This window comes from Haematobia irritans, chromosome 4 (genome assembly GCF_050003625.1).
Source record: "Haematobia irritans isolate KBUSLIRL chromosome 4, ASM5000362v1, whole genome shotgun sequence".
Classification (NCBI taxonomy): Eukaryota; Metazoa; Arthropoda; class Insecta; order Diptera; family Muscidae; genus Haematobia; species Haematobia irritans.
Genome location: NC_134400.1, coordinates 86,053,141 through 86,173,280, shown reverse-complemented (window position 1 = coordinate 86,173,280; position 120,140 = coordinate 86,053,141). Strand labels below are relative to the sequence as shown.

Here is a 120,140-nt window from a genome sequence, read left to right as displayed (position 1 = left end):
TTTTAATCTTCTTGTCAATTCGCTTACATTATCCAAGTGGTTGAAGTGAATGTACTTTTTTGTCGAATTCATTTAATTGCTTCGGGTTTACAACTTAAATCGAACATCGGCAGTAACATGTAGGCAATAGTCAGAAGGGTAAAATGGCTCAAGTATAACCTGACTGAGAAGTCCCCTTATTATAGATACATATTTCCAGTTTTTACCATTGAACTTACCTAATTGTTTCCCTCTGCTGATACAACCTGATTGCGAAGTCCACCAGTAACCAAAGCTACGTTCCCCGAAACATGTGACGTTTGGTTGGTATATTTTCGCTACGTATCGTGACAACCCATGCTGTAGTCATTATAGATATCAGGATTGATAACGATCCGTTATTATAGGTATCAGGATTGATAAATGACGCCTTGAAATCAAGAGCATATCCAGCGTGTGATTCAAGTCAAGTCAAGTTTTGCTACCGGTGCTTTTGCTACCATACAAAGAATGTACAAAAATATAAGGATGCATTGCATACTGAAAAAATTATTTACATGATATTAAAGATTAAGCAACCTAAATTTTATGATGCATAATTTACAAAATATTAAGGAAAAATTTCTTTAAAAGAACGAAATTTTATTTAAAATAAAGTTTATAATCTTTGCTTCAAAAAATTTTTTTCATTAAAATTAGTACATACATTTTGGAAATTTGCGTCCCTCCATTAAAGTCGCATGCCTTTTCCTTAAAATGAAGAAACACATTTTTGGTTTAAAGAAATCATCCTTAAATTAACTGAAATATTGAATCTTTAGATTAAAGACAAAAACGCATCAAATATAGGCAAAGACTTATTTTGAGGATCTGGCATCTTTGTTGTAAAGTTTTCCTTAACTGGAATTTGTTTGTACGCGAATACCCTTATTAATGTAATGAGAAAAGATAATGAAAATTCGATAAATGAGATCTGTATCCTGATTTTAATTTTATTGATCCTAGATTTAAAGCGAGATAGGTCGCTACAAAATGTCTTTATTTTAAAGAAGTCGCATCTTTGGCTCGGAATCAATACCAAAATCCTTAAGCGAAGGTCAAAATCTTTGGATACCAGTAAACTTTTTTTTGAGGAAACCGCAACTTTGTAAGGCCTTTTTGATGTTTTTTTTAATTATTATTTATTAATGCTTCTTCAATTGTTCTTCAACCGTCGAACTGAACGGACGTGTTTTTTAATAGCGGAGTATTTCATCGTAATAAGTACTTATTACGAATTTCACGTGTGGTGGAAATAATAAACCACCATGCAGCGAAATTCAAAGTCATCCACTGGGTTGCTAACTTCAGGGCCCAGTGGACGGGTAACGACTGAAGTTATAAATTTGGGCATCGACCAAGAGTCAGGCCCAATTAGTCGACCTGTAGACGGGTCGACTGGCGGTGACACTTTGGCAAGTCGAACCTTTTCTAAGGTGACGATATCAAAAGGAGGCAATCCCTCTCGAAAGAGATTCAAGGAACGAAGAAATGCTTTGTTTATCCTAAAGAAATTAGGATCAGTCGACCCAAGCACGTTGTCGGCTAAGCAAAGCGATTCCTTAAAATGGGCTCAAGGAATTCTTGAAGTTGGAAAAAGGGAACGATCACCGGATGAGCTGCCATCCTCTAAACGGGATCAAAGATCGTTTGCCTCAGTTGCAAAAGACAGCCTTGTGATGGCTATTATTAATAAAGGAGCATTGGACGGTATGATTCCAAGGCAAAAATGGGGGGAAATTGAGAACGCGATGTCTGGTGTCTACTCAGAGGTGCGAAAAAAGTTTCCCGGACCAAGTCCTCGACGGCAAGATGCTGGATGGTATCAAGGACGATATAAGTTAATAGCTTTTGCAGACCAGAGGTCTATGGATTGCTTTAAAGCTGCATTGATGCTAATTGGTGAAGTTTGGGAAGGAGCCGCTTTGGAGTTAGTCGATAAAAAAGACATACCGGCTAAACCTAGAGCACATGCATGGATACCGGCAAACCCTCCTGATCCTGAGTCAATACTAGAGAGACTAAAAGAATGTAACCCAGATCTTCCAACCGCCGATTGGAAGGTTGGTCGTTTGGATGAGGTGGATGGACCAAGACGACATGCGGTGTTTATATTAAACATAGAGTCGCTGCCACATCTAGCCCAGACCCAAGGACGCGTAAGTTATGGCTTTCATGATATCCATATGAAGGTATACAAAAGCGATCAGCCAAAGGATTCCGAAACGGACAAGCCTCCGGTAGAGTCAGCAGTGGAAAAATCTCCTAGCGAAGCCGAAGGAGACATAAAACCTGCAGACTATGGCGAAAATCATATGCGGGAAGTTTCTACAGGCTCAAGCCTCACCAAAACTGAACCGCGGATTGTTGCGAGAGTCACCGAGATCTGTGAAGAGGAAGCCCTTGATGACTCAATTGAAGCGGCTGATGTGACGGTGGTTGAAAATTTGGATGGTTCTACGGTTCCTCCAGATAAATCTTCACCATTGTAAGGCCGCTTGTGCTGCCTTAAAAGTTCTCCTGATGAAAGGAGACATAGATATAGTTCTTATTCAAGAACCATACATATATAAGAACAAGATCTGTGAATTAAGCACTCCGGGTTTCAAACTTTTGCATAATACCGGTACCGATATAAATCGAGCATGTATAATTGCTAAAAACGAACTAAACTTGTTTCTGCTTCCTTCATTGAGCAATGCAGACACTGTCGTAGCCAGTCTAGAGATATCCACATGCAAATATTGGGTATCTTCGGTCTACATGGGACATGATAGGGAGATGCCACCCTGTGCCGTTAAGACCTTAGTTGAGGAGTCACTAAAAACAAAGACAAAACTCATTATGGGATGCGATGCAAATGCACATCATAGTATTTGGGGAAGTAGTGATACTAATGCAAGGGGAGAGTCGCTAATAGAGTTTATTTTGCGTACTAACCTGGTAGTTTGCAATAAGGGAGATGCACCAACCTTCGTCACCAGGAACAGACAAGAGGTTTTGGACGTAACGTTGACCTCTCCGGAACTGAATGATAAGATATCTGAGTGGCAAGTTTTGAGGGAACGTAGCTTCTCAGATCATCGCTACATCAGTTTCAGATTGGCTGTTCGTACTTCAAAGACCATATTTCCGCCAAATGTTAGGAAAGCTGATTGGAATAGGTATAGGGAATCGTTCAATTCGATGATACCGGAAATGCCGGAGACAAATATGAGCACTGTGCAAGATATCGAACACGCAGTGGAGCGGATTACTAAGGCCTTCAACATTTCACTGAAAGCTGCTTGCCCTAGAGGAAAGCCAAGGGGAAAAAATCGGCCGCCATGGTGGACTACGGAGTTAAGTAATATGAGGAAATCCTGCAGGAAGCTCTTTAACAAAGCAAAGTCCACAAGAGCTCCGGAGGATTGGGACACTTACAAGATGAATCTGAGAGAATATAAACGAGAACTGAGAAGGTCTCAACAAAACTCTTGGGATGATTACTGTAGCAGTATTGAGAATACGTCAGAGGCTTCCAGACTACGGAAGGTACTAGCATCCACTAACACCGCTCCAGGTTTCATTAAAACATCGGAGGGAAATTGGACAACGTCCAGTGAGGAGACGTTGGAGGTACTTTTGGACACACACTTCCCTGGAAATCAGACGGTTGAACCATGTTCCGGCGGTGTAACAGAGGCTCGGCGATCATTTCCTATCGAGGAAATTGTGTCGGAATCTAGAATAAAATGGGCTTTAAATAGCTTTGGACCATTCAAATCCCCCGGACCTGATGGAATTACTCCGGCGGAGTTACAGGCAGTGGCTGAAAGAGTTATCCCCTGGTTGACGGTGATATATAAACGATGTGTAAACTTAGCATATATTCCAGAAAAGTGGAGGGAAACAAAAGTCGTCTTCATACCTAAAGCAGGAAAAGCCTCTCACTCGAGTGCGAAGGATTTCCGACCAATCAGCTTATCCTCATTCCTACTTAAGACCCTGGAGAGGATGATAGACATGTATCTTAGAACTAGCGTGGATTCAAGTTTGCTCTCGAAACGACAGCATGCATACTCGAAGGGCAGGTCTACTGAGACCGCATTGCATGAATTAGTCAGCTTTATTGAAAGCTCACTATCTGTCAAAGAATACACAATCGTGGCGTTTCTAGACATCGAAGGGGCGTTCAATAATGTCCATCCGAGCTCGATATTAAATGGACTGACAACTCTGAATGTTGATCCAGGTATACTTAGGCTGTTAGACGAACTTCTAATAAAGAGACGTATTTCAGCCACACTAGGGCAAGCAAACATACAAAGGTATGTGAACAGAGGCACTCCCCAAGGAGGAGTTCTATCACCTCTTCTTTGATAAGGTTGCTATAAACAACCTTCTGGTTTCCCTAGAAAAAGAAAGGATAAAAGTGGTGGCATACGCAGATGATGTGGCGCTAGCAGTCAGGGGAAAATTCCCATCCACAATCAGAGATATTATACAGAGAGCTCTCCGGATGACTGAGAAATGGGCGAAAGATAATGGTCTTGGTGTAAATCCAGCAAAGACAGAACTAGTCATGTACTGCAAAGATCGTAAAACTCCCACGGTTAGGCCCATTTCCTTAGGGGGTACTGAAATTCCCTTTGGTGAGTGTGCAAAATACCTTGGCGTTATTTTGGACAGGAAGCTGAATTTTAGGCTTAATATTGAAGAGAGGGCGAGAAAAGCCACGGTAGCTTTGTACTCGTGCAAAAAGGCAATAGGGAAAAAGTGGGGACTAAAACCAAAAATTGTGCATTGGCTATACACTGCAGTAGTTAGACCTATAATGCTATATGGTGTTGTAGTCTGGTGGCCGGCACTTCAGAAACCGACTTGTTTAGATAAAGTTCAGCGTATGGCGAGCTTATGTATCTCAGGCGCATTTAGTAAGACAGGAACAGACTCCCTTAATGTCATGCTACATCTATTGCCTTTAGACATTTTGGCCAAACAGTCAGCTGCAACAACGGCTGTGCGGTTGCGCGAGCTATCGCTGTGGTCGGAAAAAATGTTCGGTCATAGTTCGGTCCTCAAAATAATACCAGATGTGCCTAACGTAGTGGATTATACCCTGGCAAAACCACTTTTCGACAAAAAGTTTGAAACTCTAATTCCCAACAGTGAGGCGTGGTGTACACAGACCCCGGGGAATAAAAGATATATAGATTTCTATACTGATGGCTCCAAATTGAATGGACAAGTGGGGTTCGGAGTATATTCTAAAGATCTGGAAATTCGAATAGCGAAAAGATTACCTAATCACTGTAGTGTTTTTCAGGCTGAAATATTAGCAATAAGAGAGGTGGCGAATTGGCTGAGAAGTAATGTTCCAACAAATATTGGCATTAATATATACTCAGACAGTCAACCTGCAATAAAATCCTTGGACTCTGTGTTCCTCAACTCGAAAACGGCCATCGACTGCCGCAAATCTCTCAATGAGATGGCTGAGCAGTACAATATTCACCTAATATGGGTGCCTGGCCATAGGAACATACCGGGGAACTGCGAAGCGGATGAGTTGGCAAGGCTAGGGACTACCTTACATATTCCAGGGGAACTGGAATTTGTTGGTATGCCCCTAGCTACCTGCAAGCTCATGCTGCGTGAGAAGGCTGTTAGGATGGCAAATGTTCGATGGGAGAATTGCAAGGGTTGTAACGACACCAAGCAAATATGGCCCCATTTCAACTTAAACCGCACACTAGATATGCTAATGTTCTCGAGACGTCAGATATCACTCCTGATATCTGCTATAACGGGTCGCTGCCTGATAGACGATTTTGCAAAAACTATTGGCGCGAAGTATAATGACTATTGTATGAGCTGTCATGATGCGGAGGAAGAAGAATCAATTAAACACCTCTTGTGTGAGTGTCCTGCATTTTGTGTAAAGCGCAAGCAACTTTTAGGAGCATATAGCTTCAGATTACTGGCGGATCTGGAAAACGTTAACTTAAGCAGTCTGCTAATGTTTTTGGAACAATCTGGTTGGTTCAACAAAGAAAAATAATCAAGAAGGTTCAGCGGTTAAAACTAGAAGTGCCCATATGTAATAGGTACTTTTAGTTAATGTGGTATCACAATGGACTGAATAGTCTAAGTGAGCCTGAATCTTAATCGGGCTGCCACTTTAACCTAACCTAACCTAACCTATTAATGCTATTTATCTTATCTAGATATTTACATTATTTAAGGCATTATTCTAAATAATTAATGGCATTTACCCATTGGCAAATCCATATTTAAACAAATCCCATTGGCAAATTCATATGGTAAACAATTTTCAAGCATTTAATGACTTAGTGGAGTTTATGTAATATTGATAATTATATTAAATCTTGCGGTGCTCTGCGTTTGAGTCTTCTAAAGGTTTCAGAGTTGGTCATTAGAATTGACGCTAATGGATTTGGATGGGCTTCAATTCTGGATTTGTATGCTGTTATTTGAGCCGTAATCTCCTCTTTTATTGTTGGAATATTTAGATCCTTGTGTAGTCGTTGGTTAGTTATATAGGTTGGAGCAGTGGCGATTTGTCGCAATGTTTTTGATTGAAATTGTTGCAAAATTTTTATATTTGTGTTTGATGCAGTCCCCCATAACTGAATTCCATACGTCCATATAGGCTTTATAATACATTTGTAAATTAGAAGCTTATTCTCTAGAGAAAGTTTCGAGTGGCAGCCAATTAGAAATTTCATTCTGTTTGACTGGATGCTTAGTGCTTTTCTTTTAGTCTCAATATGTTTTTTCCAAGTCAACTTTCTGTCAAGATAAATTCCTAGATACTTTGCTTCATTTCGCTGAGGAATTTGGATTTGATTTATGTACACCGGCGGACATGTACCTTTCTTGAGACTGAAAGTCACTTGAATTGATTTTGTTTCGTTAGATCTTATACGCCATTTCAAAAGCCATGATGATAACGAATTTAAATAGTTTTGAAGGATATCACTAGCTCCATTTACAGTTTTATTTACAGCCATTACTGCTGTATCATCAGCGAAAGTACCTATCAAGACTGTTTGAGATACTGGGAGGTCTGCAGTAAAAAGAACATATAATAAAGGGCCAAGTACGCTTCCTTGAGGTACACCTGCACGTATGTTTTTCAATTGGCTCGTTTCACCATTTTCTTGGACGAAGAAATTTCGTCCTGATATATATGACTTAATGAACAAGTAAAAGTTTATTGGTAAAAGTTTTTTGATTTTGTAAAGAAGTCCATCATGCCAAACTTTATCAAAGGCTTGGGATATATCCAAAAATGCTGCTGTACAGTACTGCTTTGACTCAAATGCTGTGTTTATTGTTTCAACAAGACGATGTATTTGTTCTATAGTGCCATGGCGTTTTCTAAATCCAAACTGATGATGTGGAATAATTTCGTTTTGGTCAATGAGCGGCATTAATCGTTGCAGAAATAATCGTTCAAGAACTTTTGAAAGTACAGGCAAGAGACTAATTGGTCTGTAAGATTTTGCTTGGTCCGCTGGCTTACCAGGTTTAGGAATCATTGTAATTTGTGCTATTTTCCATTGAGGGGGAATAAAGCAATGTACTGTAGCAATGTCCTGTTCCGTTTTCAAGCTAATTTTTGTATTTAAGGTGGTTTTAATTAAATATCGAAAATAGTGCCAATTGGTCTTTTTACTATGAAGTTTACATATTGTTTCTTGGGGTATATGCTGAGAATTTAGTGTTAAAATGACTGGCGAATGATCCGAAGATAGTTCTAGACTTGTAGTGCATTTTTGTGAGCCAGGAGATATGCCTTTGCATACACAAAAATCAATCAGATCTGGTATTTTGTGGGTATCAGTCGGCCAATAAGTTGGTGTGTGTGGTGAGATTACATGAAGACAAAGTTCTTTAATGGCCCAGTTTAATTGTCTACCTTTTGGAGTTGTTAAACGAGATCCCCAATTTGCATACACAAAAATCAATCAGATCTGGTATTTTGTGGGTATCAGTCGGCCAATAAGTTGGTGTGTGTGGTGAGATTACATGAAGACAAAGTTCTTTAATGGCCCAGTTTAATTGTCTACCTTTTGGAGTTGTTAAACGAGATCCCCAATTAGTATGTTTGGCGTTATAAAGGGTGATACGGTCAAAATTTGGTCAAGGGAAAACGCGTGTAAATAGGTGAAATCGTTTATTTAAAAAATCAAATTAAATTTCTTATTCAAGTTCAATTAGTATAAAATTCAGGTAAAATATTCAGTTAGGCTTTCGCTTTTCCAAATCCGAATTGCCGGGCCTCACGCTTGACACCTGCCATCAGATTTTGTACAGCCACCTTGTCCACCTTCTTCGCCGCAGAAAGCCAGTTTGCCTTGAACTGCTGCTCGTCCTTAGCAGTTTCTTGGTCTTCTTTAGGTTCCGCTTGACAATAGCCCAGTATTTCTCAATTGGGCGGAGCTCTGGCGTGTTGGGAGGGTTCTTGTCCTTGGGAACCACCTGCACGTTGTTGGCGGCGTACCACTCCATGGCCTTTTTACCGTAATGGCAAGATGCCAAATCCGGCCAAAACAGTACGGAACAACCGTGTTTCTTCAGGAAAGGCAGCAGACGTTTATTCAAACACTCTTTCACGTAAATTTCTTGGATCGTCGTGTACAGCCTCCGGGATCGCGCTTTGGCCGTCGTATTTTGTTTATCATCGCGATTTGGAGTCACTACCTTCTTGTAAGTCGATAGTCCGGCTCGTTTTTTGGCTCGATGCACGGTTGTGGACGATACACCCAGCTTATTTGCGGCATCTCGGAGAGAGAGGTTGGGGTTTCGCTTGAAACTACCGGCAACTCTCTTTGTCGTCTCAGCGGCTTCCGGTTTTCGATTTCCCCCCGATCCAGACTTCCTGGCTGTCGACAAACGTTCCCCAAACACTTTAATTACATTTGTAACGGTTGATTTGGCAACTTTTAGGGATTTTTCCAGCTTTGCGTGCGAGTAGCTCGGATTTTCGCGATGCGCGAGCAAAATTTTGATACGCTGCTCTTCTTGCTTGGACGGCATTTTGACAACTGAAGAGTGAATTCCAAAATCAAAATAGGAGCAACATTCTACACACACACACCTTCAAAATGAGTGGTGTTCAGGTTTTTTAAACGCAAAATTGAAAGAAATACGTCAAGTGTATATTGATCAAATTATGACCGTATCACCCTTTAGTCCCCACATGCTATGAACTTGTCCCCTAGTGTTTTGAAGAAATTTATGTAGAATTCTTTTTTGATATTGTGCCTTGGCGGACTATATACAGACGATATGATTAGAGAACCTTGCCAGTCCTCCACAATGACATTTGTCGCTTGTATTTCTTCAGAACAGTAGTGGTTTCCTGGATAGGATGTTGATGGACCACTCCTTAACGTACAAAAGGCTTGGAGGAACGGTTGGAAATATTGGCCAAGTTGGACTGGAACCCTATTGACAGACCTCTGAACTGTAACCACTTTTTAGTAACTAAATTAGATTGCTGAAACATTTTGCAGCAGCGAAAATGCTCTGCGAGAGCTCTCCAATGCTGTGTAATCAGAGATTGTCCAAATGACAATTTTTTAGGTAATCGACAGTCAAAAAGTTGTAAACGTCGAAAATTTAAAAAAATAGTAAATGTCGTAAACCCTCTCGGCATTCTTAAATTCGATTTTAAATTAGTTTTTCCTGTTCCAAAGATTTTACACTAATGATTTTGGTATTGATTCCGAGCCAAAGAAGCGGAGAAATGAAGTAAGGATACTTTTAAGACAGAATTGTCTTTTAAATTTAAGTTTTGCGTACTTGATTGTAGGTAGCAAATTTTAATTTATTCATTTTTTCTGTTGTTTTCTTCATGTCCAATTAAAGTCCTTTAAAAACGTGTTAACATGTTAACTTAAATTTTCAACTTTAGACTCGACTTCAAGTAGATAAAGTGTTGAAAAAATAAAGTGTTGAAAAACATGTCCTATTTTTAAATGCTTCTTCGCTTTGTTGTCATGATGCAAAAAGACAACCAATTTAAAGACAATTTTATTAATTTTGATGAATTTTTCGCAATTATTAAAGACAAGTTGACCTTAGCACACAAAATTGTCTTTCATTTTAAGATACCCATTTTTAATTTGAATCGCTTAACTATAAGGAAAAAACGACTTTATAGAAAAGTTCATCGTCTTTCTGACAAGGAAAAAACTTTATATCAGAGAAATGCGACTTCTATGCTAAGCAAAAAAATCATTCGTATTGTAAAGACATGAAATCTTTGGCCACACGACAATATTTTTTTCATTGTATTTAAACATTTTTAATATTAATATTTTGAAAATGTTTTTTTTTTTTTTTTTTTTATATGAGAAACATAGACTTGAAAAAGTTTGAATTCAACTCGTTTTCAAATTGTTAACCCGGGTCGAACAAAAATTTTTATGATTGCGTGAAACGCCAAGTTTGCTGTTGTAGGATAAAGTCGGGTCTGGAAAACATTTAATTTTTTCTTGCTCCTTTTTTCTCAGATTAAGTCATCCGTCAATACAAACATTCTCAAAAAATAAATTTATATATGTCAAAAACTAAGTGTTTTACATAGGTTTTCGACGTATAGTAAAATATGTCGTAAATGTATGTCAAATACGACGCAGTTTTTGACAGACCATCTCTGTGTGTAATTAATATCTGAGATTAATATGTGCCAAATTACTGTGGAATTAAATCTGGTCTGATCTCAATAATGACCGAGATCTAATGTCTGAGATAGTGAAATACTTATAGGATTACTTCTGGCAACGTCCAATCATATCTCATAATATCTACACTGAAAAAAATATTGACCTGTTATGAAAGATTATGCAACCTAACTTTTGATACATTTTACACAATATTAAGATTAAGGAAAGCTAACAGCAAATTTAAAACAAAATCAAAGACAGATATGAAATATTTAAAAAAAAAATCCGTAGTTAAACTAACGCTAAATTTAACTTATTTTTATTGGAAATAAATATTTGCTACACTGAAAAATCAGTGAACCCACCAAGAAGAAAAATTTCGGTTAATTTTAGAAAATTTTGAATATTTGTAAAAAATTTTAACTGAACAGTATTACAAACGCTGGCACCACGCCGATGTCATTAAAATAAGTAAATATTTTTCGACAAATTCAAGAAAATTTATTAAACATAATTAAGTTTTTTCACTTGTTAAAGAAAAATTTGTAGTTTCAAAGAAAATTTTGGAGTTCAAAATTGCAAGAATGTCTTTAGTAACATACGAAGTTCATGATGAACGTATTTGTAGTAAAATTTGCAAATTTAAAGAAAAACTGAACTATTTTGTGGAAGACACGAATTTAGTTAATCTTTATGCTTCATTTGTGTATATTTTTTTCCTCGGTTTTAATTAATTTAACTAACTTACGCAAAAAATTATTAGAGTAAAGGAAACTTTCTCCAAACATAATAATTCCATGAACTAAAATAAAGTTAAATTGGCTTTAGTGAAATAGAGAGTTCACTTTTTTTTTTGAGTGTAGTAGTTAAATTTTATTATGACACCAATGATTTTTTTTTTACTTTTAGTTGATTTTTTCTTCTATGAGAGAATGTAATTTCGTGAACTGCAGTTAAAAAGTATGTTACAACATTAAATTTTCATGGTTTTAACAATGCTTTGTGAAAATCTCAAAATGCGGAGTACAATTTAGTGCGCTAGGTAGTTCATTCTTCCTGTAAAACAGTTTACTTTTTTATATACAATTATTAACCGATATGGACCAATTTTTGTGTGATTAGTACCAAGTTTTAGCACCGTAAAATGAAGTTTGCTTATCCAATTTTTGCATGGTTGTTAGAAACCATATACTAACACCACGTACCAAATTTCAGCCGGATCGGATGAAATTTGCTTCTCTTAGAGGATCCGCAAGCCAAATCTGGGGATCGGTTTATATGGGGGCTATATGTGTTAGATACCATATAATAACACCATGTACCAAATTTCAGCCAGATCGGATGAAATATGTTTCTCTTAGAGGCTCCGCAAGCCAAATCTTTGGGTCCGTTTATATGGGGGCTATATGTAAAAGTGGTCCGATATGGCCCATTTGCAATACCATCCGACCTACATCAATAACAACTACTTATGGCAAGTTTCGAGTCGATAGCTTGTTTCGTTCGGAAGTTAGTGTGATTTCAACAGACGGACGGACTGACGGACATGCTCAGATCGACTCAGAATTTCACCACGACCCAGAATATATATACTTTATGGGGTCTTAGAGCAATATTTCGATGTGTTACAAACGGAATGACAGAGTTAATATACCCCCATCCTATGGTGAAGGGTATAAAAATTCTTTAAAATTAATGAAATTGTCTTAATCTTGACAACAAAGCAAACAAGCGTTTAAAAATATGATATGTTCTTCAACACTTTATTTTAAAGATAATTTTTACTTGAAACATAAACATTCTATCTTAAATGTATCCTTAATTAAATTCTCTGCTTCTTTGGCTCGGAATCAATACCAAAATCATTAGTGTAAAGACAAAATCTTTGGAACTAGATAACTATGGACCGATATGGACCAAGTTTTGCATGGGTGTTAGATGCCATATATTAACACCACGTACCAAATTTCAACCGGATTGCATGAAATTAGCTTCTCTAACAGGTTCCGCAAGGTAAATCTGATGGGTCGGTTTATATGGGGGCTATACGTAAAAGTGGTCCGTTATGGCCCATTCACATTATCATATGACCATCAATAACAACTACTTGTGCCAAGCTTCAAGTCGATAGCTTGTTTCGTTCGGAAGTTAGCGTGATTTCAAGAGACGGATGGACGCACGGATAGATCGACTTAGATTTCATGAGCAAATTTCAATTAATTTTTTAATTGATTCAAGTAAAAATTTAATTGATGCTGATTGCAAAACTAAATAATTTTTAACTATAACTAACTATTTTCAATTACTTTCTTAACTGACTTTGTGATTTTAGTTTGATTAATAGATTGATTGTTTGAAATAATTTTTTAATTAAAAATTAAAGAAAAAATCATCACCTTTTTTAACTGACTTATTCTTCCGAGTTTGATTAAACAGTTAATTGTATCAATTAATTGTTTAATTCAAAATTAAAAAAAAGACAATCATTGATTTAATTAACTTAATATTTCTATCTTGATTAAAAAGTTAATTTTTTTTTTTCAACTTCAATCAACTTTTTAATTGGAAATATTTTGGTGAAACTTTTTTCTGCTTAGAACAAAGAAAATTTCATTAAGCCGAGGAAAAAACATTAAAAATAAGCTAATATAAATAATTTTTTTCCAACAAAAAATAAGGTAATTTAAGTATTAGTTGAAAATGAATTTTTTACAGTAAACTCGGATGTTGGTCACAATCAATTTTAATAGTGGTCAAAATCGACTTCTAACGAAAAAAAAATGAAAAGTGGTAAAAACACATGAAATACATCTACACGGACGGAAAAGACTGTTTTTCATATGTTTCGGTGTAAAAATTATATGTTTGGAACTCAAATTTTTATCATATTATTTTTAAGTGCAAACACACAATGTTCATAAACTAGTATAATATGTTTGTGAGATATATGTTAAACATAATATGTTACAACATATTATGTTTCTTAAATATAATATGCCTGGATGAAAACATGTATTAATTTAGAAATTTCTTATAAATCATCATAATCAATTGACACATATCGATGTCTTCATTCCAAAGTACGCTAAGTCTAAAAAGTGAATTTTACAGCAGACACGTTCAAAGTTTTATTTTGTTGGATTTTTTTTAGTATATAGGAAGTCAAATTTTGCTTAGCATAGAAGACGCATTTCTCTAGTATAAAGTTTTTTTCGTTGTCCAAAAGTCGATAAACTTTTCAATGAAGTCGTATTGTCCTTATAATTAAGTGATTTTCCTTAAAATGGGTATCATAAGGCGAAAGAAAAGTGTTTGGACAAAGGTCAACTTGACTTTAGTAATTTAGAAAAGTTCTTAAAATTTAATCAAATTGTCTTTAAATCTGTTGCATCTTGACTACAAAGCAAAAAATCATTCAAATATAGGACATGTTTTTCAACACTTTATTTTAAAGACGTTTTTTACTTGAAACATAACATAATTTTTATTGGAAGTCGAGTCTTAATTTGGAAAATAAATTTGGAAAATAAAAATTAAAATTTGCTTCCTAGAAGCAAGTACACAAAACCCAAATTTAAAAGAGAATTGTGTCTTAAAAGTATTCTTACTTGTATTCTCCGCTTCTTTGGCTCGGAACCAATACCAACATTTTTAAAGTAAAGACAAAATCTTTGGAAACGCGCATGCTTTTTTCCAGTATAACTGCTTTCCAAATCATGAACGTTGGTTGTTGTTTTGACAAGTCATGGTGTTATTTTATTGTTGTCAGATATACACCGGTTGTTCTCCGTTTGACACCATGACACTTTCATGAACGGATCGTTTTGAAACGTGAACGCCGTTCATGAATTTTCTATGGGTGTTTTGGATAATCTAGCTGTGAGGGACTAAAATAAAACACAGTAACCATTTATCGAGAACATGTACGAAATTGCGCAACACTGCACTCAAAAAAAGTGAACTCCCTATTTCACTAAAGCCAATTTAACTCTATTTTAGTTCATGAAATTATTATATTTGGAGAAAGTTTCAATTACTCGAATAATTTTTGCGTACGTTAGTTAATGAACTAAAAGACGGGAAAAAATCATACACAAATTAAGCATAGAGATTTACTAAATTCGTATTTCTCACAAAATAGTTTATTATTTCTTCAAATTTGTAAATTTTACTACAAAAGCGTCCATCATGAACTTCGTATGTCACTAAAGACATTCTTTCAATTTTGAACTCCAATTTTTTTATATAACCTACAAAATTTTCTTTCGTGAAGTGAAAAAAATATTTATGTCTCATACATTTTCTTGAATTTATCGACAAATATTTACTTATTTTTGTGATATCGGCGCTGTTTAGTTAAAAATTCAAAATTTTCTAAAATTAATCAAAAGTTTTCCTTCTGGTGCACCGAAAGAATTCTCTTCGTTAATTTTACGAAGAATTCTTCATTAACTATTCTTCCTGAATTCTTCATTAAAATAACGAAATTTTCATTCATTTTCGTAAATTTTACGAAGAACATTTTACGAATATACGAAACTTCTACGAAACATTCTACATTAACTTTTCTTCGTAAAAAGTTCGTACTTTTAACGAAACTTTCTTCACATTTCATGAATTTTGTGAAGAAGTTTTTACGAATATTTTACGAAACATTCTGCGTTAAAATTTCTTCATAAAAAGTACGAAACATTTTCTTTGAAATAACGAAGAAGTTTCATTGAAGTTGTAAAATTTCCGTTCGCGGCATTAAATTGTCTTTTATAATGTGCTTGAGTGCATTCCTTTATTCTATTTTTTTATGCAAGTCTATGCTACTTCTCATTTGGGTGATAGATCGCTATGAATAAAAGTGAAGCAATAAAACTAAAAATTATTCAAAAACTTAAGATGTAAAGTAGTGATGTCATTTTTCACACTTGCAACTACAACCAAATGCACTTTCGACTATAAATTTTTTTCTAAAAGTTCGAACATTTTTCAGAAAAAAGTACGAAAGTTTTTCATAAAAAGTACGAACATTTTTCATAAAAACTACGAAAATTTTTCATAAAAAGTACGAAACATTTTCATAAAAAGAACGAAATTGTTTCATAAAAAGTACGAAGATTTTTCATAAAAAGTACGAAGATTCTTCATAAAAAGTACGATTTTTTTTCTTACAAACTACGAAAATTTTGGAAGAACTTTTCTTCGTAAAAAGTACGAAATATTTCGTACTTTTAATGAAAAGTTTCTTTGGTTGTAAAACAATGACAAATTTCGTACTTTTAACGAAATTTTTCGTTCTTTTTACGAAGAAAATTCTTTCGGTGTGGGTTCACTGTTTTTTCAGTGTAGCATTAACTTTTTAATTACGAAGATGGAAAATAAGTTAAATACTACATTTTAAGCTGAACCGCGGATTGTTGCGAGAGTCACCGAGATCTGTGAAGAGGAAGCCCTTGATGACTCAATTGAAGCGGCTGATGTGACGGTGGTTGAAAATTTGGATGGTTCTACGGTTCCTCCAGATAAATCTTCACCATTGTAAGGCCGCTTGTGCTGCCTTAAAAGTTCTCCTGATGAAAGGAGACATAGATATAGTTCTTATTCAAGAACCATACATATATAAGAATAAGATCTGCGAATTAAGCACTCCGGGTTTCAAACTTTTGCATAATACCGGTACCGATATAAATCGAGCATGTATAATTGCTAAAAACGAACTAAACTTGTTTCTGCTTCCTTCATTGAGCAATGCAGACACTGTCGTAGCCAGTCTAGAGATATCCACATGCAAATATTGGGTATCTTCGGTCTACATGGGACATGATAGGGAGATGCCACCCTGTGCCGTTAAGACCTTAGTTGAGGAGTCACTAAAAACAAAGACAAAACTCATTATGGGATGCGATGCAAATGCACATCATAGTATTTGGGGAAGTAGTGATACTAATGCAAGGGGAGAGTCGCTAATAGAGTTTATTTTGCGTACTAACCTGGTAGTTTGCAATAAGGGAGATGCACCAACCTTCGTCACCAGGAACAGACAAGAGGTATTGGACGTAACGTTGACCTCTCCGGAACTGAATGATAAGATATCTGAGTGGCAAGTTTTGAGGGAACATAGCTTCTCAGATCATCGCTACATCAGTTTCAGATTGGCTGTTCGTACTTCAAAGACCATATTTCCGCCAAATGTTAGGAAAGCTGATTGGAATAGGTATAGGGAATCGTTCAATTTGATGATACCGGAAATGCCGGAGACAAATATGAGCACTGTGCAAGATATCGAACACGCAGTGGAGCGGATTACTAAGGCCTTCAACATTTCTCTGAAAGCTGCTTGCCCTAGAGGAAAGCCAAGGGGAAAAAATCGCCCGCCATGGTGGACTACGGAGTTAAGTAATATGAGGAAATCCTGCAGGAAGCTCTTTAACAAAGCAAAGTCCACAAGAGCTCCGGAGGATTGGAACACTTACAAGATGAATCTGAGAGAATATAAACGAGAACTGAGAAGGTCTCAACAAAACTCTTGGGATGATTACTGTAGCAGTATTGAGAATACGTCAGAGGCTTCCAGACTACGGAAGGTACTAGCATCCACTAACACCGCTCCAGGTTTCATTAAAACATCGGAGGGAAATTGGACAACGTCCAGTGAGGAGACGTTGGAGGTACTTTTGGACACACACTTCCCTGGAAATCAGACGGTTGAACCATGTTCCGGCGGTGTAACAGAGGCTCAGCGATCATTTCCTATCGAGGAAATTGTGTCGGAATCTAGAATAAAATGGGCTTTAAATAGCTTTGGACCATTCAAAACCCCCGGACCTGATGGAATTACTCCGGCGGAGTTACAGGCAGGGGCTGAAAGAATTATCCCCTGGTTGACGGTGATATATAAACGATGTGTAAACTTAGCATATATTCCAGAAAAGTGGAGGGAAACAAAAGTCGTCTTCATACCTAAAGCAGGAATAGCCTCTCACTCGAGTGCGAAGGATTTCCGACCAATCAGCTTATCCTCATTCCTACTTAAGACCCTGGAGAGGATGATAGACATGTATCTTAGAACTAGCGTGGATTCAGGTTTGCTCTCGAAACGACAGCATGCATACTCGAAGGGCAGGTCCACTGAGACCGCATTGCATGAACTGGTCAGCTTTATTGAAAGCTCACTATCTGTCAAAGAATACACAATCGTGGCGTTTCTAGACATCGAAGGGGCGTTCAATAATGTCCATCCGAGCTCGATATTAAATGGACTGACAACTCTGAATGTTGATCTAGGTATACTTAGGCTGTTAGACGAACTTCTAATGAAGAGACGTATTTCAGCCACACTAGGGCAAGCAAACATACAAAGGTATGTGAACAGAGGCACTCCCCAAGGAGGAGTTCTATCACCTCTTCTTTGGAATGTTGCTATAAACAACCTTCTGGTTTCTCTAGAAAAAGAAAGGATAAAAGTGGTGGCATACGCAGATGATGTGGCGCCATCAGTCAGGGGAAAATTCCCATCCACAATCAGAGATATTATACAGAGAGCTCTCCGGATGACTGAGAAATGGGCGAAAGATAATGGTCTTGGTGTAAATCCAGCAAAGACAGAAATAGTCATGTACTGCAAAGATCGCAAAACTCCCACGGTTAGGCCCATTTCATTAGGGGGTACTGAAATTCCCTTTGGTGAGTGTGCAAAATACCTTGGCGTTATTTTGGACAGGAAGCTGAATTTTAGGCTTAATATTGAAGAGAGGGCGAGAAAAGCCACGGTAGCTTTGTACTCGTGCAAAAAGGCAATAGGGAAAAAGTGGGGACTAAGACCAAAAATTGTGCATTGGCTATACACGGCAGTGGTTAGACCTATAATGCTATATGGTGTTGTAGTCTGGTGGCCGGCACTTCAGAAACCGACTTGTTTAGATAAAGTTCAGCGTATGGCGAGCTTATGTATCTCAGGCGCATTTAGTAAGACAGGAACAGTCTCCCTTAATGTCATGCTACATCTATTGCCTTTAGACATTTTGGCCAAACAGTCAGCTGCAACAACGGCTGTGCGGTTGCGCGAGCTATCGCTGTGGTCGGAAAAAATGTACGGTCATAGTTCGGTCCTCAAAGTAATGCCAGATGTGCCTAACGTAGTGGATTACACCCTGGCAAAACCACTTTTCGACAAAAAGTTTGAAACTCTAATTCCCAACAGTGAGGCGTGGTGTACACAGACCCCGGGGAATAAAAGATATATAAATTTCTATACTGATGGCTCCAAATTGAATGGACAAGTGGGGTTCGGAGTATATTCTAAAGATCTGGAAATTCGAATAGCGAAAAGATTACCTAATCACTGTAGTGTTTTTCAGGCTGAAATATTGGCAATAAGAGAGGTGGTGAATTGGCTGAGAAGTAATGTTCCAACAAATATTGGCATTAATATATACTCAGACAGTCAACCTGCAATAAAATCCTTGGACTCTGTGTTCCTCAACTCGAAAACGGCTATCGACTGCCGCAAATCTCTCAATGAGATGGCTGAGCAATACAATATTCACCTAATATGGGTGCCTGGCCATAGGAACATACACGCAATGAAAAAAAACGTTTGGAAAACGTGTACCGAAAACGTTTTTCTTTTGTTAGAGTTTTTTGAATTGCTTCGAAAATTTTAAACTTTTATCACCAAAAAAATTCGTTTTTTACAAAAATTTTATTTTTTCAATAAAAAAAGTTATTTTTGAAACAACAACATAGTCCATTTCGTTTATATCAAACACTGTCCTTTTCTGACTTTAGGTCTTTAATAAGACACATTTTACAGTTCAAAATTTAATATAGTACAATGTAATGTTGAACATTTTTTCGGAATCTTCCGAACATATCTGGAATATATGTAAAAAAAAAACAAAAAAAAAAAAAACTTTGGCCGTAGCAGGGATCGAACCCACGACCCTTGGCATGCAAGTCGGACGTAGCAACCACTGCTCCACGGTGCCAAACTAAATGTTTGTTTCTGTTAAATAAACTTTGTTTATTCGGTTCGTGGGCGCCGCAAGCTATGCTACATAAATATAACTTATATGGATATTTATCTATTGATGACCATAACAGGTACATAGCTCAGTGGTTAGTGTGTTGGTTTACAAAGTGCATGGTCCGCGGTTCGATTCTCCGTCCAGGCGAAAGGTAAAAAAATTTTAAAAATTTATAAAATCGTATAATTTCTTCTACATTGTTGGTATTACAAGAAAAAGGTGTTAAGAACTAAAAAACCTCGTGTGAGGAAAGATGTGAGGGAAAATGCAATTAGCAAGAAAACAATGTTTTTTTTTAGTTTGTCTTTATGAAATTGTTTTTACATCCTGGAAAAGAATAAACGTTTATCACAAAAAGTATATACTTTTCTTCCAAATACACTTCCTTACAGCGAAAAGCAAATGAGAAACGAACTTTGTTTGTCTAAAATTTCGTTTGGGAGGAAAGAATTATTTTTTTGCGTGTACCGGGGAACTGCGAAGCAGATGTGTTAGCAAGGCTAGGAAGTACCTTACATATTCCAGGGGAACTAGAATCTGTTGGTATGCCTCTGGCCACCTGCAAGCTCTTACTGCGTCAGAAGGCTGTTATGATGGCCAATATTCGATGGGAAAATTGCAAGGGTTGTAACGACACCAAGCAAATTTGGCCCCATTTAAACTTAAACCGCACACTAGATATGCTAGTGTTCTCAAGGCGTCAGATAGCACTCCTAATATCTGCTATAACGGGTCGCTGCCTGATAGGCGAATTTGCAAAAACTATAGGTGCGAAGTATAATGACTATTGTAAAGGGTGATTTGTTAAGAGCTTGATAACTTTAAAAAAAAAAAAACGCATAAAATTTGCAAAATCTCATCGGTTCTTTATTTGAAACGTTAGATTGGTCCATGACATTTACTTTTTGAAGATAATTTCATTTAAATGTTGACCGCGGCTGCGTCTTAGGTGGTCCATTCGGAAAGTCCAATTTTGGGCAACTTTTTCGAGCATTTCGGCCGGAATAGCCCGAATTTCTTCGGAAATGTTGTCTTCCAAAGCTGGAATAGTTGCTGGCTTATTTCTGTAGACTTTAGACTTGACGTAGCCCCACAAAAAATAGTCTAAGGGCGTCAAATCGCATGATCTTGGTGGCCAACTTACCGGTCCATTTCTTGAGATGAATTGTTCTCCGAAGTTTTCCCAAAATGTTCTCCGAAGTTTTCCCAAAATGGCCATAGAATCGCGAGCTGTGTGGCATGTAGCGCCATCTTGTTGAAACCACATGTCAACCAAGTTCAGTTCTTCCATTTTTGGCAACAAAAAGTTTGTTAGCATCGAACGATAGCGATCGCCATTCACCGTAACGTTGCGTCCAACAGCATCTTTGAAAAAATACGGTCCAATGATTCCACCAGCGTACAAACCACACCAAACAGTGCATTTTTCGGGATGCATGGGCAGTTCTTGAACGGCTTCTGGTTGCTCTTCACTCCAAATGCGGCAATTTTGCTTATTTACGTAGCCATTCAACCAGAAATGAGCCTCATCGCTGAACAAAATTTGTCGATAAAAAAGCGGATTTTCTGCCAACTTTTCTAGGGCCCATTCACTGAAAATTCGACGTTGTGGCTCGTTAGTAAGTCTATTCATGATGAAATGTCAAAGCATACTGAGCATCTTTCTCTTTGACACCATGTCTGAAATCCCACGTGATCTGTCAAATACTAATGCATGAAAATCCTAACCTCAAAAGAATCACCCTTTATAAGCTGTCATGATGTGTAGGAGTAGGAATCAATTAAACACCTCTTGTGTGAGTGTCCTGCTTTTTGTGTAAGGCGTAAGCGAATTTTAGGAGCATATAGCTTTAGATTACTGGCTGACCTGGAAAACGTTAACTTAAGCAGTTTGTTAATGTTTTTGGAGCAATCTGGTTGGTTCCACAAAAGTAAATAATAGAGAAGGTTCAGTGGTTAAGACTAGAAGTGCCCATATGTAATAGGTACTTTTAGTTAAATGTGGTATCACAATGGACTGAATAGTCTAAGTGAGCCTGAAATTTAATCGGGCTGCCACTTTAACCTAACCTAACCTAACCTACATTTTAATGCATACATTGTTCAAAGAGTAACTACACGCAAAAAAATATTTCTTTCCTCCCAAACGAAATTTTAGACAAACAAAGTTCGTTTCTCATTTGCTTTTCGCTGTAAGGAAGTGCATTTGGAAGAAAAGTATATACTTTTTGTGATAAACGTTTATTCTTTTCCAGGATGTAAAACCAATTTCATAAAGACTAACTCAAAAAAAAAATTTTCTGGCTAATTGCATTTTCCCTCACATCTTTCTCACTTCCACGAAGTTTTTTAGTTCTTATCACTTTTTTCTGTAATACAATGTAGAAGAAAGGAAAGAAGAAATTATACGATTTTATAAATTTTTAAAATTTTTTTACCTTTCGCCTGGACGGAGAATCGAACCGCGGACCATGCACTTTGTAAGCCAACACACTAACCACTGAGCTATGTACCTGTTATGGTCATCAATAGATAAATATCCATTTAAGTTATATTTATATAGCATAGCTTGCGGCGCCCACGAACCGAATAAACAAAGTTTATTTAACAGAAACAAACGTTTAGTTTGGCACCGTGGAGCAGTGGTTGCTACGTCCGACTTGCATGCCAAGGGTCGTGGGTTCGATCCCTGCTCCGACCAAAGTTTTTTTTTGTGTTTTTTTTTTACATATATTCCAGATATGTTCGGCATATTCCGAAAAAAATGTTCAATATTACATTGAAGTATATTAAATTTTGAACTGTAAAATGTGTCTTATTAAAGACCTAAAGTCAGAAAAGAACAGTGTTTGATATAAACGAAATGGACTGTGTTGTTGTTTCAAAAATAACATTTTTTATTGAAAAAATAAAAATTTTGTAACAAACGAATTTTTTTGGTGATAAAAGTTTAAAATTTTCGAAGCAATTCAAAAAACTCTAACAAAAGAAAAACGTTTTCGGTACACGTTTCCAAACGTTTTTTTTTGCGTGTAGTGTTTGCTAGTACCTGGCTACACTAGCGAGATTTGGACAAATGAGATGTTCTAGATATAACTCCAGTGCAACGATGTTCCGGATAGTCCATGCAAATGTTGCATCTATTAAGTACTAAAAGAAAACAGGACTAATAGTACGAGTAGTATGTCTCCAAGAACTATGCTGCTATTGAACTGTGAAAATATCAAATAAAGATCACGCTGTATGAGTGCTCCAGCGGTGCCAATTTAGCTATTTTCCCGCTAGATCTGGCTTTTTCTGAAGTCGTTTAGCGGGGAAACATGTATTTAGTTTTTAGCTTTTTTTCTGGCTTGTTTTCATTACCCTTTTAGCGGTTTTTAGCTTTTTTATTTTCGACATGTTTGTATTGAAATATGGTTAAAACAGTGTTTTTATCTAACCCTTGCTATCAGGTTAATGCCTTCCACATATTTCAAAACTCAATTGAAACACTAACAATGATTCGCGCCATTATGTGGGACATATTGTAGGAAATACACCTTGTTGTAAAGTTTTTGACTCGTTTATGGTGTCCTTATTATGTTATTATAATGTTCTCAAGTGGCGACCGGACATATCCCCCAACGGACATTTCGCCCAAAATGATTTTTGGGCGTTATGACCTTCATTGGGGCGGTCACATCGCCCAATTTTAGTTTGGGCTTTATGTCCTCCCTCATCGCGGTCATAAGTCCCATAAAAAAATGTGGGTGTTATGACCGTTTGAATATAATTGAATATAAACAATACACACAAAATTTTTTTTCAGATTCAATCACGAAATTAATTGATCCAATTAAATTTTAATTGAAATGTCTTCAATCACAGAAATGATAGTAGCAATTAAAAAATTAATTGAAGGTTAATTAAAAAGTTAATTGATCCAATTAAAAAATTAATTGATACTATTATTTTTGTGATAGATTTTTGTTTCAATTAAAAAATTTGTTGAATCAATTACATTTTTAATTGAATATTTTTTAAAACTCAATTAAAATTTTAATTGGAAAAATTTTCGTGAAAATTTTTTGTGTGTAATTTAAAATAACAAAATGTATTTTTTTTTAAATCATTCAAAAGCTAGATATGATTACTTCATCTATCCATTAATTTTTTTTTAATATTTAATAGATATATATGCCTCTTATTGACAAATATCGAATACTGCTTTTATATGCTGGAAGAAGATGTAAAACTAGCATATCTTGGCTTCATCGTTTGTTTTAATTGTTTTTGACTGGAACAGAATTTTTGACCATTTTTCTTCTCAGCGTACGATTGATATGGAAAAGCGGCTAAAGTGGCACTACGAAGACCTATTTCGCTCGTGAAATAGGTCGGTTTATGCTCCAAGACATTTGAATTTATATATTGAAACATGAAAATTCGGAAATTGATAATTTTTTTCTTTTGAACAAACCAGACAAATGCTGAATTGAAAATTATGTATTTTAAACTGAAAATTGGAACGAGATGAGATGATCGATTTGCTGCTGATGGGTACGTGAAAAAATCGCGCGCGCGATTTATTTCAAGTACCCAGCAGCAGCAAATCGATCATCTCATCTCTTTCCAATTTTAATGTTTAGAACAAGATAATAAAACGAAAGTTGCAAGAATATGAGGATGAACTGAATGTGATGAATTTAAAAAAGGACTCGCGCGCGCGATTTGGAGGCAGATGAGATGACCGACGTGGTGCTGATGGGTACTTGGAATAAATCGCGCGCGCGATTTTTTTCAATTACCCATCAGCACCACGTCGATCATCTCATCTCTTTCCAATTTTAATGTTTAGAAGAAGATGACAAACTGAAAGTCGCTAGGATTTGAGGACGAACTGAATGTGATGAATTTAACAACGACCAAAAAGGGACATCAATAAAACAATAGCATCTCCATCATCCATATTTCATTCATTCATTATTTCACTTACTGGGTTGGAACACAAAGAGTCTGTATGCCAAATCGGCTTCCATAATAGTGGTTTGCTAAAATATCTTTTCCGGCACACTTTCGCACATTTAGTATTCACTCATATGTTCTGATTTGGCAAGTTCTTGGGGACTTTGTGGAGCGTTTTGCACCATTTTCTCCTTAATTTTCTTATAGACCACGAGATCTGCACTGTCTTTCTAGTTACGGCATTTTGAATTAAATACCGTACGTATTTAGTTAACCAAAATTGGGGATAAAAACTACTTCATTTAGGCCAGTTTTTGATTTGTATTCCGACATTATTTTCCCCATAAAATATTGGGCGTTTTGACCGCCTATTTTTTGGGACATATGACCGCGATAAGGGAGGACATAAAGCCCAAACTAAAATTGGGCGATGTGACCGCCCCATTGGAGGTCATAACGCCCAAAAATCATTTTGGGCGAAATGTCCGTTGGGGGATATGTCCGGTCGCCTTCTCAAGTTATTGTGTTATTACTAGTTAAAAAATAGATCTGTCGTTAGCACGTTTTTAAAGGACTCATGAAGAAAAAGTTGAAAAACGAATAAATTCAAACTTGACTCGGAATATATACCAACATTATCAGTGTAAAGACATAATCTTTGGAACAGTGTATGCAAGAAAAAACGAAAGATATCAAGTTTTGAATGTGGTATTAGTTTTTAATATCAAAAATACACTAAAGAATATCGTATTGATAGGATCAAAGCATTATATAAAGGGTGATACGGTCAAAATTTGGTCAAGGGAAAACGCGTGTAAATCGGTGAAATCGTTTATTTAAAAAATCAAATTAAATTTCTTTTTCAAGTTCAATTAGTATAAAATTCAGGAAAAATATTCAGTTAGGCTTTCGCTTTTCCAAATCCGAATTGCCGGGCCTCACGCTTGACACCTGCCATCAGATTTTGTACAGCCACCTTGTACACCTTCTTCGCCGCAGAAAGCCAGTTTGCCTTGAACTGCTGCTCGTCCTTAGCACTTTTTTTTGGTCTTCTTTAGGTTCCGCTTGACAATAGCCCAGTATTTCTCAATTGGGCGGAGCTCTGGCGTGTTGGGAGGGTTCTTGTCCTTGGGAACCACCTGCACGTTGTTGGCGGCGTACCACTCCATGGCCTTTTTACCGTAATGGCAAGATGCCAAATCCGGCCAAAACAGTACGGAACAACCGTGTTTCTTCAGGAAAGGCAGCAGACGTTTATTCAAACACTCTTTCACGTAAATTTCTTGGTTGACAGTCCCGGAAGCTATGAAAATGCTGCTTTTCAAGCCACAGGTACAGATGGCTTGCCAAACCAGATATTTCTTTGCGAACTTTGACAGTTTTATATGCTTGAAAATATCTGCTACCTTTCCACTTCCTTTTGCCGTATAAAACTCCTGTCCCGGAAGCTGCTTGTAGTCGGCTTTGACGTAGGTTTCGTCGCCCATTACCACGCAGCCAAACTTTGTCAGCATCGTCGTGTACAGCCTCCGGGATCGCGCTTTGGCCGTCGTATTTTGTTTATCATCGCGATTTGGAGTCACTACCTTCTTGTAAGTCGATAGTCCGGCTCGTTTTTTGGCTCGATTCACGGTTGTAGACGATACACCCAGCTTATTTGCGGCATCTCGGAGAGAGAGGTTAGGGTTTCGCTTGAAACTACCGGCAACTCTCTTTGTCGTCTCAGCGGCTTCCGGTTTTCGATTTCCCCCCAATCCAGACTTCCTGGTTGTCGACAAACGTTCCCCAAACTTTAATTACATTGTAACGGTTGATTTGGCAACTTTTAGCGATTTTGCAAGCTTTGCGTGCGAGTAGCTCGGATTTTCGCGATGCGCGAGCAAAATTTTGATACGCTGCTCTTCTTGCTTGGACGGCATTTTGACAACTGAAGAGTGAATTCCAAAATCAAAATAGGAGCAACATTCTACACACACACACACCTTCAAAATGAGGGGTGTTCAGGTTTTTTAAATGCAAAATTGAAAGAAATACGTCAAGTTTATATTGACCAAATTTTGACCGTATCACCCTTTACGCGCATATTGTGAATAGAATTACATTTACAAAAATTGGATAATAATATGTTTGTTTGCGTAATTTTCCATTAAAGCTAGTAGCTGTGTAAAATGAGCAAAATTGTACTCGTTCACGAATTTATTATTAATTTAACGGTTTTAATCCAATTAAAACGAAACATATTGATATTTTCTAAAATATTTGGATTTGATGATGATTAAAACCAGTATAAAATTGTGTGTTACCTCCTGCAAGTTTTTACTGGAAAATATGTTATTTTTGGTATAAAAGACGTTCAGTAAAAATTTGTGATAGTAATAAAAACTTATCGAATTCACAAACGGAGCTAATATGATATTGTTATAGCCTCACAGAAGTACAATTAATATGCATTTTAAGTGAAATAAAGTTTTTAAGTTTCTTAAATTTTAATCAAAAATGTTACTTTTGGTGCAAACAAATTTTAGCTTTTTTCTAGCTATATTTTTTTGGCAAATATAGCGGTTTTTAGTGAAACAAATCTGGCAACGCTGGAGTGCTCCCCTTTTTGAATATGGTGTAGGCCAACTTAATGGGCCCATATACTGCAAAAATCAAGTTACTTCAACAGACGAGCATATATGGGTTGATTCGACGCTAAAAATGCATTTATTACAATTGATTCAATCGACTAAGAGATGCTGGACTGATCATTCACAATAGTATATTTTTCATGAAGTGATCAAGTGTGAGTCAACATTTACTCATGTAATAATTCTGTCGACGAATTTCGAAATTCGCCTTTGAGTAAATGATTATAAATTTTTATTGGATTTCATGTAATTAAGCGCATATCAATTAATATTGTTCTGATCCATACATTCATTTACTTCTTGACGTTTCTATCTCTCCATGGTGGGAAGTTCATATGCACAGCTTAAAGGCAACGACAACAGCACGCTGTCTTCTTGTGTACATGAATGTGTCTCATTCTCATTAACTTTTGACCCATTTTATGAAAATATTGACATGATTATATATGACACTCTCACAACTAAACACACGTACACACTCGAGGCGTTAAATAAGGCTTTTCTAAATAAACACTTGTTTGTATAGTTCATCAGCAGGTCGCACAGTGGGTACACTGGTAGAAAAAGTTTCGTTATATTAACGAAATGTGTCATTAAAAGTGAGCCAATGAAACAAATTCGTTAATACAACGAAAATTTTCGTTATTATAACGAATTTTCTGTTAGCTAACGTAACGTTTCGTACTATTAACGAATATTTTCATTGTATTAATGAAAATGTTTCATTATATCAATGTAAAATTTTCGTTGGCTCAATTTTAATGAAACTTTCTTTGTGTGTAAATTTGAAAATAATAAAACGTGTCCCAAAACCGAATGATCGGTTGATATTGGCCCACACTGAAAAAAAGCATGACCCGCAAGATTTTGTTTTTACTCTAATGATTTTAGTACTGATTCCGAGCCAACGAAGCGGAGAATTCAAGTTAGGACAAATTTGAGATACAATTTTATTTTAATTTTGAGTTTTGCGAACTTGATTCGTTTTTTCGAGTTTTCTTCTTCATACGCTTTCAAAGTCCTTCACAAACGTTTAACACACAAAGAAAATTTCATTAAAAGTCAACCAACGAAAAATTTTCATTGATATAACGAAAAATTTTCATTAATACAATGAAAATATTCGTTAATAGTACGAAACGTTACGTTGATTGACAGAAAATTCGTTATAATAACGAAAAATTTCGTTGTATCAACGAATTTGTTTCGTTGGCTGACTTTTAACGACACGTTTCGTTAATATGACGAAACTTTTTCCATTAGTGTAATAACAACATAAATTTTGAAATTCCGACCCGACTTCCAGTAGAAATTATTAAGTTTCAAGTAAAAACGTCTTTAAAATAAAGTGTTGAAATACATGTCTTACTTTTAAACACTTTTTTTGTTTTGTAGTCAAGATGCAAAAAGACAACAAGTTTAAAGACAATTTCATTAATTTTAAAAAATTTTTCTGAATTATTAAAGCCAAGGTGACTTTAGTCCAATAAATTTTTCTCTCATGTTATGATACCCATTTTTAATTCGAATCACTTAATTATAAAGAAAAACTACATTGAAAAGTTCATCGACTTTTGGACAAGGAAAAAAAACTTTATATTTGAGAAATATGTCTTCTTTGCTAAGCACAATTCGTATTTGAAGGACATGAAATCTTTGGCCTTACGACAATATTTTTTTCAGTGCATGTAGGCTCGTAAACAGTGTTTCCTTTTCAAAAACTCATGTAGTACACCCTCAAAAAAATCGCTTCTTAAACATATGTTCCAAACATATTTTGCAGGAAGCACATATATTATTGGATACTGCCGAAACATTAATATGTTTGTTTTATGTAAAAAAATTATAAGTTTGGAAGCATTTTGAGCCCAAAAATAATATATGCTTGAAAGAATTTTTCCCAAAGACGATTGTGGTCATTCCCTAACATAAAGGGTGATACGGTCAAAATTTAGTCAATTTAAACTTGACGTATTTCTTTCAATTTTGCATTTAAAAAACCTGAACACCCCTCACCGCTCGCGCTTCGCGAAAATCCGAGCTACTCGCACGCAAAGCTGGCAAAATCGCTAAAAGTTGCCAAATCAACCGTTACAAATGTAATTAAAGTGTTTGGGGAACGTTTGTCGACAGCCAGGAAGTCTGCACCCTCACAAAAAATCGCTTCTGTAACATATACTCCCAAACATATTTTGCTTCAAGCATATACATTTTTGGGTATTGCCCAAACATTTATATGGTTGATCTCTTCCAATATATAATATGTTTGAAAGCATAGTGGTCTAAACAATATATGTTTGGGTAGTCTAAGTTCCAAACATTTTGTATTTTTGCATCCAAATTCAATAATGTTGTCTTCCAAAAAACAATATGTTATTATGTGAACATATAATATGTTTGGAAGCATTTTGCACCCAAAAATATTATATGCTTAAAAAAATTCTCCCAAACAATATTGTGCTCAAAATTTTATTTATTTATTTATATATTTACAATCATAATGAATTATGCAAATAAACAGGTAATATAGGTGCTAACAACATAGGTTTTCGACCTGAATGCTCAAAATTTTGTTTCTGCCTAATTGTATATTCCCCCACATCTTTCTCACTTCCACGAGATTTTTTAGTTCTTAGCACCTTTTTCTGTAATACAAACATTGTAGAAGAAATTATTCAATTTTATGATTTTTTATTTTATTTTAATTTTACCTTTTGCCGGACGGGGACTCGAACAGCGGACCACACAGTTTGTAAGGATCAAATGGCTTCCGGGACAGGAGTTTTATACGGCAAAAGGAAGGGGAAAGGTAGTAGATATTTTCAAGCACATAAAACTGTCAAAGTTCACAAAGAAATATCTGGTTTGGCAAGCCATCTGTACCTGTGGCTTGAAAAGCAGCATTTTCATAGCTTCCGGGACTTTCAACCAAGAAATTTACATGAAAGAGTGTTTGAATAAACGTCTGCTGCCTTTCCTGAAGAAACACGGTTGTTCCGTACTGTTTTGGCCGGATTTGGCATCTTGCCATTACGGTAAAAAGGCCATGGAGTGGTACGCCGCCAACAACGTGCAGGTGGTTCCCAAGGACAAGAACCCTCCCAACACGCCAGAGCTCCGCCCAATTGAGAAATACTGGGCTATTGTCAAGCGGAACCTAAAGAAGACCAAAAAACTGCTAAGGACGAGCAGCAGTTCAAGGCAAACTGGCTTTCTGCGGCGAAGAAGGTGGACAAGGTGGCTGTACAAAATCTGATGGCAGGTGTCAAGCGTGAGGCCCGGCAATTCGGATTTGGAAAAGCGAAAGCCTAACTGAAGAAGGTGGACAAAGTGGCTGTACAAAATCTGATGGCAGGTGTCAAGCGTGAGGCCCGGCAATTCGGATTTGGAAAAGCGAAAGCCTAACTGAATATTTTTCCTGAATTTTATACTAATTGAATTTAAAAAAGAAATTTAATTTGATTTTTTAAATAAACGATTTCACCGATTTACACGCGTTTTCCCTTGACCAAATTTTGACCATATCACCCTTTAATGTGGGTTTAATTTTAGATGGGCCATATTTGCTTGGTTCACTGAAACCCTTGCAATTCTCCCATCGGATTCTCTCACTCAGTATGAGTTAGCCAAGAGACTCTAGTTCCTGTTTCGTGTTTATGTATCTAAACACGCCATTTGCTGAATTTCTCGACTGTTGAAGTGAGGGCTACCAGACTACAACACCATATATCATTATACAGATCTAGCCACTGCCGTACCTAGAAATTTTTTTCTGATTCAATCACGAAATTAATTGATCCAATTAATTTTTTAATTGAAATGTCTTCTATCACTAGAATGATAGTATCATTGGTCGGGAATCTGTAGAAGGATTTTGGCGCTTTAGGGATAAAAACGACGTTTGAATCCTTCCACTTAATATGTAATAGGTTGATACAACCTTTCTATATCGCCGACAACCAAGGGATAATTCTTCCAGACACTGCCACTGGAGTTATTCTATCAGGTCTGGGCGGCCCAAAACTACTTAAAGTCCACTTTATATTTCGGGATTGGACAACCCTACACTCAAAAAAAGATTTTGTCCTTCCCTTAAGTATTTTGTTATTGATTCTGAGTCAAAGATGCGGCTTCTTTAAAATGAAGACATTTTTTAGCGACCTATCTGGCTTTAAATTTAGGATCAATAAAATTAAACTGAGTTTGAAGATCTCATTTATCGAATTTTCATTCTCCTTCCGCAGTAAATTAATAAAGCTATTCACGTAACATACAGACAAATGCCAGTTTAAAAATCCAAATTATAACAGATACTTCAAAGTAAACAGCGATTTCTTAATTCCAAAAAAATTGTAAACCAAAGATGCTAAATCCTCAAAATATGTCTTAGCCTATATTCGATGCGTTTTTATCTTAAATTTAAAGATTCAAATCAGTTATTTTAACACGATTTCTTTACATCAAAATGTGTTTCTTTACTCTAAGGAAGTTTTGCCTTGGTTCAAAGACATGCGAATTTAACGGAGGGACACAAATTTCCAAAATTTGTGCCCTAAATTATTTTAATTAAAATTGCATTATTTTAAAGAAATTTGTCCTTAATATTTTGTAAATTGCACATCCTAATATTTAGGTTGCGTAATCTTTAATATCAGGTAAATACTTTTTTCAGTGTAGTGTTGAAATCTGACATCTCTATCGTAAAGGTTGACACTTTTCGGTTTATACATACTGAGAACGTTTTGGCATACGAGCGCTATTTGTGTTGTTTATAGAGACTTAAAAGATTTATCTCGCCCCGTCAAGGTCGAATGTTTATCGATAGTATGGTGAATTCATCCGAGGTCGTAGTTGAATCCAAGACGAATTTCGTGAAGGTCATTCAAAATCGGTTGTTGTTCCGGAAACCGTTGATGCTGTGCGCCTGATATGATGCAAGACCTATCGTGAGTTTGGGACAATCTTAGACTACTGGGAGCAGCATACATTCAAAATTGCATGTACATTTGACCGTCATAAACATTTGGATCCCCCGTAATTTGTCAATCGCTCAAAAGATTCGTATCGATTGGTAGAGAGAAATGCTCCAAAAATACGAATGTAAACAGCAGTCTATTGTATGGAAGTTGCTCGCGCACAAAGCACTTCCAAGCAAACGAAAAACTGGACATATCGCAATCGTACCACTAGAACAACGCAGAACCGTCTATTCTGAGTGGTACACAACCATTTGTTTGCCAGTTGTCTTCCAAGAAATCAGGAAAAACAAACGTCGAAGACGGATTTTTCTTCACCGCTAGAATGTGAGCACTCACACATCGGCTCAATCAACTGCAATTCTTTTTATTCCCTCACGTAAAAAATAAAATGAGAGGTCTCTGTGCCTTTCATGTGAATTGAAAAAGGTAAATAGGTATGATCTGCAATATAACTAACAGCCTGTTTCTGTATGTCGAACGAGCTCAATCGATCGACTGAAATCGACACAAACAGCTGAATTTATAACTAGAAATCAGCTGTTTCTATGCATTCCAGTCGATCGATAGAGCTAGATCGACATACAGAAACAGGCTGTAAACCTCTGGAATGGAAAACTCTAAATGTTCACTTTTGCCATGTAGCCCAATGTAAGACGAGAAATAGCATTCACAAAAGAATATGAGTGTTTGCAAGTTGATGATATTTGAAATTAATTTTGGTGGAGAGCTCTGTTGGATTTGACTTCGTTTTCATGCGCCATCAAATCAGATGTCGCTATTTGAATGTTGCTCGCTTTGGTTGTAGCATTAGGCATCGTCGTCATCGATGGTGTCAGTGTCCCTGTGTTCATTTGTTTTTTTTTTTATTATTAAAATGCCTTGTTCAAGTGGTCGATTTAATTCATTTGTTGGGTTATTGGGCTTTTAAGAAATGCCTCACTCTCTGTCATTGCGAACAGTTGCCGCCTAATGTTCCCATTGATATATATATATATATATATATATATATATATATATGTTTTGTTACTCTACGCACATTTATTTAAAAATAAGTTCGCCTCTGGTTGGAGTTACAGTAATTTGTGGACATTAGGGCTGTCACCCGGGATTTTTTATTTTGAATCCAGGGATTTTTCGGGATCACGAAAAAATATTTACAATTTGTTAAAATTGTGAGTTTTTATACGCAAAAAAAATAATTCTTTCCTCCCAAACGAAATTTTAGACAAACAAATTTCTCTCATTTGCTTTTTTGCTTTTCTCATTTGCTTTTCGTTGAAAGGAAGTGTATTTGGAAGAAAAGTATGTACTTTTTGTAATAAACGTTTATTCTTTTCCAGGATGTAAAAACAATTTCATAAAGACTAACTCAAAAAATTTTTTTTCTGGCTAATTGCATTTTCCCTCACATCTTTCTCACTTCCACGAAGTTTTTTAGTTCTTAGCACCTTTTTCTGTAATACAAACAATGTAGAAGAAATTATACGATTTTATAAATTTAATTTTTTTTTGTACCTTTCGCCTGGACGGAGAATCGAACCGCGGACCATGCAATTTGTAAGCTAACACACTATCCACTGAGCTATGTACCTGTTATTGTCATCAATAGACAATTACCCATATAATTTATATTTATATAGCATAGCTTGCGGCGCCCACGAGCCGATTAAACAAAGTTTATTTATTTATTTATTTAAAATACATTTAGTTGGGCACCGTGGAGCAGTGGTTGTTACGTCCGACTTGCGTGGGTTCGATCCCTGCTTCGACCACAGTGTTTTTTTTTTTACATATATTCCAGATATGGTCGGAAGATTCCGAGAAGATGTTCAACATTACATACTACTATATTAAAGTTTTACTATGAACTGTAAAATATGTCTTATTAAAAACCTAAAGTCAGAAAAGAACAGTGTTTGATATAAACGAAATGGACTGTGTTGTTGGTTCAAAAATAACTTTTTTTATTGAAAAAATAAAAATTTTGTAACAAACGAATTTTTTTGCTGATAAAAGTGTATAGTTTTCGAAGCAATTCAAAAAACTCTAACAAAAGAAAAACGTTTTCGGTACACGTTTTCCAAACGTTTTTTTTCTTTGCGTGTATGATTGTTTATTAATAAATTGGTGTCTTCGCTCAGTGTAAACGGCCCTTAGATTTAATACTTACTTATACTTGAGGTATACTAAACAGCACAATTTCATCAAAAATCGAAGCAGACTATAAGGTCCTTTGAATAATGAGTTCATGTGAAATGGTATTCGTGCCACATAAAATAAAAAGCAATGATAAAAGGTCCGTGACAAGATCGCGTTGTTCTGATAAAAATGTGGATTCCTTGATATTTTGGAGCCACCGTGGTGCAATGGTTAGCATGCCCGCCTTGCATACACAAGGTCGTGGGTTCGATTCCTGCTTCGACCGAACACCAAAAAGTTTTTCAGCGGTGGATTATCCCACCTCAGTAATGCTGGTGACAATTCTGAGGGTTTCAAAGCTTCTCTACACTGAAAAAAATATTGTCGTGAGGTCAAAGATTTCATGTCTTTAGAATACGAATGTAAATTTTGCTTAGCATAGAAGACGCATTTCTCTATTTTAAAGATTTTTTCCCTGTCCAAAAGTCGATAAACTTTTCACTGAAGTCGTATTGTCCTTATAATTAAGTGATTTCACTTAAAAATGGGTATCATAACATGAAAGAAAAAATGTTTGGGCTAAGGTCAATTTGACTTTAATAATTCAGAAAAATTCTTTAAATTTAATGAAATTGTCTTTAAATTTGTTGTCTTTTTGCATCTTGTCTACAAAGCAAAAAATCGTTTAAATATAAGACAGGGTTTTCAACTCTTTATTTTAAAGACGTTTTGTACTTGAAACATAGCATAATTTCTACTGAAAGTCGAGTCTTAATTAGGAAAATAAAGTTGTCGTTAACTCGTTTTTAAAGGATTTTAATAGCATACGACGAAAAAAAGCTGAGAAAGCGAAAAATTAAAATTTGCTTCCTGGAAGCAAGTACACGAAACCCAAATTTAAAAGAGAATTGTGTCTTAAAATTATCCTTACTTGAATTCTGCGCGTCTTCGGCTCGGAATCAATACCAAAATTTTTAAAGTAAAGACAAAATCTTTGGAACCGGGCATGCTTTTTTTTCAGTGTAAGTGGTTTCACTGCAATGTGGAACGCCGTTCGGACTCGGCTATAAAAAGGAGGTCCCTTGTCATTGAGCTTAACATTGAATCGGGCAGCACGCAGTGATAGGAGAGAAGTTCACCAATGTGGTATCACAATGGACTGAATAGTCTAAGTGAGCCTAATACTTCGGGCTGCCACCTAACCTAACCTTGATATTTTTACTTAAATCGAAGTACAAAAGGATTATCACAAGTATACGAAATTACGCCTAATCTAACCTAATCCTTAAAATGTTTTGCTGAGTTAGATAGCGATATGAAATGGATTTTTGTTTATTTATTTTTGTCACAATATTTTTGTTTTTCTTTCCTTCACAATGTTGAGTTGAACTAAGTGTTCGTTAAGTATGAAAGCAATTTAAAATTCCTTTTTAATTTACTCTTATGTTCTTTTGTTGTTTTTTTGTTAATCAAATTGAATTAAACTAAATTGGTTTAATGTACAAAAATTTTTTGGAGCTGTAGAATATTTAAAGAATCCCGAAAATTTCGGTATCCCGAAAAAATTCCGGGATTCTTTATTGTGAAATCCTGGGATTTTTTGAAATCGATCCCGAATGACAGCCCTAGTGGACATGTGTATTATATGTCATGGCGCATAAGTATATTAAGTCCGAGTAAAAAGGGTGCCCATGTATTATTCCCCGCGACAAAGTTCCAGAAAAAGTCTTTTTTGCCAGACAATGTCGGTCAAAGATATGTTGCCAATATATCAATGGGAGCACAAATGCCCCTATGGGGCAACAACAACATTTTCTGGGTGTTACATACTCGGTGGTTTTAGCGTCAACATACATGAAGTCTTCTTAGGTTTCAAGGCATTTGTCTTGTTGTTGTTGAAAATTCCCGGAAGTAAAATCACTCAAGTGATTTTTACTTGAGGAAGCTACGAAATATACCAGGAATGTTATACACAGAAAAAATAGTTTTATTATTAATTTTAAAGAAAAAAAATTTAAGATGATTGATTGATTTTTGTCTCAAACCCATTAACTCTCTGTATCATAGTGTAGACTGTAGGCAACATACCGTTCGAATGCCTCAAAATTAATAGAAATAACTTCTTTAGCTCAATCAAGCACTATATCCCGTGGTTTACATACTGAGCTAATAAACTTGTAAAAATAGAACAAGTAGGTGGCACTACTTGCTGGAAATTGACATTTCTTTATTGACTATTGGTATTTACGAAAAAATGCCGGTTTGCTGTGATTTCGAAAAATAATAAAAAATTGTTGTGCTTGTGTTTTGTGTGTAATCTTGATAAATTGGAGAGGCAAGTGTTTGAGCTTTATTGTAGAATGTTCTTTTTGAACAATTTTTACGTTTTTTTGTTTTTGTGGCAAATAATGTTTGGCAACACTCCCAATTTGTGGGAGTTTCTCTTCAAATAATAAAAATAAATGAAAATTAAAAAATACGTGTATTTTATTTTTTTGTTATCATCTCCAATACAAAAAATCAAACAAATCGGAGTTCGTGCACGCTCACAAAAAATCGCTTCTGTAACATATACTCCCAAACATATTTTGCTTCAAGCATATACATTTTTGGGTATTGCCCAAACATTTATATGTTTGATCTCTTCCAATATATAATATGTTTGAAAGCATATTGGTCTAAACAATATATGTTTGGGTAGTCTAAGTTCCAAACATTTTGTATTTTTGCATCCAAATTCAATAATGTTGTCTTCCAAAAAACAATATGTTATTATGTGAACATATAATATGTTTGGAAGCATTTTGCACCCAAAAATATTATATGCTTAAAAAAATTCTCCCAAACAATATTGTGCTCAAAATTTTATTTATTTATTTATATATTTACAATCATAATGAATTATGAAAATAAACAGGTAATATAGGTGCTAACAACATAGGTTTTCGACTTGAATGCTCAAAATTTTGTTTCTGCCTAATTGTATATTCCCCCACATCTTTCTCACTTCCAAGACATTTTTTAGTTCTTAGCACCTTTTTCTGTAATACAAACATTGTAGAAGAAATTATTCAATTTTATGATTTTTTTTATTTTAATTTTACCTTTTGCCGGACGGGGATTCGAACAGCGGACCACACAGTTTGTAAGGATCAAAGAAGTAGCTGATCAATTGCCCAAGGAAAAATAAAATGTTAATTTTGTAATAACAAGCAACAACCACCAACTTAATTCAATATCGCTCCCTGTTAAATAGCGCTCCAAGCTACTAAACACATATATGTTTATAGGCTATTTCTAAATTAATATATGTTTGCATCCAAGCATATTATATTTACAAACATTTTATGTCCCAAACATAACATGTTCTAACATATTAACATATATGTCCCAAACATGTTATGCTAGTTTATGAACATTATATGCTTGCACTCAAAAATATTGTGTTTAAAAATTTGTGTTCCAAACATATAATGTTTATAGCCAAACATATGAAAAACAGTCTTTTTCATCCGTGTGAGTGATAGAGTGTTAAATTGTAAATTGGATTTTGTCAATTGAAATTTTATTTCATTGAATAAATAACAAATTTGTTTATTTCGGTGCAGGCTAAAGTGGCAGCCCGATTAAGTTTCAGACTCACTTAGACTATTCAGTCCATTGTGATACCACATTAAATAAAAGTACCTATTACATATGGACACAATTTCGGTGTAAAATTCAACGAATTTCTATTTGAAAACTGACAGAAGGCCTGTGGGAACAATGACCGGATATCTGGTGTTGCGGATACATATTTGCCCAACAGAAGCGGCTATAAGAGCGGATAAGAGGTGATTCCCTAGACCAACATGGAAATAGAACTATAAACAACATATATACTTTATTAACTACACCAAGTTCTTGGAATAAACGAAGAAGTTAGAGCGCACAACATACTGAGCTAGAGCTTTTTTTGTGAACAGAATCCCGACATTTCCCGGAATTTTACCATATTTTCCTGTTTTCCCAGGAATTATGTGTAGGAATGTAAGCTATATCTCGAACATAGGTATAGCTTGCGTAGCCTTACTGCCTTTGTAACCATAGACTTTTCTTATAAAAGTAAGTAAAAATGCCAAATGAAAAACAAAAGAATTATTGGGATTTGAATAAATATTTTTAAAACAGGGAAGAAGGTATGTTATATACTTTTATATCGCACTTATTTTGACAAATGGAAGATTATTCAGAAAATTGTGAAAGCCTTATTGGAAAGGAGATTGGTTTTCCTTCATATACAATGAGCGGAAAGCAAATGTGGATGGAAGCTCCAACAAAAGCTAAAGGAGCATTCTCCCAATGTTGGGAAAAGAATTTATTTAAGATATAAAAGGAAGCTATGGGTTTGACTGTGTTACTAATAGTATTCCTTGTGCAAAATTTGGCTTTTGGGCCACGTGCAGTAATAACGCATATTATCAGTATCTTATATGGGGGGTATAATAACCCTGTAGGAATTTCATGAACTCACTCAACATCATCAAACTAACTTTTTCCTAACTAATTCACAGGTGACTTCTAGGTAACTCAATACTTAAGCAGCCTTGAGTTAGTTGTATTTTCTTCAAACTCACTTTTTCAGAAGTGCAGAAGTGAGCGAACGAAATTAATTTATATTTGACATCAGTTTTGAAATGACCTGAGAAGAATGTGTAATGAATAAATTAAAAAATATTGAGGAAAATGATTTGGCAAATAAGGGCAACACTATTAATGATTTCTTCGCTGTTTAAGCTCTAAGCTAAAACGACGGCAGTATTAACGGAATACATGAAAAACTGGCAATAAAACAGTGTAAACAGTAAAATGTAGTAGGTATAACAGAAATGAAATCTATTATTTTCTTTTTCTTTTTTATATAGAGTATTATTTGCATTTTACAGATACAATTCGAGGTGGTCCGGTAACGACACTGAGAAATACTCTTAAACTTCTGAGAAAACGTCACTTTTAGCCAGGGTGCTTGGACTGCGACTTAATATCAAGTGGGCAAAAACAACAAAAAATATTACTACAACTTTAAATTTTATTTTAATAAATTTTAATTGTGAATTATTTTATTTTAACAAAAATTAATTCAAAATAAAATCAAAATTAATGGAAAAATAGTCTAATTAACCAGAGAGCTTACCACAAATTAGTCAGTTATTAGCTAGCTTATAATGTGCCCAACAACTAACTCAGCTTGAGTTAAGTTTTGGTTAGCTGAAAGTTATGTATGTTAGAGACGAGTGAGTACTGACTTGTTCCAATGACAACACGTGTTAAAACTGAATAGGCTTTTACATGGGAATTGAGTTAGCATTAGTCTTGTGTTTGTTTGACAGCAAATATTTGCTAATTCTTCCATTTTGGCGCGTGTGTATATTAAAGCATTGATTGGCAAGCTACTATTTAATAGGTTCATTGATGTTTTTGTTTTCACAAAACACAAAAAAATCCTTTTAAGATACAGTCTTAAATTCTCCATTTCATTCTTTATTTTTTGTCTTACTATATTACTGTTTGAAGTAAATTTACTTTTCCATATTTTTTGTATCTTTCATTTGACAACAAACTTCGGTGCACAAAGTAAACAAACAATGTCATGTCTGTCTTTAGTAGATGGCAGTGACGACAAATATAAAAAGCCGGAACGAAAAGGAACGATTTGAAGGAACTAGTTCCTTTGTACAAAAGGAACGATGAGTCTAGTTAGCATTTGAGTCACCTGTGACTCAGTTTCGACTAACCTTTTGTTAGCTAAAAGTTAGTCAGTTTCCTACAGGGAAGATTCCCTGCCGGAAGATTATGCAGTTTTGAGTAAGTTGTATTTTAGTATCAAACCCACTTTTTCTCGATAAGTAATGAGTTACCTTTTTACTCACTCAATGCTGATGCAGATATGAGTAAACAAATTTCAGTTTTTGAAGTTTTTGAAAAAATATTATTTTGTCATCAGTTAGCATTGACTTTTTATTCCATTTTTATAAATCAAAAATATTGATTTATTCATTTTCGTTCATTAATCTAAACGGTTTATCTTCGTTGTATCGCCAAACATGGTATATCGATATATCTTATCAAAATCAAATGTTACCAACAAAAAGGGAGTCAATCCCCCTTACTCCAGGTGCGTTACTATAGAGGAGTCGAAATTGTAATTCCACTTGCAGTACTATAGAATATACTCTTAGATGGAGTTTAATTTATACTTGCTTATTTTCCTTATTAAGAACGCGCCTTATTCCCCGGAACTTGATGTAAATAGTATAAACCAGTTGTCATTTTATTAAATTAATTTTATTAATTAAGATTAAACAAATATTAACCATCAAAATCACTTTCTTCGGTGTTTGGTCAAAGAACAAACACTGTTGAATTTGGAAAAAATTGGATCAAGATTAGACGTAGCCCCATATACATGTATCGCCCGATTTCGACAAATTAGACCATACTGCGCTTATTTACTAACCGATTGTCTTCAAATTTAACACAAAGTAATATTTTATAGTACCCTTAAAGCGTGCAAAATTTCATCAAATTCGGTTCAGATTTAGATATAGCTCCCATATATATGTATCGCCTGATTTCCCCAAATTTGACTATAAAACCTTTACATTTATTTTAGTATGGGCAAGTTTGGGCAGACAAAGCTTACAGTACGTAAAAGTATACTTTCTCACGAACAATTATAAGCAACAATTTTCATTAACAATCGTTAACTTTTCTAGTTCTATTCTTCGCAAATATACGTATGTACTAAAATTTTCACATATAAACAGCACTTTTGAATCCACAAATTCAAGTTCAAAAACAAAAATATTTTTTAAAGTATTTACAACATTTTGAACTACTAAACCTTCTCTTAGAATCTACATTTAAAAGTTTTCTTTATTCACTTTTATTGCAAAAAAAAATTAAGCACGAAATTTTTCAATTTTTGCTCTCCTTGATTACACGCAACTTGCATACATTTTGGTAAACATTGGCAACCTTTTTCTCCTGAACAGGGTTGCCAAGTTTTAAATTAACTTTCGATTTTACTTTCCAAGATGTTCTATAGTAATTTCAATTGGAACATCCAATAATTTTTCATTTTGAAAATTTGACTTTTTGCCGCTGTTTTGCGATTTCCGCCCATAGTGGATTGGAAGGAAGAAGATGGAAAGATCACATCGAGGAATCACAATGGACCTATTGGTCTAAGTGGACATCAATTCAACACAAAATTGATGTCATCCTCTACAACCTAACCTAACCTATAACATTCCTGGGCTTTTGCACTTGAGTGATTGCGTGAAAAAATTCGGCCCATTATCTTCTTTTTACGCTTATGATTTCGAGAATTATATGTAGATTTTAAAAAAGTATGTTAAGAAATCTTCCAAAATTCTCAAACCAATTTGCGCTAGAATTCAAAAGAACAGCTGATTTTACCAAAACCAAAAACAACAGGTATAAGTGATAAATTTAATAATAATGCTCCCATAGTTTTTTAAATACAGTAACTGTTTCCTGGCTTAAAGATACCATAGAGAAGTTAGAACGTAACATATATATATATGATGTATATGCATTGATTTGTCTATAAATCTAAGTGAATTTCTTCAAATTAGACACTGTCGTAAGACAAAACAGCATAATAATGGAAGCCTTTGCCACGCAGAAAGTTTTAACTGAGAAACTTATGGGTAAAGAGAAACAGGAAGCTAATTTGAGAAAATCCTTTCCTAGGTTAGGTTAGATGGCAGTCCGATGTATCAGGCTCACTTAGACTATTCAGTCCATTGTGATACCACAGTGGTGACCTTCTCTCTTATCACTGAGTGTTGCCCGATTCCATGTTAAGCTCAATGACAGGGCACCTCCTTTTCATAGCCGAGTCCGAACGGCGTTCTACAATGCAGTGAAAACACCAGCATTACTGAGGTGGGATAATCCACCGCTGAAAAATTTTTTGGTGTTCGGTCGAAGCAGGAATCGAACCCACGACCTTGCGTATGCAAGGCGGGCGTGCTAACGATTGCACCACGGTGGCTCCCTCCTCCATTCCTACGGGAGCCACTCACACGAAAATTTTCTTCGTGAGTGTGCATGAGTAACGAATTACACTCACGAAAATATTCCTGCTCACCAACATAAAACGCTTAAGAGTTAAATTCAATTACAATTTTAGTGACACCTGGGATGATAAGAGTTTAATAACACTCTTGATTTTAATAATGCTCATGTTTTCAGACACTTCGGTAAGGTAAATTAATCATAAAATTATACGTGAGTCACGATATTTTTCCTGAGTTACGATATTTTTTGTGACTCACGACGTTTTCGTGCGTGAGTACAAATTTTCTTTTCGTGAGTGTGCGTGAGTCCTACCAAAAAATATCGTGCGTGAGTATGATTTCTCAGTCGTGAGTGTGCGTGAGTAAACTATTACTCACGTGCACACCTCTATTAAGTAGACTGCTGATGTTTTTAGAACAATCTGGTTGGTTCAACAGAAGAAAATAATCGAGAAGGTTCAGCGGTTAAAACTAGAAGTGCACATATGTAATAGGTACTTCTAGTTAATATGGAATCACTAATATGGACTGAATAGTATAAGTGAGCCTGATACATCAACTGTGCCCTACATTCAAAAGTCGCTCATGAAATACGCATGGAAGTGATACAAAGAGCTTAAGCCATATTTATTTTTGTACACAATTTACTTATAGTACCGACTATCGTAGCAGGAAGACAGATACGTAACGCATCAAAGTAAAGCGTTAATTTCTTTTTATACCCTCCACCATAGGATGGGGGTATATTAACTTTGTCATTCCGTTTGTAACACATCGAAATATTGCTCTAAGACCCCATAAAGTATATATATATATATATATATATATATATATATATATATATATATATATATATATATATATATATATATATATATATATATATATATATATATATATATATATATATATATATATATATATATATATATATATATATATATATATATATATATATATATATATATATATATATATATATATATATATATATATATATATATATATATATATATATATATATATATATATATATATATATATATATATATATATTTTTTTTTTTTTTTTTTTTTCTGGGTCTTGGTGAAATTCTGAGTCGATCTAGCCACGTCCGTCCGTCTGTTGAAATCACGCTAACTTTCGAACGAAACTAGCTATTGACTTCAAACTTGGCACAAGTAGTTGTTATTGATGTAGGTCGGATGGTACTGCAAATGGACCATATCGGTTCACTTTACGTATAGCCCCCATATAAACGGACCCCCGGACTTGGCTTGTGGAGCCTCCAAGAGAAGCATATTTCATCCGATCTGGCTGAAATTTGGTACATAGTGTTGGTATATGGTATATAACAACCATGCAAAAATTGGTCCACATCGGTCATTAATTTTATATAGTCCCCATATAAACCGATCCCCAGACTGGGCTTGCGAAGCCTTAAAGAGAAGCAAATTTCATCCGATCCGGCTAAAATTTGGTACATGGTGTTGGTATATGGTCTCTAACAACCACGCGCCCCCATATAAACTGATCCCCAAATTTGGCTTGCAGGGCCTCAAAGAGAAGCAAATTTCATTCCATCCGGCTGAAATTTGGTACATGGTGTTGGTATGTAGTCTCTAACAACCATGTAAAAATCGGTGCACATCGGTTCATAATTATATAGCCCCCATATTAACCGAGCCCCAGATTTGACCTCCGGAGTCTCCTGAAGGAGCAAAATTCATCCGATCCGGTTGAAATTTGGTACATTTCGCTAATGTATGGCCGATACCAACCATGCCCAAACTGGTCCGTATCGATCTATATTATATAAACCGATCCCCAATCACAGAAAAATCAAATAATTACCAAAATTTTATTTAAAATTTAAAATTTTGTCAAAATTTTATATTTCGATAGAAAATAACTAATGTACGCAAAAAAATTATTAAAGTCATGGAAACTTTCTTAAAACATAATAATTCCATGAACGAAAATAGAATTAAATCGGCTTTAGTGAAATATATGGTTTACTTTTTTTTTGAGTGTTCAAACGGCCGAAAAAGTCACGCTCTGCTCTGTTTTTTCCAACTCCCGGAGAAGCGCCGTCTGCAGATCATCGATACTTTAGTATCTCTTAGTGCCAACTTTACACTCCAAAATCCCCACCATCAAAAGTCCAACGTATTGAGATTTGGAGATTTTGGTGGACATTTTACCGTAGCGGGACATTGTACCGTAGCGGTATACATCCTTTTAAAAGCATTCTGGGTTGAAGCGTGCTGATTACTGTTGGAATTCCCAGTCTCTGCAGCCGAAATGTTTACAAAGCTCAGGGCTTCAATACTGATTTTGGGCTTATAATTTGTTAAATTCGAGCGGGGAGCGACTATCGGCCGTTAACTCGGCCCACACCATAACTATCGGCGGGGCTTGAGTTGTGGTGGCCGATCGAAGGTTTAAATTTTCGGCTGAACTCCTGATCACTTTGTTGGTTCACAAACCGCTCAAAAACCTACCAATGTATACATGTACATACATGTGAAAAGCGATATTTTCACACGAATTTTCCTGAACGCTTAGACGTGAAATTTAATTCTCTTTTGAAATTAAAAAAAAAATAAATAAATAAATTGTTTTTTTTTTCTTAGCACAAGAATTTCCAAGAATTTTGTTTAGTCTTCGACAAAAACAAAAAAATATTGTTTGAGTCTTGCTGAAAAGGTTAATCAAATCTAGAGCAATTCTATGTTTGACAAACTGGGTGGAAAAAGGAAATTGAAATCAGTCAACAGATTGGATTGGCTGAAGCTGACAGAGCTTCCATCAACAATGTATTGAGATGAGGCAAAAACTAAAAATAAATGTTGCGTTACTTTGGAAATTGTCAAAAAGGTTATCAATTTTGAAAGAGTAATTGTTTCAAGAAACTATGTGGTGGTCTATGTTCAAGTACGTCCGCGCACAAACTCATACATCTCTTACTGCCGTCGTACGTGAACACTGTATACATAAACACTCGTTTACATATCATTTTAAATGTATATATGTATGTTTTTTCTTTTCATTAAAACAAAAAAACAAACAAAAAAAATATTGATTAAACTATGCTCCGAATCGGAATGTCTTTCGGTTTTAATTGAGATTAGTTTAATGCTAAGTAATTATTATTCTCGGCAATAAAAACAAAAATTACAAATTCAATTCATAAAACAAAATCTAAATCAGTTGTCCCTGAAAATGATGTTTGGTCTCAGAGTTCATTGATATGGTGTGAGGAGACCCTGAAAATATAAGCATGCGATTACATTGGAATACATAATGTACTGGCGCTCCTCTACAAAAAATATGACAAAAAATCAAAACATTCTGTAAACGAAAAACAGATAAAAGAATACGACCCATTCGGCCTAATAATTTGTTTCTATTCTAGCACCATATTCGCCGAGATCTTTGTAACGTAGTCTGAGAGACTATTTGCACATTACACTTTTAACGAACATTTTGCGTTAACTATCCTATCCTTCACAGAATATTTCTAATGATAAGATAATTCTTCTGACATGAATACGGATTTCAATTCATTGGTGGGAATGATTGCTGTTTTTTTTTTAGGTTAAGGAAGAAAATAAAGCCCTCGAAACATACAACATTTTTCTTTCAGCTGTGGTTTGTTTGTCTTCAAGTGGTGTCACCTTATAGCATCGGACTTTCAAGAGAGGGTACACTCATGGAAGAGTTTCATGTATGCATGTGTATTTAAGTTGCTCCGACCGATACACAGTGGTTCCAAATCGCTTTTTTTTTGGAAACAATGCTGCAACTTTTGAACCGAAAAAGTTATCAATATAATTTTTTCTTTGTATGAAGGCTGAGATGTTTTCCTCTAAGATTGCAAATTTGTGGGTCCACGGACTGTAGGCGTTGAAAGTTTGTCCCCTCGGGGTTATGAAATTTTGTTTTAGCCAGAGTTTTGCTTAGATGTGCTCGAAATTTTGCACGAGGAGTCTAATTACTAGTACAGTAAAGGATCAGATTTCGATAGCTCCCATATATATCTATTATCCGATATACACTTACATGGCCACCGGAAACTAAATTTTCACTCTGAGATCAGTTTTACTACGATTTAGTTTAAATTTTGCACAGGCAGCATAATTATCATTCTACACTGAAAAAACAGTGAACCCACCAGGAAGAAAACTTTCGGTTAATTTTAGAAAATTTTGAATATTTTTAGAAAATTTTAACTAAACAGTATTACAAGCGTTAGCATCACGCCGATGTCATAAAAATAAGTAAATATTTTTCGACAAATTCAAGAAAATTTATTAGACATAACTAAGTTTTTTCACTTGTTAAATAAAATTTTGTAGTTCGAAAGAAAAATTTGGAGTTCAAAATTGCAAGAATGTCTTTAGTGATATACGAAGTTCATGATGGACGCATTTTTGGTAAAATTTACAAACTTAAAGAAATTCTGAACTATTTTGTGGAAGACATGAATTTAGTTAATCTTTATGCTTCATTTGAGTATATTTTTTCCTCGGTTTTAGTTAATTTAACTAACGTACACAAAAAATTATTAGAGTAAAGGAAACTTTCTCCAAATATAACAATTCCATGAAGTAAAATAAAGTTAAATTGGCTTTAGTGAAATAGAGAGTTCACTTTTTTTTGAGTGTAGCTACGCATTGGTTAAAATCGGTTCAGATTTATATATAGTCCCATATATATCTCACGCCCGATATGCACTTATATGGCTCCATAATCCAGATTTTTTCTCTGATTTGCTTCAATTTTTGTTTGATTTAAATCGGTTCAGATTTAGGTATATCCCCCATATAAACGTACATTAGTAGAAATGCATTATTTTACCCGATTTAGTGTCGTTTAGTGCAAGTTTTTGGCGCATTTGGCTAAGCACGGGTCTAAATAGAATACATCGTTGGAAAGGTAATTGAGAGAGCTTTAATTCTATGCAATTGCAAAGAAATAAAATACGAAAATTTGAAGTTTTTGGGGCACGGAACCATTTTTTCAAAAATTTCGATTTTTTGGGAATTAAAAATATGAATTGAAACCCTAATAACTGTTTGTGATAACTAATTGTGATACCATTATGATTTTTATTGATTTATGCAGGGAAAAGTGTTTTAAGAAATAATGCTGAACATACCATTCCCAAAATTGGTATCAAAAATCCCCAAAGTGGGAATATATGTTGAAAAAACGTTATTTTTTGTAATTTGCATATATCTCAGCTGTTTATTTGTATGATGTTGAAATCCTTTACAGTTTGTTAGTGGATACATGGGGATTTTTGAAAAAAAAAATTTCTTGTTGAAAAATTGCCGATTTTGGGAGAAGAAGAACTCATATACTACTTGACCAAAATGGCCGATAAATGCTTAAAACGTATCCCTTTTTGGTGTTCTATAAGAAACAACTACACCCAGAAAAAAGTGCTTTCTAAACTAAAGGACAAAACGTTCATCAATTTAGTTTAGCCATTTTATTTCCATTAAGGTAAATTTTTGTGTTTCAGTAAAAAAATCCTAAACTGAAAGCAGTTAGGAATAGTTCATTAACTAGAATAAGGCATGGAATTTTACTAATACTGTTTTCTTCGCTGGGTATAAGAATTTACTACTTAAAAAGAACATTTTATTCACTGATAACAAAGCATTCGTAAAAATAAACAAAAACCGAACTAAACCCAAGTTTCCTCAAATTTAGTAAAATTTCCTATAAAATGATAGTTCTGACTTCCTTTATTATAAAAAGCTTATCATACATACGAATAACACTTCATTCGTACTAAAGGGTGATACGGTCAAAATTTGGTCAAGGGAAAACGCGTGTAAATCGGTGAAATCGTTTATTTAAAAAATCAAATTAAATTTCTTTTTCAAGTTCAATTAGTATAAAATTCTGGAAAAATATTCAGTTAGGCTTTCGCTTTTCCAAATCCGAATTGCCGGGCCTCACGCTTGACACCTGCCATCAGATTTTGTACAGCCACCTTGTCCACCTTCTTCGCCGCAGACAGCCAGTTTGCCTTGAACTGCTGCTCGTCCTTAGCAGTTTTTTTGGTCTTCTTTAGGTTCCGCTTGACAATAGCCCAGTATTTCTCAATTGGGCGGAACTCTGGCGTGTTGGGAGGGTTCTTGTCCTTGGGAACCACCTGCACGTTGTTGGCGGCGAACCACTCCATGGCCTTTTTACCGTAATGGCAAGATGCCAAATCCGGCCAAAACAGTACGGAACAACCGTATTTCTTCAGGAAAGGCAGCAGACGTTTATTCAAACACTCTTTCACGTAAATTTCTTGGTTGACAGTCCCGGAAACTATGAAAATGCTTCTTTTCAAGCCACAGGTACAGATGGTTTGCCAAACCAGATATTTCTTTGCGAACTTTGACAGTTTTATGTGCTTGAAAATATCTGCTACCTTTCCCCTTCCTTTTGCCGTATAAAACTCCTGTCCCGGAAGCTGTTTGTAGCCGGCTTTGACGTAGGTTTCGTCGTTCATTACCACGCAGTCAAACTTCGTCAGCATCGTCGTGTACAGCCTCCAGGATCGCGCTTTGGCCGTCGTATTTTGTTTATCATCGCGATTTGGAGTCACTACCTTCTTGTAAGTCGATAGTCCGGCTCATTTTTTGGCTCGATGCACGGTTGTAGACGATACACCCAGCTTATTTGCGGCATCTCGGAGAGAGAGGTTAGGGTTTCGCTTGAAACTACCGGCAACTCTCTTTGTCGTCTCAGCGGCTTCCGGTTTTCGATTTCTCCCCGATCCAGACTTCCTGGCTGTCGACAAGCGTTCCCCAAACACTTTAATTACATTTGTAACGGTTGATTTGGCAACTTTTAGCGATTTTGCCAGCTTTGCGTGCGAGTAGCTCGGATTTTCGCGATGCGCGAGCAAAATTTTGATACGCTGCTCTTCTTGCTTGAACGGCATTTTGACAACTGAAGAGTGAATTCCAAAATCAAAATAGGAGCAACATTCTACACACACACCTTCAAAATGAGGGGTGTTCAGGTTTTTTAAATACAAAATTGAAAGAAATACGTCAAGTTTATATTGACCAAATTTTGACCGTATCACCCTTTAAGAACTATTCAATCCTTTCAAAACTTAAGGAAACACACTTGTTAGAATATAGGAAATTTTGATATATTTCTTTTATCTGCCTATAATCGATACCTGTCATCGATATAATCGATATGTTTGCGCGTGGGTTGTTTTTTTAGTTGGAATCGTGTTTTTATAATATACGGAGAGATAGATAAAAAATAATTTAGTAAAATAATATAATAAATAACAAATAAAATATATAAAATATTTGTTATTTTAAATTAGTGAGAAAATACCAGAAGAATAACAACCCCCTAATTCGTCTTCAATTATCAGGTAATATTCAGTGACGCTAACCTTTTGTGAAAAAATTGGTTTATGATTTTTTATATTTGTAGGTATTGAAATTGTAAAAGAAGGACAAAAGCGTTAGGCAGCAACTTAAAACTGAAAGGTACAAGAAGAAGAAAAATGCGGTTTACAGTTGATAACATTACATGGAAATTGGAATAGAGGAATAATAAACTAATATTTGAGTTTAAATAAGTTATTTAATATTTAATAAAACATGTATTTTATAGAAGAAAAAATTGTAAGCAGTTCTAATTTTGAAGTAAAAGGCTTACCACAAATATGTAAGATTTGTCCAAATGAATGAAAAATAAAATCAATCCATATATGAATTCAATTCAGTTAAATTTTTTCATTCTGTATTATAGTGGTACATAAATATAGGAAAATGTTAACTAATATATGGAATCCATTCTACCTATTTTCTACGAAAATCACATCGTTCAAACAAATAAAAATGTCTTTGGCGCTATACGAAGTTCAACTTTCAACTCATTGTGAGAGTTCATTTTAACTTAAAGAAGGGGTCACTTTTTTCTGGATGTAAAAAAGGATTGGGAGAAATCTATAAAAAAATTTACGACAGAACGAATGTAAGTGTCTTTTCCAAAAAAATGGTCAAAATTCGATATTTTTTGAAATTCTAACTTGTGGACTTTACAACTTTAAATCTAAAGCACATCCATTCAAAAACGGAACTTCTAGGTTCAAAATACTGACCTTTGATAAAATGTTGCAAAAAAATAAATTGTGGGCCTATATCTTGCAAACAGTAACTTTTTTTGTAGAGTTTTACAAGTTCTATACAGTAAAATCAGCTAGGTGACCAACTTTCAACGCCTACAGATCAGCCCGTGGACCCACTAGGGATCCAGCTTTCATACAAAAATTATGTTGATATATTAATCCGTTCAAAAGTTGAATTATTTCCAAAAAAGCGATTTGGAACCACTGTGCGATATTTGATAAAAATTTTAATAAAATTTATAAAGTATGAATTCGGAAATGCAAAGTAAAATTGTTCCGAAAATGCTTTACCCAGCTATTAGCGCTTCATCACCTTCAATGAAAAATTCAAGTTTTTTGTCTTTAACAGTAAAATATATGTAGTATTATTAACACGGACTTCTATTGATGTTATTAAATAAAACAAGTATATAAAGCAGTAAATTCGGCCGGGCCGAATTTTAAATACCCACCACCATGAATATGATAGTTTACTTTGAAAACTCTTCGTCGTAGTGGGTTACTTGATAATATATAGAATTGTAGGGGGGTTTGATGACAAATCTTCTCCCAAGCAAGTCAGTTCCCGAAGACAGACTTTAAAGATTCTACCTATGAAGACCAGATAAGATTCTGGATTTAGAACCAATTTTGTTTGAGTTTTAGAGAAATTATAAACATATCGTGTATATGATGATATTACGCCTTGATTTTTTCCGCCATTATTTTAATACGATGAGTAAAATCTGGAAAGTTTACTTTCAGTTTGAAGCAATTTTCATGATCAGTGCGCCTGCTATACCCTGAAAGAAGTGTTTTCTTTTTTTGAGAAACGTAAATTTAGACAAGCAAAGTTTTCTTTTGACCCAAATTTTAGAGACAATCGTTGAATACACGAAAATACTTTATAAGAAAACGAAATTTCGTTTGTCTAAAATTTCATTATAGATTACTAATTTCCAGCAAATCGGATAAAAACTACGGATTCTAGAAGCCCCAGAAATAAAGCCGGGAGATCGGTGTATATGGGGGCTACACCAAAACATGGACCGATAGGCACCATTTGCTACTCACATATTTGTGATCTTAAAATACCTCCAGATTTTCAATTTCAAACAAATCGGCTAGAAAATATAGTGTCTAGACGCCCAAGAAGTAAAAATCGAGAGATCAGTCTATATGGGGGCTATACCAAAAAATGGGCACCATTTTCGGCACACCTTTTTATGGTCCCAAAAGAACTCTAGATTTTCAATTTCAGGAAAATGGGATAGAAAATGTAGTTTCTAGAAGCCCAAGAAACAAAATCGGGAGATCAGTCTCTATGGGGGCTATATCAAAACATGGACCGATGAGCACCATTTTCGGCACACCTTTTTATGGTCCTCAAATACCTCTATATTTCCAATTTCAGGCAAATTGGATAAAAACTACGGTTTTTATAGGCCCAAGACTCCAAATCGGGAGGTTGGTTTATATGGGGGCTATATCAAAACATGGACCGATGGACACCATTTTCGACACACCTCTTTATGGTCCCAAAATACCTCCAGATTTTCAATTTCATACAAATCGGACTGAAAATACTGTTTCTAGACGTGTAAGAAGCAAAATCGGGAGATCGGTCTATATGGGGACTATACCAAAACATGGACCGATTCGGACCATTTTCGACACACCTCTTTATGGTCCTAAAATACCTCTAGATTTTTAATTTCAGACAAATCGGATAGAAAATACTGTTTCTAGACGCCTAAGAAGCAAAATCGGGAGATCGGTCTATATGTGGGCTATACCAAAACATGGACCGATACGGACCATATTTGACACACCTCTTTATGGTCCCAAAATACCTCTGGATTTCCAATTTCAGGCAAATCTGATAAAAACTACGGTTTTTATAGGCCCAAGACCCCAAATCGGGAGGTCGGTTTATATGGGGACTATATCAAAACTTGGACCGATATAGCCCATGTTCGAACTTGACCTGCCTGCAAACAAAAAACTAATCTGTGCCAAATTTTGGGACGATAGCGCCATTATTGAAGGCTGTAGCGTGATTACAACAGACAGACAGACAGACAGACGGACAGACGGACAGACGGACATGCTTATATCGTCTTAGAATTTCTCCCTGATCAAGAATATATATACGTTATATAGTCGGGAATCGATATTTCGATGTGTTACAAACGGAATGACAAACTTATTATACCCCCGTCACCATTTTATGGTGGTGGGTATAAAAAGGCCGATTAAATACGTATATAATCTAGTTTGACAAAATTTTCTATAGAAATAAAATTTTGACAAAATTTTCTATAGAAATAAAAATTTGACAAAATTTTCTATAGAAATAAAAACTTGACAAAATTTTCTATAGAAATAAAATGTTGACAAAATTTTCTATGGAAGTAAAATGTTGACAAAATTTTCTATAGCAATACAATTTTGACAAAAATTTCTATAGAAATAAAATGTTGACAAAATTTTCTACAGAAATAAATTTTTTACAAAATTTTCTATAGAAATAAAATTTTGACAAACATTTCTATAGAAATAAACTTTTGACAAAACTTTCTATAGAAATGAAATTTTAACAAAACTTTCTATAGTAATAAAATTTGACAAAATTTTCTATGGAAATAAAGTTTTGGTCGATTACAAAATTTTCTATAGAAATAAAATTTTGACAAAATTTTCTATGGAAATAAAATGTTGACAAACATTTGTATAGAAATAAACTTTTGACAAAACTTTCTATAGAAATGAAATTTTGACAAAACTTTCTATAGTAATAAAATTTGACAAAATATTCTATGGAAATAAAGTTTTGGTAGATTATTTTTGGCGATATGGACCAATTTTTGTGTAATAAGTCATCGGCTATATATAACTAAAGACCGATATGGACCAATTTTTACATGGCTGTTAGAGGCCATATATTGACAAAATGTACCAAATTTCAACCGTATCGGATGACTTTTGCTCCTCCAAGAGGGTCCGGCGTCAAATCTGGGGACGGTTTATATGGGAACTATATATAATTATGGACCGATATGGACCAATTTTTGCATGTTTGTTAGAGACCATATACTAACACCATGTACCAAATTTCAACTGGATCGGATGAATTTTGCTCTTCCAAGAGGCTCCGGAGGTCAAATCTGGGGATCGGTTTATATGGGGCTATATATAATTATGGACCGATACGGACCAATTTTTGCATGGTTGTTAGAGACCATATACTAACATCAGGTACCAAATTTCAATCGGATCGGATGAATTTTGCCCCTCCAAGAGGCTCCGGAGGTCAAATCTGGGGATCGGTTTATATGGGGGCTATATATAATTATGGACCGATATCGACCAATTTTTGCATGGTTGTTAGAGACCATATACTAACATCAGGTACCAAATTTCAATCGGATCGGATGAATTTTGCCCCTCCAAGAGGCTCCGGAGGTCAAATCTGGGGATCGGTTTATATGGGGGCTATATATAATTATGGACCGATATGGACCAATTTTTGCATGGTTGTTAGAGACCGTATACTAAGACCACGTACCAAATTTCAACCGGATCGGATGAATTTTGTTGCTCCGGGAGGCTCCCCAAGCCAAATTTGGGGATCTGTTTATATGGGGGCTATACGTAAACGTGGTCCGATATGGCCCATTTTCAATACCATCCGACCTACATCAATAACAACTACTTGTGCCAAGTTTCAAGTCGATAGCTTGTTTCGTTCGGAAGTTAGCGTGATTTCCACAGACGGACAGACGGACGGACGGACAGACGGACGGACGGACGGACATGCTTAGATCGACTCAAAATTTCACCACGACCCAGAATATATATACTTTATGGGGTCTTAGAGCAATATTTCGATGTGTTACAAACGGAATGACAAAGTTAATATACCCCCATCCTATGGTGGAGGGTATAAAAATAATAATAGTAAACCGTGGATCTCTTTTAAATAATAAGGCCAGGGAATGTCCCCTTATGAAATGCTCCTTTTTCTCCCCATCAAAAAATCAGATATTCCATATTAATTTTACACGTCTTCTGTAAATTTCAACTAAATCGGAGAAGTTTAGTTTTTTTACTGTACTGTAATGTCGAAAGGAAATTTTTTATATAGTTAAATACATTTTTTGTAGCTAGTGCTTTAATGTTTATTATAGTTTTTAGAATTGTAATAAATAAATAATTAAAATTAAAACTTTTAACAAACTCTTTTGTATGTAGGCAAGTGAAGTTCGAAGATGGGCTATGACGATCCATGTTTCGATATAGCCCCATATGAACCGATTTCCTCAGTTGACTACTTGAGCACATAGATGCCGCTACTATTTATCCGATATGGAAATTTACAGGTGGTTTAGGTCCATAATAAATGTGTCAAATTTGGTATAAATCCGTGTTTTCATATAACTTCCATACACTGAAAAAAATATTGATCTAATATGGAAGATTATGCAACTTAAATTTTAGGACTCGAAATTTACGCAATGCTAAGGACAAAATTCTTTAAAATAATGATATTTTAATTAAAAGAAATTTTATAATCCTTACTTCAAAAAGTTTTTTCATTAAATTTAGGACACAAATCTTGAAATTTTGCGTCCCTCTGTTGAAGTTGTAGATCTTTGAAGTAAGGCAAATGTTCCTTAAAATAAAGAAAAACATTTTTAATTTAAAGAAATCGTCTTTACGTCTCAACTGACATATTGAATTTTTAAATTTAAGATAAAAATGCTTCAAATATAGGCTAAGACTTATTTTAAGGATTTGCATCTTTGGTTTAAAGTTTTTTTTTAGCATTAAGAAAACGGTTTTTACTCTAAAGTACCTGGCATTTGAATTTTGAAATTGGAATTTGTTTGTACATAAATACCTTTATTAATATATAGCAAATAGAGAATAAAAATTCGATGAATGAGATCTGTATCAAACTTTAATTTTATCGATCCTAAATTTAAAGCCAGGGAGGTCCCTAAAAAATGTCTTTATTTTAAAGAAGCGGCATCTTTGGCTCGGAATCAATACCAAAATCCTTAAAGGAAGGTCAAAATCTTTGGATCCAAGTAAACTTTTTTTGAGTGTATAAACCGATCTCCCGATTTAAATTCTTGAAAGCATTGAAGCCATAATTGTAATTTTTTTTAATCTGCTACTTTATTTTTCAATATTTGATCTAGGAAGAGAACATCCTCTTTTCACAATTTTTTAAAAGATTTTAAATATCTAGGTTAGGTTAGGTGGCAGTCCGTGTATGCAAGGCGGGCATGTAAACCATTGCACCACGTTGGCTCCCGATATATAGAGATAACACCATGCACTAAGGAAGTTGATTAACTGCATGAAATTGCATATATGCAATGTTTCGTAACTTTTCCTCTAGTGATCAGAATTGAACGAACATTGGTTTACGGTATCATAACTCGATATACAACAGTTCTAACATACCAAAAAATGTTTATCCATGATCAAATTAAATCATGCAACGAAGGGTTAAGTTATTGGACTTTGGAGATAATGAAAACTTATTCAGTAGTTGTTCATTTCAATTTGAAGTTCACCAAATTCGACGGGGTCTATCCTTGACCAAATATGGAAGATTATGCAACTTAAATTTTAGAACACGCAAAACTAATATTAAGGACAAATTTCTTTTGAAATAAAGAAATTTTAGTTAAAAGAAAGTTAATCATGCTTGCTTTTGTACACGAATTTAGGAAATTTCCGCCCTTCCGTTAAAGTCATATATCTTTAAAGTGGGGAAAGTTTTCCTTAAAGTAAAGAAAAAACTGAGATGTTGAACTTTTGGACTACAGTTAAAAAGGCTTCAAATATAGGTTAATACTTATTTTGAGGATTTTCCATATTTGGTTTAATTTTATTTTTTAAATGAAGAAAATATTTTTTACTTTGAAATAACTTATATAAAATATGGATTTTTATGTATACATGAATAGCTGTGTTCATATACAGAAAATAGAGAAAAATATTCGATAAATGAGATATGTATCCTGATTTTAAATTTATAGAGTCCAGATTTAAAGCTAGAGCTAAAGTTCCCAAGAAAATTACCTTATTTTAAAGAAGCAACACCTTTGACCGAAATCCTTAAAGAAATGTCAACATCCATATAACCTTGGATCCATATAACCCTTTTTGAGTGTGTTTAAATTAAACATCAATTTTGTTTGTTTATTGTGAAGCGTATATTTTTCTTCATTTATTTAAGATTTAATGCAGTATAAGGTAAAAAATGAAAATCTAAATACATTACAAATTTTGGCAATTGTTTAAATAATATTGCACCAATAACGGCCATTGTAATCTAATGTTAAAAAAAAATAATAATAGTAATAATAATAAAATTTGCATGATAAATAATTATGAAATTATTGTCTGGTGTCAAACTGAATGGGTAGCCAATTATGCATCAACATTTTGTCCCATCTGACGTGCAACTAATTTTAAAGACTAGATCATCTCGTCTATATCCGCTCAGAACCAAAGACTCTAAGCCAAATACATTGGGGTTTTATTTGCTATAAACTAAAGACTATATGTAGATATATAATACTACTAGACTACAAATATACCAGGTAACTTCTATAAACTATTATTGAATAAAATATCTTGGCATATAAACCATGTGTATATAAACGGATTATGTTTTTTTTTTTTTTTTTGGTTTTTCTTTTAATTATTTTTTTTGTTCCTCTATGGAATATCTATACTACAATATTTGTTGTAAAATGACAATTGAAATTGATTGCAATACTGTATTGTTATAAGTACATAAATACATTCTACATATTATAAATATTCTAGTATATAAATGAAACATTAGCATAGGGGTTTAAGGCGGAGGCGCTTTGTGAAGGCGCCTTTTCTGGAATTCAAAGGCACACGCGTTTTTAGCTATATAACCCTTTTGACTACCGAGAATAATGAAATTTTGCATTTTCAAATTTTATTTTGTAGACAGGAAAAATGTCTACAAAATAAAATTTTTTGAACTGCATTTATTTAAGGAAAAATCTTTTGTTCTATACTTATATGAAGTTAGTTAGAGTTTATTTAACCTTAGAAAATTCTTCAAAATTGGTAGAAATTTCCCCCCTAATAGTAAGTAAAACTGGCATGGAGGCCAAATCATGGATATTTTAACGACCATTTAGGAAAAACTTCATTGATTTTTATAAAATTATATTGCAATATGTGTAAGTACAATTTTGTATAATTTACGAGCTCATTTTTTCTATGCATAGTTTTGAGGTTCTAGATGTTCATATTCAGGTCACATTCCCACTGCTTTTCATTATGTGTTCTATTACTTTAATTTCATTATTTTTAATTTTTATCAATTTATTTTAATTAGGCTTCGATAATTTGATTCAACTTGAGAAATTTAATTTTGTTTAATTTGATTTCAGCTTATAAATTTGAGTTTAATTTTATTTATTTTAATGTACACAATTAATTTAAATTGATTCGATTTAACACGAGATATTTATTAGAATTTAGTTTACTTTATATTATTGCAATTTAAGTTTATGTAATTTTACGTTAACTTAATTTTAAGTTAAATGTAATTTGATATACGTTTTCGATGTAATGAAATTTATAAATTGAATTAAATGTGATTTCATTTAATTTAGTATTATTGCACTAAAAAAAAGAAGTTGTTGTAAGCTCTGAGATTTATTTTCCTTCAAATACGTGTAAGATTCAGACGCATTTCTCTGATGTAAAAATATTTTACTCGCCCAAAAGTTGATAACCTTTTCACTAAGGACATTTTATCCTTAGCGAAAAGTGATTCGTCTTTAAGCTGGATATCTCCACATGACGAAAATTATATTGAACTAAGATAAAGTGAGTAGCACTAAACCTGAGACAATATAGAAGTTGTTCTTAAATTTGATGATGGCTGCACTGAAAAAAAAGTGAACTGTGTTATGGGAAGAATGAACTACCTCGCACGAAAATTGAACTAAATTTTACTCCACATTTTGAGATTTCCCCAAAGGTTTGTTAAAACCAGGAAATTTTAATTCCCTGTTGTACTTTTTAACTGCAGTTCACGAAATTACATCCTCTCATAGAAGAAAAAATAAACTAGAAGAAAATCATTGGCGCCATACAGTAGTTCATTCTTACTATTTTTGGGAATCGTACGAAAATTTATTTTTGCTTTAGTTCATATTGAACTTATTTGTACGGTCAATGAACTTTATACCCACGTTTAGTGCATAAAATTCTTGAGACATACTTAGAAAAAGTAAGATTTCATTAAGCTGTGGAAAATTTCGATAAAAATAATAAAATTTAACTAATGGCAAATAATTTTTTCCAATAAAAATAGGTTAAATTTAGCGTTAGTTTAACTACGGAATTTTTTTTCAGTGTACAAATGCAAATGAAATGACTATAAATGTAAAAAGCATTAAAAAATGGGTGACGTCTATAATATTATTTTGTTTTAAAATTACTTTTGACTTGAAACATGGAATAACTTATACTTGAAGTCGAGTTTAAATTTTGAATTGTAAGTCGCGTTAAACACTTGGCTGGAGCTGAAAATTGAATAAATTTATGTTTGCTTCTCGCACTAAAAACAAGTAAACTCTACATTTCACTAAAGCCGATTTAATTCTATGGAATTATTACGTTTTAAGAAAGTTTCCATGACTTTAATAATGTTTTGGGTACGTTAGTTAAATTAACTAAAATAGAGGAAAAAATTGTACAAAAATGAAGCATAAAGATTAACTAAATTCGTGTCTCCCACAAAATAGTTCAGAATTTCTTAAAATTTGTACATTTTACCAATAATGCGCCTATCTTGAACTTCGTATGGCACTAAAGACATTTTTGGCAATTTTGAATTCCAATTTTTTTTTCCTTTTTTTTTTCCTACGAAAATTTCTTTAATAAGTGAAAAATAATAATAATGTCTAATAAATTGAATATGTCGAAAGTTATTTACTTATTTTTGTGAAATCGGCGTGACATCTGCGTTTCTAATACAGTTTAGTTGGAATTTTATAAAATAACTAAAATTTTCTTTCCTGTTGGGTTCATTCTTTTTCCAGTGCAGTGCCGCGCGCAAAACCCTAATTTAAAAGTGAACTGCTTCTTAATTATATCCTTATTGTAATATCTTGCTACTTTGGCTACAAAGCCATTAAAGTAAAGATGTAATCCTTGGAACTATGCTCTTAATGTTTCTACTTAAATGAAACCATTTCAATTAAATTTTATTTTAATTAAATTGATTTTGTTAATTAATTTAATTCGCCTTATCAGAATAGATTGTTATGTTCGTTATATAGTTTAATTTAGTTGATTAAAATTTAATTTAATTTTGTTTTACTTTGATTATTATTTTTTTAGTTCTTAATATAACTTATAAGGAATACACTAAAAAAAATATTTTCGTGTGACCAAAGATTTCATATCCTTAAAATTTTAAAATTCAAATCCGAATTTTGCTTAGCAAAGAAGACGCATTTTTCTGATATAAAATTTTTTTCTTGTCCGAAAGTTAATAAACTTTTGAATGCATTGGTTTTATCCTTATAGTTAAGTGATTCGATTTAAAATTGGGTATCCTAATATGAAAGAAAACTTTTGTATGTCTGAGGTCAACTTAGTTTTAATAATTGTGAAAAATTCTTCAAAATTAATGAAATTGTCTTTAATATTGTTGACTTTTTGAGAGATGAGATTTTTTTCAACACCTTATTTTCAAGTCTTTTTTTTGGAAACAATGTATAATTTGTACTTGTAGTCGAGCCCGAATTTGGAAATTAAAGTTGTCCTTACCATGATTTTAAAGGACTCTGATGTCACATGAAGAAAAAAGTTGAAAACGAGTAAATTGAATTTTGTTTCCTAGAATCATGTACCCAAAACTTAAAATTAAACGAGAATTGAGTCTTAAACTTGTCCTTACTTCATTTCATCGCTTCTTTGGCTCGGAATCAATACCAAAATCATTAGTGTAAAGAGAAAATCTTTGAAACTGAACATGTTTTTTTTTGCAGTGAGAAACTTTCCTTCATTTTATTATTTTTTGTGTACGTTAGTTAAATGAAACAAAAAAAAGAGAAAAACTGTATACACACTGAAAAAATATTGTCGTGAGGTCAAAGATTTCTTAAAATACGAATGCAAATTTTGCTTAGTATAGAAGATGCATTTCTCTAATATAAAGTTTTTTTTCTGGTCCAAAAGTCGATAAACTTTTCAATGAAGTCGTATTGTCCTTATAATTAAGTGATTTGACTTAAAAATGGGTATAATAACATGAAAGAAAAAAATGTTAGGGCTAAGGTCAACTTGACTTTAATAATTCAGAAAAATTCTTTAAATTGAAATAGTTTTTAAAATGTTGTCTTTTTTCATCTTTACTACAAAGCAAAAAATCGCTCCAAACTTTATTTTAAAGAAGTTTTTTACTTCAAACATAGCATAATTTCTACTGGAAGTAGAGTCCTAATTTGGAAAATAAAGTTGCCGTTAACTCGGTTTTAAAGGACTTTGATAGCATATGAAGAAAAAAAGCTGAGGAAGCGAGAAATTAAAATTGACTTCCTAGAAGCAAGTACACAAACCCCAAATTTAAAAGAGAATTGTGTCTTAAAAGTATCCTTACTTGTATTCTCCGCTTCTTTGGCTCGGAATCAATACCAAAAGTTTTAAAGTAAAGACAAAATCTTTGGAACCGGGCATTCTTTTTTTTCAGTGCACATATGAATAATAAAGATTTACTAAATTCGTATTTTCCACAAAATAGTTCAGATTTGCATAAAATTTATAAATTTTACCTAAACTGTGTCCACCGTGAACTTCGTATGACGCTAAATACATTTTTGAAATTTCTCACTTTTTTAATTTATGTTCATTTATATTAAAGTTTTTACATTAAATTTGAAGTGAGTGAATTTAATTTTAATTTAAAATAGTTTATTTTATTGAAATATACTTTTTAGTTTATATTTAATTTAATCATTTAATGTTATAACTTTAAGATGGCAATTATTTCTTAAATTTAATCTAATGTCGTCATGTTATGGTTACTCCATCTATAATCGAAACCTTTAAAAAAAAGTACCAGATCAAAATAACCGATGTATGACCCATCTTCGAATTCGATGCTCGCTGGATAAAAATACTACAGTAATCCCTCGATTTACGTCGTGATTGGTTCCGGAATTTGACGACGTTAATCGAAACGACGTAAACCGAATTAAAAATTGTTTATACTTACTCCTAAACCCATTTAACATATGTTGTATGTGCATAATAAAAAAGTTCAAAAATAAAGGTAATTCAGTAATTTCGGTAAGAATTTCAGAAAATAAAATGTTACGATGTCATCATCTTTGATACTAATTTTACTTATGGAAGGCGTTTCTGATAAAGTGGGCAAAAAAATCGACGACGTAAATCGAAGATTAATGGAACAAACATTTTTACGACGTAAATCGAAACAACGTAAACCGAGGCGACGTAAATCGAGGGATTACTGTATGTGTAAATGTGAAACCTCTGAGAAATGGGTACCCACGGTCACCTAAATTTTTGTACACATGTGAGTGGTTTCTAGTAATGCGTTAATATAGCGAGTGTCTCACCACAATTGTCCGGTTTTCAGAGGGTCCAAATTTGAGAGGTTCCACTGTATAGGGGGCTTTGAAAAATTGTGTAAAAAGTAGCCTCTTATTTAGTTCCAATGTATTTACAGGGTACTTTGTCATATGACAAAAATAATTCCCAGGTGGTGGCGGTAGTAGAAAACCAATTTTCAAGTAAATAGAACTGCCTTAAAGGCAAAAAGGAGATTTTAACTGCTAGTTCAATTAGAATTTATAAATATAGGCCAAGCATTTTCAATGCATTTGACACGTAGATGAACATCAGCGTGCTTTTTCACAACACAATATATAGGATAAGTCTAATTTATATGCCTAAGTAATCCCAGTTTTATTGAAATACAGTTTGATCACAGGAAGTCTTTAGTTTCAACACAAGGATCAACAAAACAGTATGTCCCCTCTAGGAGTTATCGGTAGTCAAAGGGTTAAATTAAGTATGTATGCCTTGGAAAAACCTTCAGTAGTTTCTATATTAACTGATTTAAGAAATAAACGTAAACATCTCAGTTATATCAAATTGTTTTTGAAGTTAAAAATGGCATTGATATTTTCTTCAATAAAATAATGTTAAAAACATTTTATAAATTTAAAAAAAATCTGTAATATAAAATAATCTCAAATACGTATATGTGTATATATGTGAGTATGTGTGTGTATATAAATTTACTATCACAAGTGTTTGTTTTTTTTAGGATCAACTACATGGCTAACTAAGTACATTCGTGTGCTGCAAGGAAATAGCTCTACTAAAATTAGTTAATATCATCGTTATGATCATTCAATGGAGGGTCGGGAGTAATTTTTTTATTATTACTTTTTTGGTATTTAGGAGTTTTAGGATGTGTCCACTGTCTTTAGCTTTGCTTTGGTATCTTTTGCAATTTCCAAATTTTCTTGAGATTCTTTTGTTCAATGTCTTTTACATTTTTTGTTTTTAGTTTTCGTTCGACAAATTTGTTTAAGCGACAATGGCATAATTTCCCGTCATTTCAAAAGGGCTGGTCTTTGCTGAATGTATGAAATTATTTTTGGGTGAAAAATCCACGGGCTGTTCTTGCATTTGCCCATTAGCATCTGCATTTGAAGTGGCATAGAATTGCACTTGGACATGAGGGCTGGATTGTGAGGGACTAACTTCTAGATTAAGGGCCGGAGCAAATACATGACTAGCCCCATTCAAAACTGGCGGCGTTTGTATAACACTAATACGTTTGTAATGCTCATAATCTTCGGGAGGCATGGTATTTGTCAGCATGGCATAAGACTTCTGTTGATATGGAATATCTATGCTCGTCTGAAGATGATCACTAACCATAGAAATAATTTGCAAACCTGCTGGATGGCCACCTGTAGGTGTCCCATTGGCCACAGTTTTATAGTGTAACATGGCCTGTTGTCTATCCTTTTCCTTTTGTAACAGTTTTGTTGCCAATGTAGATTTGGCTGATTCCACAGAGTAGCCTCCACTAAGAGGGCCAATATTTACTGGAGCATTATTTTTTGTCGTTGATGATGAATGTTGATTGTGGGCAGAGCGATTGATTCTCACTTCTTTGTCGGCTCTATGGTGATTCTTCATACAGGACGACTCCTCGTGCTTGTATAAATAGGATTTTAAGGCAAATGCCTTGCCACATCTTTTGCAGGTATGTGGTTTGGTATTCGAATGCGTCTGAATATGGGCTCTCAAATTTGATTTGTCTGCGAAGGCTTTGGTACAAACGTTACACTTGAATGGCTTTTCACCTGCAAATAAAGTGGAAAAAATTAAATAATGGAATGTTAGTATTGATTTACATTTTGAATGGGAAAGTAAGTATTTTTTCCGAAAAACGTTAAAGGTCGATCTCCAGTTTTAAAACGTCTTGAATTTCGATTAATCACATATTGCGAAATCTTTAAAAATATCCAAAACAGCATAATATGATTGCAATGCGATAAATTAGAAGCAGGCAGGACATAAATTGCCAGCTGAATACATGGACAAACAGACGGACGAACAAAGCTATATCGTCATGGACCGATAGATGGATAGAGCTATATCGACATGGACCGACAGACGGACAGAGCTAGTGGTGACCAAGTTCTAATTTAATATATTGTAATGGCGAACTAACTTGGCTAAGAGTTTCAGATCTTCTACACTAAACAGCGTCATCTCCAAAAACGTCAAACTTAGGGAAAAATCGTCAATTATCAAAATGGCGACAAATCATTACTTCTGGCAACACTGGTATCAGACCATACGAGCATTTCAGCGAACACAAGCTGATGATTTAGCATAAACTAGAATGACGAATGTCGATGGGAGTTGTGCTAATACTATCAAAAATTTTTGGTCCCATCTAATTTCGTTCGTCTAAAAATTTGTTCATTTATTGCAATTACCATAATATTCTTACCATAGTTATTTTTTAGATCACCATTAACAGAATCTGGTAAAATATTCTATAGTCAAAATAATAATAATTTTTTCCGCAACAAATATGTTTGAAAATATTGTGCCATAAAAAGTATTCTTTTGGGATCAAGCAAAATCAATGTTAATGACAATTCGTGTAAAAATTGGGAGATCTAATTAGATGTTAGATCTCAAAATTGGCAACTTCAGATCCAAGCAGATATAGCCAGATATGATGAGATAATTGAGATTTAACTACATGTTGGGATACATATAATTATATATAAGATATTAGATCTAGGCCAATATTGAGATTAGATATGTGTCACCATTTTTCGAATCTACTCATGTCTAATCGTATAAAATTAGATCTCTCAATTTTTATTCGGGAACGATTGTCTCCAAATACTTATATTCACCATTAAGGACATTTTTTTAACAGACAAAATAGTTTTCTTCTCTTCGAAACGAATTCTAATATAAACGAAACCAGTATCCATCTTACCCGTATGAGTTCGTATATGACCCTGCAACAGCCATGGTCTGGAAAATTTTTTACCACAATACTGACACTCACACCCTTGACTGTGAGTTCGAACATGCATCGAAAAGGCAGGCATAGAAACATAAACCTTTTCGCAGAACGGGCAATGTCTGGCCTTTTTATCCATAATCGACCTGGCAAATAGAGAACTAAGATTAGAAATTTTCGACTTCCAGACATTTTCACAAATAAACACCACTGACCTATGGGTTTGTCGATGACGGGCCAAGTTTGAGGATGTTGAATACTTTTTTCCACATTCCGGACAAATGTGCTCATCGTCTAAGAGATTCAAAGATCCAGAGTTGGAATCAATGTGAATTTGTTGCACACCATCCGCTTCATTGTAGTTACCTGCCGATATATTGCCGTCATTTAGAAGGTCTTTGTGATCTTTGTGGCTGTGATGGCGATGTAGATGACTATACGTTTGCTCGTCCCCACTGCCACTGCTCGAACTGCCTGGAGCACTGCTACTACACGAGGAGTGTTCATCATAACGAAGGGAATTATCGGATATTGTGGACCGGCGTAATTTTTTCCTATCAAATACTTTGTGGCTGTAATAGTTGGAGTCATCATCGGACGATGAATAGAATGTTAGCCCATTCGATGAGCCATTACATAAATGATGGTGGTGATGATGCAAATGAAGATGGTGATGATGTTGATGGGGCTCCATAGTTTCGGGCTGCTCTGGATACGAATGAAATGTTGTTGGCTCTGGTGATCTGGTTTCTCTCTTTATTGCAGATATTTCACAATTTTCCTTTAATCGTCGATGCTCACTTTGTGTCTGAGATCGCATGTCATTCAACAGTCCGTGTGATTTGCGCTCGGTCACCTCTTCACATCCGCTTATGACCACCATTGGTTTCATTACTTCATCCGGTTGTTGCGTCTTAATGTTGCTATGGTTTTCATATGCTTTCAATGCGATCTTCTCGGCCGATGTATTTAAACGACCCGCTGCTACTTCGGCCAACTGTGTCAAATTGTATAGCTCCTCTGGTATGACTGTGGTCTGTTCCTTCGTCATTTTGCCCAAAGAAAAGAATAATCTAAAATAGAGAAGAAAAAGAATATCCAGTGTAAAATTAGGTTTTCAATATAAACAATTATCTTTTTTGAGGTAAAGTTTCCAGTGAATAAATTCGTCCAGAATTTATAATGTAGAGATAATTGGCTGTGGATGTGGATGACAATAAGAGCTACATGATCCAGTGGGTTTGCTTACAAACTGATATGGTCCATTTGCAATAGCATCCGACCTACATCAATAACAACTACTTTTACGAAGTTAACGTGATTCTCACACCCGTGATTCTCACGCTGGATCGACTCAGAAATTTACCACAATCTAGAATATATAAATATACTTTATGCGGTCTGAGACCAAGACTTCGATGTGTTACATACGGAATGACAAAGTATACCCCCATCATATGGTGGAGGGTGTAATAAAGGGCTGACAATATAGCTAACTACCAGGACTCTTCGTGCATAATTAAAAACTTATAGTCATAAAAAAAGTTTAGGTGGAGAATGATCCGGTTAAATTGTAGAAAAAATTTAAAGCTATGGCTTCAAATTCCAGGAAAATTCTGGCTGCTTTAAATTCATCGATTCCAAGCGATAGTTGGACAACAGAAATTAAAAATTAAAAAACACTAAACATGTTGAGGAGGTTCAACAGTAATTTGTTTGTACTCAAAAAGTACAAAAGTAGCAACATTATCATCACTGATGTAGGGTTTCATTTTTGTACTATTGAGTTTGCATTTTGCCTCAAATTCAATTTCCGTTTTTTTTTTTGTTTAAGTGTCATAAACACTCTCTTTCTAAAACAAATGACGTATTTTTTTATACATTATTCTGAAGGTCAGCCTGTGTAATGTGTTCTGCAAATACTGTCTATAATCAGTAGTTGTATATCTTTTAATAATTTTGTTGGCTGTCGCAAGGCGGACGGAATGTGGTGGAGAGAATCGTTTGTGGTGCAACCTGCTGCATCAATTTAAGTGCGTCATGTTTAGAACGATTCAATGAAATAAATTAAAAAAGCCAACATTTATAAAGTGATTCGCAAACACAAGCTCGTTTATTCCTAATGATTTGAATTGAGGCCAAAATGTTTACATATTGAACAGGGTGTCATCAAACTAAGTGAACATATTTTGTCTTAATTTTGAATATTTCCCACAAGCTTAACAGAAGCGGTAGCGACAGGTTTTTCTCCTTCGTATAGCCGAGCACGCATGATTTTCTATTTAAGAAAAGCTTTCCTAGTATTTAGAAATGTTTTACGTGCACCCAAAAAGTTTAAAATGTTTGGAAAACGGATGTCGCAAACGTTTTTCTTCTATTACAGTTTTTGTATCTCTTCGAAAAGTTTAAACTTTTAACATGAGACAAATTTATTTGTTAGAAAATGTGTACCTTTGTCGTAAATAAAACACCTTTCTCTTCTGTCCTATAGAAAAATTTTTCCAAAATTTTATTCCTATAGACATTTTTTCTAAAATTTTATTTCTATAGAAATTTTTTTCCAAAATTGTATTCTATAGAAATTTTATTTAAAATTTTGTTCTATTGAAAATTTTTCCAAAATTTTATTTCTATTCAAAAATTTTGTTAAAATTTTATTTTTATAGAAAATGTTTCCAAATTTTCATTTCTATAGAACACTTTTGTCAAAATTTTATTTCTATAGAAAAATTTTCCAAAATTTTATTTCTATAGAGAATTGAACTAAGAGGTCTTAGTTGAAGAGGAATGTTTCGCAAAATCTACCAAAACATCAAGAATTCTACTAATCTATCAAACAGTAAAAAATCAACCATTTTTGGTACAATTCTACCATCTGCGGCAACCAAACAATAAAAGGAAAATTTCGCGCACATACAGGATAACTGCACGCAGAGAAGGTATGTGATCACCCCAAACATGTTTCAAGAACAAAATGTTATTTTGATCATGGGACATTTTTATCGCAACCATGTTATTTTCTCGAAAATTATGATTGCGATTGCGGCAATCATATATATTTTCGCCGAGAAAACAACATTTTTGCCACAAAATTATCCCAGGTTCACCGTCCAAAAATAACACTTTGCTCTTAAAACATGTTTTGGGGTGATCATATTGCTTCTCTGCGTGCAGTTACCCTGTATATCGTATAGCATATTTGGTTTGATCTATACGAGCACATAAAAAATATAAAAAAAAAATCTAAATTAATGGTCATCATAGCAAAATATTCGCCCTGATGTTTTCTGTTGCGTACTTTATTTGGAGCTAAAATTATTTTGTTGTAGATATGGAATCTAATTAGCGTTCAATGATTATTTAACCTACTTTAAATGGTCTGTGGAAAAACAACAACAAAAACCGATATAGATCGAATATTATGTGGACGCAATAAATTGATAGAGCGCTGGGGTGGGTGTGGCAGGATATGTGACGTGCGGAGTGGTGCTTCCTATTGAAATTGGTATGTTGTTATTGTTGTTTGTCCGAACGCCATAGGTAAGCGTCACATGTCTAGCCCAGCAAAAAAATTTGGAAGTTCTTCCAAACTTTAAAAGCACTTCCAGAAGATGCACTCCCATTGATGTTCTTTATTTTAACTACCCAGGAAGTTGTTTTAATTCAATTTTTTTATAACTTGATTTGTTCATACTTTTAATGGGTAATTTTAACTTTTTTGTTTCAAATAGGTTAAAAATGGAGTAAGAGTTCATAAAATGGTACAAATCATTTAAATGTTGTCGAAAAAATGCTAAATTCAATATGAAAAAAGTGTGAATTTTTGAAAATATTTGAGGTCAAACGTTTCCAACAAGCGTTAGAATCCATTAAAAATTATAAAAATTATTTATTTGACAAAATATACATAACAGAATTTTTTAATTTACATCCAAAACACTGAATTCGGATTACACCTAAAGAAGTGATGCAAATTCAGTGCAACGACTGTTGAAATGGAGGACTTCCATCCTATGACAAGCCCATGTTAAATTCATCGTTTCTGCGTCAATTATGCACCACTTCCGGATCCAAAAAGAACATTTTCATTACTTTTTTGGCGACGCTTTTTTTGCTGGGATACAATTCCTTTTCAAATCAAATGAATGTTTTTATACCCTCCACCATAGGATGGGGGTATATTAACTTTGTCATTCCGTTTGTAACACATCGAAATATTGCTCTAAGACCCCATAAAGTATATATATTCTGGGTCGTGGTGAAATTCTGAGTCGATCTAAGCATGTCCGTCCGTCCGTCTGTCCGGCTGTCCGTCCGTCTGTGGAAATCACGCTAACTTCCGAACGAAACTAGCTATCGACTTGAAACTTGGCACAAGTAGTTGTTATTGATGTAGGTCGGATGGTATTGAAAATGGGCCATATCGGCCCACGTTTACGTATAGCCCCCATATAAACCGATCCCCAAATTTGGCTTGCGGAGCCTTCCGGAGCAGCAAAATTCATCCGATCGGGTTGAAATTTGGTACGTGGTCTGAGTATACGGTCTCTAACAACCATGCAAAAATTGGTCCATATCGGTCCATAATTATATATAGCCCCCATATAAACCGATCCCCAGATTTGACCTCCGGAGCCTTTTGGAGGGGCAAAATTCATCCGATTCGGTTGAAATTTGGTACCTGATGTTAGTATACGGTCTCTAACAACCATGCAAAAATTGGTCCATATCGGTCCATAAATGTATATAGCTCCCATATAAACCGATCCCCAGATTTCACCTCCGGAGCCTCTTGGAGGAGCAAACTTCATCCTAGCCGATTGAAATTTGGTACGTGGTGTTAGTATATGGTCTCTAACAACCATGCAAACACTGGTCCATATCGGTCCATAATTATATATAGCTCCCATATAAACCGATCCCCAGATTTGACCTCCGGAGCCTTTTGGAGGGGCAAAATTCATCCGATCCGTTTGAAATTGGGTACCTGATGTTAGTATACGGTCTCTAACAAGCATGCAAAAATTGGTCCATATCGGTCCATAATTATATATAGCTCCCATATAAACCGATCCCCAGATTTGACCTCCGGAGCCTCTTGGAGGAGCAAAAGTCATCCGATGCGGTTGAAATTTGGTACATTTCGTTAGTATATGGCCTCTAACAGCCATGTAAAAATTTTCAAATTATATTACTATAGAAAGTTTGTCAAAATTTCATTTCTATAGAAAGTTTTGTAAAAAGTTTATTTCTATAGCAATGTTTGTCAACATTTTATTTCCATAGAAAATTTTGTCAAAATTTTATTTCTATAGAAAATTTTGTAAAAAATTTATTTCTGTAGAAAATTTTGTCAACATTTTATTTCTATAGACAATTTTGTCAACATTTTATTTCTATAGAACATTTTTTCAACATTTTATTTCTATAGAAAATTTTGTCAAGTTTTTATTTCTATAGAAAATTTTGTCAAAATTTTATTTCTATAGAAAATTTTGTCAAACTGAATTATATACGTATTTAATCGGCCTTTTTTTTTGTTTAATATATAACCCTTATGGACTAACTTACAACTTACTAACTTATTTAGAAGAGAGTGTTAAAAAGTTTTACGATACCTTGCCATCGGCAAGTGTTATCGCAACCCAAGTAATTCGATTGTGGATGACAGCCTTTAGTAGAAGTTCCTACGCAATCCATGGTGGAGGGTACATAAGATTCGGCCTGGCCGAACTTACGGCCGTATATACTTGTTTTTCATTTCAAATTAAACCCTATTCAACCAAAAATTTAGAATTTATTCAACTTCAATCCCAAATATTCGTTATTATTTACTAATACTACATTGAAAGAAGTATTTTCTTCTCCGAGAAACAAAATTTTAGACATAAGAAGGATTCTTTTGAAACTAACAAATTTTATTTAAAAAAAATACATAAATTAAATAGTTTGTGGCAAAGTGGAATTTTGTTTGTCTAGAAACTCGTTCCGAAGGAAAGTATTTTTTCTTTGTGTGTACTTCATGCGATTAATGTTAAAGATGCAATATATTGAACTGTATGAAATCAGAAATATTCTGAGTTAAATGCAAAACGAATTCAATTCTATACCGAATATCACTATTTTATTTATTAAAGGAAAGTTCAAAGTCTTTTTAATGGTAAAACTTTTATAAACAAACAACAAAAAATTGTTTTGTAAATGTTCAACAATTGTTTACTGCTTGTATGCTATTTATATGTCAACAGCATCATTTGTTACCTGCTGACAGAATCAGCCACTTTTTGATCATTGCAGTTGGGGAATAAACTTGAAATGCCCATTAAGGTAAACAAAGAAATGAAGTTGCGTTCGTATTGGATGCGCTTAATGCCAAATACATTTACAGGAGAATGACTAGCATCGTTGGTCAATATAAGTAAATCTATGATAGAACATAGGCTATTTTCACAAATTAACGATTAATGACAAATATATTTTTGTTTCCTTATCAATGAAATGAAATTCGAAGTAACTTTGTACAAAGCTTGTTCACAATCAAAAGCAAAATAGGTTTCAATTATTTTACATTATGTTTTCAATATGACATTAAATTTAATTACCCCAAATAATTTATTGGAAAATCCAACTTTATTTAAAATTGTAGACTGCTGAAGTGGGTTCTTAGTTGCTTTGGTGTGCCCTAAAAATGTCGCCTCTGTAACACATACTACCAAACAAATTCTTGTCCAAGCATACACATTTTCAGAATTTGTTCAACAATTTGTATCGCACAAAGGTGATATATTTCACCTGAAGCATGTAAGTTCGGCTAGGTCACGTTCAGTACCTGCTGATATTTTAGGCTCACTTGGACTATTCTGTCAATTGTGATACCACACCCAGAAAAAAGGGGCTCCAATGCCAACTGAACTTTATTTTAGTTCATGAAGATTAGTTGATTTTAGTTAAATTTTGCACAATATGAGTAAATGTTCCTTATTTGAATAATTTTTTGGTAATGACGTGAACTAAAAATAAGAAAAAAAGTTATATACAAATACAGTGCACAATTTTACTAAAAAAATAAAAGAGTTCATATTTTCCTAAAATGGCAGAAGGTTGCTTAAATTGAGTTCATAAGTCTGTTAAATGAGTAAATTTTACTAAAATTGTACCTGTCTCGAACTTCGTACAGCGCTAAAGACATTTTAACAATTTTTAAATCCAATTTTTTCTTCCAACATATGCAATTTTCTTAAACAACAGAAAAAATTTAATTATTTTTAAAAAATTTTCTTCAATTTGACAAGAAGTGTTAACTCATTTGTAACACGTTGCAATTAGAAAACTATTTTAGTTCAAATTTTCTAAAATAAACCTACATTTTCTTCCACGGTGGGGTCACTTTTTTTTTGGGTGCATAGATTATTTCAGATAGTCTATTCGGAAGCCAATATTATAAATATTACAAAAAAGAACACCAAGAAAAAAGTTGGCTGTTGGTAATAAATATATTTAATATATTAATAAAACATGTCTTTTATTGAAGAAAAAAATTGCTTATATAAATACATAAAATTGTGTTTAAAAACGAAGGTAAGCAATTCTAAATTTGAAGTAAAAAGTTTACCACAAATATGTAAGATTTGTCCAAATGAATGAAAAAAGTTCAATAAAATTATTCCATATATGAATTCAATTCAGTTAATTTTTATACCCCCCACCATAGGATGGGGGTATATTAACTTTGTCATTCCGTTTGTAACACATCGAAATATTGCTCTAAGACCCCATAAAGTATATATTCTGGGTCGTGGTGAAATTCTGAGTCGATCTGAGCATGTCCGTCCGTCCGTCTGTTGAAATCACGCTAACTTCCGAACGAAACAAGCTATCGACTTGAAACTTGGCACAAGTAGTTGTTATTGATGTAGGTCGGATGGTATTGCAAATGGGCCATATCGGTCCACTTTTACGTATAGCCCCCATATAAACGGACCCCCAAATTTGGCTTGCGGGGACTCTAAGAGAAGCAAATTCCATCCGCTCCGGCTGAAATTTGGTACATGGTGTCAGCATATGATCTCTAACAACTATGCAAAAATTGGTCCATATCGGTCAATAATTATATATAGCCCCCATATAAACCGATCCCACGATTTGGCTTGCGGAGCCTCTAAGAGAAGCAAATTTTATCCGATCCGGCTGAAATTTGGCACATGGTGTTAGTATATGGTCTCTAATGACCATGCAAAAAATGGTCCACATCGGTCCATAATTATATATAGCCCCCATAAAAACCGATCACCAGATTTCACCTCCGGAGCCCCTTGGAAGAGCAAATTTCATCCGATTCGGTTGAAATTTGGTATGTGATGTTAGTATATTTTATCCAACAACCATGCAGGAATTGGTTCATATCAGTCCATAATTATATATAGCCCCCATATAAACCGATTCCCAGATTTGACCTCCGGTGCCTTTTGGAGCAGCAAAATTCATCCGATCTGGTTGAAATTTGGTACGTGGTGGTAGTATATGATATTTAACAGCCATGCCAAAAGTGGTCCATATCATTCCATAATCATATATAGCACCCGTATAAACCGATCCCGAGATTTGGTTTTGGAGCCGCTTGGAGGAGCAAATTTCATCCGAGTCAGTTGAAATTTGGTACATTGTGCTAGTATATGGCCGTTAACAACCATGCCTAACTAGGTCCATATCGGTCTATAGTTATATATAGTCCTTAGATAAATCGATCCCCAGTAACACAAAAGTTCATAATTGTATATAGCCCCCAAATAAGCGACCCCCATATTTCAATTCTGGCTCTCTACCACGTATGGACTACCTCACAATTTAGAAAAAAATGTTAAGAAGTTTTAAGATACCACAACCCAAGTAATTCGATTGTGGATGACAGTCTTTCGTAGAAGTTTCTACGCAATCCATGGTGGAGGGTACATAAGATTCGGCCTGGCCGAACTTACGGCCGTATATACTTGTTTTCGTTCTGTAGTATAGTGGTACATAAATATAGGAAAACGTTAACTACTATAACATATGGAATGCATTCTACCCAATTTTGTTTTACTTTAAATTAACATCGATAAATAAATTGAAACTAAGTGGGAAGTTAGATGACGTTTTCGAATGTCCTCTGTAGTGGACATCGGTAGTCAAAGGGTTAAAAGTAATTATTTGGGAAGTATTTCCAATTGTTTGCCAAACTATCATAGATATTTGCTTGTTTGGTATGATATACATGAAATCTGGAATAGTAAAATTTTACTCAATATATTGAAAAAATTTACATAACTACCCTAAAAAAATCGCTTCTGTAACATATACTCCCAAACACATTTTGCTTCAAGCATATATATTTTCAGGATTGGTCCAAACAAAATATTGTTTGTATTGTTAAAAAAAATGTTTTATCTTAGGCATATGCTGGTAGAAAAATCTTTAATGACATTTTCTTTGTGTATATATATTTTTAATGCGCCGATTGGTTACTTCCATTTTTTACTTGCAGCATACTCTCTCGGTCTCTCTTTCTAAACACATATATGCTTATTGGCAATTTCTAAATTAATATATGTTTGCATCCACACATATTATATATAGGTTAGGTAAGGTGGCAGCCCGATGTATCAGGCTCTCTTAGACTATTCAGTCCATTGTGATACCACATTGGTGAACTTTTAATTTTTTGTTTTATTTTTTTTTATTACATATAAAAAATGTTATGTCCGAAAGCATATTAACATAAATGTCGCAAACATGTTATGCTAGTCTTTAAACATTGTATGCTTGCACTTAAAAATAATATGCTAAAAATTGGAATTCCAAATATATAATATTTACGCCGAAACATATAACAAAAAAAAGACTTTCGTATGTGTAGCAACTAACATGAACGAACCCTTGCTGATGTCTTTTTCGTTTGGGGTTGTTTGTATTTTTCTATTTCGATACTTGTTTGAAATTTATATCATCTAATTTATAATCATTAAATCTGACATTGATTTTATGAAAATAAAAAAAGAAGAAAATGTCGACAGCAATTTTTGTAATTTTTCAAAGGCTGATAATTTAGAGGCACAACAGGCCACTTTTCATTCGATGGTTTGCCTCAAATAAGATAAAGATTGTATACATGGTAGCTGGCACGAAGTATTACAAAGTTCACACAGGTATGTACATATATCGGTCAAACTGCAGGTATGTACATATATCGGTCATATAGCAATATGAAATTTTGATTATTGATGGCATTTTCACCTGTGTAAATACAATTCAAAATAAAGTTATGCATGGATGGAGTTCAAGCCTAATAAATGAGAACGGGAAAATCTCTAACATTGAGAATATTCAAAGAGAATAAAATAGGTTAGTACCAGTGTTGCCAGGTTTGGGTCCCCCAAATTTAGGGATTTTTTCCACATTAGGCGGGATTTTTAAGGGGTAGAATTTATTTGGACTTTTCAGGGCTTTTATACCTTATAAAGTAAAACAACCCTCAACCAAATTCGGGCATGAATTTAAAGAAAAAAAAAAGAAGCGGGAGGTCATAATAAGTACCCAACTAAAAGGAGGTATGTATTAGAATTATTGTCCCTACCCTTTTCACATGATTCTGTTGAAAGGGAATTTTCAATGTTAACAAGAAATTCGATGTCTACATTCCAGAGTACGCTAAGTCTAAAAAGTGAATTTTACAGGAGACGGCTTCAAAGTTTATTTGGAATTTCTCAAAAACCGTATAAGGTAGAAATTAATTTTTTCGGTGTTAAAATCATTTTTTTAGAATGTACGAATTTCAAATAATAGAACAGGGCTAAAATTGGCATGAACCGTTTTAGATTGAACAAAGCTTTTTGCGTTTTTCATCTAAGTGGACTTAGCATCATTTTATCGGAATTTTTTTCTTGTATTGAAACTTCAAAATGTCTCCTATAAAAGACTTAAAGTCCGAAAAGAGCAGTGCTTGCTATAAACGAAATGGACTGTGGATAAAAACTTATTTTTTTTTATTGCAAAAATAACAATTTTGTGGACTGATATGGACCACTTTTAGCATGGTTGTTAAATATCATATACTACCACCACGTACCAAATTTCAACCAGATCGGATGAATTTTTCTTCTCCATAAGGCGCCGGAGGTCAAATCTGGGGATCGGTTTATATGGCAGCTATATATAATTATGGAATGATATGAACCAATTCCTGCATGGTTGTTGGATACAATATACTAACATCACGTACCAAATTTCAACCGAATCGGATGAATTGGATAAATATACTTAGAGCAATATTTCGATGAGTTTCAAACGGAATGGCAAGTTATGATGGAGGGTATAAAAACGAACTCCATCAAAACTCCATCGAATTAAGAAATCGTATGTTACCTTCAACAACTGAAAGTCTTTTTAGATATATGCCTTAGGTTAGGTTATGTGGCAGCCTGATGTATCAGGCTCACTTAGACTATTCAGTCCATTGTGATACCACAGTGGTGAACTTCTCTCTTATCACTGAGTGCTGCCCGATTCCATGTTAAACTCAATGACAAGGGACCTCCTTTTTATAGCCGAGTCCAAACGGCGTTCCACATTCCAGTGAAACCACTTAGAAAAGCTTTGAAACCCTCAGAAATGTCACCAGCATTACTGAGGTGGGATAATCCACCGCTGAAAAACTTTTTGGTGTTCGGTCGTAGCAGGAATCGAACCCACGACCTTGTGTATGTAAGGCGGGCATGCTAACCATTGCACCACGGTGGCTCCCATATATGCCTTAAATGATGTCATAATTTTACTCTTACACGTGAAATGATTAATTTTTTTACTTCCAACAATTTGGACATTGCCAATGCAGAAGATTTTCAAATTTTGGACTATTTATTATAATTACTATTTATTTATGATTACTTTTCTACTTTATAAACCGAATTTTCACATATATACTTTTAAGTAATTTGATTTAAAAATGTATAAATTGATATACGTATTGTGTGTAAGCGTATCAATATAGATTTTTATCCATTCACATTCCTAAAATTTGTGAAAAAATCTAGAACAATTTTGGGGGTTTCTCTAAATATTTAGGGCAAGGTTCACAAATCACCTGGTAACACTGGTTAGTACATTGCAAATATTTATAATCGTTATAATGGTAGCGTTACAACACCAATATCCGAAATTGTTCAGCTAGTGAAGCCTCGAAAGATCTGAAAATACCCTGTGGAATAAAGCACACACGAAACAAAAATACTTTTCTGTCAACCGAAATTTCAGACAAACAATCAACCTATTTATTTTCACTTTCATGGGCTTGTCATAGGACGGATGTCCACCATTTCAACAGCCGTTGCAATGAATTTGCATCACTTCTTAAGGTGTAATCCGAATTCATTTGGGTTTGAATTAAAAAATTTTTGCTAAATAAATAATTTTTATAATTTTTTTTATGATTTTTAATACATTCTAACGTTTTTCTGAAACGTTTGAATTAAAATATTTTAAAAAATTCGCAATATTTCTTGAATGGATTTAGAATTTTATTCGACAAAATTTCATACTTGGTACCATTTTATTAATGCTTACTCTGTTTTAACGTTTTTTAAACAAAAAAATTTAATTTACGCATTAAAAATAAGAAAAAAGCGAGTTATAAATAATTGAATTAAAAGATCTTCTTTGTGTGTTAAAGCTGTGCCTTTGGAAGAACTTCGAAATTTTTTTGCTGGGTATCTATTTATAGACCTACACACAGGTCTATAAATGCACACACAAAGGTATTTAAAGAAACTTAATTTAAAGAAAACAAACAACTTTAGTTGCAAACGTTTAATGCTCGCTTTGCTTCAAACGATATACCGAATATAGATATTTGGAAATAAAGTAATTTTACATATATTCCAAAATTTGTTTTATACAATTTCAAATTTTCAAAGGGCATTTTAGGATGTGTGGTAGTGCATAGTCTCTATTAATTTTTTACCACGAAATATCAAGATGTATCATAATTGCGACGTAAAGCCATTCGTTCTTCGGAAAATGATATATAAATGAAGTCGATGATATATAAAAGAACTGTGATTTTATAATAAAAAGATTTTTATTTACTACAAAAATACAAATTTTGTAAAAATTTTTGTTTTGTGGTAAAGGTTTGAACTTTTCGAAGAGATATAAAAAACTGTAGCAAAAAAAAAAAGAACAATATTTGCTACATCCATTTTCAAAACTTTTAGTTTTTTTTATCGGAAAACGTTTAATATTAAATTAATATAATATTAATATAAAATTAAATTAATATTAAAAAATTAAGTCAAAGTCAACCCCCACAAATTCCCAAATATTTCGTTTAGCCTAAACAAAGTCCCTTGGGGACAAACGTGACAGTGGGTACTACAAACAAAAATTTATTAGCCTTTAAAGATTCAATAGAAGAAAACTTTGTTGGCTTAAAATTTCGTTTCCGAGAAAAAGTATTATTTTTCTTTTGTGTACACCAAAGCAAAAAATATGGAATTGCTAAATTAAAAGAATCGTTTTTTTCTCAGCAATGAAATTTGAGATGAACGAAGTTGTCTTTAGACGCTAAAACTTTCTTTAGAGCAAATAAAACAGATTTATTATTCTTACACTCATAGAAAAAAGTCTGCTAAAAACAGCAGTCGATGTCTGCTGTTATATTTTTGTACTTCAGGGCCTAATGAACAACAATTTGTAAAATTTTTAGGTTATAAAATTTTCCCCAAAGCATATTTAAGAACCAAAAGTAGTTTTTGGTATATTTTTGCTCCTAAATACGATCAGCAAACATTTTGTTTGCTGTTATGCCTCAATTCGATAAATATTCAGATTTTTGGTCAAATACTATAGATATTCATAAAATATTGTGTTAATTCTGTTAGGATAGCTCCTATGTTGACATTTTGCCAAAATAAAACATGTTTTAGTGTAATCGAGCTTAAAAAATAGCAGGAAATGTTTGCTGAAATAGCAGTCACTATTTTTTAAGTGACTGCTGTCCTTTTTTCAGCAGACTTTCTGCTGTTTTAGCAGACTTTTCTGCTGTCCCTACTAACAAATTTCTTTGGGTGTAATTTAATCTTAAATCAAATATTTTATAACAAATGGGAAATTAGGTTTTGAGCCAACGGACGGTCATCCAGGTTAGTTTCTTAGGTGATCGTCGATGACCGATATGTAAAAACGACTCAGTATCCGGAAAACATTTCTTTGAGGCTGTTAGCACGCAAGTAGCACCGTCACATAGGGCACGTGTAAATCATGTTTCTCATTGTATTTCATCCGAACACCGGCTTTCCAATTCGGAAGATGCAAATACGGTGGGTTTTATCTTTAGGTCATTTTAGAAAACAAGTTCAAAATTACAAAATATATCAGTATGGATGCTCTGATGAAAGTCACTACTCGCGAAAGAGACAAAAATAGCGACAGATTTGCAACTCCCTTTTCTATCTACTCAGAACATTAATTTTTTTAACACAATACTAACATATTCCCTGCTTTGAAATACATTTTTGTTTTGTTTTTGAAAACAGTAATATTAAATAAATTTCCAGTAAATGTAATAATGGAAAATCGATATATCGATCCACCCTATTATATGTTCATCTACATCTGTATGATGTCGCATGGTTGTGTACATCGGCTAACAAGTGCCTAGAATTTTTTGATTTATTTATGCGTTATGCTCATTTGTGCTTTAATGGGCCAAAATGTTGTTCTTTAGACATAAACCACAGTGACAAATTTCAATGAATTCAGTCCACAACACAAGAATGCATTCACAAACATGCCATTGGAACAGGTAGACCAATACATACACATATATAAGTTCAGCAAGGTAACATACTCGTAAGCCAAAACAATCATATTTACCAAACATTGTAAAATGGTTGTCGTAAGCGTATAATTGTTGTAAAGGGAACAAAAGTGTTTTTGTCACATCAGAGGGTCTAGCCACATTCTATTTTCCAATGTTAATTGAGCACCTTTTTATGATAATCGGGTGATACATACCTATAACTAAACTTTTGAAAATTTTATCAAAAATCAATACCTTAGCTGAAGCGCAATTTCATGAAGATCGGAATTGCGACATTTATAATGAGAAAAGCTAGTAAATATTGGCATAATATGGACTATTATAAACTTTAAATTTAGGAAACGTATTTTACACAATATTAAGGACAGATTTCTTTAAAATAAAGAAATTCTAATTAAAACAAAAGGTTTGTAACCTTTTCTTAAAAATTTTATTCTTTGAATTTACTCATGTCGAGTATTTGAAATTTGCGTCCCTTTGATAAGATCATACGCCTTTAAAGTAAATATTCCTTAAATTGAAGGAAAACAAGTTTTATTTAAATAAATAATCATAAAAATTATCTGAGATATTGAAACTTTGGATTAAAAATAAACACTCTTTAACTATAGCTTAAAAATTATTTTGAGCATTTTGTATTTGTGGTATATTATTATATTTTTTTTTTAATAAGAAAATATTTTTTACTTTGAAGTATCTGTTATAATGGGGATTAGTTTAACGGAGTTTTATTTACAAATAAATATATCGCAAAAATATATCGCAAAAAGAAAATAAAAATTCGATAGATTTAAAGCTAGAGAGCTCCCTAAAACTGTCATTATATTAAAGAGACAGCATCTCTGGCTCGGAAACAATAGCAAAATCCTTTGGATCCAAATGCGGACACCAGACACCAAGATCTGAATCGATATGTCTCTTAGACATATTTTTATGCAAATCAACGATATTATAGCCTGAGTACACTCAAAAAATTGTTACTTGGATCCAAAGATTTTGACCTTTCCTTAAGGATTTTGGTATTGATTCCGGTGATGATGAGACGCGAGTTCTTTGGGGATAAACATCTTGTTTATCGAATTTTTCATTCTTTTTTTTGTGATATATTAATAAAGCTTTGAACGTACAAACAAATGCCAGTTTAAAATTAAAAAAATGTTTTTCGTGACCTAAATTTAATTAAAAAAGTTTTAAGGCAAAGATTATAAACTTTCTTTTAATTAAATTTTCATTATTTTTAAAAACTTGTTCCCACCATTGTTGTTCTCACCATTGTCTCACCATTTCGGTTGCGTAATCTTTCATATTAGGTCAATATTTTTTCAGTGTATATATGTACAGCACTCGCAAAACGGTAACAGTAAATCCAACATAAAATGTCACCAATGGGTGATCTTATCGCAAGGAATTCACTTAAATTTGTAAATGTTAACAAAAATATGTCTATTTTGATTTTTTGCGTTATGGGCAGCGTTGCCAGAATTGTTTCACCAAAAATCACTAGGTTTGCCCGTGAACGTGTACACTTCTACTAATTTTGCCCAAGAGAATAAAACCCATTCTTACTATCTTGCAAGTTTATACTGAATAACTTTTATTGGAAAATTACCTAAACAAACCTACCAATTTTCGTAAATTTTCAATAGAAACATGTCGAAAATAAAAAAAATTAAAAAAAAATAGCTAAAACGGTCATGAAAAACGCCAAAAAAAGCTAAAAGCTAAATTCATTTTTTCCCCGCTAAATGACTTCTTTTTTGAAATCTAGCGGGAAAATAGCTAAATTGGCAACGCTGGTTATGGGCATATTCACAAATTCTAGCCCAAGTTTTTTTTTTTTCAATAAGATGTATTTTTCAAAAAAAAAAAAAAAAAAAATAGAATATATCTACAAAATTTTTTGAGAAATATTTAGTGATTTGGTAATGGAGAATGGTAACATTTTTTTTTTTTAAATTTACTACACTCAAAAAAAAAGTTTTCTTTGACCGAAGACTTTCCCTTAAAGATTTTGGAATTGATTCCGAGCCAAAGATTTACAAAGCTATTCAAGTAAAAACTGTCAGTTTAAAAATCCAAATTATAACAGATATATCCAAATAAGAAATGTTTGATTTAATTTAATTTAAACCAAAAGTCATCATTGAATTTTAAAAAGTGGCCATGTTCTTTGTTCAAAGCTTTTTTCTCTACACTGAAAAAAATATTGTCGTGAGGTCAAAGATTTCATGTCTTTAAAATACAAATGCAAATTTTGCTTAGCATAGAAGACGCATTTCTCTAATATAGTTTTTTCCTTGTTCAAAAGTCGATAAACTTTTCAATGAAGTCGTATTGTCTTTATAATTAAGTGATTTGACTTAAAAATTGGTATCATAACATGAAAGAAAAAATTTTTGCACTAAGGTCAACTTGACTTTAATAATTCAGAAAAATTCTTTAAATTTAATGAAATAGTCTTTAAATATGGTATCCTTTTGCATCTTGACAACAAAGCAAAAAATCGTTCAAATATAGGACATGTTTTTCAACACTTTATTTTAAAGACGTTTTTATACCCTCCATCATAGGATGGGGGTATATTAACTTTGTCATTCCGTTTGTAACACATCGAAATATTGCTCTAAGACCCCATAAAGTATATATATTCTGGGTCGTGGTGAACTTCTGAGTCGATCTAAGCATGTCCGTCCGTCCGTCTGTTGAAATCACGCTAACTTCCGAACGAAACAAGCTATCGACTTGAAACTTGGCACAAGTAGTTGTTATCGATGTAGGTCGGATGGTATTGAAAATGGGCCATATCGGTCTACTTTTACGTATAGCCCCCATATAAAGGGACCCTCAGATTTGGCTTGTGGAGCTTCTAACAGAAGCATATTTCATCCGATCCGGCTGAAATTTGGTACATGGTGTTGGTATATGGTCTCTAACAACCATGCAAAAATTGGTCCACATCGGTCCATAATTATATATAGCCCCCATATAAACCGATCCCCAGATTTGGCTTGCGGAGCCTAAAAGGGAAGCAAATTTCATCCGATCCGGCTGAAATTTAGGACATGGTGTTGGTATATGGTCTCTAACAACCATGCAAAAATTGGTCCACATCGGTCCGTAATTATATATAGCACCCATATAAACCGATCCCCAGATTTGGCTTGCGGAGCCTCTAAGAGAAGAAAGTTTCATCCGATCCGGCTGAAATTTGGTATATGGTCTCTAACAACCATGCAAAAATTGGTCCACATCGGTCCATAATTATATATAGACCCCATATAAACCGATCTCCAGATTTGGCTTGCGAAGGCTGAAAGAGAAGCAAATTGCATCCGATCCGGCTGAAATTTGGTACATGGTATTGGTATATGGTCTCTAACAACCGTGCAAAATTGGTCCACATCGGTCCATAATTATATATAGCGCCCATATAAACCGATCCCCAGATTTGGGTTGCGGAGCCTCAAAGAGAAGCAAATTTCATCCGATCCGCCTGAAATTTGGTACATGATATTGGTATATGGTCTCCAACAACCATGCAAAAATTGGTCCACATCGGTTCATAATTATATATAGCCCCCATATAAACCTATCCCCAGATTTGGCTTGCGAAGTCTCCAAGAGAAGCAAATTTCATCCAATCCGGTTGTAATTTTGAACATGGTGTTAGTATATGATCTTTAACAACCGTGCCAGAATTGGTCCATATCGGTCCATAATTATATATAGCCCCTATATAAAACGTTCTGCAGATTTGTCCTCCGGATCCTCTTGGAGGAGCAAAATTCATCCGATCCGGTTCAAATTAGGAACGTGGTCCATATCGGTTCATAATCATGGTTGCCACTAGAGCCAAAAATAATCTACCAAAATTTTATTTCTATAGAAAATTTTGTCAAAATTTTATTTCTAGAGAAAATTTTGTTAAAATTGTATGCGGTTCATAATACAATTTTCATCATTGTCAAAATTTTATTTCTATAGAAAATTTTGTCAAAATTTTATGTCTATAGAAAATTTTGTTCAAATTTTATTCGGTTCATAATCATGGTTGCCACTCGAGCCAAAAATAATCTACCAAGATTTTATTTCTAAGGAAAATTTTGTCAAAAGTTTATTTCTATAGAAAATTTTGTTAAAATTTTATTTCTATAAAAATTTTTGTCAAAATTTTCTTTCTATAGAAAATTTTGTCAAAATTTTTATTTCTATAGAAAATTTTGTGAAAATTTTATTTCTATAGAAAATTTTGTTAAAATTTTATTTCTGTAGAAAATTTTGTCAAAATTTTATGTCTACTTTATCAAACTGAATTATATACGTATTAGATCGATCTTTTTATACCCTCCATCATAGGATGGGGGTATATTAACTTTGTCATTCCGTTTGTAACACATCGAAATATTGCTCTAAGACCCCATAAAGTATATATATTCTGGGTCGTGGTGAAATTCTGAGTCGATCTAAGCATGTCCGTCCGTCCGTCCGTCCGTCCGTCCGTCCGTCCGTCCGTCCGTCCGTCCGTCCGTCTGTTGAAATCACGCTAACTTCCGAACGAAACAAGCTATCGACTTGAAACTTGGCACAAGTAGTTGTTATCGATGTAGGTCGGATGGTATTGAAAATGGGCCATATCGGTCCACTTTTACGTATAGCCCCCATATAAAGGGACCCTCAGATTTGGCTTGTGGAGCCTCTAACAGAAGCATATTTCATCCGATCCGGCTGAAATTTGGTACATGGTGTTGGTATATGGTCTCTAACAACCATGCAAAAATTGGTCCATATCGGTCCATAATTATATATAGCCCCCATATAAACCGATCCCCAGATTTGGCTTGTGGAGCCTCTAAGAGAAGCATATTTAATCCGATCCGGCTGAAATTTGGTACATAGTGTTAGTATATGGTCTCTAACAATCATGCAAAAATTGGTCGACATCGGTCCATAATTATATATAGCCCCCATATAAACCGATCCCCAGATTTGGCTTGCGGAGCCTCAAAGAGAAGCAAATTTCATCCGATCCGGCTGAAATTTGGTACATGATGTTGGTATATGGTCTCTAACAACCATGCAAAAATTGGTCCACATCGGTCCATAATTATATATAGCCCCCATATAAACCGATCCCCAGATTTGGCTTGCGGAGCCTCAAAGAGAAGCAAATTTCATCCGATCCGGCTGAAATTTGGTACATGATGTTGGTATATGGTCTCTAACAACCATGCAAAAATTGGTCCACATCGGTCCATAATTATATATAGCCCCCATATAAACCGATCCCCAGATTTGGCTTGTGAAGCCTCTAAGAGAAGCATATTTCATCCGAATCGGCTGAAATTTGGTACATTGTGTTGGTATATGGTCTCTAGCTACCGTGCAAAAATTGGTCCACATCGGTCCATAATTATATATAGCGCACATATAAACCGATCCCCAGATTTGGGTTGCGGAGCCTCTAAAAGAAGCAACTTTCATCCGATCCGGCTGGAATTTGGTACATGGTATTGGTATATGGTCTCTAGCAACCGTGCAAAAATTGGTCCATATCGGTCCATAATTATATATAGCCCCCATATAAAACGTTCTCCAGATTTGACCTCCGGAGCCTCTTGGAGGAGCAAAATTCATCCGATCCGGTTCAAATTAGGAACGTGGTGTTAGTATATGGTCGCTAACAACCATACCAAAATTGGTCCAATCACACAAAAATTGGTCCATATCGGTTCATAATCATGGTTGCCACTAGAGCCAAAAATAATCTACCAAAATTTTATTTCTATAGAAAATTTTGTCAAAATTTTATTTCTAGAGAAAATTTTGTTAAAATTTTATTCGGTTCATAATAAAATTTTCATCATTGTCAAAATTTTATTTCTATAGAAAATTTTGTTCAAATTTTATTCGGTTCATAATCATGGTTGCCACTCGAGCCAAAAATAATCTACCAAGATTTTATTTCTATAGAAAATTTTGTCAAAAGTTTATTTCTATAGAAAATTTTGTTAAAATTTTATTTCTGCAGACATTTTTGTCAAAATTTTCTTTCTATAGAAAATTTTGTGAAAATGTTTATTTCTATAGAAAATTTTGTAAAAATTTTATTTCTATAGAAAATTTTGTTAAAATTTTATTTCTGTAGAAAATTTTGTCAAAATTTTATGTCTACTTTGTCAAACTGAATTATATACGTATTGGATCGATCTTTTCTGATTTAATATATACCACGTATGTACTTACATACAATTTAGAAGATGGTGTTAGGAGGTTTTAAGACACCTTGCCATCGGCAAGTGTTACCGCAACTTAAGTAATTCGATTGTGGGTGGCAGTGTTTAGAAGAAGTTTCTACGCAATCCATGATGGAGGGTACATAAGCTTCGGCCTGGCCGAACTTACGGCCGTATATACTTGTTTGATTTAATATATACCACGTATGGACTTACATACAATTTAGAAGATGGTGTTAGGAGGTGTTAAGATACCTTGCCATCGGCAAGCGTTACCGCAACTTAAGTAATTCGATTGTGGATGGCAGTGTTTAGAAGAAGTTTCCACGCAATCCATGATGGAGGGTACATAAGCTTCGGCCTGGCCGAACTTACAGCCGTATATACTTGTTTTACTTGAAACATAGCATAATTACTACTGGAAGTCGAGTCTTAATGTGGAAAGTACAGTTCTCGTTAAAGGAATTTGATAGCATATGAAGAACAATAGCTGAAAAAGCGAAAAATTACAATTTGCTTCCTAGAAGCAAGTACACAAACCCCAAATTTAAAAGAGAATTGTGTCTTAAAAGTATCCTTACTTGTATTCTTCGCTTCTTTGGCTCGGAATCAATACCAACAATTTTAACGTAAAAACAAAATCTTTGGAACAGGGCATTTTTTTTTCAGTGTATGATAATAATAACATTTTAGTTGATGTATAATGAAATGATTGACAATGATTATGTAATTTTTATTGGAAATATGCTAGATTCGTGATTGCTTCGAATATTATTTGCTGTCTAAGTGAACAGTTGAAAGTTTGCATCGAAAGTGGCATAGGACCAATATGGTTCCCATTTTTGAGCTTTGCAATTTTTGTTTCAAGCAATCATTATTTATATATCATTTGTCTTCGTAAACTATGCCTTAAGTATATTTTTCACACATATCAATATAATTCATTTTAAATGCCAAAATATCAAAAATAATTCATATCGCTTTTAATAATTATTTTAACAAGTGTTGCTTTGCTTTATCTTTTTTTGAAATTTTAAGAAATTAATGCAAATCACACATGTGTGAGTAGCTGATGCCTTCAAAGAGACATGTATATCTAACAAAATACTATTAGGGTAGATTGAAAATAAACAAAAGCCAAAAATATTTAAGGCTTACACAAACTAAGTGAATACTCGTAGCATAGTATATGAACACACTGAGTAAAACTACACGCAAAAAAATAATTCTTTACTCCCAAACGAAATTTTAGACAAACAAAGTCCGTTTCTCATTTGCTTTTCGTTGAAAGGAAGTGTATTTGGAAGAAAAGTATATACTTTTTGTGATAAACGTTTTTTCTTTTCCAGAACGTAAAAACAATTTCATAAAGACTAACTCAAAAAAAATGTTTTCTGGCTAATTGCATTTTCTCTCACATCTTTCTCACTTCCACGAAGTAGAACAATGTAGAAGAAATTATACGATTTTATACATTTTTTAATTTTTTTTTACCTTTCGCCTGGACGGAGAATCGAACCGCGGACCATGCAATTTGTAAGCCAACACACTATCCACTGGGCTAAGTAGCCGTTATTGTCATCAATAGACAATTACCCATATAAGTTATATTTATATAGCATAGCTTGCGGCGTCCACGAGCCGATGAAACAAAGTTTATTTAACAGAAAAAAATACATTTAGTTAGGCACCGTGGAGCAGAGGTTGCTATATGGTCGGAAGATTCCAAAAAAATGTTCAACATTACATTCTACTATATTAAATTTTTACTATGAACTGTAAAATATGTCCTATTAAAAACCTAAAGTCAGAAAAGAACAGTGTTTGATATAAACGAAATGGGCTGTGTTGTTGGTTCAAAAATAACTTTTTTTTTCGAAAAAATACAAATTTTATAACAAACGATTTTTTTGGTGATAAAAGCGTATACTTTTCGAAGCAATTCAAAAAACTCTAACAAAAGAAAAACGTTTTCCAAACGTTTTTTTTTCTTTGCGTGTACACTGTTATATCGTAAAAAGTCGCTATCTCACGCATTAACTTATTTTCCCTACTTTTTAATTAAAATGTTGTTATTTTAAAGAAATGTGAAATATTTAATAACGGGTTAGCTGATAAGTCCCCGGTCTGACACATAGATGGCGTCGCTAGTATTAAATGCATATTATTTTTATATAGTACCAACCTTCAAATGATTCGTGTCAAAATTTGACGTCTGTAAGTCAATTAGTTTGTGAGATAGAGCGCCTTTTGTGAAGCAACTTTTTTTATTGTGAAAAAATTGAAAAAAAAGTAATTTCGTGTTTTAATAAAATACTGTTTTCTGAATGGAAAAAATACGATGGAAGCAAAAACTTGCCTTGATAATGAGTTTCCGGACTCTGTCCCAGGGAAATCAACAATAATTGATTGGTATCCAAAATTCCAGCGTGGTGAAATGAGCACGGAGGACGGTGAACGCAGTGGACGCCCGAAAAAGGTGGTTACCGACGAAAACATCAAAAAAAATCACAAAATGATTTTGAATGACTGTAAAATGAAGTTGATCGAGATAGCAGAGGCCTTAAAGATATCAAAGGAACGTGTTGGTCATATCATTCATCAATATTTGGATATGCGGAAGTTCTGTGCAAAATGGGTGCCGCGCGAGCTCACATTTGACCAAAAACAACAACGTGTTGATAATTCTACTCCCGATACTCCCGAGTTTTTCCGTCGATATGTGACAATGGATGAAACGTGGCTCCATTACTACACTCCTGAGTCCAATCGACAGTCGGCTGAGTGGACAGCGACCGGTGAACCGTCTCCGAAGAGTGGAAAGACTCAAAAGTCCGCTGGCAAAGTAATGGCCTCTGTTTTTTGGGATGCGCACGGAATGATTTTTATCGATTATCTTGAGAAGGGAAAAACCATCAACAGTGACTATTATATGGCGTTATTGGAGCGTTTGAAGGTCGAAATCGCGGCAAAACGACCCCATATGAAGATGAAAAAATTGTTGTTCCACCAAGACAACGCATTGTGCCACAAGTCATTGAGAACGATGGCAAAAATTAATGAATTGGGCTTCGAATTGCTTCCCCACCCACCGTATTCTCCAGATCTGGCCCCCAGCGACTTTTTCTTGTTCTCAGACCTCAAAAGGATGCTCACAGGGAAAAAATTTTGCTGCAATGAATAGGTGATTGCCGAAACTGAGGCCTATTTTGAGGCAAAACTAAAGGAGTACTACCAAAATGGTATCAACAAATTGGAAGGTCATTATAATCGTTGTATCGCTCTTGAAGGGAACTATGTTGAATAATAAAAAGGAATTTTGACAAAAAAATGTGTTTTCCTTTGTTAGTCCGGCGACTTATCAGCCAACCTGTTAATATTGTGTCATAATATTCGCACTGCATAATCTTTCATATTATACCCAAACAAAAAAAAAAATACTTTCCTCTGTAAAGAAATTTTAGACAAACGAAATTTTCCTTCAATGTGAAATATTTGCTTAAGAACAAATAAACCCGAATTGAGGAATGTATATAACTCACTTGTTATATATCTTATATATATTCCACCCTAATATACAGCTTGGTACCTGTATATTTCCCAAGCACAAGCCTCTAGTTGTTTATGCACATGTTAATGCTATAGAAGAAAAAAGAAACAAACTACGATAAAAGATCAGTACAAAGACATAAAACCTTCTGGTGGCCAATGATTTATTTCAAAGATTTCGATCACCATGGCGAACAGAACAGCGAATAAATAAACATTATTGAAGGATCTGAACATTATTAATTATTGTAAATGAAGAATTCTTAAAAATAGAGTATAAATTCGAGATATATGTGTGTATGTTTTAAATATCGCATTTGGTTCTTTTTGAAATCAATAAATTGGAGTGTGTCTTGAATTTGAACATAATGGGATTCTTTACATTGAAATATAATTTACATCTCGAACCCGAAATATAAATGATATTTGTGTACAGGTGCTTGGTACTTTGCCTATAAATTTTTAATTGAAATTACTTCAATCATGGAAGGGTAATAGAAATCATCAACCTGAATTCTAAAATTTATTAAAGCATCTAAAAACTTAATTGGTTCAATTAATTTGTATGATTGGGGGCTGAACTTTAAGCTTTACATTAGGGCTGTTTTCTTTTAGTACTGGATACCCTAAGCCGTGAAGGACTAAAAGAAAACAGAGTACTCGTTTATCCAGAACATCTCCAAAAAAATGCAACACTGTCATCAGCTGTTTAAAAACAATCACAGAAAAGAAGCGAAATCTTGTATTTTTAATGAATAAAATGCTCCAATTAGTAATAAATATTCACTGCTGTGATTATTTATGACACTGTACCACTTTGAATTTCATGTTTTTCGATAAATTAGTCACAATAAATTGCTATTGTGAACTAAAGACGCGTCACTTTATCAAAATACAACCTGGCAACATCGGCGCGACTTGCACTGATGAGATGTTCTGGATAGAACACCAGTGCAACGATGCTCTGGATAGCCCATACAAATGTTGCATCCAGTGTTAAAAGAAAACAGCCCTATTGAAGAAAGGGCGAGAAAAACCACGTGCAAAAAGGCAGTAGCGAAAAAGTTTGGACTAAAACCGAAAACTTTATATTGGCTATACACGGTACTGATTAGACCTATAATGCTATATGGTGTTGCGGTATGGTAGCCGGCACTTCAGAAGCCGTCAATTTTAGATAAAGTTAGGCGAATGGCCTACTTGTGTATCTCAGGCACTTTCAGTAAGACAGGAACAGATTGCCTTAATGTCATGCTGCATCTATTAGACATATTGGCCAAACAATCAGCTTCAACAACGGCTGTACAGTTACGCGAGCTATCGCTGCGGTCGATACAAAGATACGCCCAAAGTTCGGTCCTCAAAATGCCAGATGTGCCGAACATAACGGAATACACTTTGGCGAAACCGCTTTTCGACTGGAAGTTTGAAACTCCAATTCCCAACAATGAGGCGTGGTGCACACAGACCCCGGAGAACAAACTTTATATAGATTTCTACACCGACGGCTCCAAATTGGATAGACATGTGGGTTTCGGAGTATATCCTAAAGATCTGGAACTTAAAATAGCGAGAAGATTATCTAATCACTGTAATATTATTCAAAAAAATCCTTGGACTCTGTGTTCCTTATAGATTGGCAATACAATATTCACCTGATATGGGTGCCTGGCCACAGGAGCATACCAGGTAACTGCGAAGCGGATGAGTTAGCAAGACTAGGAACTATCTTACATATTCCAGGGGAACTAGAATCTGTCGGTATGCGTGAAGTATAATGACTACTACATGAGCTGTCATAATGCGGATGAAAAGGAAGCAATTAAACATCTCTCGTGTGAGTGTCCTGCATTCTGTGTTAGGCGTTCTGGCACACCTGGAAAATGTTAACTTAAACAGTCTGGAAATGTTTTTCGAACAATCGGGGTGGTTCAACAGAAGGAAAAAATCCCGTGGGTTCAACGATAAAAAACTAGAAGTGCCTATCACAGGTTTGCTGATAAGTCCCCAGTCTAAAACATAGATGGCGTCGCTAGTATTAAATGCATATTATTTTTAAATAGTACCTACCTTCAAATTAATCGTGTCAAAATTTGACGTCTGTAAGTCAATTAGTTTGTGAGATAGAGCGTCTTTTGTGAAGCAACTTTTGTTATTGTGAAAAAATGGATAAAAAGGAATTTCGTGTTTTGCTAAAATACTGTTTTCTGAAGGGGAAAAATACGGTGGAAACAAAAACTTGGCTTGATAATGAGTTTCCGGACTCTACCCCAGGGAAATCAACAATAATTGATTGGTATGCAAAATTCAAGCGTCGTGAACGCAGTGGACGCCCGAAAGAGGTGGTTACCGACGAAAACATCAAAAAAATCCACAAATGATTTTGAATGACCGTAAAATGAAGTTGATCGAGATAGCAGAGGCCTTAAAGATATCAAAGGAAAGTGTTGGTCATATCATTCATCAATATTTTGATATGCGGAAGCTCTGTGCAAAATGGGTGCCGCGCGAGCTCACATTTGACCAAAAAAACATCGTGTTGATGATTCTGAGCGGTGTTTGCAGCTGTTAGCTCGTAATACACCCGAGTTTTTCCGTCGATATGTGACAATGGATGAAACATGGCTCCATCACTGCACTCCTGAATCCAATCGACAGTCGGCTGAGTGGACAGCGACCGCTGAACCGTCTCCGAAGCGTGGAAAGACTCAAGAGTCCGCTGGCAAAGTAATGGCCTCTGTTTTTTGGGATGCGCATGGAATAATTTTTACGATTATCTTGAGAAGGGAAAAAACCATCAACAGTGACTATTATATGGCGTTATTGGAGCGTTTGAAGGTCGAAATCGCGGCAAAACGGCCCCATATGAAGAAGAAAAAAGTGTTGTTCCACCAAGACAACGCACCGTGCCACAAGTCATTGAGAACGATGGCAAAAATTCATGAATTGGGCTTCAAATTGCTTCCCCACTCACCGTATTCTCCAGATTTGGCTCCAGCGACTTTTACTTGTTCTCAGACCTCAAAAGGATGCTCGCAGGGAAAAATTTGGCTGCAATGAAGAGGTGATAGCCGAAACTGAGGCATATTTTGAGGCAAAACCGAAGGAGTACTACCAAAATGGTATCAAAAAATTAGAAGGTCGTTATAATCGTTGTATCGCTCTTGAAGGGAACTATGTTGAATAATAAAAACGAATTTTGACAAAAACAAGTAAGGAAAGTCTAAAGTCGGGCGGGGCCGACTATATTATACCCTGCACCACTTTGTAAATTTAAATTTTCGATACCATATCACATCCGTCAAATGTGTTGGGTGCTATATATAAAGGTTTGTCTCAAATACATACATTTAAATATCACTCGATTTGGACAGAATTTGATAGACTTCTGCAAAATCTGTAGACTCAAAGTGTAAGTTGGCTAATGCACTAGGGTGGAACACAATGTTAGTAAAAAAATATGCGAAACATTTAAATCTGAAGCAATTTTAAGGAAACTTCGCAAAAGTTTATTTATGATTTATCGCTCGATATATATCAAATTTGCCACGCATAGCAACAATGATAATTCTACTCCCTGTGCAAAATTTCAACTAAATCGGAGCAAAAAATTGGCCTCTGTGGGCAGATGAGTGTAAATCGGGCGAAAGCTATATATGGGAGTTATATCTAAATCTGAACCGATTTGGTTGACATTTTGCAAGTTTTTCGAGACTCATAAAATATTCGGATGTACGGAATTTTAGGAAGATCGGTTGATATACACGCCAATTATGACCAGATCGGTGAAAAATATATATGGCAGCTATATCTAAATCTGAACCGATTTTTTCCAAAATCATAGGGATCTTTGAGCCGAAACAGGACCTTATACCAAATTTTAGGACAATCGGACTAAAACTGCGAGCTGTACTTTGCACACAAAAATACACCAACAGACAGACAGACAGACAGACGGACATCGCTAAATCGACTCAGAATTTAATTCTAAGACGATCGGTATACCAAACGATGGGTCTCAGACTTTTCCTTCTTGGCGTTACATACAAATGCACAAACTTATTATACCCTGTACCACAGTAGTGGTGAAGGGTATAAAAATGTGTTTGTGGGACTTATCAGCCAACCTGTTATGTAATAGGTATTTCTAGTTAATGTGGTTTGACAATAGACTGAATAGTCAAGTGAGCCTGAAATGAATCGGGCGGACACTTTAACCTAATTTTTGTGCGGACGGAAAATCAAACGACGGATTATAAACGAAATTCGAAAAAAGTATCTATAACAGAAGATCAACATATACGATATTCCTTTTCTAAATGTTTTTTTTTTATTTATGTGTTGCACTCTTAACAAATAAATTCCCAAAAAATACCAATTGTTTATATAGTGAATTGTAACTGCTGATATGTGTTGGACGTATGTAGTACATATGGACCATCCATTTATCTATTCGTCTTTCTGTCTGGCAGCAGGCAAGCTTCCCATGTGGTATTGCTACGATCGACATTACACATTAGCCACATCCACCATATTGAAGGACCATAAGAAACGAAGGAAATGAAAATAAAAACAGAAGCCAACAAAGACGAGTGTAAGAACAATTAAACTCAACGCCAATTCTTAAATATTTTAATGATGATTCGTCTTCGTTTTCCTCCGCTACATTGAATTCGGCAAAGAGACTGTCGAAACACCCCAGCGAATAACCATCTTTAGAAGACCCCCTAAAATGCGCAACAACAAAATTAATTTGTTAACAAAATTTCCAAAAATGCAGGAAAAACATGACAATTACGCATGACTACTACCACCAACGCACATTCAGTATATGGGTTACTCCATAGTGACATTCACAAACTACACAAGAAAAAAATCATGCATGAATCTTATATCTAAGATTTAAATTTTTTAATCTATGAAATGTACACTCCTTACATTAACGAAATGTGTCGTTAAAAGTCAGTCAATGAAATAAATTCGTTAATACAATGAAATTCCTTGTTTTTCTAACGAATTTTCTTTTAATCAACATCACATTTCGTACTATTAACGAATATTATTATTATATTAATGAAATGAAAATTTTTCGTTGGCTGAATTTTAATGAAATTTTCTTTGTGTGTAGTGGAAGAAAATATCGAAAATTATTATACTTAGTTGAATTAAAAAAAGAAACAAAGCCTTGAAGCTAAGTTTATTCTATTTCCTTTAAATAAAGGATATATTGCGTCCCATGATCAGAAAAACGCAAAAAGTTCTATAGCCAATTTAACTTTAATTTAGTTCATGACATATTTTAAGCAAATTTTCTTTTTTAATTATGTTTTGCTATGTTTAATACATGAATAAATACAAAACAAACTATTTTATAGTCACAAGTGTCCAAAGTTGCCACCAGGCAACATTCTCTACCTCCTAAACGAATGGCCGTGGCGATCCGAAATTTTGGCTAGACGCTTCTTAAATGACTTCAACATGATTCAAAGTAAAAAAAAATGTAGCGATACCTACAAAAATTCGGGGTCGAAAGGGTTCAAAACATATGCAATTACTACTACTAAGTGTCTCATGTATTTAATTTGTTTTTGTTTTATTTTAACGATAAATGTTGTTGATACTATAGCAACTCAATTTGATTCAGGTTCAGGTTCACATAGAGATCATCAGTTAAAAAAAAAAATAATACCAATTTTTAGTTTTCAAATTCCAAAAGATTTTGGTAAAGCGAATGGGCAGGGCAATCTATCACACGCAATTATTCATGGGAAATCATCTTTTACCGTACCTTGAAATATCCAAATAAGCGGCATTTTCCGGGATGCTGACGTCAATATCACATTGCACAAAATGTTTTTTTAGTTCCCCGACAGCATAATGCCATCGTTTCTATGAATCGAGGCAACACCTTGCCCCCCAAAAAAAACATCGCCAGACTTAGTAATGTTTGACGGACCTTGGGCCTTCACACTAAACATATGTCATGTGAAGTTAAACTGAGTTTCGTCGAAAAATAGAGCGCATTTCCACTGCTGCTCGGACCATTTAAAGGATTTTTCTTTTGCAAGTTTAAGGGACCCTAACCCTAACTTTAAGTGTGATCGTTACAATTGATATATCCAACTCAGGTGATTTTATGATATATTTAGATGAGATTTCAGTGAATTGTTGTATGGCTATTTTAATTTTACGGTCTTCTTTTGACGTAGTCTTACGTTTTGTCCAACCTCTGTGCACAGTTTTGGTACTTCCACTATTTATAACTCGAGACACGGTTGATTTGTGGGCATTGTACTTTTCCAAAATTCAATTTGCGATACAGCTGCTTTCAAATCGTCGAAAATAGATTTTTAGTAAGTTCATTACACTTGTTGTCTGCCATTTTAATGAATTATTAAAAAACAAATGGAGCATTAAAGCCTCTGACGATTAGTTTATGACAAAATTATGCAATAAACTAATGATAAACTGGATGATCTTCTTGCAATAAACTGGATGATCTTCTTGTACGTCTAATAGTCTTATAATTTTTTCCAGTAGAAAAATACAAATCTAATGTCATTGAAGAAGCAAATAATACAGGGTGGTAGTTGCAAATGTTTTGGAAAAATTGTTAAATTAATATTTGTTTCCTAGAATCAAGTACGCAAAACTCAAATTTAAAAGAAATTTGTGTCTTAAATGTGCTCTTACTTCAATTCTTCACTTCTTTGGCTCGGAATCCATAGCAAAAACCTTAGTGTTTAAGTTCAAATAATGTTTTTATGTTTACTCGTATCAAGGGGATATAATTCGCCGTTTCTTGATATTTCCCTCTCGTTAGAAAATATGCACTTAGCTCTGAATGCAGCCACAATTCGTTACATTTTCTAACGAGTCGCGTTGTTGACGTTTACCGCCTTTCGGCATTCTAGCTGTGTTGGTTATGTGATTACGACCTTGTAACCAGGGCTGTGGAGCCGGAGTCGGAGTCGGAGTCTTGGAGTCGGAGTCTGAAGATTTTGCTGGAGTCGGAGTCGGAGTCGTAAAAATTTTGCTCGACTCCGACTCCGGCTAAACCAAATTTTTTAAAACACTTCACATTTTTGTAACTAAGCAAGTTTTTACGCAAATTAGTTTCCATTGCGTTATTTATTCAATGTACAGCATGATTGTAAATCAAAATCAACTTCCAATTACGGATATCTTTTTATGTTTCTTAGAATGTTAGACTAGCAGATGGGCAGGATCGATCCATTTTAATGCCCATATCAATTTATATGAAATATTTCGAACAACCGAAATTATTTTTTTTTTAATTTTATTTTAAGGCCATATACATATGTGGAATATTGACAGAAAATGGTTTCAAAGTTCTTTTTGTATAGAAAATTTTGTCCAAATGTTATTTCTATCAAAAATTTTGTCAAAATTTTATTTCTATAGCAAATTTTGTCAAAATTTTAATTCTATAAAACATTTATTCAAAATTTTATTACTATAGAAATATTTTTTTCTATAGAAAATTTAGTCAAAATTTTATTTCTATAGAAAATTGAAACAAAATTTTGTTTCTATAGAATATTTTGCAAAATTTTATTTCTATAGAAAATTTTGCAAAATTTTGTTTGTCACACAAAAAATTTTTCAAAATTTCATTTCTATTCATAATTTTGTTTTTATTTAAGTCAAAATTTTACTTCTATAGAAAATTTTGCCAAAATTTTATAGTAATAGATTTTTTTATTAGAAAATTTGGTCAAAATTTTATTTCTATAGAAAATTTTGTCAAAATTTTATTTCTATAGAAAATTTAGTCAAAATTTTGTTTCTGTAGAATATTTTGCAGAATTTTATTTACTACACAAAAAATTTTCTAAAATTTTATTTTTATTGATATTTTTTTCAAAATTTTATTTCTATAAAAAAAAATTGTCAAATTTTATTTCTATAGCAAATTTTCTCAATTTTTTTTCTTACTGATGCTCACTGATACTCACTGCTATAAAAACTATATTTAAAATTTTATTACTATAGAAATATTTTTTCTATATAAAATTTAGTCAAAATTTTATTTCTATAGAAAATTTAGTCAAAATTTTGTTCCTATAGAATATTTTGCAAATTTTTTTTTCTATAGAAAATTTTGCAAAATTTTGTTTGCTACACAATTTTTTTTTAATTGTATTTCTATTGATAATTTTTTCAAACTTTTATTTCTATAAAAAATTTTATTCAACATTTTATTTCTATATATTTGGCCAAAATTTGATTTCTATAGAAAATTTAGTCAAAATTTTGTTTCTGTATAGAAATAAAATTTTGCAAAATTTTATTTACTAGACAAAAATTTTTCCAAAATTGTATGCTCACTGATACTCACTGCTAAGTCGAAAACTTGTAGAAATTACTCAAATTGTAAAACTTTTCAATGAATGAATCATAAATGCATTTTTGCGAAATTGTCTAAACTATTATAAATATTTCCCAAATATTGCCCGAGATTTTGTAGAAGTCTGATTTGAGATTTTATCAAAATGTAGATCTAAATACAAAGTTGTGCAGAGTATATTATAATCGGCCCACCCGACTTGAGACTTTCCTTCCATTTTTATTTCTTGTTAAAATTGTGTTACGTCCCATAACGTTAGATTTAAATTTGAAGTACATAGATTTTGTAGAAGTATATACAATTTTGTCTAAATCGATTCAGATTCAACTTCAAATTAAGACCTTTTTTGCACACATAAATAAATACGATACTTTATATCGATCCACTTACGGTACCCCCACAATAGAACTACAAATTAGTGGTATTAAAATGAGATTTAGTTATATTACCCGGAGTCGGAGTCGGAGTCGAGCTGATGAAAAATGCTGGAGTCGGAGTCGGAGTCGAGCAAAATTGGCTCGACTCCACAGCCCTGCTTGTAACAACGAGTTGTAAATTGTAGTATATATTGTCTCCCAAAATTCAATAAAATTACGTTTTATTGATTGCTTGAAGAAAAAACTAAATCCTTGTGTTTTATTTATTTATTTTATTCTCGGTGCTACACTGAAAAAAAGTATGCCCGGTTCCAAAGATTTTGTCTTTTCTTTAAAAATTTTGGTATTGATTCCGAGCCAAAGAAGCGAAGAATAAAAGTAAGGATACATTTAAGACACAATTCTCTTTTAAATTTGGGGTTTGTATACTTGCTTCTAGGAAGAAAATTGTAATTTTTCGCTTTTTTAACTATTGTTCTTCATATGCTATCAAAGTCCTTTAAAAACGAGTTAACGACAACTTTATTTTCCACATTAAGACTCGACTTCCAGTAGTAATTATGCTATGTTTCAAGTAATAAAACGTCTTTAAAGTAAAGTGTTGAAAAACATGTCCTATATTTGAACGATTTTTTGCTTTGTAGTCAAGATGCAAAAGGACAACAAATTTAAAGACAATTTCATTAAATTTAAAGAATTTTTCTGAATTATTAAAGTCAAGTTGACCTTAGCCCAAACATTTTTTCTTTAATGTGTTGATACCCATTTTTAAATGAAATCACTTAATTATAAGGACAATACGACGTCATTGAAAAGTTTATCGACTTTTGGACAAGGAAAACAACTTTATATTAGAGAAATACGTCTTCTATGCTAAGAAAAATTTGCATTCGTATTTTAAAGACATGAATATGTAATCACTTATGGTAATTTCGTTTGGGAAAAAAGTGTTGCATACAAATGGTACAACATTTTATGGTGTTACCAGAGTGTTGCCGAAACCCCTTGCAATGACAACGCTGTTTGCGTGTGAAAACGAACAAAAAAGGTGCAACACTGATATAAAATCGAAACAAAAAAAAAAAATTGGCGGGCATATTTCGACTATTATTAACAACTATTATTGGAATCTCGACTAACACGCAAATTTTTCTTGAACTAAGGGAAATTGTTAAAATTTTTGATTTTATATAAAGGGTGATTCTTTTGAGGTTAGGATTTTCATGCATTAGTATTTGACAGATCACGTGGGATTTCAGACATGGTGTCAAAGAGAAAGATGCTCAGTATGCTTTGACATTTCATCATGAATAGATTTACTAACGAGCAACGCTTGCAAATCATTGAATTTTATTACCAAAATCAGTGGCAGAAAATCCGCTTTTTTATCGACAAATTTTGTTCAGCGATGAGGCTCATTTCTGGTTGAATGGCTACGTAAATAAGCAAAATTGCCGCATTTGGAGTGAAGAGCAACCAGAAGCCGTTCAAGAACTGCCCATGCATCCCGAAAAATGCACTGTTTGGTGTGGTTTGTACGCTGGTGGAATCATTGGACCGTATTTTTTCAAAGATGCTGTTGGACGCAACGTTACGGTGAATGGCGATCTCTATCGTTCGATGCTAACAAACTTTTTGTTGCCAAAAATGGAAGAACTGAACTTGGTTGACATGTGGTTTCAACAAGATGGCGCTACATGCCACACAGCTCGCGATTCTATGGCCATTTTGAGGGAAAACTTCGGAGAACAATTCATCTCAAGAAATGGACCGGTAAGTTGGCCACCAAGATCATGCGATTTGACGCCTTTAGACTATTTTTTGTGGGGCTACGTCAAGTCTAAAGTCTACAGAAATAAGCCAGCAACTATTCCAGCTTTGGAAGACAACATTTCCGAAGAAATTCGGGCTATTCCGGCCGAAATGCTCGAAAAAGTTGCCCAAAATTGGACTTTCCGAATGGACCACCTAAGACGCAGCCGCGGTCAACATTTAAATGAAATTATCTTCAAAAAGTAAATGTCATGGACCAATCTAACGTTTCAAATAAAGAACCGATGAGATTTTGCAAATTTTATGCGTTTTTTTTTAAAAAAAGTTATCAAGCTCTTAACAAATCACCCTTTATTTTTAATGATCAGAGTACTACAAATTAATTACATCCTCAACAAAGATTTTAACTCGCCGTTGGTCATTTCGTCCAAGCAATGATGTTGTAACTTCTTCATCGTCGCCAGAAGAACTACTCTCCAATGGCGCATCTACAATGGTGTTGGCCAAAAAAAGCGCATTTGCTTTTTGCATTTTGCTATTATATTAAAAATATTTAATATCGAATTTTTTTGTCGCGGCACTAAACAATTTTGGGTAGGCTGCATCGAATTTTCCAATCGAACAAAAATTTTCGTTTTATGTGGGTAAGGTGTAAAATATGCAACATATTTTTTACCAATCGAAATCACCATTAGTGTAAAGGCAAAATCATTGGAACTGGACATACTTTCAGTGCAACAATCCCTTTATTTGGGAACGATTTTACCCTCGGACACAATTTTTTATTAATTCCCGCTATCAGGTGAACAATGCTTTCCGCGATCCATCGCTATAAAATTACTATAAAACTATTACCTGATTTTATAGATAGTGTTTTCTTTTCCATTTCTCACAAAAATTTGCAAAATACATTTCAAACATGTTATTAGTGCCATTTTATTGACTGCACTTGAAGTAGACTTTTTATGTATATTGGGAAAAATTCCACTTAAAGAGAGCAAACAGCATTGTTGCGAATTATTCATTTGACAAAACATCTCATTTTATATTTTGAAAAAACCCTCTTCTTTAATCAAAATACAATATAACTACATCCATAGGAAAATTATTACCATTCGGTCCCCAAATCGATACCGTACGTTACTGATAGTTAGCCAACCCCGTGTGGTACAATATCAATACCAAACGGTACAGGCGGTACTCAAAGCATGAAAGTACCATACGGTATTACGAGAGTACCAATATGGTATTGAAAATAATACCTAAGCGGTGTTAATATTTATACCATTAAGGTATTGAAAATACCATACTGTATTACGAAAGTACCAATATGGTATTGAAAATAATACCTAAGCGGTGTTAATATTTATACCATTAAGGTATTGAAAATACCATACTGTATTACGAAAGTACCAATATGGTATTGAAAATAATACCTAAGCGGTGTTAATATTTATACCATTAAGGTATTGATGTATAAACTGTGCGGAATTAGCAAATAATATAAAAACGGAATTGGGTTTAATACAAGTAATACGGTATTTATTGTTGTAATACATATTTAGTTTAATAAAACACACGTAACAAATATTTTCTTCTTTAATACATTTAAATACTGTTGCATATAAAGAAAAAAACATTTAATACATATCATATATACAACATAATTTTTCCATGGAAAGCTTTTGTACCAATTCAGCTTAATGTCGCATCGCTGGCACTGCAACCATATATTTGTCTGTTGTGGAAGGATTGTATATGCCACTGATAGATCTAATGAAATAATGTTCGCATTAGTAAATATGTATTACTCGTATTAATAATGACAAAAAAATACTATACTTGCCTATACTTCGCTATATTCACAGAATTATTTTCTTTGGTCGTAATTTTGTCTTACAAACATTGTCGCTTGCATTATGTGACAAAATAAACTACCAAGGCGACCAACTAGTTTTCAGCAACGGCTACATATCGTTATCGTTTGATAGTAAATACCATAATAATACTGGATGTAAATGATTTGATTTGAAAGTGCTATTAAAATTAACAGGTAGCCTGAACCAATCTATTAATACCAAACGGTAATGGCCACGTACCGCCTTTTTTCTACCAGTGTATTTAAATGCATTAATCACGAATTTTGCTCTCTCTTGAAAATTTTGAAAATAAGTCATATGTTTTTATGTCAAAAGTCCACAGAATATTATCTTCAGTGTAGAATCTCATGTACTCGGATTAGTCCAATGATGTTCCGATTTATTTTAATTCAAATAGTAGGTGTGAAAACCTATAGTTAGTTATCCATTTAAGTAAAGTAGAAAATTTTTTAAAAACGAAAATCGTTCTAATTAAAGACAATAGAGACGAGTAGAGTAAAGGGGAAATTGGCTTGCGTTAGGTCCATACATGTTCGTCCTGTTTAATGAAAAACGCACCAATAATGTTAATTTGTGCGCAATTTGTTAAATTTCAATAATAACTAGGTTTACATTTTTCCGAGATTTCTATATTATTTCCAGTGTTAATTTCAGTTGTAGAAATAAATTCGTATAGAAGAAGTTGGTACCATCAATGATATGAGCCTCTCAACTGCTAATTTCTCATTTTCTCTCATTTGTTTTTGGTTATAATGGCGCTTGGCCAAAGTGTATGCCGCACTATGGGTTTGACATTGCACCTTGTTAGCTTTACATGCAAATGTGCCCCCACTTATAATACCCTCTATTAAGGTAGTGTGGTGTGTATTATAAAAAAATCCTCCTCCTAACACACACACATGCATATACATTTCTTATGAAATATGAATTTACGCACATAAATATAATGAAAAATACTCATTCACTTAATAAGTGTTGAAATAGATAGTGAGGTGTCATGAATGAGTGAGCGAGTGAATGAATGAATGAATGACCAGTTTCTGACAATCAAAAGATAGAATTCAATTTGTCGGATATCCGAAAGTAAAATTGAAAAATACTTACCGCAAATTGTAGAATACAGAATGAAGCCAAAAAGAAAAATTTCAAATGTATCGATGAAGGAATAGAACAAACAAAATGATACTTGTTGCTTCCACCAAATCGAAGGCGAGTAAATATTGGTAAATATAGATTGATGATTCAGTCAATAATACTTAAAGCAGTGGCCCAAAGAAATCCAAAAATGCCCGAGCCAATATGTTTGTGTTAGGGATGAGTGGGGACATTGCATCCCTTCTGTAGATCGTTGGATTAAAGCTCAGTAGGTTTATTTGTTCACGATTTTCCCCTTTTATTGCTTTTTTTTTACTTTATGGAAAATAATTTTAAACAAATGTTACTTTTTACACAACGATAAAAATGTTAACATTAACGATCTCTAAATAATCGAATAATATAGATCCACTCATTGAAGTACATTTTGTAATTGTTTCGAATACCTTACACCTTGAGTTGTCATAGTTACGTTGTTTTTTTTTTAATTTTATTATATTTTTGGATATGGTAGTTTTCTTAGCAATTTTTCCAATCAGACACTTATCACAAATTCACTTTATTTCAATAGAATTTTATTTTGCACAGATTTCCTATTTGCCTTCATTCAGTTATTATATATTCTTTTCTATTTCCATTTCACGATGTTCTGTATGGTCTTTTCTTCACACTCACACACCGGAAAAAACACGTTGTTACTGATGAAAATCTCGTAAAGGACTGAAGAATTTTCGTATCGACCATTTACATTTTACATATCGGAAATGTCGGTGAAATGTGTTCTCACTTCTTGGGGTTTTCACTTTTTTCAGTCGACGAAGACTACATTAAATTCGCCGAGGAGCATTTGTTTTTCGATTTCGGGAGAGTTTTGGATGTTGTTCATATAGTCGCCGTGTCTGACGGCATTGGCTGACAGACGTCACAGCTGTAGGGATATTTGTTAATGAGATTTCCAATGGGATCGTCCGAAAGCAGAGTAGATTAATGCAGCGGCAGCAGCAGCCAAGAAGCCAGGCACTGCCACCACTTATTCGATGATCAACTGTTGCTGGCTGGCTGGTGGTAGCTGCCGAGTTCCACAAGAGAAGACTTTTGCCGATCATCGAGCAGGAACAAGTGTGTAAGGTTAAAAATAAATCCGTGTCGTTGTGAAATATGCCCACATGTGTGCTCGCAGTTGTTCCTTTTCATACGTAAATTCGTACGTACGTTGATTAGGGTGGGCACTTGAAACATTGGCTCGTAATGAACGAAAATGTCCAGGAGGTGATTTGTTTTATATCTGTATGGCAAAAATGGAGCATATCCCGTTTAACGGTTGCACCAAAATAACTCGCTTTTTGTACGCTAAATGACCAAGTGATTAAGATTTACGCTAAAAGAAAAAAAAGGTTATCAGGATCATATTCGAAGCGCAAAATAATATTTTATGGCTGGCGATCACGTTATATTTTCATCAGGGGACATAGTGCTAATCAGAAAGAAATTTCAAATTTTTTGAAAATGTTTACTAAAACCTACACGGACGAAAAAGACTTTTTTCATATGTATCGGGGTAAAAGTACATATTTGGAAGTCAAAGTTTTAGCACATTATTTTTAAGTGCACGCATATAATATTCATAAACTAGTATAACATGTTTGGGACATATATCTTATGTTTGGATACGGCAGAGAAATAATAGGGAAAAAGGTCAAAGATGGCGACGAGTATAAAACACCTAATTCCGGAAAACAAACTGATAATTGAAGATGGATATAGACTCAGCTCTGACCATTGTCCTATGTATCTTCACTTTTAAAGTGGAGCAACTAATAAACAAACGAATATCAACCTAATAACAGAACCGACTGCACTGAAAAAAATATTGTCGTGAGGTCAAAGATTTCATATCTTTAAAATACGAATGCAAATTTTGCTTAGCATAGAAGACGCATTTCTCTAATATAAAGTTTTTTTCCTTGTCCAAAAGTCGATAAACTTTGCAATGAAGTCGTATTGTCCTCATAATTAAGTGATTTCACTTAAAAATGGGTATCATAATATGAAAGAAAAATGTTTAGGCTAAGGTCAACTTGACTTTAATAATTTAGAAAAATTCTTTAATTTTAATGAAATTGTCTTTAAATTTGTTGTCATTTTGCATCTTGACCACAAAGCAAAAAATCGTTCAAATGTAGGACATGTTTTTCAATACTTTATTTTAAAGACGTTTTTTATTCAAACATAGCATAATTTTTACTGGAAGTCGAGTGTTAATTTGGAAAATAAAGTTGTCATTAATTCGTTTTTAAAGGACTTTGATAGCATATGTAGAAAAAAAGCTGAAAAAGCGTACTTTGCTTCCTAGAAGCAAGTACACAAAACCCAAATTTAAAAGAGAATTGTGTCTTAAAAGTATCCTTACCTGTATTCTCCGCTTCTTTGGCTCGGAATCAATACCAAAATTTTTAAAGTAAAGACAAAATCTTTGGAACCGGGCATGCTTTTTTTTCAGTGTGGGAATACTTTCGTCATTTAATTACCACGTCTGTTAGACATTCGCCAATCTACAATCCAAATGATATTGAAGAAGAAGTCGATGCCCGATGGAACCGGGCATGCTTTTTTTTCAGTGTGGGAATACTTTCGACATTTAATTACCACGTCTACTAGACATTCGCCAATCTACAATCCAAATGATATTGAACAAGAAGTCGATGCTTTTCCAAAGATGATACAACAAGAGGCTTGGGAGAGTACAACAGATCCAAGTATTCTAACAATTACGCCTAAGTATCCCCAATACATAAAATTAAATATTCACGTAAATTTAAAAGAAAGATTAGGAAAAAGTGGCAACAAACTCGGTCACCAGAGGATAAAAGAGTGTTAAACAGAGTGTTAGCAGATTAATAACAGGTTGGCTGATAAGTCCCCGGTCTAACAAAAAAAACACATTTTTTGTCAAAATTCGTTTTTATTATTCAACATAGTTCACCTCAAGAGCGATACAACGATTATAACGACCTTCCAATTTTTTTGATACCATTTTGGTAGTACTCCTTCGGCCTCAGTTACGGCGATCACCTCTTCATTGCAGCCAAATTTTTTCCCTGCGAGCATCCTTTTGAGGTCTGAGAACAAGAAAAAGTCGCTGGAGCCAAGATCTGGGATGCAATTCGAAGCCCAATTTATGAATTTTTCCCATCGTTCTCAATGACTTGTGGCACAGTGCGTTGTCTTGGTGGAACAACACTTTTTTCTTCTTCATATGGGGCCGTTTTGCCGCGATTTCGACCTTCAAACGCTCCAATAACGCCATATAATAGTCACTGTTGATGGGTTTTCCCTCCTCAAGATAATCGATAAAAATTATTCCATGCGCATCCCAAAAAACAGAGGCTATTACTTTGCCAGCGGACTTTTGAGTCTTTCCACGCTTCGGAGACGGTTCAGCGGTCGCTGTCCACTCAGCCGACTGTCGATTGGATTCAGGAGTGTAGTGATGGAGCCATGTTTCATCCATTGTCACATATCGACGGAAAAACTCGGGTGTATTACGAGATAACACCTGCAAACACCGCCACGTTGTTGTTTTTGGTCAAATGTGAGGCACCCATTTTGCACAGAGCTTCCGCATATCCAAATATTGATGAATGATATGACCAACACGTTCCTTTGATATCTTTAAGGCCTCTGCTATCTCGATCAACTTCATTTTACGGTCATTTAATTTCATTTTGTGGATTTTGTTGATGTTTTCGTAGGTAACCACCTCTTTCGGGCGTCCACTGCGTTCACCGTCCTCCATGCTCATTTCACCACGCTTGAATTTTGCATACCAATCAATTATTGTTGATTTCCCTGGGGCAGAGTCCGGAAACTCATTATCAAGCCAAGTTTTTCCTTCCACCGTATTTTTTCCCTTCAGAAAACAGTATTTTATCAAAACACGAAATTCCTTTTTTCCAATTTTTTTCACAATAACAAAAGTTGCTTCACAAAAGACGCTCTACCTCACAAACTATTGACTTACAGATGTCAAATTTTGACACGAATCATTTGAAGGTTGGTACTATATAAAAATAATATGTATTTAATACTAGCGACGTCATCTATGTGTCAGACCGGGGACTTATCAGCCAACCTGTTAAAACAGTATAATGACCGAACATTCCACAAGTATGTATCCAATCTAAGTCCCAACAAAAACTGCGACCATTCTCTCTGGAAGGTAGCAAAATTAAAAAATGCAGAGCGACGCAATACTAAAAGGCAAAGTCAATGGGCCAAAAGTAGTATTGAAAAGACGAACGAATTTGCGAATAATCTTCAGTTGACCTTTTCAAATTCTTCTTATGTAGCAAGCTAAACAGGACAAAGTCTTCAACATCAAATAAATAACTATGCAGTTAGCGAGCAACGGTTTGATCAAATAACTATTAAAGAAGTTTATGATGCAGTGAATCAAATCTAGGTCCAAAAATCTGGCGGTTTCGATAAAATTAAGGGTGATATCTTAAGAAATGGATTTATGCGTCTAACCTCAATAATGAACACTGTCCTAAAAATTAAATATATTCCTAATTGCTGGAAAGTTGCAGATGTTGTCATGATACAAAACCGGTGAAAACGCCGCACGATCACCGATAATTTTGAAAAAGCCTTCGAGAAAAAACAAGTTTGCTCCTCTGTATTCTTGGACATTTCCAAAGCGTTTGATGGAGTATGGCATGACGGTCTCCTCCTAAAGCTTAAAAGCTTACTTCCAAAGAATTATTGTGAGATTCTTAGCTCATATCTGAGTAATAGATTTTATAGGGTATGTCATGATAATGAATTTACTAAACTATATCCAATATCTGTAGGAGTTCCGCAGGGCAGTATTCTTGGACCTATGCTGTATCTACTTTACACTCACGATATACCTGTTAACCCTGGACAGTCATCCCTCGTCAAAATGACGACGCGTAATTTCATTTTCGATTTAAAACGCATTTTGGTCGATTAGGAAATGATAAATTTAAGTTATACCAATACAATCATTTTATGAATTTTTGTCTTATACTAATTAAAAACAAATTGAATAAGGAAATAAATTCAATTTTGGTACTCATTTTTGATCACGATGCAAATTATAGCGTCCTGAAATAAGGCGTAGTCAAAATGACGAAGGATGACGTTAGTGTACAAAAAATAAGGATGACTTTCCAGGGTTAACAAAGATTGTTTCATTGGAACATTTGCTGATGACACAGTTTTAATGTCAACTGGAAAAAATACAGATGTATCCGTACATAACCTTCAAGCGTCTTTAAACAAGGTTTACAATGGACAAAAAACTGGTGTCTAAAGCTCAACAGTAGCAAATCTGTTCATGTTGACTTTGCAAAAATTACCTCAAGATACAAACCCTTAAAATAGGTGATGAACAAGTGTCTTTTTCAAACTCAGCCAAATATCTTGGTTTTAATATTGATAAAAAATTCATATTAATAAAATGTGCGAAGGACTAAATATTAAATACCGAAAGTTAAGCTGGTTAATCGGAAAAAATTCAGTCCTCTCCACAGATAATAAACTCTTAATGTATAAACAAACATTAAAACCAATATGACTATATGACATCCAACTATGGGGATGTGCCGCAAACAGTTCCATCGAAAAAATAAAAAGGTTTCAAAACAAATAGTGAAATAGTGACCTCCACCGAGACTTAAAAATGAACACAATCAAAGAGGAAATCTCTAGACTTGCAGAAAAACATCTTATCCGCCTACCGAACCATACTAAACGCGAAGCCCGTTATTTACTCTAAACTTCCAATCAACCTAGAAGATTGCGCCGTTTCATACAATCGGATTTATTAACTCGCCTTAATGTATGAAAGCATAAATTCCAATAAAAATTTTACAACAATAATTGTCCTAGTTCAACTATATGAGTCTCAGGATATTTTAATTTCTATAAATCTACTGATGATAATAAAAACTATTTATTGCTTAGTCACTTCTTCATAATAGAGACTAGTTGTAGTATAAATTAAGCATCAAATATGTATTTGCTTAAATAAATAATAAAAAAAAAACAAAACACAATCAGAGAATCAAATTTTTCGCACTTTTTTAAAATAATTAAAGATATAAACGAAAATACACATATTCTTGAAAAATTTTTTGACAAACTATAAATGAAAACCGGTAAGGAAAGTCTAAAGTTGAGCGGGGCCGACTATATTATACCCTTAACCACATTGTAGGCCAATATTGTTGATGCTTTCCATTCAAATATATTTAAATCTGAACCGATTTTGATTTTAAGCTTCTACAAAATCACTAGACTTAAAATTTTAAATGGTTAATGTCCTGGGACGGAGCAAAATTTTAGTAAAATCAAAAATATGGTATTTGGTTGGGTGTGTGGCTGATTGTCGGTACAATCAGCTATGCTTTGCTTAATTTTCGATATTCTGTTATGAAGGCCATGACACCACCCTATTATATATTGATTCATATATCACATTGATCATTGAAATCTACCAAAATAAAAACAAAACAAACGCTGAGAGCAATGAGAATCTGTTTAAACAAATAAATAAATTATTTACAAATATTTTTTTTCACTTTCTCTCTCACCCACCACACTCACAGTGAGTTTCCACTCATCAGTCCTCGCTCTTTTCTTTTTTTTTTCTTTTTTTCAATCGGCAGTGGAAAGTTTCAAACATTACAGGTTCGTTGCCATCACCTCCGTTGCCTTTTTGGAATCTATGGCCCCAACATAATAATCTGTCGCCATCAACATCGTAGAAAGCGATTTCGATGGCCACTGTTGTTGTTGAAGCAGATATAGAGAGGATCTCCATCGTATACCATTCTGTTGTAGTCACTCTTCACTGGTAGGATGTAGACCGCGTGAGTCAATGCACCCTTAAATGCCACTGCGCAGAATCTCTTGATTTTTATGGGCAAAACACCAAGGAAAAACTCTTTTTCCGAGAAAAAGAAAATGCGTTGCAGCCTATGTTTATGGATGCATGAACATCCTCTGTACACAAAACTGATCTCCCTCACAAAGCATTGCATCGGGCCAGTGTCAAGAAACTCGATGATGACAATAACAATAGATGCAGGAAGGAGAATATTGTCAGAAACATTTGAGATTACTCTAACCTGCCGGCTATAGAATGGATCTCATTCCCCCCACCCCACCCTCAAAATCATTTCGCCGGTCTCTCAATAGTTCTTTGTTAGTGCTTCTATTTCTATTGGCATTTCGTGTTACCTGTTCACCCCAAAAGCTCTGGTACGGATGTGGCCTCTCATTCTGCGTCTACTTCGATTCGATTTGTTCTAAAAAAAAAAAAAAAAAAAAAAACGAAAAACAAATTTGTTAGTTTCTTGACATTTGGGTGATTAGGCAAATATTTTGTGAAACGGCACCGTTTCCCCTCAGCTAGGATGCCGAACTAGCTAAGTGGTTAAATTGTGGGGATATATTTTTGACCGTAGGTGCCTATCGATTAGAGAAGAATTCTCTGTAAACACAAATGTACAGTAAATGGCAAAATTATTAGAAATTAACATGTTTTGAATTTTTATACCCTCCATCATAGGATGGGGGTATATTAACTTTGTCATTCCGTTTGTAACACATCGAAATATTGCTCTAAGATCCCATAAAGTATATATATTCTGGGTCGTGGTGAAATTCTGAGTCGATCTAAGAATGTCCGTCCGTCCGTCTGTCCGTCCGTCTGTTGAAATCACGCTAACTTCCGAACGAAACAAGCTATCGACTTGAAACTTGGCACAAGTAGTTGTTATCGATGTAGGTCGGATGGTATCGAAAATGGGCCATATCGGTCCACTTTTACGTATAGCCCCCATATAAAGGGACCCTCAGATTTGGCTTGTGGAGCCTCTAACAGAAGCATATTTCATCCGATCCGGCTGAAATTTGGTATATGGTCTCTAACAACCATGCAAAAATTGGTCCATATCGGTCCATAATTATATATAGCCCCCATATAAACCGATCCCCTGATTTGGCTTGCGGAGCCTCTAAGAGAAGAAAATTCATCCGATCCGGTTCAAATTAGGAACGTGGTGTTAGTATATGGTCGCTAACAACCATACCAAAATTGGTCCAATCACACAAAAATTGGTCCATATCGGTTCATAATCATGGTTGCCACTAGAGCCAAAAATAATCTACCAAAATTTTATTTCTATAGAAAATTTTGTCAAAATTTTATTTCTAGAGAAAGTTTGGCTAAAATTTTATTCGGTTCATAATAAAATTTTCATCATTGTCAAAATTTTATTTCTGTAGAAAATTTTGTCAAAATTGTATTTCTTTAGAAAATTTTGTTCAAATTTTATTCGGTTCATAATCATGGTGGCCACTCGAGCCAAAAATAATCTACCAAGATTTTATTTCTATAGAAAATTATGTCAAAAGTTTATTCTATAAAAAATTTTGTTAAAATTTTATTTCTGTAGAAATTTTTGTCAAAATTTTCTTTCTATAGAAAATTTTGTCAAAATTTTTATTTCTATAGAAAATTTTGTGAAAATTTTATTTCTATAGAAAATTTTGTTAAAATTTTATTTCTGTAGAAAATTTTGTCAAAATTTTATGTATACTTTGTCAAACTGAATTATATACGTATTGGATCGATCTTTTTTGATTTAATATATAGCACGTATGGACTTACATACAATTTAGAAGATGGTGTTAGGAGGTTTTAAGCAGGGATCCGGAGCGGTCCATTTTTTTCGCTCCGCTCCGCTCCCGCTCCGGAGAAAAAAAAAACCGCTCCGCTCCGAGAAAAAAAAAATCGCTCCGCTCCGCTCCACGCTCCGCTCCGCTCCTCTTCGAGAAAATTATAGTACAAACATTGTATTATTTGTTCAATTGAGTTTTATTTTATTTAGAAAAATCGGGCGGTACATATATGGGAGCTATAGCTAAATCTGAACCGATTTCGATGATTTTTTGCAAATATACTTAGTGCTATAGAAGATTACATTTCGCCAACTTTGAGTAAGATCGGTTGATAAATAAGGGTTTTATGACCTAATTTGACAAAATCGGGCGATACATATATATGGGACCTACACGGTTGAAAAAGACTGTTTTTCATATGTTTGGCTATAAACATTATATGTTTGGAACACAAATTTTTAAACACAATATTTTTGAGTGCAAGCATATAATGTTCATAAACTAGCATAACATGTTTGGGACATATATGTTAATATGTTAGAACATATTATGTTTGGGACATAAAATGTTTGTAAATATAATATGCTTGAATGCAAACATATATTAATTTAGAAATAGCCTATAAACATATATGTGTTTAGTAGCTTGGAGCGCTATTTAACAGGGAGCGATATTGAATTAAGTTGGTGGTTGTTGCTTGTTATTACAAAATTAACATTTTATTTTTCCTTGGGCAATTGATCAGCTACTTCTTTGATCCTTACAAACTGTGTGGTCCGCTGTTCGAATCCCCGTCCGGCAAAAGGTAAAATTAAAATAAAATAAAAAATCATAAAATTGAATAATTTCTTCTACAATGTTTGTATTACAGAAAAAGGTGCTAAGAACTAAAAAATCTCGTGGAAGTGAGAAAGATGTCGGGGAATATACAATTGGTCAGAAACAAAATTTTGAGCATTCAGGTCGAAAACCTATGTTGTTAGCACCTATATTACCTGTTTATTTTCATAATTCATTATGATTGTAAATATATAAATAAATAAATAAAATTTTGAGCACAATATTGTTTGGGAGAATTTTTTTAAGCATATAATATTTTTGGGTGCAAAATGCTTCCAAACATATTATATGGTCACATAATAACATATTGTTTTTTGGAAGATAACATTATTGAATTTGGATGCAAAAATACAAAATGTTTGGAACTTAGACTACCCAAACATATATTGTTTAGACCAATATGCTTTCAAACATATTATATATTGGTAGAGATCAAACATATAAATGTGTGGGCAATACCCAAAAATGTATATGCTTGAAGCAAAATATGTTTGGGAGTATATGTTACAGAAGCGATTTTTTGTGAGGGTGTATATCTAAATCTGAACCGATTTCGATGAAATTTTCAGACCTAAAGGGTGATACAGAAGATTATTTTGTGCTAAATTTGACGACGATCGGTTAGTAAAAAAAGTGCAACGTGACCCCATTTGTCGAAATCGGGCAATACATATATATGGGAGCTATATCTAAATTTGATCCGATTTCTTCCAAATTCAGTAACGTTCGTCCTTGTGCCCAAAAAAACTTCCTGTACCAAATTTCATCAAAATCGGTTAATAATTGCGACCGAAATCCTGTGAACAACAAATACATGGACAGACGGACGGACGCCAAGCGCTAGATCGACTCAGGAGGTGAGTTGATCGGTATATATTTTATGCACACAAAAAAAATTTTTTTTGATTCAATCACGAAATTAATTGATCCAATTAATTTTTAATTGAAATGTCTTCAATCACAGAAATGATAGTATCAATTAAAAAATTAATTGAAGGTCAATTAAAAAGTTAATTGATCCAATTAAAAAATTAATTGATACTATTATTTTTGTGATTGATTTTTGTTTCAATTAAAAAATTTGTTGAATCAATTAAATTTTTAATTGAATATTTTTAAAACTCAATTAAAATTTTAATTGGAAAAATTTTCGTGAAATTTTTTTGTGTGTGGCGTCTAAAATCAATATTTCTTGTAGGCACATTTTTTGGCAGATCAAACTTGTTATACCCTAACCACTATGTGGTTTAGGGTATAATGACTTTAAAACAATGTATTGAAATATTTTATTAATTTTGAAGATTTTTTTAGAAATATTAAATCTATTTTGACTTCATTAAAGGAAGCATTCTAGGAAGCATATGTTAATTTTTCATTTTTTTAGATTTTTTTCGTCAGTTGTTATCAAAATCCTTTAAAAACGAGTTAACGAGTTATTTTTTTTTTCCATATTAAGACTCGACTTCCAGTAGAAATTATGCTAAGTTTCAAGTAAAAAGCGTCTTTAAAATAAAGTGTTGAAAAACATGTCTTATTTTTTAACGATTTTTTGCTTTGTAGGCAAAATGCAAAAAGGAAACAAATTTAAAGACAATTTTATTAATTTTAAAGAATTTTTCTTAATTATTAAAGTCAAAAATTTTATCTTTCATGTTATGATACACATTTTTAAGTAAAACCACTTAATTATAAGGACATTACAACTTCATTCAAAAGTTTATTGCCTTTTGGACAAGAAAACAAGTATATACAGCACTAAGTTCGGCCGGGCCGAACCTTAAATACCCACCACCATGAACCAAATATTAGGGTTTCCTTTGAAATTTCAGGAGGGCTTGAGGACTTGAGGATATTCCCGAAGATAAATTTAAAGATTTCACCTATGAGGACCATATCAGATTCTGGATTTATAAGAACCATTTTTGTTTGAGTTTTAGAGGAATCATTAACATCTCTTGTAAGTGTGCAAGAAAATTATAAAATAACGTCTTGATTTGAAATCTTAAATATGTAGAAGTAAAATCTGGAAATTTTACATTGAGTTTCAAGCAATTCAAGTGAAGTCGGTCTATATGGAGGCATTACCAAATGGACCGAGCCTAAAATACCAGAATATTTACAATTTCAGGCAAATCAGATAAAAATTACGTTTTCTAGAAACCCAAGGAGTTAAATCGGGAGATCATTCTTATGGGGGCTATACTGAAACATGGACCGCTACTCACCGTTTTCGGCACACCTCTTTATGACCCGAAAATACCTCTAGATTTCCAATTTCAGGCAAATAGGATAAAAACTTCGGATTCTAGAAGCCCAAGAAGTAAAATCGGGAAATCGGTCTATATGGGGGCTATACCAAAATATGGACCGATACTCACCATTTTCAGCACACCTCTTTATGGTCCGAAAATACCCCTACATTTCCAATTTCAGACAAATTGGATAAAAAAATACGGTTTCTATAAGCCCAAGACCCCAAATCGGGAGGTCGTTTTATATGGGCACCATACCAAAACATAGACCGATACTCACCATTTTTGGCACACGTATTTGTGGTCCTACAATACCTCTAGATTTCCAATTTCAGGTAAATTGAATAAAAACTGCGGTTTCTATAAGCCCAAGAAGTAAAATCGGGAGATCGGTCTATATGGGGGCTATACCAAAATATGGACCGATACTTACAATTTTTGGCACACGTATTTGTGGTCCTACAATACCTCTAGATTTCCAATTTCAGGCAAATTGGATAAAAAATACGATTTCTATAAGCCCAAGACCCCAAATCGGGAGGTCGGTTTATATGGGGACTATATCAAAACCTGGACCGATATAACCCATCTTCGAACTTGACCTGCCTGCAGACAAAAGACGAGGTTGTGCAAAATTTCAGCACGATTGCTTCATTATTGAAGACTGTAGCGTGATTACAACAGACAGACAGACGGACAGACGGACATCGTTATATCGTCTTAGAATTTCTCCCTGATCAAGAATATATATACTTTATATAGTCGGAAATCGATATTTCGATGTGTTACAAACGGAATGACAAACTTATTATACCCCCGTCACCATTCTATGGTGATGGGTATAAAAAACTTTATTTTAGAGAAATGCGTCTTCCATGTTAAGTAAAATTTGCATTCTTATTCTAAGGACATGGAATCTTTGACTTCACGACAATATTTTTTTCAGTGTAGAAAACTAAAAAATTAAATATAAATAAGATCGTTGAATTGCATTTATTTGACGTTCATTACAAACATCTTTGTAGTAATACGGGATGAAATTGATCGAAAGTACTGTTGTTACTTTTACAACACATACTAGATATATATTTTGACATTTGCCGTTTTTGAAAACAATTACTAAAAAACACGTTGTGTTTTCCCCAATGTACGTACGTACAAAAATACATATCGTACATTTTAAACGTTTACTCACACTACGCTAAGTACTAGCTAAATTTGAAATTACCTACACAGTGTAATTTCAAAGTTACACATTTCATTCAAGTAATATTTTATTCGGAGCGGAGCGGTTTTTCATTTGGAAACCGCTCCGCTCCCGCTCCGCTCCGGATTTTAGAAATGCCGCTCCCGCTCCGCTCCCGCTCCGGCAAAAAAAGGGCTTGCTCCGCTCCGCTCCACGCTCCGCTCCGCTCCGGATCCCTGGTTTTAAGCAAGCGTTACCGCAACTTAAGTAATTCGATTCTGGATGGCAGTGTTTAGAAGAAGTTTCTACGCAATCCATGAGAAATCAATCATGGAAGTAAAGTCTAAAATTGGGCGGGGTCGACTATATTATAGTCTGCACCACTTTATAAATCTACGTTTACTCAAACCTTTCATCCAGAAAAAAGTGCATTCGAAACTAAAGGTGAGTATTAAGTTCGAGTTTAGCTGCTAAAATCGTAATTTTTTCACTAAAATCAGTAAAAACGCCATAAAGTTATAAATATTTGTTGCAGATTTCATTATACCTTGATGGGGAATATCCCAAAGCAAATTTTCACAAAGTTCGTATTCCTTAAAATGGATTATTAAAGAAAAGTAATCGTGAAAAAATGACGATTTTAGCGGCTAAGCTCGAATTTAATACCCACCTTTAAGGAAACAATCTTTATCAATTTAGTTTAGCCAGTTTATTTCCATTAAGTTAAATTTTTGTGTGAAATTGTAAAATTTACTTGTTTAGTAAAAAAATCCTAAACTGAAAGCAGTTAGGAATAGCTCATTAACTAGAATAAGGCATTGAATTTTACTAATACTGTTTTCTTCGCTGGTATAAGAATTTACTAGTGAACAAGAAAATTTTATACACTGATAACAAAGCATTCGTAAAAATAAACAAAAAACGAACTACAACCATGTTTCCTCAAATTTAGTAAAATGTCTTATAAAATGATCTGACTTACTTTATTATAGAAAGCTTATCATACATACGAATAACACTTGGCATAGAAAAATATTTTAGTTCATTCGTACTAAGAAGTAGTCAATCCTTTTAAAACTTAAGGAGACGCACTTGTTAGAAAATATGAAATTTTCCTTATTTCTTTTATCTACCTGTAATCGATAACTGTCATCGATGTAATCGTTATGTTTGCGCGTGGGTTGTTTTTTTAGTTGGAATCGCGTTGTTATGGTATACGGAGGGATTGTTAAAAAATAATATAGTAAAATAATATAATAACAAATAAAATATATATAAAAAATTGTTATTTTAAATTAGTGAGAAAAATTTTCGTTTTTTGAAAATTATTGAACATAAATAATAATAAGTCTACACCCTCAAAAACATCGCTTCTTTAACATATGTTCCAAACATATTTTGCAAGAAGCACATAAAGGGTGATACGGTCAAAATTACGGTCAAGGGAAAACGCGTGTAAATCGGTGAAGCCGTTTATTTAAAAAATCAAATTAAATTTCTTTTTCAAGTTCAATTAGTATAAAATTCAGGAAAAATATTCAGTTAGGCTTTCGCTTTTCCAAATCCGGGCCTCACGCTGGACACCTGCCATCAGATTTTGTACAGCCACCTTGTCCACCTTCTTCGCCGCAGAAAGCCAGTTTGCCTTGAACTGCTGCTCGTCCTTAGCAGTTTTTTGGTCTTCTTTAGGTTCCGCTTGACAATAGCCCAGTATTTCTCAATTGGGCGGAGCTCTGGCGTGTTGGGAGGGTTCTTGTCCTTGGGAACCACCTGCACGTTGTTGGCGACGTACCATTCCATGGCCTTTTTACCGTAATGGCAAGATGCTAAATCCCGCTAAAACAGTACGGAACAACCGTGTTTCTTCAGGAAATGCAGCAGACGTTTATTCAAACACTCTTTCATGTAAATTTCTTGGTTGACAGTCCCTCACTAATAGAAAAAATTTCGTTATATTAACGAAATGTGTCGTTAAAAGTCAGCCAACGAAACAAATTCGTTAATTTTTCGTTATTATAACGAATTTTCTGTTAATCAACGTAACGTTTCGTACTATTAACGAATATGTTCATTGTATTAATGAAAATGTTTCGTTATATCAGTGAAAATTTTTCATTGGCTGACTTTTAATGAAATTTTCTTTGTGTGCGGAAGCTATGAAAATGCTGCTTTTCAAGCCACAAATACAGATGGCTTGCCAAACCAGATATTTTTTTGCGAACTTTGACAGTTTTATGTGCTTGAAAATATCTGCTACCTTTCCCCTTCCTTTTGCCGTATAAAACTCCTGTCCCGGAAGCTGCTTGTAGTCGGCTTTAACGTAGGTTTCGTCGTCCATTACCACGCAGGCAAACTTCGTCAGCATCGTCGTGTACAGCGTCCGGGATCGCGCTTTGGCCGTCGTATTTTGTTTATCATCGCGATTTGGAGTCACTACCTTCTTGTAAGTCGATAGTCCGGCTCGTTTTTTGGCTCGATGCACGGTTGTAGACGATACACCCAGCTTATTTGCGGCATCTCGGAGAGAGAGGTTAGGGTTTCGCTTGAAACTACCGGCAACTCTCTTCGTCGTCTCAGCGGCTTCCGGTTTTCCATTTCCCTCAGATCCAGACTTCCTGGCTGTCGACAAACGTTCCCCAAACACTTTAATTACATTTGTAACGGTTGATTTGGCAACTTTTAGCGATTTTACCAGCCTTGCGTGCGAGTAGCTCGGATTTTCGCGATGCGCGAGCAAAATTTTGATACGCTGCTCTTCTTGCTTGGACGGCATTTTGACAACTGAAGAGTGAATTCCAAAATCAAAATAGGAGCAACATTCTACACACACACACACCTTCAAAATGAGGGTTGTTCAGGTTTTTTAAATGCAAAATTGAAAGAAATACGTCAAGTTTATATTGACCAAATTTTGACCGTATCACCCTTTATATTATTGGACACTGCCGAAACATTAATATGTTTGTTTTAAGTGAACATATAATATGTTTGGAAGCATTTTGAGCCCAAAAATATTATATGCTTGGAAGAATTTTTCCCAAAGACGATTGTTCTCATTGCCTAACATACTCGTAATTTTCACTTCCACGAAATATTTTAGTTCTTGGCACCTTTTTATGTAATACAAATAATGTTGAAGAAATTATTCACTTTTATAAATTTTACCTTTCGTCTGCACGGAGAATCGAACCGAGGACCATACAGTTTGTAAGCCAACACACTATCCACTGGACTACGTAGCCTAACCTAACCTACATTTATATAGCATAGTTTGCAGCGCCCACGAGCCCATGCAAACATAACATTATTTAACAGAAACATACATTTGTTTGCCACGTGGAGCAGTGGTTAGCAGGTCTGCCTTGCATGCAAAGGGTCGTGGGTTCAATCCCTGCTCCGACCGAACACTTTTATTTTTAAATTTACACATTTATATTTATACTATATAAAATTTTTATAATGAAACTTCAAAATGTGGGTTATTAAAGATTTATAGTCAGTAACAGTGCTTGATATAAACGAAATTGACTGATTTTTGGATAAAATATTATTTTTATTGCAAAAATAACAATTTTGTAACAAAAATCTGTGTTTGGTACAAAACATTAAGGCATTCAAAAACTCTAACAAAAGAAGAACGTGGAGTCGAGTATAAACATACATAAATAATTTTATAATATAAACATAAATTTATTTAGGCGTGAACAGATTTTTACTAGCATTTAACACCATCGCTCTAAAATGCTTTTTGTT

The 120,140-nt window shown here is 34.1% G+C and overlaps 1 protein-coding gene across 4 annotated transcripts; it reads right to left on the bottom strand.

The window, feature by feature from the left end:
- Nucleotides 1–56,854: 56,854 nt before the first annotated feature.
- Nucleotides 56,855–104,215, bottom strand: Kah (Kahuli). 4 transcript variants are annotated; one of them, XM_075304112.1, is made up of 5 exons: nt 103,404–104,215; nt 65,632–66,338; nt 65,481–65,559; nt 65,239–65,426; nt 56,855–64,078 (listed from the first exon to the last, which is right to left on the bottom strand). In XM_075304112.1, the coding sequence occupies exons 2-5, from the start codon at nt 66,314–66,316 to the stop codon at nt 63,291–63,293; spliced, it is 1,740 nt and encodes a 579-aa protein (XP_075160227.1). In that variant the 5' UTR covers nt 66,317–66,338; nt 103,404–104,215; the 3' UTR covers nt 56,855–63,290. The 4 variants fall into 4 exon arrangements, with proteins under 4 accessions (XP_075160227.1, XP_075160228.1, XP_075160225.1 ...); XM_075304113.1 differs by having other exon boundaries at nt 65,239–65,411; nt 103,404–104,208; XM_075304110.1 differs by having other exon boundaries at nt 65,481–66,338; nt 103,404–104,211.
- Between the last annotated feature and the right edge of the window lie 15,925 nt (nt 104,216–120,140).

Excerpts from the sequence above, each read along its gene's own strand:
- Kah (XM_075304110.1), bottom strand. The coding sequence starts at position 66,316 with ATGACGAAGGAACAGACCACAGTCATACCAGAGGAGCTATACAATTTG. Across the intron at positions 65,427-65,480 it reads CGTCATCGACAAACCCATAG|TTCTCTATTTGCCAGGTCGA; the intron begins GTCAGTGGTGTT and ends TTCTAATCTTAG. Across the intron at positions 64,079-65,238 it reads TCATATACGAACTCATACGG|GTGAAAAGCCATTCAAGTGT; the intron begins GTAAGATGGATA and ends CTTTATTTGCAG.